General features: G+C 43.8%; 3 protein-coding genes, 2 pseudogenes and 1 gene segment (V, D, J or C); 2 read left to right on the top strand and 4 right to left on the bottom strand.

Annotated features, from left to right (window-relative positions):
• Positions 1-13,362: 13,362 nt before the first annotated feature.
• On the bottom strand, positions 13,363-14,336 carry LOC120853408 (annotated as a pseudogene).
• A 40,261-nt stretch (positions 14,337-54,597) lies between these two features.
• LOC120853736 (olfactory receptor 6J1) lies at positions 54,598-55,579 on the top strand. Its single transcript, XM_040227653.1, is given in 5 exon segments — positions 54,598-54,832; positions 54,835-54,992; positions 54,994-55,156; positions 55,159-55,323; positions 55,326-55,579. Coding segments are annotated over 5 exon segments (975 nt in total).
• A 4,278-nt stretch (positions 55,580-59,857) lies between these two features.
• On the bottom strand, positions 59,858-60,694 carry LOC120853735 (annotated as a pseudogene).
• An 8,222-nt stretch (positions 60,695-68,916) lies between these two features.
• Positions 68,917-81,143, bottom strand: ABHD4 (abhydrolase domain containing 4, N-acyl phospholipase B). Of its 2 annotated transcripts, none has more exons than XM_040227192.1 (7): positions 81,015-81,143; positions 77,552-77,640; positions 75,809-76,181; positions 75,507-75,661; positions 73,838-73,949; positions 71,113-71,299; positions 68,917-70,313 (listed from the first exon to the last, which is right to left on the bottom strand). In XM_040227192.1, the coding sequence occupies exons 1-7, from the start codon at positions 81,074-81,076 to the stop codon at positions 70,224-70,226; spliced, it is 1,068 nt and encodes a 355-aa protein (XP_040083126.1). In that variant the 5' UTR covers positions 81,077-81,143; the 3' UTR covers positions 68,917-70,223. The 2 variants fall into 2 exon arrangements, with proteins under 2 accessions (XP_040083126.1, XP_040083127.1); XM_040227193.1 differs by having other exon boundaries at positions 69,360-70,313; positions 80,902-81,046.
• Positions 81,144-96,346: 15,203 nt separating this feature from the next.
• DAD1 (defender against cell death 1) lies at positions 96,347-118,745 on the top strand. The gene is made up of 3 exons (XM_040227195.1): positions 96,347-96,697; positions 108,531-108,705; positions 118,502-118,745. The coding sequence occupies exons 1-2, from the start codon at positions 96,487-96,489 to the stop codon at positions 108,659-108,661; spliced, it is 342 nt and encodes a 113-aa protein (XP_040083129.1). The 5' UTR covers positions 96,347-96,486; the 3' UTR covers positions 108,662-108,705; positions 118,502-118,745.
• Positions 118,746-130,500: 11,755 nt separating this feature from the next.
• LOC120853384 overlaps positions 130,501-144,179 on the bottom strand; it is a 26,176-nt gene continuing 12,497 nt past the window's right edge. The window contains 4 exon segments of the C gene segment in view: positions 130,501-131,065; positions 131,710-131,817; positions 133,234-133,278; positions 135,281-135,550. Coding sequence covers positions 131,711-131,817; positions 133,234-133,278; positions 135,281-135,550 — 422 coding nt within the window.

Raw genomic sequence — 144,179 nt, 5'->3', positions numbered from 1 at the left:
TTTTTGTATGATCTTACATGTGTTGGCAATTTGGTCTCTGGTTCTCCTGCCTTTTCTAAATCCAGCTTGTACATCTGGAAGTTCTTGGTTCACGTAGTGTTGAAGCCTAGATTGTAGGATTTGTGCATTACCTTGCTAGCATATGAAATGAGTCTAGTATGCCGTTGTTTGAACATTCTTTGACATTGCACTTCTTTGGGATTGGATTAGATGTCTAAAATTCTTTAACATCAAAGGTTTGAATTTCTTTAAAATAAAACTTATTTTATTTAAAAATAAACTCATTTTAATTTGAGTTATCCTGACCATTAGTATAATCGGGAAGATCCCCTGGAGAAGGAAATGGCAACCCACTCCAGTCCTCTTGCCTAGAAAATTCCATGGACAGCAGAGCCTGGTGGGCTACAGTCCATAGGGTCTCAAAGAGTCAGACATGACTGAGCGACTTCACTTTTCCTTGGTGGTTCAATGGTAAAGCATCATCCTGGCAATGCAGAGACACGAGTTGGATCCCTGAGTTAGGAAGATCCCCTGGAGAAAGAAATGGCAACCTACTTCAGCTATTCTTGCCTGGGAAATCCCATGGACAAGAAGAGTTTGGCAGGCTCCATTCCATGGGGGTCACAAAGGGTTGGACACAAGTTACTGACTAAACAACGACCGTTAGTAAGTTGAACATCTTTTCACTTGTATATGGGCCCTTTGGGTTTACTCTTCTCTCAGGTGTCTATGTATATACTTATCTCATTTATCTCTTGGGTAGTTTGTCTTTGTTTATTATAGAAAATAATCTTTTATTTGTATTTTACATTCTTCCGTCTACCTCCTTCTTGAATGCCCATTTAAACCTGTTCATGTAATTATTTCTTCCTTGACCCTGGATAGAATTCAGGACAGTTATGCAAATTTTCTGGGCATACATATAATTTTAGAAGTCCTTCATTTACCATTTGTTCAAAGAATGGAATTATTAAATTATCTGAACCCATATAAATGTTAAATTTTGAACGTCACTTAAAGTGAAAATGTATTCCTTTCCTCACATAAGGCCTATTTCCAGCAGGAGAACTTCAGAGAGAAAGGGTGTGTGGTTTTGGCATCCTCTCTGTTGACTATGCGAGGAGACCTCCCCTTTATCTGTGTTTGCTAACTTTGTCCTCCACCAGGGATATGGGGTGGGATTGAGTTGGCTCTAGTGGATAGATATCCTAGAGGAAGGGGAAGGTGGTATGGACAAAGATGTTAGTGTGGTGGTAAGAAGTGGTAAATTTGATAACTATTTTGAATGTATAATCCATAGAATTTGCTAATGTATTGACTTTGGGAAATAAAAGAAAGAGAGTCAAAGGTAATATAGTTTTGCTTTTGATCTGAGCAATAAGTACTTTTATTATTGTGGTAAAATGCATAATAATATAAAATTTATCATTTTTTTAAAATTATTTTTTTATTGAAGGATAATTGCTTTATAGACTTTTGCTGTTTTCTGTCAAACCTCAACATGAATCAGCCATAGGTATACATATATTCAGTCCCTTTTGAAACTCCCTCCCATCTTCCTCCCCATCCCACCACTCTAAGTTGATACAGAGCCCCTGATTGAGTTTCCTGAGCCATACAGCAAATTCCCATTGGCTATCTATTTTACATATGGTAATGTAAATTTCCATGGTACTCTTTCCATACATCTCACCTTCTTCCCCCCTCACCCCATGTCCATAAGTCTATTCTCTATGTCTGTTTCTCCATTCAGTTCAGTTCAGTCGCTCAGTCATGTCCGACTCTTTGCAACCCCATGAACTGCAGGACGTCAGGCCTCCCTGTCCATCACCAACTCCCAGAGTCCACCCAAACCCATGTCCATTGAGTCAGTGATGCCATCCAAACATCTCATCCTCTGTCGTCCCCTTTTCCTCCTGCCCTCAATCATTCCTAGCATCAAGGTCTTTTCCAATGAGTCAACTCTTTGCATCAGGTGGCCAAAGTATTGGAGTTTCAGCTTTAGCATCAGTCTTTCCAATGAACACCCAGGACTGATCTCCTTTAGGATGGACTGTTTGGATCTCCTTGCAGTCCAAGGGACTCTCAAAAGTCTTCTCCAACACCACAGTTCAAAAACATCAGTTCTTCTGTGCTCAGCTTTCTTCACAGTCCAACTCTCACATCCATACATGACTGCTGGATAAACCATAACCTTGATTAGATGGACCTTTGTTGACAAAGTAATATCTCTGCTTTTTAATATGCTGTCTAGGTTGGTCATAACTTTCCTTCCAAGGAGAAAGTATCTTTTAATTTCATGGCTGCAATCACCATCTGCAGTAATTTTGGAGCCCAGGAAAATAAAGTCCGCCACTGTTTCCACTGTTTCCCCATCTATTTGCCATGAAGTGATGGGACCGAATGCCACGATCTTCATTTTATGAATGTTGAGCTTTAAGCCAACTTTTGCACTCTCCTCTTTCACTTTCATCGAGAGGCTCTTTAGTTTTTCTTCACTTTCTGCCATAAGGGTGGTGTCATCTGCTTATCTGAGGTTATTGATATTTCTCCTGGCAATCTTGATTTCAGCTTTTGCTTCCTCCAGTCCAGTGTTTCTCATGATGTACTCTGCATATAAGTTAGATAAGCAGGGTGACAATATACAGCCTTGACGTACTCCTTTTCCTATTTGGAACCAGTCTGTTGTTCCATGTCCACTTCTAACTGTTGCTTCCTGACCTGCATACAGGTTTCTTAAGAGGCAAGTCAGGTGGTCTGGTATTCTCTTGCTTTTTTGATGATCCAGTGGATGTTGGCAATTTGATCTCTGGTTCCTCTGCCTTTTCTAAAACCAGCTTGAACATCCGGAAGTTCACAGTTCACGTATTGCTGAAGCCTGGCTTGGAGAATTTTGAGCATTACCTTACTAGCATGTGAAATGAGTGCAGTTTTGTGGTAGTTTGAACATTCTTTGGCATTGCCTTTCTTTGGGATTGGAGTGAATCCCAATTTCTCCAAAATCCCAGTTTCTCCATTGTTTCCTTGTAAATAAATTCTTCAGTATCATGTTTTTGGATTCCATATATATGCGTTAGAATATGATATTTATCTTTCTCTTTCTGACTTCATTCTGTATAATAGGTTCTAGGTTCATTCACCTTATTAGAACTGACACAAATGAGTTCCTTTTTTATGGCTGAGTAATAAGGAAAGTTATGACCAACCTAGATAACATATTAAAAAGCAGAGACATTACTTTGCCAACAAAGGTCCATCTAGTCAAGGCTATGGTTTTTCCAGTAGTCATGTATGGATGTGAGGCTTGGACTGTGAAGAAAGCTGAGTGCCGCAGAATTGATGCTTTTGAACTGTGGTGTTGGAGAAGACTCTTGAGAGTCCCATGGACTGCAAGGAGATCCAAGCAGTCCATCCTAAAGGAGATCAGTCCTGGGTGTTCTTTGGAAGGAATGATGCTAAAGCTGAAACTCCAATACTTTGGCCACCTCATGCGAAATGTTGACTCATTGGAAAAGACTCTGATGCTGGGAGGGATTGGAGGCAGGAGGAGAAGGGGACGACAGAGGATGAGATGGCTGGATGGCATCACGGACTCGATGGACGTGAGTCTGAGTGAACTCCGGGAGTTGGTGATGGACAGGGAGGCCTGGCGTGCTGCAGTTCATGGGGTCGCAAAGAGCTGGACACGACTGAGCGACTAAACTGAACTGAATATTCCATTGTGTATATATACCCCATGGAGAAAGCAATGGCATCCCACTCCAGTACTCTTGCCTGGAAAATCCCATGGATGGAAAAGCCTGGTAGGCTACAGTCCATGGGGTCGCCAAGAGTCAGACATGACTGAGCAACTTCACTTTCACTTTTCACTTTCATGCATTGGAGAAGGAAATGACAACCCACTCCAGTGTTCTTGCCTGGAGAATCCCAGGGACGGGGGAGCCTGGTGGGCTGCCATCTATGGGGTTGCACAGAGTCGGACACGACTGAGGCGACTTAGCAGCAGCAGCATATATACCACAACTTTTTAATCTATTCATCTGTCGATGGACATCTAGATTGCTTCCATATTCTAGCTATTGTAAATAGGGGTACAATGAACAATGGGATACATGTGTCTCTTTCAATTTGGGTTTCCTCAGGGTAAATACCTAGGAGTGGGATTGCTGGGTCATATGGTGTTTTTTTTTTTTCGTAGTTTTTTCAGGAATCTCCATATCGTCTTCCATAGTGGCTGTATCAATTTACATTCCCACCAATAGTGCAAGAGCATTCCGTTTTCTCCGCACCCTCTCCAGCATTTATTATTTGCAGACTTTTTGATGATGGCTATTATGACCGGTGTGAAGTGATGTCTCATTGTAGTTTTGATTTACATTTCTCTAATAATGAGTGATGTTGAGCATCTTTTCATGTGTTTGTTAGCCATTTGTATGTCTTCTTTGGAGAAATGTCTGTTTAGGTGTTTTTCTCACTTTTGATTGGTTTATTTGTTTTTCTGGTACTGAGTTGTATGAGCTGCTTGTATATTTTGGAAATTAGTACTTTTCATTTGCTATTATTTTCTCGCATTTGGAGGGTTGTCTTTTCACCTTGCTTATAGTTTCCTTTGCTGTGTAAAAGCTTTTAGGTTTAATCAGGTCGCACTTGTTTACTTTTGTTTTTATTTCCATTACTCTAGGAGGTGGGTCATAGAGGATCTTGCTTTGATTTATGTCATTGTGTGTTCTGCCTATATTTTCCTCTAAGAGTTTCATAGTTTCTGGTCTTACATTTAGGTCTTCAATCCATGTGTATGGTGTTAGGAAGTGTTCTAATTTCATTCTTTTACATGTAGCTGTCCAGTTTTTCCAGCACCATTTATTGAAGAGGCTGTCTTTGCCCCATTGTATATTCTTGCCTCCTTTGTCAAAAATAAGGTACCCATAGGTGCATGGGTTTATTTCTGGGCTTTCTATCTTGTTCCATTGGTCTATATTTCTGTTTTTGTGCCAGTACCATACTATTTTGATGACTGTAGCTTTGTAGTATAATCTGAAGCCAAGAAGGTTGATTCCTCCAGCTCCACTCTTCTTTTTCAAGACTGCTTTGGCTATTGAGGGTCTTTTGTGTTTCCATATGAGTTGTGAAATTTTTTTGTTCTAGTTCTGTGAAAAATGCCATTGGTAATTTGATAGGGATCACATTGAATCTATAGATTGTATTTGGCAGTATAGTCATTTTCACAATATTGATTCTTCCTATCCAGCAACATGGAATATCTATCTGTTTATGTCATCTTTGATTTCTTTCATCAGTGTCTTATAATTTTCTGTGTACAGTTCCTTAGGTAAGTTTATTCCTAGATATTTAATTCTTTTTGTTGCAATGGTGAATGGGATTGATTCCTTAATTTCTCTTTCTGATTTTTCACTGTTAGTATATAGAAATGAAAGTGATTTCTGTGTATTAATTTTGTATCCTGCAACTTTGCTAAATTCACTGATTAGCTTTAGTAATTTTCTGATACTATCTTTAGAGTTTTCTATGTATAGTATCATGTCATCTGCAAACAGTGAGAGCTTTACTTCTTTTTTTCTTCTTTACTTCTGATCTGTATTCCTTTTATTTCTTTTCCTTCTCTGATTGCTGTACCTAGGACTTCAGGAACTATGTTGCATAATAGTGGCAAAATGGACACCCTTGTCTTGTTCCTGATCCTAGGGGGAATGCCTTTAGTTTTTCACCATTGAGAATGTTTGCTGTAGGCTTACATATCTGGCCTTTACTATGTTGAGGTAGGTTACTTCTTTGCCCATTTTTTGAAGAGTTTTAATCATAAATGGGTGCTGACTTTTGTCAAAAGCTTTTTCTGAATCTATTGAGGTTATCATATGGTTTTTATCTTTCAATTTTTTATACAATTTGTGTATCACATTGATTGATTTGCATATATTGAAGAATCCTTGCATCCCTGGAATAAACCCAACTTGATCATGGTGTATGAGCTTTTGGATGTGTTGTTGAATTCTGTTTGCTAAAATTTTGTTGAGGATTTTTGCATCTATGTTCATCAGTGCTATAGGCCTGTAGTTTTCTTTTTTTGTGTTGTCTTTGTCTCGTTTTGGTATCAGGGTGATGTGGCCTTGTAGAGTGAGTTTGGAAGTGTTCCTTCCTCTGCAATTTTTGGAAAGAGTTTTAGAAGGATAGTCATTAGCTCTTCTTTAAATGTTTGATAGAATTCTCTTGTGAAGCCATCTGGCCCTGGGCTTTTGTTTTTTGGGAGATTTTTGATCACAGCTCCCATCTCAGTGCTTGTAATTGGGTGATTCATAACTTCTATTTCTTCCTGGTTCGGTCTTGGAATATCGAACTTTCCTAAGAATCTGTCCATTTCTTCCAGGTTATCCATTTTCTTGCCATATGGTTGTTCATAATAGTCTCTTATAATCCTTTGTATTTCTTCATTGTCTGTTGTAACTTCTCCTTTTTCATTTCTAATTTTGTTGATTTGATCCTTTTCTCTTTTTTTCTTGATGAGTCTGGCTAGAGGTTTGTCAATTTTGTTTATTTTCTCAAAGAACCAGCTTTTAGTTTTATTAATCTTTACTATTGTTTCTTTTATTTTCTTTTTCATTTATTTCTGCTCAGATCTTTATGATTTCTTTCCTTCTACTAATTTTTTTTTGTTCTTCTTTTTCCAGTTGTTTTAGGTTTTAGGTGTAAAATGAGGTTGTCTATTTGATGTTTCTCTTGTTTCTTGAGGTAGGATTGTATTGCTATAAACTTCCCTCTTAGAACTGCTTTTGCTGAATCCCATAGGTTTTGAGTTGTCATGTTTTCATTATCATTTGTTTCTAGAAATCTTTTGATTTCCTTTTTGATTTCTTCAGTAACCTGTTGGTTATTTAGAAACATGTTGTTTAATCTCCATGTGTTTGTGTTTCTTACAGTTTTTTTCTTGTAATTGATATCTAGTCTCATAGCATTGTGGTCAGAGAAGATGCTTGATACGATTTCAATTTTCTTAAATTTACTGAGGTTTGATTTGTCCCCCAAGATATGGTCTATCCTGGAGAATGTTTCATGTGCATTTGAGAAGAAGGTGTATTCTTTTGCATTTGGGTGGAATGTCCTGAAGATATCAATGAAATCCGTCTTATCTAATGTATCATTTAAGACTTGTGTTGCCTTATTAATTTTCTGTTTTGATGATTTGTCCATTGGTATGAGTGGGGTATTAAAGTCTCCTACTATTATTGTGTTACTGTCAACTTCTCCTTTTATGTCTGTTAGTGTTGTCTTCTGTGTTGAGGTGCCCCTATGTTAGGTGCATAGATATTTACAATTGTTATGTCTTCCTCTTGGACTGGTCCCTTGATTGTTATGTAGTGTCCTTCATTGTCTCTTGTAATCTTCTTTATTTTAAGGTCTATTTTGTCTGATATGAGGATTGCTACTCCAGCTTTCTTTTGGTTCCCATTTGCATGGAATATATTTTTCCATCCTCTCACTTTCAGTCTATATGTGTCTTTAGGTCTGAAGTGGGTTTCTTATAGACAGCATATATATGGGTCTTGTTTTTGTATCCATTCAGTCACTCTGTGTCTTTTGGTTGGGGCATTTAATCCATTTACATTTAAAGTAATTATTGATATACATGTTCCTATTTCCATTTTCTTAATTGTTTGGGGTTGATTTTGTAGATCTTTTTCTTCTTTTGTATTCCTTGACTATATAAGTCCCTTTAACATTTGTTGTAAAGCTGGTTTGGCGGTACTGAATTCTCTGAACTTTTGCTTGTCTGAAAAGCTTTTTATTCCTCCATCAATTTTGAATGAGATCCTTGCTGGGTACAGTAATCTTGGTTGCAGATTTTCCCCTTTCAGTACTTTAAATATATCCTGCCATTCCCTTCTGCCCTGCAGAGTTTCTGCTGAAAGATCAGCTGTTAAACGTATGGGGTTTCCCTTGTATGTTACTTGTTGCTTTTCCCTTGCTGCTTTTAATATTCTTTCTTTGTGTTTAGTCTTTGTTAGTTTGATTAGTATGTGTCTTGGCATGTTTCTCCTTGGGTTTATCTTGTATGGGACTCTTTGTGCCTCTTGGACTTTATTGACTATTTCCTTTTCCATGTTGAGGAAATTTTCAACTATAATCTCTTCAAAAATTTTCTCATACCCTTTCTTTTTCTCTTCTTCTTCTGGGACTCCTATAATTCAAATATTGGTGCATCTGATATTGTCCAAGAGGTCTCTGAGATTGTCCTCAGTTCTTTTCATTCTTTTACTTTATTATGCGCTTCAGAAGTTATTTCCACCATTTTATCTTCCAGCTCACTGATTCATTCTTCTGCTTCAGATATTCTGCTATTGATTCCTTCTAGAGTATTTTTAATTTCAGTAATTGTGTTGTTTGTCTCTGTATGTTTATTCTTTAATTCTTCTAGGTTGTTGTTAATTGATTCTTGTGTTTTCTCCACTTTGTTTTCAAGATTTTTGATCATCTTTACCATTATTCTGAATTCTTTTTCAGGTTCAGTTCAGTTCAGCCACTCAGTCGTGTCTGACTCTTTGTGACCCCATGAACCACAGGACACCATGCCTCCCTGTCCATCACCAACTCCCAGAGTCCACCCAAACCCATGTCCATCGAGTTGGTGATGCCATCCAACCATCTCATCTTCTGTCGTCCCCTTCTCCTCCTGCCCTCAATCTTTCCGAGCATGAGGGTCTTTTCAAATGAGTCAGCTCTTCTCATCAAGTGGCCAAAGTATTGGAGTTTCAGCTTCAACATCAGTCCTTCCAATGAACACCCAGGACTGATCTCCTTTAGGATGGACTGTTTGGATCTCCTTGCAGTCCAAGGGACTCTCAAGAGTCTTCTCCAACACCACAGTTCAAAAGCATCATTCTTCTGCTCTCAGCTTTCTTTATAGTCCAACTCTCACATCCATACATGACTACTGGAAAAACCATGGCCTTGACTAGACGGACCTTTGTTGACAAAGTAATGTCTCTGCTTTTTAATATGCTGTCTAGGTTGGTCATAACTTTCCTTCCAAGGAGTAAGCATCTTTTAATTTCATGGCTGCAATCATCATCTGCAGTGATTTTGGAGCCCAGAAAAATAAAGTCAGCCACTGTTTCTACTGTTTCCCCATCTATTTGCCATGAAGTGATGGGACCGAATGCCATGATCTTCATTTTCTGAATGTTGAGCTTTAAGCCAACTTTTTCACTCTCCTCTTTAACTTTCATCAAGAGGCTGTCTAGTTCTTCTTCACTTTCTGCCATAAGGGTGGTGTCATCTGCATATCTGAGGTTATTGATATTTCTCCCAGCAATCTTGATTTCAGCTTGTGCTTCCTCCAGCCCAGCGTTTAGTTTGCCTATTTCCTCTTCATTTATTTGGACTTCTGTGTTTCTAATTTGTTTCTTGATTTGTGTAGTATTTCTCTACCTTTTCATTTTTTTTTTAAACTTATTGTGTTTGAGGTCTCCTTTTCCCAGGCTTCAAGGAAAGTTGAATTCTTTCCTTGAAGAAGGTTGAATTATTTCTTTCTTTTGGTTTCTGTCCTCCTAAGGTTTGTCCAGTGGTTTGTGTAAGCTTTGTATAGGGTGAGATTTGTGCTGAGTTTTTGTTTCTTTTTTTTTTTTTTTCCTCTGATGGGCAAGGCTGAGTGAGATGGTGATCGTGTTTGCTGATGATTGGGATTTTACTTTTGTTTTGTTTGTTGTTTAGATAAGGCATCCTGCACAGGGTGCTACTGGTGGTTGGGTGATGCCGGGTCTTGTATTCAAATGGTTACCTTTGTGTGAGTTCTCATTATTTGATACTCCCTAGGGTTAGTTCTCTGGGAGTGTAGGGTCTTGGAGTCAGTGCTCCCACTCCAAAGGCTTAGGGCTTGATCTTTGGCAGGAGCCCCCTCCCCAGGGACTGTAGGAGCCCACCCTGATGGTGACCAGGAGCCAAACCCTCATACCACCTGCTCACCTGTCTGCTCATGCGAAACTTGTTGACCATCCTGGGCCATCCCACTGTGCGTTTGCTCTTGCACGCCCAAAATTTATCATTTTAACCACTTTAAAGTATACTGTTTGTTGGCATCAAGTACATTCACATTGTTGTGAAATCATCACCATTATGTATCTCCAGAACTTTTTTCATCATCCCAAACTGAAATTCCATATCCATTAAATAGTGACTCTGTATTATTCCTACCCACACTTCCTGGTAACCACCATTCTATATTCTGTCTCTATGATTTGATCACGCTATAGTAAACTGTGGAAAATTCTGAAAGAGATGGGAATACCAGACCACCTGACCTGCCTCTTGAGAAATCTGTATGCACGTCAGGAAGCAACAGTTAGAACTGGACATGGAACAACAGACTGGTTCCAAATAGGAAAAGGAGTATGTCAAGGCTGTATATTGTTACCCTGCTTATTAAACTTATATGCAGAGTACATCATGAGAAACGCTGGACTGGAAGAAGCACAAGCTGGAATCAAGATTACCGGGAGAAATATCAATAACCTCAGATATGCAGATGACACCACCCTGATGGCAGAAAGTGAAAAAGAACTAAAGAGCCTCTTGATGAAAGTGAAAGAGGAGAGTGCAAAAGTTGACTTAAAGCTCAACATTCAGAAAACGAAGATCATGGCATCTGGTCCCATCACTTCATGGCAAATAGATGGGGAAACAGTGGAAACAGTGGCTGACTTTATTTTTCTGGGCTCCAAAATCACTGCAGATGGTGATTGCAGCCATGAAATTAAAAGCCACTTACTCCTTGGAAGGAAAGTTATGACCAACCTAGACAGCATATTAAAAAGCAGAGACATTACTTTGTCAACAAAGGTCCGTCTAGTCAAGGCCATGGTTTTTCCAGTAGTCATGTATGGATGTGAGAGTTGGACTATAAAGAAAGCTGAGAGCAGAAGAATGATGCTTTTGAACTGTGGTGTTGGAGAAGACTCTTGAGAGTCCCTTGGACTGCAAGGAGATCCAAACAGTCCATCCTAAAGGAGATCAGTCCTGAATATTCATTGGAAGGACTGATGTTGAAGCTGAAACTCCAGTACTTTGGCCACCTAATGTGAAGAGCTGACTCATTTGAAAAGACCCTCATGCTCGGAAAGATTGAGGTCAGGAGGAGAAGGGGATGACCGAGGATGAGATGGTTGGATGGCATCACTGACTCAATGGACATGGGTTTGGGTGGACTCTGGGAGTTGCTGACGGACAGGGAGGCCTGGCGTGCTGTGGTTCATGGGGTTGCAAAGAGTCGGACATGACTGAGTGACTGAACTGAAGTGATACCTCATATTAATGGAATTCTACTATATTTTTCCTTTATGTCTTGTTTATTTCACTTAGTATAATGTCTTCAAGTTTCCTTCATGTTGTAGAGTTTTATTTATCAGAGTTCCATTTCTTTTAAGGCTGAACAATATTCCATTGTATGTATATACCACATTTTGTTTATCCGCTCATTCAATCTGTGGACATTTGAGTTGTTTCTACCTTTTTGGCTATTGTGAGTAATGTTGCTATGAACATGGATATAAAAATATCTGTTCAGGCCCTTACTTTCAATTCTTTGGGGTTTATGTCTGGAAGTGAGATTGCTGGATGATATGATAAATCTATGTTTACTTTATTTAGGAACTGCCATATTGTTTTCCACAGTGGCTGCATCATTTTGCACTCTCATCAGCAATGCATGAGAGTTCTAATTTATCCACACTCTTGACAATATTTGGTATAATCTGTTCATAAAAATGTTTTAAATAATATTCATCTTAACGGATATAAAGTAATATTTCATTGTGATTTTAATTTGCATTTCTGTAGTGACTAGTGATGCCACACATCTTTTCATGTACTTTGTAGAAGGATTGTTTGTTTTTGTTGTTGAGAATATAGTTTTTTAATTTATAGTGGCTATATAACCCTTTTTTTGAAATCTTTCCATTGTAATTAGGCCAGTTAAGTTTTCTATTTCTTTTTAGATTTTTAAAAATTCTCTTTCTTTAGGGATTCATCCGTTTCCTCCTGGTTTTCCTATTTGTTGCTGAAGAGCTACCCATGGTATTTTCTTACATAGATCATTTTATACCCTAAATTATAGTTATGTATATCTTCCTTATTAGATTTCAAATTCTATTCAAAGGATAAGTTAAGTATTATCAATGAGATGTGCATTTCCCTGAATATAGTATTCATATAATAATTATTTCAGAATAAATTAACATGTGAATTCCATTATTTAATTAATATTTGATTATTTACCAATGACTTAATTTTCATTAAAATATTGAATGTTAGTAACAAGTTTCATAGGTTAAATGCTGTATTTAGCTTTGTATAAGATTAATATAACATTCAGAATATGAAATTTATAGCATTTCAAACAGAAAAGCTTTTGTTAGCAACTGGTGTGAAATTCAAAAGGAAGAGAGGAAAGGTAAGATGAGAGATAGATGAAAAAAAACTAACAGTGAGACTTATTAGGCTCCTGTCACTATTTAAGTTTCTTGCATAGAGTATCTTATTTGACTTTTATCATAATCCTTTGGAATGGCCATTGTCATCCCCATTTTACAGATGAGAAAACTGGGGCTCAAGGAAGTAACCAACCAGAAAGAGGAAGAGTCTTCGTAAATAGGAATGAAGAATTTCTATGAATTTTTCTACTAAACAAGGCATAAGTAGGTTATGTGCAAGATAATAAGCAGTTAGCCTTTTTTTTTTTTTTTTTGAATTTTTACTGATGTGTACCTGTGGCAAGAATATAAGTGTGAAATGAGAACAGTGCTAAATGAGGACTGGTCTCCTCTCCTCAAAGTTGTTAGATAAAGAGACACAAAGCAATAGGCCAGACATTACTTTCTGAGTATGGATATTACCTATGACTATAGATTGGTGTTAGAGGCTTATGGTGAATTACAGAGCTAGTGAGTGCATGTGTGCCTGCTAAGTTGCTTCAGTCATGTCCGACTCTTTGTGACCCTATGGATTGTAGCCTGCCAGACTCCTCTGTAATGGGATTCTCCAGGCAAGAATATAGGAGTGGGTTGCCGTGCCCTTCTCTAAAGAGCTAGTACCTGCTATCAGAGAGTTTATATTCTGCTGGGAAGCCAAGCAGACGTTGATGGAATGAAGAGAAATATTCAGATCTGATAATTACTAAAAATGCCTTGAGGGGCCACAGAGCTTATGAGTTGATGCTGAGTTGCACAGTGACTGGGACCCCAGAAACATGTCATCAAGCTTTTTCTGGGTGAGAACGCCTCCGTCTGTTGCAGAGGCCTGATGCTCCCTTAGCTTGACTGGGGATCTTATGTGCAGCCTGTTGGAGCCACAGGTTTATTAGAAGAGCTTGTTCACCTGCTCCCTAAACACCTGCTTCACCTGTTTGTTTCTCAGGGTGTAGATGAAGGGATTGAGCACCGGGGTCACCACGGTGTTGAGCAAGGCCACCACCTTGTTCCTATCCTCCCCCTGGCCGCCCTTGCCCGACCGGACATACATGAAGATGCAGCTGCCATAGAAGAGAGAGACAACAGTGATGTGGGAGGAACAGGTTGAGAAGGCCTTCTGCCTCTCCTTGGCTGCGGGGAGGCGCAGGATGGTGTGGAGGATGTGGCCATAGCAGGCGGCCGTCACGGACAGAGTGCCCAGGAGGCTGATGTTGGCCAGGATGAAACCCAGAAGCTCGATCAGACTTGTGTCTGCACATACGAGTTCCAGGAGTGGAAAGCTGTCACAGAAGAAGTGATCAATGATATTGGGACCACAGAATGGCTGCTGAATTGTGAGGAAAGTTGGAACGATGATGATGAAGAACCCTGTGACCAAGAAGAAAGAACTAGCTGGACACAGACCCTTTTGCTCATGATGGTGACATAACGCAAGGGGTTACATATGGCCACATACCTGTCAAAGGACATCACTGCCAGTAGGAAGAACTCTGTGGTGCCCAGGAAGAAATAGAGGAAACTTTGTAGGAAACAGCCTGCCAGGGAGATGGTCCTGTTTCCAGTCAGGATGTTGGTCAGCATCTTGGGGAAGATGACCGAGGTGAACCAGATCTCCAGGACAGCAAAGTTGCGGAGGAAGTAGTACATGGAGGTGTGGAGGCGCCTGTCCATGAGGGTGAGGACCACGATGAGGAGGTTCCCCAGTAGAGTGAGCAGGTAGGTCAGGAGGAGCCCCAGGAAGAGGAGCATCTGCAGCTCACAGGCATCTGAGAGCCCCAGCAGGATGAACTCGGCGACAGTGGTGTGGTTCCCCGTGGCTCCTCTGGCCTCTGCTGGGAATGACCAATCAGCGGTGTGCAGCATCAGGAGTCGTGATGTTCTGGGTCTGAGGACACTTGGAATTTATAGGAAAAAGTGCTGAATGTACTCATTAGAGTTGTAGGAGTCCTTTTTTTTTTTTTTTTTTTACAGAGCCTCTTTGAGGCTACTTGTCTCTTTTATTGCCCCTGGTGTTTCTACGTGGTAGAGTGGTGTTGCCAGGGATGCTAAGTAAACGTCCTAAACCAAAAGTTATTCTTGCTTGTTTTTGTTAACTGAAATTTTATTTCTGTTCCTCAACAATTCCTTTGCCTCTGACTTTCATTACCTTTCACTACCTTTCATTTTTATCTTTATTCTAATATTGGGTCTTCATTCATAAGTAGTGAAGTCGCTCAGTCGTGTCCGACTCTTTGCGACCCCGTGGACTGTAGCCCACCAGGCTCCTCCGTCCATGGGATTCTCCAGGCAAGAATACTGGAGTGGGTTGCCATTTCCTTCTCCAGGGGATCTTCCCAACCCAGGGATCGAACCCAGGTCTCCTGCATTGCAGGCAGATGCTTTAACCTCTGAGCCACCAGGGAAGCCCATCTTCATTCATAAGAAGTCCCTATTTGAGGCTGACAAATATTTGAGGCTGGAAAAACAGCAAAATGGCTAAGTTAAGCCATTTTACTTAACTTAGTCATTCACTATACATATCCATATTCTTGGGTAAACTGATTATTCATAGACACTCTATTGCTATTTCAGTATCACCTGAAAATGTGATGCCTTTCACTAGCTTTTGGATTAATAAAGAGAGAAGAGGAAATCTATGAGAGTAAAGCACAATGCTTACCAATCAAAAAGAGAATAATCCAAGTAATTTATGCACAAATAAAAATTTGTTAGTGGAAAAAAAATCTGTTAATGGGAATTTGGTATTTATCCTTATGTGGACGTTAGACGCTTTACCATCTGAGCCACCAGGAAAGTCCCTAATGTGGACATTGGATTTGTCCTAATGTGATAGATCCATAGTCTCCTGATTACATATTCCCATGGGCTCAAGATACAATAGACCCTTTGTTTTTTAAAAATTTTTAGCTGTTTTATATACATAGGTTTCAGCACATGGCATTTCAGCTTGGAATCATCAGCTTTTCAAATCCTATTTATCCTTTAAGTCTCTCCTTAATGAGTGCTATCATTTCCATAAAATCTTCTCTTTTGAATGCATGAGTCTCTGTATCCCCCATAATTTTATTATATATCACAACTTTTATTGTGTTTTATAATTTTTTTCATCTTTGTATTTTATATGGCCCTTAGAACAAGTTTCTTGAAACAATCAGCTTTAATAAGCATGTATTGAATGAGTGAACAACACCTCAAAAATCTGTGGGATGGATTTGATGGTTTTTGACACACAATAGACTGAGGATGTGTCACTTACGTGGTACTTCGTAAAAGACAGAAATCTTACTGTCATATATGCCAACTAGTCTGTCAAATTGGCCCATCTGAAGAGGGTTTGCTTTTCCTCATGAGAAGGTGGAGATGTCTCCCCACAAACATTCTCTAAGGAGTAACTCTCCATCTTTGAGATATTCTGGAGTTTGATCTAGTAAATAGAGATCTGTTTGGGTCTGCTAGAATGCTTCCAGCAGAAAACAAAACAAAAGCAAAACCCCAAACCTAAACAACAGCTCTTTTTAAAAGTCTGCCTCCCTACAAGTTTCCTTCCTTAAACATTATCAACTACTCCCTTAATTATCAGACAGAACTGTAGCAACAATTATTTTTCAGTCACTGGAGAATAAGATTGGGACCGTTTAGGTACCTGGGATGAAGGAAATGCTAGGGGATATTAGTAGAGAGGATAAAATGGTAAACTGTATAAACTTTACCTTTATTATGATTTTGCCTTCTCTTCAGCACAGGCTACACTAGTCAAAGTTATTCCAAAACTACTATTGTATCTAACATTTGCTTACAGGGATTAAAGAGCACAAAATAGTTGATCAGCCTCAGAGAATATAACTAAGGGCTCTTCACAAGGGGTTATTTCTAGGCTCAATATAATTTAGCTTCTCAGCAATTTGAGAAAGAGCTCTTTGTGGCCCAATCATGTGGTTCACAGGTGAGTCCAGGTAGTTGAGAAACTTACCCAACTCATTTTAGAAGAGAAGCAGGATCCAATATGAGTATGATATCCAGAAACATCATCAGGAGCTAATAGAATGAGTATCATTTAGGCAAAGTCCTGATGGAACATATTGGGAAAGAAATGGGAACAGAAGCTAAGATGAAGAAGAATTGGCTGGGGGTGGAAGGAGAAAGCTCTGGGCTCATACTGAATCATGAAGTTAGCACAGATAAATCATGAAAAGACACTGTGATTAGCCCAAGGATGTCTCACAGACAGGGTGGCTAATAAACTTTATTTTTTCCCTACTTCAAATGGGAGGTCAACAGCTGGGTGAGACAGTCTTCCAGATACAAAGGGAACGGGTCCACTTCATGAGTGCGGGTATTTCTCCCTTTATCCTTCAGACTTGGTGAGTGAACTGGGAGACTTGCCTGGCACCCTGAGAGCCTGGCATGACTGCACTATTCACCCAGACTATTCATTGTTTTAAGGGTCAGTTATGCAGTACCCAGTAGGAAAGTCTTTATGGATGCCCTGGAGGTTTGTCCTGCCTCTCGATAGTTCTAGTACTTAGAAGGAGAGTGAGATCCTCTCCTTCTAAGGAAAATCATTCAGAGTTTCAGGCAGACCTGATGCTCTCCAGAGCTTTGGGTTTTTCAAGGGGACAGCTACACAGAGCACAAGGCAGGACAGACAAATTTCCTCAATGTGAGTAACTGAACGGTTCTGCCTGGATAAACATTGGCTTGCCTAGCACTGACCTGGGTGGTGGGACTGAAGCTACAGATGAGACCCAGTGTGTGTGTGCTCAGCGTGCTCGAATATAGAAGATAAATGCCAAGAAAAGCAGGGTTTGGGGAAGTCACTGCTGTTCTGCCATCTGTGCAAGGCCGAAGTGGAGATTACCCTCTGGTCCAGGGTTAGGTTTCTAGCTGCCCTCTGAAAAGTGAAAGTGTTAGTTGCTCAGTTGTGTCCAACTCTTTGGGACCCCATGGACTATAGCCCACCAGGCTCTTCTGTCCATGGAATTCTCCTGGCAAGAATACTGGAGTGGGTTGCCATTTCCTTCTTCAGCAGATCTTCCTGACCCAGGGATTGAACCCAGGTCTCCTGCATTGTGGAGAAGGCAATGGCAACCCACTCCAGTACTCTTGTCTGGGAAATCCCATGGACGGAGGAGCCTGGCAGGCTACAGTCCATGGGGTTGTAAAGAGTCAGACATGACTGATATGACTTAGCAGCAGCAGCAGCAGCTCCTGCATTGCAGGCAGATTCTTTGCTGTCTGAGCCACCAGGCAGCCCTCTAGGGAGGTTCCAATCATGCTATCTAAAATACACTACTCACAGGATTTCAGAAGATAACCTGGTTCACATGAGTATGTCTTGAGCTTGCAGTATTGTCTATGTGCACTAAATGCAGATCTTATACCGTTGGTTTGAGACCCCTATCTCTCATGAATTTGATGGCATCCTTTAAGAACAACAATTCTTTTCCAAAGTATCCTGAATGGTCATTTGGCTTTTCCTGGGTGGGAGAATGATTTCCTTAACTTTGTCATCATTCAATTCACAGGATCTGATGAGGCCAGAATGTCTTGAAAATTTCCAAGTTCAGCAAGCTCATCCTGGGAAAAGCCTGGGAAGCATTCAGTTACCATTTAGTGGAATCTTCCTTCATTCTCCTTTTGGACTAATTCGGGGTGATTTTGACTGATAAAGACTTCTATTACATTCTCTACGTTGGGCCAGTCTCTGTGAGATATTTCTCCTGTGGACAATGGGGCTCTATAAGACAGTGAATGAGCTACTTCTGGAATAAACACATCTCCTTCTGGAAATGACATAAGGGTTGGAAGATTTGGATGGCAGCTTTGTTTTCTTCAGGGATCTACTCTTATCCTAAGATTTATGGTCCCTGGGTTCCCTGGAGAATTAGTATAATGAGCCTCACTCAGCTTCTGCCCAACTCTCTTGCCTGTTCCTTATTACAACCTTTCAAATAAAAGTTTCAGCTGTTTGTTCAAGTCAAGAATAATAGCTACTTTTAAAGTAATACATCTAATTATTCTTCTGAAATTGAGGCTCATGTCTAACATTAGATAGTCCTATTATTACAGGGATGTAAGGAGCCATCACAAGCGATGTAGAACCTTGAGATTTCCTTGGTGGTCCAGTGGCTAAGACTCTGTGTGTCCAACGCAGGGTTTGATCCCTGGCTGAGGAACGAGAATCCCACATGCCACAACTAAGATTCCATGCAGCTGAATAAGGAAATAAAAATATTAAATATTTTTTTAAAAAGCTAAAGTGAGGGTATAGAGGGCCCAACCTGTTGATGGAAATTTTGGCAAAGTCATGTTGTAGAAAAGCATTTGGGATGAGAGATATAGTTCTGGCCATATTTAGAAAATACAATCTGCCATATGAGGGTAATATTATTTCCTATTTCATGAGGCTCTGTGAGTATCAAATGAGAAATGTTCTTAGTATAGGACTTAATCAGCAGTTAAGTACTGATTTAATTGCTTACATTAAGTGCTTAAATATTGATTAAGCACTTAACACTTAAGTAGTTAATCCATACTTAACGTAGTTCCTGGTGCATTGGAAAGGCTCAGCAAGTGTAACCATAATTATTACTTGAACCTTGCCCTTTGGACGGTTTTTGATTTTCTGAATTCTGGTTCTCAGAGAAATCTGATTAAGAGTAGACAATGTGCAAAAAAAAAAAATTACAAGTGAAATTGAGTAAAAGTGTATTGTGGTTACCTTTTAAATGTCTTCTTGTCACTTTAAAAATTCTGAAGTTGGGAATTTCCTGGTGGTTCAATAGTTAGGACTCTGTCCTTCCAATGCAAGGGGCATGGGTTCAACCCCTGGTGGAGGAATTAGGATCCCACACACTGGAAGGCCAAAAAAGAAAAAAAGAAAAATTCTGAAATACAGGGTAGCCTGATGTGGAACTAAGATGTTCCAGGGGAAAATGCTTTGTGACCCACTTACTTTGTGACCCTCTTACTTGCTTTGAAGTGGTGAAAATGCTTTGGATCCAAACTTGCACTAGAACATTAGCACCTATTGCTTTTGGCTTTGTTTTCTCAGTGTTAAATCTGTTGCAATGAAATCAGTATAAACTTCCTTATCAAGGCTTGCAGAACTGTTTTTTATGACTGGAAAAGTCATAGATTTTCAGGCTTTTGAAATTTAGCAGCAGTAACTTTGGCTTCCCAAAGCGTTTTGAGGTGAACATGGAGACAAGCTCAGCTTGTGCTTTGTTGTCAATTGTGATAACTTAAATTCCCCTCTCCTTGGCTCTGAAATTGATGTCATAGCTGCACTAGGAGCCAGGCAAATGATCTTCTTTTTATCTGTTTTTAGCTATGAAAATTTGTTCTTTTTATCACTGTGAACAAAGAAGGACATCTTTGTACCTCAGCACTTTGATTTGAAGGTGATGTCAAACAGATTTTGATGCAAATGAAATATTCAGTTGTGCCAAGAATTACAAATAGATTCTTGTGACCTTGTTTCAGTTCAGAAAAATGTGGAATGAATTAGGGAAAAATATATTAAAATAACATTATTGGTTTCCTTTTGCTACAATATAGTTTATGTTCCTCCTAGGAAATTTTAGAAAAGCCAAGCAAAGAGAGAAAAATAAAAATCGACCTGCATTCTTATCACCTGGATAAAATAATTATTCACATTTTAGAATAAGCATTTTTGAATACATACATTTATATACACCACAGATTTTTAAAAAAATTGATCACGACGCACACGTTATTTAGCATTTGGATTTGTTTAAATAAAAAAACTTGATAGAGGGACTTCCCTAGGAGTCCAGTGGCTAAGACTCTGTGCTTGCAATGCAGGAGGGCAGGGTTCGATCCCCAGTTAGGAAACTAGGTTCCACATGCTCCAACTAAGAGTTTGCATGTTGCAACTGAAAAAAGAGTTTGAATGCTGCAACTAAAACAAACAAAAACAAAACAAATAATAGAGTGTGGAGGTCTTTCCATGTCAGTAAATACATAAAATCAATTTAAATGATTTTAATCAGTTTCCTATTTGTCTCTCTGCATTTAGATTGTTTCCCATTCCCACAATTATAGAGTGTGTACTTGTACAGATATTTAAAATTCTGTTTAAAAAATTATAGAGGTAGTACACATTTAAAAATTCAAATATTATAGAGAATTATAAAATGAAAGGTTAAAAAGTCTTCTTTCCTCTTCCTCTACTTCAATTAAAAACAAGCATCTGATAATTCTTTCTGACTGGGATTGCTCACATGATTATTATTTTAGCTTTAATTAATGCCTTTGGTTAATTATATCTTTAATTAATATTTCTGTCTTTAGTAATATCTCTGTCTTTTTCCTTGGTTCATCATCTTTTAACAGTCGGGAAGATCCTCTGGAGAAGGAAATGGCAACCCACTCCAGTATTCTTGCCTGGAAAATCCCTACCAGGCTCCTCAGTCCATGGGGTCGCAAAGAGTCGTACATGACTGAGTGACTTCACTTTCTTTTCACCTCCTGTCTTTTTCCTTGGTTCATCATCTTTTAACAGTGTCCTGGGCTATATTCTCAAAGATGAGGAATTTATCACTGCTGAGGTACCTCCCACTTCCGTAACCCCTCCAACTCCAGAATGCAGTAGTTACTTTTTTATGTAGTTAACAATATACAGTATAATTGTGTCTCTATTCTTATTGTTAACTTTAGTGTTCCTAGAAATTCTGTAATCAAAGATTAATAAATTGATTATCCTTCCATCTCTCTTTTCTAATATTTTTAGCTATATTGCAATTTTATATTGACAAGATTTATAACATTCCTGTTCTGTTCTATAACTCCAATTAAATCTTCATATCTCATCTCTAGGTTAATTTTAGAAATGGAAAATCAATAAGAAAAATATTTTTCATGTGATTAGATAAATGCCATTATAAGAATTTGATTCAACCCAAAGAAAGAAATGTGATTCATGTCATTAAAACTTCGTTGCTTGAAGGAAAATCCTTCAAATATTAAAGTCTAATCAAGGATGGGTCCAAGTTTTGTAGGTCTTGAATCTTATACAACTGGGGAGCTGTATTTCAAGAGAAGAAATACAAAATTACAAATACTTGCAGTTAAGGGCTATGCCTTGGCCTTGGAATGGTCTTTAGTGAGTGAGAAACCCTGAAGCTTATTATTACTAGTTTCCTAGAAAACCTGTCTCTAGGTCTAGCAGATTCTTTTCAACTTCTTTTCAGAATCACTTCTCATAAGTCACATTCAGCTGCTGCCATATATCTAGTGTCTATCCTGTGTGTCCCCTTTCTTGGCTCCCTTTTCATTTTCCTAGAATCTTTCTTGGAGAAGGCAATGGCACCCCACTCCAGTACTTTTGCCTGGAAAATCCCATGGACAGAGGAGCCTGGTAGGCTGCAGTCCATGGGGTCGCCAAGAGTCGGACACGACTGAGCGACTTCACTTTCACTTTTCACTTTCATGCATTGGAGAAGGAAATGGCAACCCACTCCAGTGTTCTTGCCTGGAGAATCCCAGGGAGGGGGGAGCCTGGTGGGCTGTGTCTATGGGGTCACACAGAGTCGGACACGACTGAAGCGACTTAGCAGCAACTTAGCAACAGCAGAGTCTTTCTCTAGCATTTTATTTCACAAAAACCCCATGGTACACTATATTCTGAGTGCTTGTATGTTGCATATGCAATTATTTTGCCCAAAGTTGTTTGATTTTGGGGGCTTGATTTGGGTTGATTGTTTAGAAATTTAAGTTCAAATTTGTTTTCCAAACTTGGAAGATAAATGAGAAACTAACAGAAATGATTATTACCTTTGGGGACAGATGAGTGGAGAATGGAGCAAATAGGGATGAGAGTGAGACTCTAAATGTTTTTTAATATAGTTTCATTGTTTTACCAAGTAAAAATATTATTTGAGTAATATAAACATTCCAACCTTTCCCTATCCTCGAAAGTTTGAGCTATTATCCAATTTCTTTGAGCATTAAGTGTTGATGAGAAGTTTGGTGCCATTCTCTTTTTCTGAAATTTGTTTATTTATTTATTTAGGCCACTTTGAGCAGCATACAGGATCTTAGTTCCTGGCCCAGGGATTGAACTCATGTTCTGTGCAATATAAGTGGGGGGTCTTAACCACTGAACTGCCAAGGAAGTCCTTGGTGCCATCCTTATCCTCATTTCTTCTGGTAACCTATTTTCTCACTGCCTCTCTCAGAATATTCAGGATTTTCTCTACTCTTGGAGTTCTGAAATTTTACTAGATTGAGCCTAGGAGTGGGTCTTTTAAAAATTAATTTTATTTGCCTCTACATAGATCATTTAAAAATAAAGACTTCATGAAGTTTGGGGAGATTCTCTTCTGCTATTTCTTAGATTATTTCTTTTCTGCCATCGTCTCTGTTTGAAACTTCTTAGGTCTTTGACTTTTGGATCCATCTTCCACGTGTTTTTTTTTTTTTTCTTCTTTTTGAATTATTTACCTTCTATTTTCCACTATAGGACATTAAATTTAAATATGATTTCTTATTATCTTATTTTCATTTTATTATTCTCACAGTTCAGTGTAATTTTTTGACATTTGCATTTTTAATGTTCCAAAACATTTTTCCCCCTCTGATTGCTCCTTTTTCCTTACAGACTATATGCTTTAATGAGAGTCATACCTACTCAATCATTTTGAGTACTTCATGAATTTGGGGGAGATGCTCTTCTGCATGGCTTGTGGGATCTTATTTACCCAACCTGGGACTGAACCTGGGTCTTCAGCACTGAGCATGCAGAGCCCTAACCACTGGACTTCCCAAAAAATTGCATAAATTAAATAAAACTTTTAGTTTCCTAATCACCTCAGGTTTCTCTGATGTTTGTTGCCCTTTTGTTCATCTTTGTGCCTCTTTCTTCTTCATGCTATTGATTTTTATTCAAATACTTGGTGGTACTTGATAATCCAATTATATTTATGAACAAACGCGGTTAAGTAAGCGTAGCTGGTGTGGGTTTTTCTCCTGAAAGGAGTAGGTCACTTGAATGAGAAAGCCAACTGTTGGCTCTGTGTAAGCTGGCTAGGTTTGTCAAGAGGTAGACTTCTCTCTAGGGTGGGAAGGTATAAACTAAGCAGACCAGTGGCAGCCAGGTGGGGCTTCCCAGGTGGCAGAGTGGTAAACAATCCACCTACCAGTGCTGGAGATACAGGAGACCTGGGTTCAATCCCCGGGTCAGGAAGATCCCTTGGAGGAGGAAATCGCAGCCCATTCCAGTATTCTTGCCTGGGAAATCCCATGAATAGAGGAGCTGGTGGGCTACAGTTCTTGGGGGTACAAAATGACTAAGCATGCATGCACACATGTGGTTGCCTGAGTAGTCCAATTACATTTTGAAGACTGGAAAGGTAATTAAAGATTCAATAATAAAAAGGGGCAGAACCAGATAGATTCACAGCTCTATTTTGTCTAACATTTCAAGACAAGATAATCTCAATGTTATTTAAACTATTTAAGGTCATAGAAAAAGATGGAAATCTCTATGATTCCTTCTGAGAAGCTAACATAACTTTAACCTAAAACTTATAAATTAGGGAAAGGAATATAGAAGAGCTTGCTTTTGAATATAAGAAGAAAATCTCTAAATTAAATACTAGTAAGTAAAATCTGGTATTTATCAAAAGGATAATAAATAATGTCTAGAAAAGTTTATTTTAGAAATACAAGAAATTCAATATCAGAAAATCTAGCAACATAAGCTAGAACAATAAAAAATTAAATAAAAATGATATGATCATATCAATAGATGCTGAAAACTTCTGATAAAATTTAGCAGCATTCTTAATTTAAAAACTCTATAAAAATAGGAACAAAAGCAGATTTTTAAAATATAGCAAAAACCAATTACCAAACATGCCAGTAGAGCTAATTGAAATATGATTTCAATTAAAATTAGGAACCAGATAAGAATGCTTGCTACTGACATTATTATTTCTAGCAAATACAGTCACACAAAATGAAATAGCTGGTCAAGACATTGGAAAAGAAGAGATAAACATAAGCTGGTGATATGACTGCATTAAAACCCCAGAGATTTAGTACTATATCACTGTAGTTAATAAAGAATAAGCCAATAGGAAAAATAATGTATTCATAGCAAGAACTATAACAATAAAAACTATAAAATACTTGTTTTAAACAAGAAAAGGAACATCTTTATGAAGAAAATTATTTTATACAAAACCTTAACAAATGGAAAGACATACCATGCTCTTGGGAAGCCTTGATATTAAAAAAGTTGATTCTTTCAAAAGTAAACCCAGAGAATTTCCTGGTGGTCCAGTGGCTAAGACTCTGAACTCTCAGTGCAGGGGCCTGGGTTTGATTCCTGGTCAGGGAGCTGGATCCCACCATGCCTCAACTAAAGATTCCACATGCTACAACTAAGGCCCAGTACAGACAAATAAATTTTTTTTTTAAAGTTAGTCCAATGTCATTTTAATTGGAATACTAACTTGGGACTTTCCTGGTAGTGCAGTGGATAGGAATCTGCCTGCCAATGCAGGGGACGTGGGTTTGATCCCTGGTTTGGAAAGATTGCACATGAGTCAGAGCAACTAAGCCCATGCACCGTAACTCCTGAAGCCTGTGAGCTCTAGAGCTCTTGACTGAGCCTGAGTGCTGCAACCACTGAGCCTGAGCTCTAGAGCCCGTGAACTGAAACCACTGAGCTCCTGTGTCACAGCTACCAATGCCTGTGTGCCTAGAGCCTGTGCTCTGCAACAAGAGAAGCCATCACAATGAGAAGCCCAAGCACCGGAACAAAACAAAGAGTAACTCCTGCTCACTGCAACAAGAGAAAGCCCTCACAAAGCAGTGAACACCCAGTGCAGCAGAAAATAAATAAATAAAAGAATACTAACCTGTGTGTATGTGTGTGTATATGAATAAAACAAACAATGTTTAACTAAAAGAATAAGTGCCTTACAATAGGGAAGAAATTTTTTGTGTGAGGAAATGTTAAAAACTAGCAATGATCTGCTTGCCTTATTACGTATCAGAATGGACTTCAAAGCTCCATAGCAAATCAGCATGACAGAGACGTAGAGTAGGAGTAGATTGGTGGAAATTGAATGAAATATCCAAATTAGATTCCATTGTGTGTGAGAACTTAAGATACATGAAAAGTGGACTTCCCCGGTGGTAGAGTGGATAAGAATCCACGCGCCGGTGCAGGGGACAGGGGTTCAATCCCTGGTCCTGGAAGATTCCACATGCCTCAGGGCAACTAAGCCTGTGCACCACAACTACTGGCCTGTGTGCCACAACCACCGAAGCCTGTGAGCTCTAGGGCTCTTGAGCCGCAACTACTGAGCCCAGGTGCTGTAGCTACTGCAGCCTGTACACCTGGAGCCTGTGGTCCACAGTAAGAGAAGCCACTGCAGTGAGAAGCCCGTGCACTGCAAGGAGTAGCCCCCGCTCACCACAACTAGAGAAAGCCTGTGCATAGCAGTGAAGACCCAGTGCAGCCAAAAAAAAAGGGTAAAACCACTAAAAATATATATGAAAAGTATTGCAATCAAATCAAATGGGAAAATGAGACTTTTATTATTTATTTATTTCTACTGTGGGAAGATTGTATTAGTAGTTACTGTGTTGAGTGCTGTGGATGACTGGGATATGGTAGAAACATGGGATTTTTGAATTACAGTTTTCCACATCAAACCACCAAAAGTTGCAAGTAATACATGAGTTTAGTAAAGTTTCATGATACAAAAGCAATAAACAAAAATCAGCTGAGTTTCTGTATACTAATAAAGTAGTATCATAAAAATTAAGAAAACAACACATTTACAATTGCATTATAAAGAACAAAATACCTAGGTATGAATTTAACCAATGATGTGAAAGACCTGCACAATGAAAACTGTAAGACACTTCAATAAAGAAACTGAAGAAGAAACAAACAGAAAGATATCCTGAGAACTTCCCTGGTGGTCCAGAGGCTAAGCTTCCCTGCTCCCCATGCAGGGGGGCCTAGGGTCAACCTCTGGTCAGGGAACTAGATCCCACATGCTGCAACTGAAAAAAATATACCATGTATTGCAATACCCAGAGCAGCCAAGTAAATAAATATGTAAATAAATATTAAAAAGAAAAATATTCTATAATCAGGCATTGGAAGAGTATTGTTAAGATGTTCCTCCAGTTAAAGCACCTTACACATCCGATTCAATCTCTAACACAATTAAAATGGCATTTTTCACATTTTTCACAAAACAGAACTAACAATTCTGTCATGTGTGAGGAACCAAAGAGGACCCCCAAAAGGCAAAGTGATCTTACAAAAGGAGAGCACAGCTAGAATCAACTGGCTGACTTCAAACTAAACTATGAAACTACAGGAATCAAAAAAGTATGGATTTGGCACAAAAACAGGCACACACAATAAAGCAATATGGTACACAGATGGCTATTCATGTGGAGGATATAAGCTTCTTTTTTTGTATACAAGGACATTGTGGCTCTAGAAAGACAATTTCCTCTGTCTTGGTTGTTTTGTTTTTAATTGAGACTTGTGGAATTGAGGCACAATTTTATTTTCTTTTAGCTTTTCATTTTGACATAACTTTTGATTTGCAGTTGTGAGGAATTCCCGTATGTCCTTCACCCAGATTCCCTATATGTTAACAATGTACCACATTTACTTTATCTTTTTCTCTCTTGATATATTTCTCTTAGCATAAGTTTAGTAATAACTTCTTAATAGTTATACTACTGGTATTATATATTAATATATGATACTAATAGTATATATTGGAGAAGGAAATGGCAACCTACTCCAGTACTCTTGCCTGGAAAATCCCATGGATAGAGGAGCCTGGTAGGCTACAGTCCATGGGGTTGCAAAGAGTCGGATCTAATATAACATAGTAAGCTTAGTATATTAGATAGCCTCTCATATTTTCTGTCCATATTTCTCTGACCATCTTGATAAATTTTATAACGTAACCTAACATTCTTTGCAACTTGCTGATGTTCCCCTAAAACTTCTAAAATCTAGATCCTCATTCTCCCTTTTCTTCTCTCTTACGATTTACTTGACTGAACTGGTCATTTGTCCTATAGCACGGCCACAGCCTCTGCTTACTGTTTGCATGCTTGTGGTGCTGTGCAACCCATTCCTCTGCCCCTCTGTGCTCCCTGAAGCCTGGTTTATTCAGTGTAGAAGCTTGATCACATTCAGGTTTGATTATCTTGGCAAGACTATTTCATATGGTTGGATTCTAATTCTTTCATACTTTCTTTACTTAGTAGCTGGAATACTTCTACAAGGAGATTATTATCAACTATTTCATCATCCTGTCTAGATTGTTACTTTTGCAGAAAGGAGTCAGTGAATTCTGCTACCAGCCTTAGTAATTAAGTCGTTTGGGCTTGTTATAAGTTATGAAGAACTGCATCTGAATATCAAGCAGGAGTTCATTGGGACGTCAGATTTACTGGAAGTGATTCACAAATATCATTATTAGGCTATTATTATCTCCTTCACTTAGCTGTGCCTCACGACTTCTGTTTAACTAAACCCTGTTCATGATTTTTGATAAACTTTAAGGTATTCATTTAAAATGAATAATGAAATAATGTAATAGTGAATCACATTTACTTATTTACTTTTATATTGAAGAGCAGGAAAGCAACAGAGAAATTTGTCACTTTTGTTTGAGAACACAGTTAAATTTATTCTTATCTGACTCTTTCCCCATGGTTGACTAACCAGCTGTGTTTAATTTTGAAAGCTTATAAAATTGAGTTTCTTATCAGCACAAAACAAGGCATTTTATAATACAGCATCTGAAGTTAAAAGTCTTTTAGGTCCAAGGAGATTATTTTTAGTTTTTCATTAGAGCTGACTTTCTATAGTTGAAAACTACATTGCCAAGACCAGAATAACTAGTATTCTGGATGGAATCTAGATTTTGTACATGCAGAAAATACAACTGGAGCTCTGTTATGTGGGGTAGAGTGGCAGGGCATGAGATAATGGGGTTCCCAGCAGATGGTGTCATTTTTCCTGATCCAGCAACTTCCTGCAGCAGAATTGCAGTGTACCCCCATCACAGCACAGGGGTTCCCAGGTGGCGCTAGTGGTAAAGAATCCACCGGCCAATACAGAATATATGAGACATGAGACATGGGTTTGATTCCTGGGTGGGGAAGATCCCCTGGAGGAGGAAATGGCAACCCATTCCAGTGTTCTTGCCTGGAGAATCCCGTGAACAGAGGAGCCTGGTGGGCTACAGTTCAAGGGGTTGCAAAGGGCTGGACACGACTAAAGTGACTTAGCACACACACAATCACAGCAGAGGTAGTCTGACTAAGGGCTCCTCGGAATTCTGCTTAGGTCCTGTTCCTCCAGCCCTTCCAGTGACTTTGTGAACCACACACACAAAATCACCTTCTACTTATATCTATTTGAATGATTTCCGTTATCTGTAACCTATTTCTCACTAATAATAAAGGTATTGATTTTTGTGTATTGTTTTTGTATTGAGCCATCTTACTCTATTGGCAGTAAGTTTTTCAGGTAATTCTCTGGAAGTTCGTAGTTAAAAATCATTCAGTTTTCAACTTCTCTTTGCTAATTCCTTCTTCATTTCTCTTGAATATTTGCACCTTATATTGGTAGGCAATAATGAACATTTTGTTGTTTTTCTAACTTTAGAGGGAAAGTTTTTTATCTTTCCCAACTGAAAATAATTCTGACTTTGGAGATTACAGATATATAACATTATGAAGATATTCATCTTTTCTCATTTTATTAAGAACTTCTAACCTAAAAAAATTAATGTAAATTGATTTTTAGAAAAAATTTTTTCCAACATCTATGGAAGTGATTATGTTTCTCTTTTTCCTATTCATATGGTGAATTATATTAATAGATTTCCTAATATTGAATCATCCTGCATTCCTTGAAAAATTACACTTGTTATGGTATCTTATTTTTTTTACTGCTTCACTGGATTCTTACTGCAAATATTTTGTGATTTTTGCATTGATATTCATAAGTGGGTAGTTTTCCTTTTCTGTATTAATTTTTTTCTGTTTTCCTACTGATGCAATGCTTGCTTTATGAAAATAGCTAGAAAGATTTCCTTATTTTCTGTGCTTAGTTGTGAAATGGAGCAGGACCATATGGTCCTTGCCTCTCTACCGTGTCCTCTGCCTGCCTTTTGCTTGTGGAAAACTTTAATCAAAGAATAAGTTTAATCAGAGAAGTGAGAAATGTGGAAACAAAGGTAAGCAGTCTGAGACCAAACAATAATAATGTAGTCATCAAGCATAATCAAGCACCTTTAGTTCTTGCTCAAGGGCTGTAGATAAATATTCTGAGCCATATCCTGGGAGCTGTCTTATAGATACTAAAATACCAGGTGGAAAAGTTAACTATATGATGATTGGACTGTAGCCAGGACTCCAGCTGCCACAATTCCGAGAATTGATCACAAAGAAAGGGGAACAAATGGACCCCGGAACTGAAGACTAATTGTATCTAAAGCAACCCAGATGTTGCTAGTCAGACCAATGATGACCAATTTGAAGATGACTGTCAGAGATGACTGTGCTGTTTCTGCGTGTTGCCCACCCCTCATCCCACATCGAATACCCTTACCCCCTGCTTGGGGGGGCGGGACGGGGGCGGGGGTGAGTCGACCTCTGGACAAGTGTCTGCCACCCTCTCCCACCAGTTGCTGACATCTGAAATAAAGCAAACTTTCCTTTCCAACAACCTGGCTTGCTTATTTGCTTTTGAGCAGCGGATTACCCATGCATACCTTTAATGGTTCTGCTGAATTATGTGCTGGTGATTTTGGGGTGGGGACAGAGTGTGTAGAGGGTAAATGACAGCTTTCTTTATTCTGGTGTATTTAGATTTTCCACCTTTTCTAGGGTCAGTTTTGATCCATTTCATACAAGTTTTCAAATATATTTGGATATATGTGAGCAAAACCAAATATATGTATATATCTTTATATACACACACACACATATATATTTCTGCTATGTCTGGTTATTCCTTTCCTATTTGGTGTGTTTGTGCTTTCTCCTTTTATAAAAAGTTAGGCTCACTAACAGTTAATCTATTAGTTGATTTTCAAAAATCAGTTCTTGTATTTGCTGTTTCTAGTTTAAAAATTCACTATTTTGTGCTTTTCTCTATATTAACTTCTCCCTTCTAACATTTCTTCCTAATGTATTCTTTTGCATTCTCAATTCAGTAATTTTTGTTCTTTCTTGTTCATTAATATAAACATTTTAGACTATGACATTTCTCTTGGTGTTTATTTAACTATATAATTTAATATGTGAGGTAATAACAGTAACAGTGGCGAATAAATTAGCCTCTCATGAAAACAGTTTACAACTATGTATGAACACACAGTCTTCTGAAAATGAACATTTTACACACATATGGTTTCCTATAACAAATATTTTTAATTTCAGTGTTATAAGACAATGATCCATGGAAGTATTTAAAAAAAAGTCTTTCAGTAGAGACTTCCCTGGAGGTCCAGTGATTAAGACCCTGAGCTTCCACTTCAGGGATCAAGAATTCAATCCCTGGTCAGGAAACTAGGATCCTGCATGTCATGTGGTGTGGCTAAAAAATAATTAAAAGAAGGAAAAAAATCTTTCAGTACTGTGGGAATGCTCCTTGGTCTTTTTAGTTGACTGATTCAGACAAACGGTCAATTCTGTAAGCACAAGATCCAGAAAAAAAGTAAATTTCACTAAATTTTTGAGTAACTTATATGTAAATATTTTTGCTGTTTTCTATCTATAAGATTCAATGGTTGGTTTATGACCCTGCTTTCTTAAAGCCTCTGTGTCAGTGGTCTCTCTTTCTTTCAAGGCAGTTTGTTACATTGTTAACTAAGGGTTATAACTTTTGTCTTCAGTCATCATTTCTAACCAAGATCAAGTTAGTGCATATGGAGCTTATATTTTTCTGATTTCAGTGTTAGAATTATGTTAATATTTCATCGAGTATAGTCATTAATTAGGTTTCTTTTTAATATTTGAAACTTTTTCCAACCCTTAGGAATTTCACATATCCATTGAAGCATAGATGCTCACTGAGAGTTAAAAAATTGCATCAGGTGGTGGGTTTGGGGTGTTCATTGTGCTATTTTTTTTTTAATGCTTTCCTGTGTATTTAAACATTTTCATAGTAAAAAGCTGGAAAAAACTAGATCTGTTTATATAATTATGAGACATAATGATATCATTCAGAAATGATAAAAGAAGAAAGTCAGTCAGTCATGGGAAAGGACACAGTAGCTATTTGAATTAAAAGCAGACAGTTGTTACCCTGTGTTTTTCCTCATGGACAGCGGAAATTACTCGTGTGTGACAGGAAGTATTGAGGTCGGAGAGTACAGGAGGGTATGACTTTTTGTAGGAGACGATACAGCTACTTCCCCTTGCTTGTCTTTAAGAGCTATGGATGTAGCATGGTGCAAGCGAGATGGCTATCCCTTTGGCTGGAGGGAGGAGACAGTGAATGGTTTCTCAAACAGATCCAGGAGCAGCTGCAACCCACAGAACTATACAGGGTTAGTAGGATGGTGCCCAGTAGGCTTCCCAGATGGCGCTAGTGGTAAAGAACTCAACTGCCAATGCAGGAGATGTAAGAGATGTGGGTTCGAAGCCCTGGGTCAGGAAGATCCCCTGGAGGAGAGCATGGCACCCCACTCCAGTATTTTTGCCTGGAAAATACCATGGACAGAGGAGCCTGGCGGGCAACAGTCCATAAGGTTACAAAGAGTCAGACACGACCAAAGTGACTTAGCGAACATGTCCAGGTATAAATTAGGTTCTGCCTATACAGTGGACCTGGTGAGCTCCATAGGTTCCCTCTGTGGTAACATCTTGCCCAGAGCAATTCCATTAGAACTTTGCGCACAGGCAGGGAGGGGCCCTGGAGTTCATGGAGCCCAGGTTACTACTCTTCTGGGAACAGTCAGTTCATACCAACCTAGCACTTAACAAAAGTAGGGGATTTTCTATCAGAGAAACAGACTTTAAGACATTGGTCAGGCAAATTTCCCTGACAGTAAAAAGTCATGCACACAAAAAAGAGTTGGTGCCCACTATATCCAGAGCCATACTGAGACTATTCAGACTTTAGGGTCGTTTCCAGAGGGCCACGCGTGATAACATCTAGGGGAGTGGGTTCTGGATTCTGACCTGAATTTAAATCCTGACTCTTCCATCAATATGTGCCATAAATATACATTGGAAGGAAGTGCCTTATTAGTCTCTGTGTCTGCATCTTCTTGGTGGATTGGGTATCATAATAACAACACCTAACTCATAGGATCTGCTTGGAGGAGTCAAGGAAATGTGTAAAGCGCTTGGAACAGCACATAGTAAATGTTCTGTTAATGTTCACTTTTATTATTTAGCTTAGTTGTGTTGCATCCTCTTTGACAAGCCACATGCTCTTCATTTTGTGGTCACTTGGCTACCATAAACAGAACAAGTTCTCAGGGCTGAGAAACAGCTACTCTTGGATCTTCCTGATCACCCAGCTGCAGAGGGTTTCCAGACTCTCAGGAGCTTCTTGCCTTTTTAGATTCATCAAAACCATTGCATTCTCCAGACAGAAAAGGAGAAATATCGTATGACCTCCCTTATGGGCTTTCCTGGTGGCTCAGATGGTAAAGAATCTGCCTGCAATGTGGGAGACTTGGGTTCGATCCCTTCGTTGGGAAGATCCCGTGGAGGAGGGCATGGCAACACACTCCAGTATTCAGGCCCGGAAAATCCCCATGGACAGAGGAACCTGGAGGGGCCCATGGGGTTGCAGAGTCAGACATGAGAGACTAAGCACAGCATAGCACATAGGTGGACTCTAAAAAGAAATGATGCAAATGAACTTACTTACAAAACAGAGACTCCCAGACTTAAAAAATGAAGTTCCCGTTGCTGGGGAAAAGGACTAGTTGGGGACTGGGAAGGTCTTGTACACGCAATATGTTTACAATGGATAACCAACAAGGAGTTACTGTATAGCACATGGAACTCTGCTCAGTGTTATGTGCCAGCCTGAATGGGAGGGAGTTTGGGGGAGAATGGATAAATGTATATTTATGGCTGAATCCCTTGACTGTTTACCTGAAACTGCCACAGCATTGGCTATGCTGCTGCTGCTAAGTCGCTTCAGTCGTGCCCGACTCTTAGCGACCCCATGGACTGTAGCCCACCAGGCTCCTCCATCCATGGGATTTTCCAGGCAAGAGTACTGGAGTGGGGTGCCATTGCCTTCTCCGAACATTGGCTATACCTCAATACAAAAGAAAAAATTGAAAGCTTGGAAAAACAAACCAAAACATTACATTCTTAGCTGAGAGGTCTCTGACCCTTGCTCTTGGGTTCTGTGGGTGAGGGAGCAGGTGCACCATCCCATGGCAATGGCCTTGGAGTCTGTCCTCCTGCCTTTTCCTTCTGAGCTATAGGTGTAACTGTGGGTCATGAGACTCAGCGCAACCACAGACGGCCCCAGGGATCCTGCTAGATTATCCTTCATCTACATTCAGGAATAATATCCCTAAAAAGGCCTTGCTATAAGCCATTTTGGGGGAGACTTTGTGACTCCACGTGTCTGTGGTACATAGATGTGTTTGGATGGTTTCCCAACTTCTATGGAATTTTGAAACTTGGCACCCTAAGTGCTGATTCATTAAGGGAAACTTTTCCCTCTCTGGAGCAATGGTGTGAGGTTTCTCTGGAGACTCATTACAGCACTGTGATAACAAGGCCCCAGCTACCTCAAATCCCTTAGCTGTTGATTGCTCTAACTTTCGAGCTGGAACTTTGCCCTTTCATCCCCCTGTTGCAGAGCACAGTAACTTTGGAAAAGTTGAATGCGTCTGGTTGAGAGAGTGAGGGAAAAATGCTAGGCAAGGCCCTTCCAAGGGCTGGAGCAGTGGGATTATGAGCATGGGCATTGTGTGCCTGTGATGGGCAGGAGTGGACCACACTTGAAGAGCTGCAGGATAATTCCCCTCTGTCCCTTTCCTAGAAATCTCTGCCTGTCCCTGTTCCTGTTCAGTGAGCTTGCCCCACCCCGAGTGGGCTTCTCAAAACCTGGGCCCAATTCTAGGTGTGGGCCCCCATACCTATGGCCTTTCTCTGTTCAATGTCACCTTTTTAGATGGGCTTTTCCTGCTCATCTTATTTAAGATAGACCCTCTTCCCTTTTCTGTCCTCTTACTCTGCTTATTTTTTTTCTTTAAATTTTTTATTGCAAGGTATTGGCTTTACAACATTGTGCTGGTTTCTGCCATACATAAACATGAATCAGCCACAGCTGTACATACGTCTCCCTCCTCTTGAATCCCCTCCTATCTCCCACTACTTATTTAGTTTTATTCATAACCCTACCTGATATTTTATTTATGTATTTATATTTGTCTGCCTTCCCTCAGTTTGGTTCAGTTCAGTTCAGTTGCTCAATCGTGTCTGACTCTTTGCAACCCCATGGACTGCAGTACGCCAGGCTTCACTGTTCATCACCAACTCCTGGAGCTTGCTCAAACTCACTTCCATTGAATCGGTGATGCCATCCAACCATCTCATCCTCTGTTGTCCCCTTCTCCTCCTGCATCAATCTTCAATCTTTCCCAGCATCACAGTCTTTTCCAATGAGTCAGTTCTTCAAATCAGGTGGCCAAAGTATTGGAGTTTCAGCTTCAGCATCAGTCCGTCCAATGAGTATTCAGGACTGATTTCCTTTAGGATGGACTGGTTGGATCTCCTTGCAGTCCAAGGGACTCTCAAGAGTCTTCTCTAACACCACAGTTCAAAAGCATCAGTTCTTTGGCACTCAGCTTTCTTTATAGTCCAACTCTCACATCCATACATGACCACTGGAAAAACCATAGCTTTGACCAGACAGACCTTTGTTGGCAATGTAATATCTCTTCTTTTCCCTACTAGAAGAAAAACTCTGTGGGGGCACAGATGGGTGTGTTCATCGTCTTGTACTTTGAACAGGCTTGGCATTGAGGAGGTACTAAGTAGGCATTTTTAAATGAAAATAAGAAAGCAAAACACCTCTTTCCCAGAGGAGCTGTTGCATGGAGGAGAGTAGCTGTTGGGTAGGGGTGGAAGGGGAGATGTACATTTCTTGCAGCATTTTGCAGGAGGTTTGGGTATGGGATTCACAAGTGCCTTTTGAGAAAGGGATATGAGTCATGAGAAAACTAAGGGTGAGTCATTTAAACCAATTCCCATCCTCTTGGGATGATGGACCTCTCTTTGAGAATGATACCAGTTAACTTGAGTTGTCTTCAGCACCTTTGGTTGTTCCAATGAGATGAGCTTAATATGTGCTCATCTTTGGGCCTCAGAAATGGGACCTAAAGTGATCTGAAGTATGGAGGATGAATACTCAAGAATATAGGCTTGCTTCTAGCCAGACAGGACCACTTCTTGTTTAAAGCCCAATTGTGGGCTTCCCTGGAGGCTCAGTGGTAAAGAATCTGCCTACCAATGTCAGAAACATGAGTTCAATCCCTGATCTGGAAAGATCCCACATGCCACAGGGCAACTAAGCCTGTGTGCCACAACTACAGAGCCTGTGCTCTAGAGTCTGGGAGCTGCAACTACTGAGCCATATGCCCTACAAATACTGAAGCCGCCATGCCCTAGAGGCCGTGCTCTGCAACAAGAGAAGACACTGCAATGGGAAGCCCTTGCAAGTAATTAGAGAGACGTGCCCACTCTCCACAACTAGAGAAAGCCCATATGCAACCATGAAGACCCAGTGCAACCGTAAATAAATAAAATTATTTACAGCACAATTGCCTTTGGTCTTCCTGCTTTTGCTTCTGCCATTTCTCCCAACAAGAGTGCTCTTCCCGTTCCTCCCCCTTTCCAACTGCTACCCTCTCTTCTAGACTAAGTTCAGATTCTTTTGTGAAGCTTTCCCAGCCATCATGGGGAAGAGCCAACTTTCCTTCCTCTAAACTCCTTTAAGTTTTACTATTCATGCATTCATGACATTTCAGTTCAGTTGCTCAGTCGTGTCTGACTCTGCAGCACCATGGACTGCAGCACGCCAGGCCTCCCTGTCCATCACCAACACCCAGAACCTACTCAAACTCATGTCCCTCGCATCAGTGATGCCATCCAACCATCTCATCCTCTGTCAGCCCCTTCTCCTCCCACCTTCAATCTTTCCCAACTTCAGGGTCTTTTCCAATGAGTCAGTTCTTCACATCAGGTGGCCAAAGTATTGGAGTTTCAGCTTCAGCATCAATCCTTCCGATGAATATTTAGGATTGATTTCCGTTAGGATGGACTGGTTGGATCTCCTTGCATCCAAGGGACTCTCAAGAGTCTTCTCCAACACCACAGTTCAAAAGCATCAATTTCTCGGCACTCAGCTTTCTTTATTGTCCAACTCCCACACCCATACATAACTACTGGAAAAACCATAGCTTTGACTAGATGGACCTTTGTTGGCAAAGTAATGTCTCTGCTTTTTAATATGCTGTCTAGGTTGGTCATAACTTTCCTTCCAAGGAGTAAGCATCTTTTCATTTCATGGCTGCAATCACCTATGGCTGCAGTGATTTTGGAGCCCCCCAAAATAAAGTCTGACACTGTTGACACTGTTTCCACTGTTTCCCCATCTATTTGCCATGAAGTGATGGGACCAGATGCCATGATCTTCGTTTTCTGAATGTTGAGCTTTAAGCCAACTTTTTCGCTCTCCTCTTTCACTTTCATCAAGAGGCTTTTTAGCTCTTCTCTACTTCCTGCCATAAGGGTGGTGTCATCTGCATATCTGAGGTTACTGATATTTCTCCTGACAATCTTGATTCCATCTTGTGCTTCATCCAGCCCAGCATTTCACATGTTGTACTCAGCATATAAGTTAAATAAGCAGGGTGACAATATACAGCCTTGACATACTTCTTTCCCGATTTAGAACCAATCTGTTGTTCCATGTCCAATTCTAACTTTTGCTTCTTGACCTGCATACAGATTTCTCAGGAAGCAGGTCAGGTATTCCCATCTCTCAGAATTTTCCACTGTTTGTAGTGATCCACACAGTCAAAGGCTTTGGCATTGTCAATAAAGCAGAAGTAGATCTTTTTCTGGAACTCTCTTGCTTTTTCAATGATCCAGCAGATGTTGGGAATTTGATCTCTGGTTCCTCTGCCTTTTCTAAATCCAGCTTGGACATCTGGAAGTTCATGGTTCAAGTACTGTTGAAGCCTGGCTTGGAGAATTTTGAGCATTACTTTGCTAGCATGTGAGATGAGTGCCATTGTGTGGTAGTTTGAGCATTCTTTGGCATTGCCTTTCTTAGGGATTGGAATGAAAACTGACCTTTTCCAGTCCTGTGGCCACTGCTGAGTTTTCCAAATGTGCTGGCATATTGAGTGCAGCACTTTCACAGCATCATCTTTCAGGATTTGAAATAGCTCAACTTGAATTCCATCACCTCCACTAACTTTGTTCATAGTGATGCTTCCTAAGGCTCACTTGACTTTGCATTCCAGGATGTCTGGCTCTAGGTGAGTGATTACACCATCATGGTTATCTGGGTCATGAAGATCTTTTTTGTATAAAGAATACACAGACGAACTATACAAAAAAGATCTTCATGACCCAGATAACCATGATGGTATGATCTTCTGTGTATTCTTGGGCTTTCCTGATAGTTCACTTGGTAAAGAATCTGCCTGCAATGTGGGAGACCTTGGTTCAATTCCTGGGTTGGGAAGATCCCCTGGAGAATGGATAGGCTACCCACTCCAGTGTTCTTGGGCTTCCCTTGTGGCTCAGATGGTAAAGAATCCGCCTGCAGTGCTGGAGACCTCGGTTTGATCCCTGGGTTGGGAGATCCCCTGGAGAAGGGAAAGGCTAACCACTCCATTATTCTGCCCTGGAGAATTCCATGGACAATCCATGGGGTCGCAAAGAGTCGGACACAATCGAGCGACTTTCACTTTCACTCTGTGTATTCTTGCCTCTCTTAATATCTTCTGCTTCTGTTAGGTCCATACCATTACTGTCCTTTATTGTGCTCATCTTTGCATGAAATGTTCCCTTGGTATCTCTAATTTTCTTGAAGAGATCTCTAGTCTTTCCCATTATGTTGTTTTCTTCTATTTCTTTGCATTGATCACTGAGGAAGGCTTTCTTATCTCTCCTTGCTATTCTTTGGAACTCTGCATTCAAATGGGTGTATCTTTCCTTTTTTCCTTTGCCTTTAGCTTCTCTTCTTTTTTCAGCTATTTGTAGGGCCTCCTCAGACAACCATTTTGTCTTTTTGCATTTCTTTTTCTTGGGGATGTTCTTGATCACTGCCTCCTTTACAATTTCATGAACTTCTGTCCATAGTTCTTCAGGCACTCTATCAGATCTAATCCCTTGAATCTGTCACTTCCCATGTATAATTGTAAGGAATTTGATTTAGGTCATACCTGAATGTTCTAGTGGTTTTCCCTACTTTCTTCAATTTAGATCTGATTTGGCAATAAGAAGTTCATGATCTGAGCCACAGTCATCTCCTGGTCTTGTTTTTGCTGACAGTATAGAGCTTCTCTTCTCTTTGGCTGCAAAGAATACAATCAATCCGATTTTGGCATTGACCATCTGGTGATGTCCATGTGTAGAGTCTTCTCTTGTGTTGTTGGAAGAGGGTGTTTGCTATGACTGGTGAGTTCTCTTGGCAAAACTCTGTTAGCCTTTGACATGCTTCATTTTGTACTCCAAAGCCAAATTTGCCTGTTACTCCAGGTATCTCTTGACTTCCTACTTTTGCATTCCAGTGCCTTATAATGAAGAGGACATCTTTTTTGGGTGTTAGTTCTAGAAGATCTTGGAGGTCTTCATAGAACTGTTCAGCTTCTTCAGCGTTACTGGTTGGGGCATAGACTTGGATTACCATGATGGATACCGTGAATGGTTTGCCTTGGAAATGAAGAGAGATCATTTTGTCATTTTTGAGACTGCATCCAAGTACTGCACTTTGGACTCTTTTGTTGACCATGATGGCTATTCCATTTCTTCAAAGGGATTCTTGCCCACAGTAGTAGGTATAATGGTCATCTGAGTTAAATTACTTCATGGGAAATAGATGGGGAAACAGTAGAAACAGTGTCAGACTTTATTTTTTTGGGCTCCAAGATCACTGCAGATGGTGACTGCAGCCATGAAATTAAAAGACGCTTACTTCTTGGAAGAGAAGTTATGACCAACCTAGATAGTATATTCAAAAGCAGAGACATTACTTTGCCGACTAAGGTCCATCTAGTCAAGGCTATGGTTTTTCCTGTGGTCATGTATGGATGTGAGAGTTGGACTGTGAAGAAGGCTGAGCGCCGAAGAATTGATGCTTTGAACTGTGATGTTGAAGACTCTTGAGGGTCCCTTGGACTGCAAGGAGATCCAACCAGTCCATTCTGAAGGAGATCAGCCCTGGGATTTCTTTGGAAGGAATGATGCTAAAGCTGAAGCTCCAGTACTTTGGCCACCTCATGAGAAGAGTTGACTCATTGGAAAAGACTCTGATGCTGGGAGGGATTGGGAGCAGGAGGAGAAGGGGACGACCGAGGATGAGATGGCTGGATGGCATCACGGACTCGATGGTTGTGAGTCTGAGTGAACTCCAGGAGATGGTGATGGACAGGGAGGCCTGGCGTGCTGCGATTCATGGGGTCACAAAGAGTCGGACATGACTGAGCGACTGAACTGAACTGAACTGAGTTAAATTCACCCATTCCAGTCCATTTTAGTTCACTGATTCCTAAAATGTCGATGTTCATTCTTGCCATCTCCTGTTTGACCACTTGCAATTTGCCTTGATTCATGGACCTAACATTCCAGGTTTCTATGCAGTATTGCTCTTTACAGCATTGGACTTTGCTTCCATCACCAGTCACATCCACAGCTGGGTGTTGTATTTGCTTTGGCTCGGTCTCTTCATTCTTTCTGGAGTTATTTCGCCACTGATCTCCAGTAGCATATTGGGCACCTACTGACCTGGGGAGTTCCTCTTTCATTGTCCTATCTTTTTGCCTTTTCATGCTGTTCATGGGGTTCTCAAGGCAAGAATACTGAAGTGGTTTGCTATTCCCTTCTCCAGTGGACCATGTTTTGTCAGAACTCTCCGCCTTGACCCGTCTGTCTTGGGTGGCCCTACACGACAGGGCTCATACTTTCAGTGAGCTAGACAAGGCTGTGGTCCACGTGATCAGTTTGGTTAGTTTTCTGTGACCGTGATTCTGCCTGCCCTCTGATGGATAAGGATAAGAGGCTTATGGAAGCTTCCTGATGGGAAAGACTGACTGAGGGGGAAACTGGGTCTTGTTCTGATGGGTGGGGCCATGTTCAATAAATCTTTAATCCAGTTTTCTGTTGATGGGCGGGGCTGTGTTCCCTCCCTGTTGCTTGACCTGAGAGCAAACAATGGTGGAGGTAATGAAGATGATGGCGACCTCCTTCAAAAGGTCCAGTGCACGCCCTGCTCCACACAGCGCCCCCGACCCTGCAGCCAGCCACTGCCGATCCATGCCTCAGCTGGAGCCTCCTGGACACTCATGGGCACGTCTGGGTCAGTTTTTTATGGGGTCACTGCTTCTTTCTCCTGGGTCCTGGTGGGCACAAGGTTTTGTTTGTGCCCTCCTAGAGTCTGTTTCCTCAGTTCAGTTCAGTTCAGTCGCTCAGTCATGTCTAACTCTTTGTGACCAGGCCTCCCTGTCCATCACCATCTCCCGGAGATCACTCAGACTCACGTCCATCGAGTCCATGATGCCATCCAGCCATCTCATCCTTGGTCGTCCCCTTCTCCTGCCCCCAATCCCTCCCAGCATCAGAGTCTTTTCCAATGAGTCAACTTTTCGCATGAGGTGGCCAAAGTACTGGAGCTTCAGCTTTAGCATCATTCCTTCCAAAGAAATCTCAGGGCTGATCTCCTTCCGAATGGACTGGTTGGATCTCCTTGCAGTCCAAGGGACCCTCAAGAGTCTTCTCCACCACCACAGTTCAAAAGCATCAATTCTTCGGCGCTCAGCCTTCTTCACAGTCCAGCTCTCACATCCATACATGACCACAGGAAAAACCATAGCCTTGACTAGATGGACCTTATCGGCAAAGTAATGTCTCTGCTTTTGAATATACTATCTAGGTTGGTCATAACTTTTCTTCCAAGGAGTAAGCGTCTTTTACTTTCATGGCTGCAGTCCTGTTTCCCCAGTCCTGTGTAAGTTCTGGCAGCTCTGTGGTGGGTTAATGGCGACCTCCTCCAAGGGGGTTTATGCCATACCCAAGTCTGCTGCACCCAGAGCCCCTGTGGCAGGCCACTGCTGACCTGGACCTCCACAGGAGACAGAACAGTTCTGGCTCAGTTTCTGTGAGTTGGGCTTGCATTTCATGCCCTTCCCAGGTCTGAGCATCTCAGGCGACCAGGTGCTTTGTGACCACACTGTCCCAGGAGGGCTGTATGTCTTAATCACCTCCCCAGTCCTGGCCGCTCGGTTTCCCTGGTGCGCTGCAAGAGTGCTGTCTCAGGTGTGCTGTATGTCTCCTTTGAAGAGCTGATCTCAGGCTGCTACCCTCCTGGCAGATGTCAACCATCCAGGATGTTAGGAAGATGTAGTTAGCAGCTGGGAGCCTGCTCACAGTTTGGTGGAAGATGCCATCTCTGGAGCTGAGATGTAGTAGCCCCTTGCCTTCTGGCTCTGGCTGTCACAAGCCTGCCTCTCTGCCTTTGGGTGGGAAGCGGCTGGTACTAAGCTCCTCCTTTGGTATTTGCTCAATCCTTTGTTCTGTGAGCAGGCCAGGCTGTGTTAGGTTGTTAGAGTAGAGCCTTTTGCGGCAAGTTCTCTTTTCCAAACTTGCAGTTAGGCGTGTATTCTATAGGGTTTCTTTCCTCTCCCAATTATGTGATGTTGCCTTCTGAGATTCCAAAACTCCCCGCAGACCCACCTGTGAGAGGGTTTCCTGTTGTGTGGAAACTTCTCCTTCAGGACTTCCTCCCCAGGTCTCCGTCCCTAACTCTTTTGTCTCTCTTTTTGTCTTTTCTATTTTCCAAATAGGAAAAGGAGTGCGTCAAGGCTGTATATTGTCACCCTGCTTATTTAACTTATATGCAGAGTACATCATGAGAAACGCTGGACTGGAAGAAGCACAACTGGAATCAAGATTACCAGGAGAAATATCAATAACCTCAGATATGCAGATGACATCACCCTTATGGCAGAAAGTGAAGAGGAACTAAAAAGCCTCTTGATGAAAGTGAAAGAGGAAAGCAAAAAAGTTGGCTTAAAGCTCAACATTCAGAAAACGAAGATCATGGCATCCAGTCCCATCACTTCATGGCAAATAGATGGGGAAACAGTGGAAACAGTGTCAGACTTTATTTTTTTGGGCTCCAAAATCACTGCAGATGGTGACTGCAGCCATGAAATTAAAAGACGCTTACTCCTTGGAAGAAAAGTTATGACCAACCTAGATAGTATATTCAAAAGCAGAGACATTACTTTGCCGATAAGGTCCTTCTAGTCAAGGCTATGGTTTTTCCTGTGGTCATGTATGGACTGTGAAGAAGGCTGAGCACCGAAGAATTGATGCTTTGAACTGTGGTGTTGGAGAAGACTCTTGAGGGTCCCTTGGACTGCAAGGAGATCCAACCAGTCCATTCTAAAGGAGATCAGCCCTGGGATTTCTTTGGAAGGAATGATGCTAAAGCTGAAGCTCCAGTACTTTGGCCACCTCATGAGAAGAATTGACTCATTGGAAAAGACTCTGATGCTGGGAGGGACTGGGGACAGGAGGAGAAGGGGACGACCGAGGATGAGATGGCTGGATGGCATCACGGACTCGATGGACATGAGTCTGAGTGATCTCCGGGAGATGGTGATGGACAGGGAGGCCTGGCATGCTGCGATTCATGGAGTCACAAAGAGTCGGACACGACTGAGCGACTGAACTGAACTGATTTTGTCCTACCTCCTTGTGAAGAGAATGGGCTGCCTTTCTGGGTGCCTGGTGTCCTCCGCCAGCGTTCAGAAGTTGTTTTGTGGCAGTTACTCAGCATTCAGATGATCTTTTGATGAATTTGTGGGGGAGAAAGTGGTCTCCCCATCCTATTCCTCCACCATCTTGACTCAGCAGTGACATTTGGCCAGGAACAATTTGGGGGCAACTCAAGTACTAACTAGCTAACTAACTAACTGAAGTCTTTGGCTTCTCACGTGTTCGAAAGTCATCCTTCCCTTCGGTGCTTAAGATCACAAGTGCGCAAGCTCGGATCCTGCTACGCATCTGAAAGTTCAGCTGTGGACTGGTTCCCCGCCCATGTCATTCCCAGAGCAACGCTTACACTTTCCTGCTGGTTCTGGAGTTCTGCTAGGCCATCTTGTGACCAGCTTCTTCAGCTGCTCCCACTTTCCCCATACCTCCTCACCCCAAGTGCAGATTAAAGCCCCTCTATTATCTGACCAAGCATATCAGAGACCACCTATAGCACCTATCAAAACTTTGGGAAATGAAGGAATTCTAGTATAGGAAAGAGGGAGGAAAATCCCATAGAACAAGATACAGGAAGTTATTAGAGTCCACCAGCCACCTACCTACACAGGCTATTTTTTTCTTCTGTACTTTCCTCATCTCATTCTGCTCCCACCTGGCCATAAACCTATCTTTTGCCATGTAGTACCCTTACCTAGATCTCTCTCTGTTTCTTTCATCTCTGGGTACAGGATTCTGATCTTTGAGACCCAGGAAGAAGGTAAAACTCCATTTTAGCCCCATATTCACTTCCCAGGACACATCTTATTCTGCAGAGACAGATCTCATTCCATAATGCAAGCTGTTTCTATGTTATGAAGGAAAGCGGTGTAGCTCTGTGTGTCTTAAGTCATTGTTTTGGCTTTGCTGCCATAAAGCCATTGAAATGTTTTCCCAAACAAACATACTCTCTTCCCAAAATTGCTGAATCTGAAAATTGCTGATAATTTTTAAATACATTGTTCTGGCTTTTAGACATTACATTTTCAAAACTCTGCGGATTCGATCTCAATAGAACCCTCCAGTACACTTCTGTTTCTTTAACTGTGTTTGTACCTTACAGAAATTGGCAGAGTAGTAAAGCATGTAGGAGGAGATTAATGGTGTCATCTGATGAAGGCCAGGGGAATCTGTCCCTCCCTTCTGAAGGCTCCAAAAGTGTCTGGGGCTGGGTGTGTCATGTTTTAAGAGTCACATCAAAAAATGTACCTAGGAGTGATGAGCATTTCAGAATGACACTTTGTTAATTGGCATAAGAAATAGGACTGCTAGACCTATTTCTTGAAAATTCTAGAGAATTCTCTGCTCAGTGCATTCTCTCCCTTTGCTCCCTTCCTCCTAGTCAGTACCATTCCCTGAGATCTCTTTGACCCTTTGTAGAAGAAAAGTGTGTTCTTCCCTCTTAGACAGTGGATGTCTAGTCTGAAGAAATCTTGGGAAGCGAGCAATACTTCAGAAAGACATAAAAATTCCTCCCTGGTCATTCTGCCTGTCAGGCTGCTCACTCGATGAGCCCAGAGTCATCCAAAAGAGCAAGGGTAGTAGCCACTCTCTGGATAAGATAATCCTTCCTGGGACAGAGCCCCTGGGAACTATGAGACAATGGCCGTCTTGAGGTGTGCTCCCCTCCTCTACCGCTAGAGGTCTGCCGTGAGCTAGTGAGGAAGGCAAGTCATGGACAGAGTAAAAGGTGAGAGGTGGGGGGTGAAGGGGGTGAGGAGGTGCTATTGCTTGATTACTTACCAAGAACTTAGAAATAAGGGAAATGGATGGTCTTGATCAGTGGTTCTTAACGTTTTACGAGTCACAAACCCATTTGAGAGTTTGACTCTTCCCACCCCTACAGCCATTGAAATTAAAAGATGGTTTCTCCTTGGAAGAAAAGCTATGACAATCTAGACAGTGTATTAAAAAGCAGAGACATTATTTTGCTGACAAAGGTCTGTATAGTCAAAGCTATGGTTTTTCCAGTAGTCATGTATGGATGTGAGAGTTGCACCATAAAGAAGGCTGAGCACCGAAGAATTGATGCTTTTGAATTGTGGTGGTGGAGAAGACTCTTGAGAGTCCCTTGGACTGCAAGAAGATCCAACCAGTCAATCCTAAAGGAAATCAACACTGTATATTCACTGGAAGGACTGAAGCTGAAGCTCTAATATTTTGGCCAGATGCAAAGAGCCGACTCATTAGAAAAGACCCTGATGCTGGGAAAGATTGAAGGCAGGAGGAGAAGGGGACAACAGAGGACATGATGATTGGATGGCATTATCGACTCAATGGACATGAGTTTGAGCAAACTCCAAGAGATGGTGAAGGACAGGGAAGCCTGGTGTGCTGCAGTTCATGGGGCTGCAAAGAGTCGGACACGACTGAGTGGTTGAACACCCCCCACCCTAATCTACATAAGCACACTATTTTGCATACAATATAAGGGTTTTCCCAGAATACCCTGAAGTTCATCTGTGGACCTTTCTCTCTAGACTATGAACTCCTGGAGGGCAAGGACTGGGCTTCTGTGCTGAGGTGTGTCCTGTGCCTACCCAAAGTGCCTGAGATAAAGGAAGTGCTGATAAATATTTGTTGAGAGCTAAAAGGCAGAAGCAAACCTGTATTTGCTTGACAGAAGCCAGGCCAGGGTGTGCAAATGCCAGTGGCATCAGTGCCATGAGGGGCTTTGATAGCGACAGCCCTGTCACTGTTCTGGACCTGACGGTGTGTGAGCTCTTCACCCTTCCGACCCTCTGGTCCTGACCTAGTGTGCAGGCCTGAGACATGTAGGTCAGTGGTGGTCTGAGGAAGAGATGAGAAGTGACATTTTGAGGATTCTCACACTGCTACCTGGTTTTTGCAATGGCATGATATCAGCTTATTCTAAATGCTTCACTAAAGTCACCATTCAGCTGCATTTACTGAGCTTGATAAATGCTGAGGACTGAAAAGACCATAACAGCTGGTCTGGGTCACTTAAAAGTCCTCTGCCACTGCTAGAGAGGCAACAAGAGGGACCATTATTATCATTGCCATTTTAAGAAACTCCTATATCACTGACACCCTGTGAGCCATGCTGAACACAGTCACGCGCTCGTAATTGGCTCAGGGGTAAGTTCTATAAGTTCAGGAAGGGATGGGACTCCATAGTAAAGAGCACTGAGTCCCAAATATCAGAAGCTTAATTGAAAAGGGTCTATCAATTTGGAAGTCCACAAATTCAGATTCTCCCGAAGTCCTGCCAGAATGACAGATTCACAGTGAACTGAAGGTTTGGTGCTGAGCACAGCCCACCATTCACACACTGTCTCCCCTGGTGGTGAGCTCCCTGTGAGGGAGTCCAGAGTCGTTTCCTGAGAGTTAGCCTCAGTCTGGGGCCACCTGTGTTTATCAGATCTATTTTTATGTCCTTGAATAAAAAATGAATCCCTTTGAACCCCTGGGAAAGCCCTTATTTTATATGCAACTTTGCATATGCAAAGAGTACGAGGGGGCACTTCTTACCTCTATTTGCTACAGAATTCAAGGCACTAATTAACATAATGGATGCTCTGGGGTTTGAGCTCAGGAAGTGTGCCGGTAGGTAGATAGATGTTATTTGCTTTTCCCAGATGCACTGAAACCCCAACTCTAGCCCAGCTGAAATATGCTGCTGGTCTAGCTTAATAATAGACAGTTGCCATATTTTATTTTTCAAATAATTTTTATTTGGGCCATTTAAGAAGTATTTAACTTGTTACAGTATTGTTTTTGTTTTACTTAATTTATTTTCTTGGCCATGAGCTATGTGGGATCTTAGCTCCTCAACCAGGGTTCAAACCTGAACCCCCTAAATTGGAAGGCAAAGTCTTAACCCCTGGACCACCAGGGAAGTCCCATGCCTTATTGGTAAAAATTACCTAATGGCTTTTTCTTCATTCTTGTTCTTCGTTACCTTTCCATATATTTGGCACTGTTGATGCTCCTGTCATCTTGAATTTCTCCTCCTCTGCTTGCTAAACCTGCACGATTCTGCTTCTGTTGGTTTGCTTTTTATTCTCCAGGGGCTTTCACTGAGCCCCATTCTGTTTTTCCTTCTCTACACAAACTTCTCCACAGTGGACCATTTTGTATCTACCTGTTGCTCACTCACTCACTCACTTACTCCTGTTCACTCATTACTCAGCCTCTCTCATGTCCCTTATGTGGTACTCGGCTTAGAGAACACCAAGATGAATAAAATCCAGTTTCTGCTTTCAGGGAGGCATATAACCAATAAGTGGTAGCCTGACTCAGTGTCTGGCTCTTGCACACATTCCAGTGCTCTTTGCCCTCTGTGTAAAGACTCTAAGGTACACATGCACACTCAATTTTAATCTCACGTCTTCCATGACTCCTTTGCCTACACCTACACATCTATCCTTCACTGATTTTCTTCTCTGTCAAACTGTTCTAGTCAGGAGAACTGGGTTTTATACCTTCCTCAATTTAGTTAGGTTGAGGGACTCATCTGATTTATATTAGACTTAGTATATTTATCTGTGGGATAAGAAGGTCGTAGCACCTGGATTCTTCCATCTCCAAAGTGTCATGATTGTTTATGATTGGAGGAAGGTGGTGGCTAATACAAAATAGCAATTGTATAGTGAAGCTAATGCATTTTGGGGAAAAATTTAGCATCCTCATGGGGGTTGCTAGCACATCATAAAATTGTTTGCTGGTCTGGAAAATATTTATCTTTATCACTTATTATAATTAGCCATGATTTTGAATTATAATTCAAAAGCAGAGACATTACTTTGCCGACTAAGGTCCGTCTAGTCAAGGCTATGGTTTTTCCTGTGGTCATGTATGGATGTGAGGGTTGGACTGTGAAGAAGGCTGAGTGCCGAAGAATTGATGCTTTTGAACTGTGGTGTTGGAGAAGACTCTTGAGAGCCCCTTGGACTGCAAGGAGATCCAATCAGTCCATTCTGAAGGAGATCAACCCTGGGATTTCTTTGGAAGGAATGATGCTAAAGCTGAAGCTCCAGTACTTTGGCCACCTTATGCGAAGAGTTGACTCATTGGAAAAGACTCTGATGCTGGGAGGGATTGGGGGCAGGAGGAGAAGGGGCCGACAGAGGATGAGATGGCTGGATGGCATCACTGACTTGATGGATGTGAGTCTGAGTGAACTCCGGGAGACAGTTATGGACAGGGAGGCCTGGCGTGCTGTGATTCATGGGGTCGCAAAGAGTTGGACATGACTGAGCGACTGAAATGAACTGAACTGAACTGATAATTAGCCAGTTGCCAGAGCTAGTAACATGTTCAGATAAAGGGAAGGCAGGCATGGGAAGAGTTGACATTAAAGCACGATAAGATGGTAGCCTTGAACTTTCTGGAAGGCTATGTAGGGACTGTCTTCATATAGGGACTGTTCTGACATCATTGGCTTTTATAGTAAGTTTGTGCCTTAATCCATAAATTTCTGTGTTATTCATGTTAAGTAAATTTCTGTAGAGTACCAGTTCTGCTTAGGATCTTGAAAAATAACTTCTTGATTAGAAAAATGATATTGTTTTCTTAGTCACTGATATTTTGAATTTAAAAAACAGGTCCATTCAAGCTAGTTGACTAAAGGGTCATGTGTACATATATGAAAGGATGAAATATTATATGGCAATGAAAAGAAGTCACATGCAGCACTCTTGAACCTTACAAATATAAGGTTAAGCAGGAGATGCCAGACATAGAGCAATACCTACTACATGGATCCATTTATATGAATTTAAAAAACAGGCAAAACTAACCCATGATGTTAGGAACCAGGATAAAGGTTACCTTTAGAATGTAGGGAAGGAGCTAGAGAGGGTCTTCTGGGATGTTAGTATTCTATCTCTTGACCTAGGTGGTGGTTACAGGCATGTGTTCAGTTTATAACAATTCATGGAGCTTATGATTTGTGTGCTTGTCTGTGTCTGTGTTATATTTAAGTTTTAAATGTTAAAAACGCTTGAGCTCTACACTGTAGATTCCTGATTCCAAGTGCAAGAAAAGTATGTTTAGGTAGGGAGAACCCAGCGTAGGTGAGAGCAGCGGGGCGCAAGAGCTGAGCTCTGGAAATTAGGTGTGTGGAGAAGACATTCCAGTTGGGCTAGCAGCAGGCAGAGTGAAGAAAGTGGTTAGATTGAAGTAAAAGATATGCACCAAAATGTGTAAGGTGGGAGCTGAGGCTGCGAGGTAATTCTGAGAAAGACCACAGGGAGGGCTTTGAGTACCTAGCTGAGCAGCTTGGTTTCTTCTTTTGGATCGTGGAAGATCATGGATGATTTGGCCTATTGATAGCAGAACTTTAGGATGTTGGAAAGAAGGGGAGTTCAGAGCACAGAGTGGTAGGGGTGGACAGTTGTCACGATGGGACTGGAGAGTGGTAGATGAGGACTCTGAACTCTGAGACTGTCTGAGATGTGTCTGGTGGTGTTGACCTTGGCTAGTGTTCCAACTCCAGTTCTTGCTAGTGTAGACATGTTTGGGTTTGCATCCTTTCCTAAGTGCGCTTCAGGGGCATCAGGCTCAGGCTTGGTGTTCAGGGACAGCTCAGTAAATTGCGCCCCTGACTCCGCCATGATTGTATCCTTCTCGGAAAGTGTGTGCTCTTACCTGAGTCAAGCGTGCTCACACCACTCCAGTGAGAGCAACCGTGGGACCCATATGTGAGACCCCTCCATTGTATTGCGCCTCTCAGCCTTGATCGTGCAAGTCTATTTGCAGCAATAGAAGCCTCCACGTGACGGTGCCCAAGCCTGGGGCTTCCCTGTGGGCAGGACATGCTGGAAACTGGCCAGCGTGCCTCATTTGGGCTAATGTGAGTATTGCTGAGCCCCCTCTGTAGAATGCAGACAGGAACCCCAGGCAAGAAGGGTTCAGCAAAATTCCCATGTAGAGAACCATCTTCCATTGTCTTCAGTCTGGTTGTTTGTAGACAACCAGATATGCTGTCCAAGGAGAACACAATAGATTAAGGCAGAACTGTGATCTGATGAGATGTATTCCAGGGCCAGAAGTGACAGTGTTTCAAGGTGGAATGGTTAATATCTCATAAAAATGCTTGCTCCTTGGAAGAAAAGCTATGACAAACCTAGACAGCAAACTAAAAACCAGAAACATTACTTTGCCAGCAAAAGTCTATATAGTCAAAGCTATGGTTTTTCCAGTAGTCATGTATGGATGTGAGAGTTGGACCATAAAGAAGGTTGAGCGCTGAAGAATTGATACTTTTGAACTCTGGTGTTGGAGAAGACTCTTGAGAATCCCTTGGACTGCAAGGAGATCAAACCAGTCAATCCTAAAGGAAATCAACCCTCAATATTCATTGGAAGGACTGATGCTGAAGCTCCAATACTTTGGCCACCTGATGTGAAGAGCCGACTCACTGGAAAAGACCCTGATGCTGGGAAAGATTGAGGACAAGAGAACAAGGGGGAGACAGAGGATGAGATGGTTAGATAGCATCACTGACTCAGTGGAGATGAGGGACAGGGAAGCCTGGCATGCTGCAGTTCATGGAGTTGCCAAGAGTTGGACATGACTTAGCAACTGAAACAACATTAGCAAAAAAGACAAGGAAAACATGAATTGTTCTTTGTCAATATTACAGGGTAGTAGAGCTTCTTGAAAGAACAGCAACATTTGATTATGGTATGTTTATGATTTCCTAAGGTACTTCATGGGAATTATCTTTTTTTCCGTTTTGGGCTTCTCAACCAGGCTGTGAAAAAGATAGGGAAAAGAGCCCTGCTTATCATGTGAGGATTTATGTGCAGATGTCTGGAAAGGTGAGATGATTTGTCCAGTCTCAAAGGTGGTAAGAAGTAGAATTTGAAACCAGGTCTTTCGGCTCCAGGTCCAGGTTTTTCTGAGTACATTAGCTATATTTCCCACAACAGGATTCAGCTGTCCTGCAGTAATCCTAGGAGACATTTAGCCCTAGGGACACTTGGCCTAGCAGTCTCCGAAAACAACTGATGGGAAGATGGTCCGTGTTGGGTTGAGGGGACAGAGGAGAAGAAAATGAGAGAAGCAGAATAATAATTGCTGCCCATCAGGTGAGTGCAGTGTTCCTTTTCTTAAAAAGCAACTACGACTGAGCTATAGGCACTGAGAGGACTGGAGAGGGAGCAAGGAAGATGGCAGCATCAGAGGGGGCAAACCACCATCCAGCAGCTTGCTGGTGAGGCTACCCCCTGACTCCTTAGCCGGGTCAAATGTATAGACAGCATGGGAGGCGCCAGTTGGTCAATGGATGGCCCAGCTGGACTGATGGCTACTTACTGGAATGGATGGGCCCAGTACCGGAATGGATGGGCCCAGTACTGGAATGGATCCCTGTAACTTCATAAAGAATATAAAAATCCAACATACTAAACCTTCCAGCTGTCTACACCATGTGCTTGCTCATTAGAGACAACTTTATAGCCAGGACAGAAGTCCAGATGAGTGGGAAATCAAAGTATTAGTCGCTCAGTCATTTCAAACTCTTTGCAACCCCATGGACTGTAGCCCACCAGGCTCCTCTGTCCATGGGATTTCCCAGGCAGGAATACTGGAGTGGGTTGCCATTTCCTTCTCCAGGGGATCTTCCCAACCCAAGGATGGAAACTGGCTCTCCTGCATTGCAGGCAGATTCTTTACCACTTAAGTCACCAGGGAGGGGTTCATTTCACCTGTTAGGAGCTACTGGTCTGATGTGGAGCGCACTGTGGCTTTTGATCAAGGTAGTTACTACAGAAGGTTCTAGGTGGCTGCAAAACCTGGATGAGCAGATCTGAGCTTAGAGGTAGCATGATTAGCTGAATGCAGAGCAACCATCTGGATTTCTGGGTTGCCTAAAGCACAGAAGATCCTATTACAATCTGATCCATGTATCTTTGCCTTCATTAAACTTTTTCTTTTTTCTAATTTGGCCATGCCCATGTGGCACATGGGCCCTGAGCTCCCTGAACAGGGTTCCAGGACTAGAGATGGAACCCAGGTCCCCTGCATTGCAAGGTGGATTCCTAACCACCAGACCACTTCCCTTCCTACTGAAGGGGAGTCCCCTTCAATAACATTTTTTAAAAATTAAAAAAAGAATTTATATGGATTCACCATCTGTTCAACATTTGTTTTTTTTAATCATATTTCTATTTTTTTCAATATGTATGTGTGTTAGTCACTCAGTTGTGTCCAACTGTTTGTGACCCCATGGACTATATATAGCCCACCAGGCTTCTCTGTCCATGGGATTCTCCAGGCAAGGATACTGGAGTGGGTTGCCATTTCCTTTTCCAGGGGATCTTCCTGACCCAGGGATTGAACCTGGGTCTCCTGAATTGCAGGCAGACTCTTTACCAATATAGGGGGTATAAGAATAGAGATACCAAGGAAACTTTTCATGCAAAGATGGGCTCGAAAAAGGACAGAAATGGTATGGACCTAACAGAAGCAGAAGATATTAAGAAGAGGTGGCAAGAACACACAAAAGAACTCAAAAAAGAGCTTCATGACCAAGATAATCAAGATGGTATGATCACTCACCTAGAGCCAGACATCCTGGAATGTGAAGTCAAGTGGGCCTTAGAAAGCATCACTACGAACAAAGCTAGTGGAGGTGATGGAATTCCAGTAGAGCTATTTCAAATCCTGAAAAATGATGCTGTGAAAGTGCTGCACTCAATATGCCAGCAAACTTGGAAAACTCAGCAGTGGCCACAGGACTGGAAAAAGTCAGTTTTCATTCCAATCCCTAAGAAAGGCAATGCCAAAGAATGCTCAAACTACCACACAATTGTACTCATCTCACACGCTAGCAAAGTAATGCTCAAAATTCTCCAAGCCAGGCTTCAGCAGTACATGAACCGTGAACTTCCAGATGTTCAAGCTGGTTTTAGAAAAGGCAGAGGAACCAGAGATCAAATTGCCAACATCCGCTGGATCATGGAAAAAGCAAGAGAGTTCCAGAAAAACATCTATTTCTTCTTTATTGACTATGCCAAAGCCGTTGACTGTGTGGATCACAATAAACTGTGGAAAATTCTGAAAGAGATGGGAATACCAGACCACCTGACCTGCCTCTTGAGAAATCTGAATGCAGGTCAGGAAGCAACAGTTAGAACTGGACGTGGAACAACAGACTGGTTCCAAATAGGAAAAGGAGTACATCAAAGATGTATATTGTCACCCTGCTTATTTAACTTCTATGCAGAGTACATCACGAGAAACGCTGGACTGGAAGAAGCACAAGCTGGAATCAAGACTGCCGGAAGAAATATTAATAACCTCAGTTATGCAGATGACACCACCCTTATGGCAGAAAGTGAAGAGGAACTAAAAAGCCTCTTGATGAAAGTGCAAGAGGAGAGTGAAAAAGTTGGCTTAAAGCTCCACATTCAGAAAACGAAGATCATGGCATCCGGTCCCATCACTTCATGGGAAATAGATGGGCAAACAGTGGAAACAGTGTCAGACTTTATCTTTTTGGGCTCCAAAATCAGTGCAGATGGTGACTGCAGCCATGAAATTAAAAGACGCTTTCTCCTTGGAAGGAAAGTTATGATCAACCTAGATAGCATATTGAAAAGCAGAGACATTACTTTGCCAACAAAGGTCCGTCTAATCAAGGCTTTGGTTTTTCCAGTGGTCATGTATGGATGTGAGAGTTGGACTGTGAAGAAGGCTGAGTGCCGAGGAATTGATGCTTTTGAACTGTGGTGTTGGAGAAGGCTCTTGAGAGTCCGTTGGACTGCAAGGAGATCCAACCAGTCCATCCTAAAGGAGATCAGCCCTGGGTGTTCTTTGGAAGAAATGATGCTAAAGCTGAAACTCCAGTACTTTGGCCACCTCATGCAAAGAGTTGACTCATTGGAAAAGACTCTGATGCTGGGAGGGATTAGGGGCAGGAGGAGAAGGGGAAGACAGAGGATGGTAAATTTGTAATACAAATCTAATCTGGATTAGCACATCCTGTCTATTTTTCTAGTGAACAGCCCTGGGATTTCGTACCGTGAACACGCACCTAAATATCATCTCCCTTTGTCCCATTAGAGGTACTGAGCTGGGCGGATGGCCCATGGAGAATCAGAGTGCCCTGCTGATGGAGTTTATCTTGCTGGGATCTCCTCTCAGCAGGCAGGTGGAGCTGCAGTTCCTGGCGCTCCTGCTGCCCGCGTTCCTGATGACGCTCCTGGGAGACCTGCTCCTCATCTCCGTGGTGCAGTCCTAGGCCCGCCTCCACACCTCCATGTACTTCTTCCTGTGCAGCCTCTCCATCCTGGACGTCCTCTTCACCTCTGTCATTTCCCCAAAGCACTGGCCAACTTAGTATCTGGTGATAAAACCATCTCCCTTGCTGGCTGTATCACCCAGTGCTATTTCTACTTCTTCCTGGGCACGGTAGAGTTTCTCCTGCTGACAGTCATGTCCTATAACTGCTACGCCACCATCTGCCCCACCCCCGCCGCCGCCCCCCCCGCCGTGGTACAGCACCATCATGAGGCCCCCTGTCTGCATCAGGACAGTTGTGTTCTCTTGGGTGGGAGGCTTCGTATCTGTGCTATTTCCAAGCATCCTCATCTCCCAGCTGCCCTTCTGTGACTCCGGCGTCATTAACCACTTCTTCTGTGACAGTGGACTTTGCTGGCCCCCACCTGTGTGGACGCCACTGCCATCGAGCTGATGGATTTTATGCTTTCATCCATGGTCTTCCTCTGCGGCATAGTCCTCCTGGCCTTTTTCTACTCGTACATCATCCTGGCGATAGGAAGCATTCCTTCTGCAAGTGGAAGAAACAAGGCCTTCAAACCTGTGCTTCCCACTTGACCATAGTTGTGATTTCCAGCAGTATCATGGTGTTTATCTATGTGACTCCCTCCCAGAAAGAGGCCAACAAGGTTCCTTCAGTCCTGAGCAGTGTCGTGACTCCATTCCTCAACCCCTTCATGTATACTCTGAGGAATGATACAGTGTTGAGGGTCCTCAGGGGTGCGTCACTGGGTTCGAGCGGGTTTGGAAAAGAGGATGAGGACAACGCTGAGGAGAGGAGTGGGATATAGTTCCTCTTCCTCTTCATTACCAGGTACCCACTGTGAAAACTCCCAGTATGAGAAGAGAGGAATTTTTTAGGAAAGAAAAAGAGAGGGGCATCCCAGGTGATCCAGGGGTTAAGACTCTGTGCTTCCACTGCACGGGGAGTGGGTATGATCTCTGGTCGGGGAACTAACATCCCATATTCCATGCGGCATGGCCAAAAAGCAAAGATTAGAGAAAGAAAGAAAAATGAAAGAGAGGACTTGCCTTAGCAAAAGAGTGAGCTAGCTGAGGGATCCTGAGTGGTCTATAGCAGAAAGAAGCTGAGCTTGGAGACAGGGACTTGGACTCTGGCCTTGGTTCTAACTCTAACTCTGTGACCACAGTGGTGTCACCGTGCCACCTTCCACTCTGGCCCTCAGTGCTGTCTTCTGACGTGCATCAGGGCTTGACTTGATGATCTCCAAGTTCTGTCCACACTGAATATTGAAGAATTGCAGAGGGTCTACAGCCTGTGTGTGTCCTGTTTGAAGTCCCAACATATTTGACCCCCTTTCTGCATGGATCCTGAATACAACTCTTCTATCAACTTGACACAAAGTCTTTCCTAGTTTTCTCACCATGGACGCCCTTTCCTTCTGTTTTCTCTAGGAATCTTTCTAGGAATAATCTTCATTATTCTCCAGGCCACTGTCATATCCTGTGACCCACTGTCTTCCCTCAGTGGACATTTGTAATGACTGTGGTGGATATATGTAGTCCATGTTATTTAATAACACTGCTTTCTGTGCTAGAACACATTCATAACACCCAACACTCTTGCATTCTCATGTAAGACATACCCTGTTCCCTCAGCTTCCAAGGACTGACCCATGGATAGATAATTTGACTGAAGGCACAATCCATTGCCTGGCCAGTGATCTATAACCTGTGTGGCTTGGCTGGGACAGATAAATTGTACAAACAAATGTCTCTTTTTTGAGAGTTTGAAAACTAAGAGATGTAGTGATTCTACCAGACAATGGTGATGTTCCCTCGGGAAGCTCAAGGAGACTTGGTGCCTGGAGTGGCCATTTGGGGCAGGTACAAGCTGATGAGTAATTACTTTGGTGGGGGCAGGGGTCCCTCCATCTCTCTCTTTTTTTTTTCTTTTTTTTGTGATTGAAGTGTAGTTGATTTACAATTTGTGTTAGTTTCAGGTGTACACCAAAGTGATTCAGTTATACATATTCAGTTATGTATATTCACATATGTGTATATATGAATATATATTCTTTTTCAGACACTTACCATTATAAGTTATTGCAACAAGCTGATGAGTAATGAGGAGCCCCGTCTGCCCATCATATAGAGTAATAGAGAAAACAGAAAATAGAGAAGAGATGGGTGAGAGTCAACTCAGTTGCAGAGACGTAAGAGTGAAGGACCCTCCTCTCTAATGATTTCTCAGGTCAAGACGCTGACAGTTTTATTCCCTGTTCCTGGATTTGATGAGGTTGTCCGTACCTATATATCAAACCCCTCTTTATTGAGCACTTTTGAGAAGGTCATTATTTCTCACGACTCAAAAATAGTTTGACTAAAGCTCTCTCTCTGCACCATGTGTAGCCCTTCCCCCTTACTGAGGAATTAGAAAGATGCCTATTTCTAACTAAACTTTTTGAATTCTTGGTGCCCAAACACTGCCTGAGATATTTGACTGGCACCATGTAGGTCTATGGCTCAGGTTAGTTCAAGCCAGATTTTTTCCAATGTCACCAGAAACACTAGGGTTTACAGTCCTGTCCTCCTTGACCTCTAGCACTGCAGTATCCACCTTGCCTGAATTAACACCTGTGCTTTTCCTGGAACACACACCTAAGGCAACTCTGTGGAGTGCTGTGGAAACAAAGGCCACTCAGATAAGAATAGGGGCTATGGACTTCCCTGTGGTCCAGTGGCTAAGACTCTGTGCTTCTGAGGCAGGGGGCCCAGATTCAATCACTGGTCAGGGAACTGGAATGCAGATGGTGACAAATGGTGGGGTCAAGACCTCTTACATTTGTCACAGGTAATATCCTAATTTCATCTGGTAATTGCATAGCCATCTGTTAGCTAATTAGCCCTATCCAGAGGAAAAATAAACCTCTCATATCTTTATGACAGAAGGTAGTTTGAGAGTGAGGCGTCCTCCAAGCTAGGTTCCTATTTTCCCATGGAGACTGGGAAGAAGGGTGCCATCTTTCTTGATTCTACTTCAAAGAGATGGTTCCAAGGTCCTGAAGAAAGACTTGCTGGGTCACAAAGCTGGCCAGAGGCTGATTTAAAATTTGAAACTAAAGATTTATGTACATTTAAGATTTATATACATAAACATACTTTAATATTTATGTACATTTCAAAGAACAGACAGAACTCACAAGTTTTCTAAAGTATATGTCTCAGAAAAGGGAAAGAGACAGCCCTTCTCTTATTTTCAACAGGGAGAATTTAGCCTTGTAGGTGAAAAATTAATCTAATAAACAAATGGAAACTTTTATTTGAGCTGACTTGGAGGATTATAACTCAAGAAGAGCATCTTAGAAAGCTCTGAGAACTGTTGAACCAGTAAAAAGTCAAGACACAGTTATATGAGTTTCTTGACATATGACAGAGGGTTGTATATCAAATGACATATTATTGACAGTTTATGTAATCCAGATCTAAACTTCATTATGGGCTTCCCTGGTGGCTCAGATGACAAAGAATCTGCCTGCAATGTGGGAGACCCGGGTTCAATCCCTGGGTTGGGAAGATCCCCTGGAGAAAGGAATGGCTACCCACTCCAGTATTCTTGCCTGGGAAATCCCATGGACAGAGGAGTCTGGCATGCTGCAGTTCACAGGGTTGCAGAGAATCTGACACGACTGAGCGACTGACACACACACACACACACACACACACACACACACACACACTTCATCATGGTAGATCAAGTTACACCTTATAAGATAAAAAAGAAATGTTATTTTTTGGGGGTGTGCCCTCCCTATGTGGCAAGTGGGATCTTCCCTGATCAGGGGATAGAACCCATGTCCCCTGCATTGGGAACCCAGAGTCTTAACCACTGGACAATCAGGGAAGTCCAGAAATGCTATCTTTAAGGAGTTCTCCTGTTGATTCTAAGAGAATGTTGCTTTTTATGTTTGAGCAGGTATTCCTGAAAACTGGGGAGGTTTGGTTGATGCATAATTCAGATATACAATGCTCAATGGGGAAGAGAGGAGGCTAAAGGGCAGAGAAGAAATTTTTCTGTTTAAATTTTTCTTGTCTTGCTATAAAATATGAATTTTACCTCACAGCCTCTCACTTTACTTCTGTTTGACCTTACCCAGCCCTCTGGGAGTCCATTCCTGCAATGCTTTTTGCTTTCTCCAAGCTTTGTCAACTATCAGGTAAATGCCTGTGCTGGGCTAGGTGGGAATCAACGTGAGCACGCCTGATTCCCATGGCTCAGACGGTAAAGCATCTGTCTACAATGTGGGAGACCTGGGTTCAATCCCTGGGTTGGGAAGATCCCCTGGAGAAGGAAATGGCTACCTAGTTCAGTATTCTTGCCTGGGAAATCCCATGGACAGAGGAGCCTGGTAGGCTACAGTCCATGGGGTCGCAAAGAGTTGGACACGACTGAGTGACTTCACTTGCACTAGTGACAGATGAATATGAATCAAAATGAGGATCACTTTTGACCGGAGAGCTTTTTTGTTTCTGATCTTTAATTTTTAACTATAAAAATACACATTCATTGTAAAATTTCAGCCAGTACTGAAAATAAACCATGAGAATGTTATCAGCCAATTCTACTCTCCAGCAGCAAACATTATTAATTAAGCAATTTATGCTTTTGAGACCACACACCTCAGATGGGTCTTGAACCCACATCTTTTAACTGAGATCATACACTTGGTCTTAGGACTTAATAAAGCTTAGGTTCTTGATGTATTGTCACAGAAAGAATTCAGTTAGAGACAGTAATAGGTGAGAAGTGGACTTAGGAGAAGCACATTCCACAGACAGAGTGTGGACTGTCAGAAGGTGAGAGGCCCTAAAATATGGGGTGGTTAGTTTTTATGGGTTGAGTAATTTCATAGGCTAATAAGTGGGAGATTTCCAGGAATTAGGCCACTGCCCACTTTTTGGCCTGTCATGATTGGCCTCAGAACTGTCATGACGCTGGTGGGTGTGTCATTTAGCATGCTAATGAATTATAATGAATGTATAATGAGTCTCAAGGTCCACTGGAAGTCGAATCTTCTGCCATCTTGAGCTGCGTTGGTTCTAACCAGTTTTTTTTTTTTTTTGTCTTTCAAACTTTTATTTAAAGGAACTGATCCACGATGGAATTTAGATCTTGTTGAACACAGCCACATCCACAGACTGTACCTACTCGTCGAAAGCAGTGATCTGCTCCTCCAGCATATCTGTTCCAACTTTGTCGTCTTCAACTACACATTGTATTTGAAGTTTTCTAATGCCATACCCAACCAGAACTAGTTTAGAAGAGCCCCAGACCAAGCCGTCTGCTTGAATGCTTCTGACACATTCCTCTAGTTTTGCCATATCGGTCTCATCATCCCAAGGTTTCACATCTAGTAAGATGGAAGACTTGGAGACGAGTGCTGGTTTTTTGGCTTTCTTTGACTCATACTGGGCAAGGCGTTCTTCTCTTAGCCTCTTGGCTTCTTCCCTTTCCTCCTCCCCCTCAGATCCAAAGACAGTGTCATCATCATCTTCACTACCTGTAGCCCCTCTTTCTGTGGCGTCTTCCACATTAGCAGGACCATACTTGCCCAAAGCTTTCCTCACTCCTGGCAGGCTGGACTTTTCCTTCTCATGAGACTTACTGTGATTACACCAATGCGGGGCATGACACAAGTCGGCAGGTGGTGGGCCGGAGATGGCTTCAAACACCGCCACGTCTGCTTGTGATGGCACGCACCCCTCGACGTAGCCCTTGTCCGCCCAGGAGTCACTGAGCGCCGGAGGCCAGCAGGGCTTTTCAAGTCTCCAAAACCCGTGGCGACGGCTAATCTAGAACGGGGAGGCAGTGGAGGAAAAGAGGCGAGCAACTCGTCAGCGCCCAGCGCTGAGGAAAAAAGGCGGTTCCAACCAGTTTTTGTCATACCCTACTGCTGTGTCTTTCTTTTAAAGGTCGTTCCCTGCCCCCTTCCCTCCTGTTTCACTTGTAGAACATGCACATATTTATTTATACAAACTTTTATTTTACAAAAATGGGATGGCATTATATGAATTATCTGCAAATTGATATTTTAAAATATCATTCCATGTCAATACCAACAAAACTACATAATTTACTTTTAGATGTCACATTTGTAAACAGTGGACACTGAGATTTCTAGTATATTGTTAATGGTGCTAAAATTTATTAGCATAAATTCCTACTCTTAGTTCTTGTTGTTTAGTCACCAAGTTGTGTCCAACTCCTTTGCGACCCCATGGACTGTAGCCTGTCAGGCTTCTCTGTGGGATTTCCCCGGCGAGAACCCTGCAGTGGGTTGCCGTTTCTTCTCCAGGGGGTCTTCCTAACCCAGCGATTGAACCTGCATCTCTTGCATTGCAGGCAGGATTTTTTTTACTGCTGAGCCACTAGGGAAGCCCTGATTATCTTGTAATAGAATATAAGTTTCTTCTTCCCTATTGCAGGGTGACTGCATTTTTATATTCTATATTTATTGATATAGAAAGAATACATGTATACATACATACGTGTTTAAAAATATTTGATGTGGTTATTTCTAGATAGTGTAATTATGAATGATTTAAAAAATATTTTAATTAATTAATATATTTATTTATTTTTGGCTGCACTGGGTCTTTGCAGCTGCTCTTGAGCTTTCTCTAGTTGTGGCGAGTGGGGGCTACTCTCTAGTTGCGGTTCGTGAGCTTCTCATTGTGGTAGCTTCTCTTGTTGAGATACTCGGCCTTTATGTGCATGGGCTTCAGTACAGTAGTTGCCGCTCACAGGCTTAGTTGCTCCAAGGCATGTGGAATCTTCCTGGACCACGGATCTAACCGATGTCCCCTGTATTGGCAGGCAGAATCCTATCCACTGGACCACCAGGAAAGTCCTGAATGATTTTTTAAAAGTCCCACTTCTCCTTATTTCTTTAAAATGAAAATGTTTTGTTCACACAAAAAAGGAAAAATTTCCCAGAACTGAACTTCTGCTCAGGTCAGAGTCCAGTGGAACCATCGCATCGACCTAGGAATCCAAGGAATGAGCCCTAACATTGCATTAGTTTTTTTGGCAGCCTTATCCTTTACCACTTCAAACTGACCTTTCAGTCCACTAAAACCTTCATATTGGTTTAACATTTTCACATGAGCTGTGTCCTTGCTTTACTTGCTTGGTTCATTTTTTAGTGTAAGAGACTTGTCATTTGTCCCTGCTCATAGTTTGATCACATCAGAAAACAACCAGTGCAGTTTTCTAATTGGTGAAGGCTCTTTTTTTCCTCAGCAGGATCCTTTGGGGAAAACAAAATACTGGAGCTTCATACAGGAGAACTAGCTGTCCCCTTTGAGCCGCTCAGGTAATTTTTCTTGGAACATTTTGAAATCTGACTTGAAATCTATAAAAGTTATGTCTGACCATCTTTCTTCGACATTGCAGGAAGTGACAAAATCAAAATAGAAACAGACTCATAGACACAGAGGACAAAGGAGTGGTAGCCAAGGGGACAGGGGTGAGGGAGCAGGTGAAATGGGTGAACTGGATTAAGAGGTACAGACTCGAAGTTATAAAATAAACAAGTCATGGGATGTAATGTACAGCACACGGACTAATGTCAATAATATTGTAAAAACTGTGTTGGTGACAGATGGTTACTAGGCTTATCATGGTGATCATTAAATAATGATAAAAGTATTAATCACTATGTTGTATACCTGAAACTAGTATAATATATCAATTATAATTCACTGTAAAAAAAATCCTAGTAAGTGAAATTGTCAGTAGGGCAAGAATATACTAGGTGCTCTGCTTCCAGCAGAGGGAGACTTGGAGTTGATGCCCTGATTCTGGGACCTCTGGCACCTTAGCATCTTGCCTTGGAGCAGTTTTGCAACCTGAATTTAAAAAGCATCATCCCTCCATGTCTTCCTTTCATCTTAACATCTATTCTGTAACTCCTGCCAGGTGTTATTTTCCTGTCATCCAAATGCTTTCACTTACATTTTTGTGATTTCCTTTTGGACTTATACACTAACGGTTGAATCTTTAATTAGATCTGCTTCCTCTGAACACTGTTATCTTTCCATGGTCATCCTCCAGTCATGAGTTCTACATCAACTATTTGCCTTCTTGTGAAAAGATTCAGTTCCTTTCCCATCCTGGTCTTCTCTGATGCAGCACTTCCAGGCATTAGGATTTTATTAAAGTTAACTAATTAGAGGGGAAAATCTCAAGAAATGATATTCCCTCTTATCCCAAACAATCTTAGAATGTCACCATTTTTTCATAAAAGAACATAGCTTAATCTTTGTAGGGTTAGAAAGGCTATAATTTCAGAATTAAAAAGTATTGAAAAAATATTATTTCATTTTAGACCAGAAATCCTTTGTCACGGTCCAGCTCCAGTCTGCAGACTCATGCAGGAAACCACTACTGTAATACCTGTTTGTTTGCTTGCTTTTAATTAATTTATTTTTTAATTAAGGATAATTGCTTTACAGAATTTTGTTTTCTATCAAACGTCAACATGAATCAGCCATAGGTATACATAAGTCCCCTCCTTCTTGAACTTTCCTCCCATCTTCCTCCCCGTCCCACTCCTCTAGGTTGATGTAGAGCCCCTCTTTGAGTTCCCTGAGACATACAGCAAATTCCCATTGGTTATCTATTTTACATATGGTAATATAAGCTTCCATGTTACTCTTTCCATACATCTCACCCTCTCCTCCCCTCTCCCTGTGTCCATAATTCTGTTCTCTGTCTGTTTCTCCATTTTAATATTGATTTATTTGGTTTTCCCGGGTCTTAATTTGGCTTCCTAGGTGGTCCAGCGAAGGCAATGGCACCCCACTCCAGTACTCTTGCCTGGAAAATCCAATGGATGGAGAAGCCTGGTGGGCTGTAGTCCATGGTGTCGCTAAGAGTCGGACACGACTGAGCGACTTCACTTTCATTTTTCACTTTCATGCATTGGAGAAGGAAATGGCAACCCACTCCAGTATTCTTGCCTGGAGAATCCCAGGGATGGGGGAGCCCGGTGGGCTGCCGTCTCTGGGGTCGCACAGAGTTGGACACGACTGAAGCGACTTAGTAGCAGCAGCAGCAGGTGGTCCAGTGGTAAAGAATTTGCCTGCCAATGCAGGAGACATAAGAGACTCAGGTTTGATCCTTGGGTTGGGAAGATCTCCTGGAGAAGGAAAGGGCAACCCACTCCAGAATTCTTGCCTGGAAAACTCGATGGGCAGAGGAGCCTGGTGGGCTACAGTCTATGGGTCACAAAGAGTCGGACACGACTGAGTGAACACACACACACACACACACACACACACACACGGGTCTTAGTTGTGGTGCACAGGCTGGGATTTTTAGTTGAATCATGTGAACTCTTAGTTGTGGTAGGTAGGATCTAGTTCCTTGACAGGGATTGAACCCTGGCCCCCTGCTTTGGGAGCCCAGAGTCCTAGCCACTGGACCACCAAGGAAGTCCCTGTAATAGATATTTAGGCAGCTTTATTTGGACACTTTTCTCTTTCCTTGAAAATTATGGGAAGTACATGATGCCTATTTTTTTTAGTTACTGTATAATTTACCAGAGGTCCATAAATCTTTTGTTATGTCACAAACCCTCCCCCAAATCCTGTTCTCTGACCCCATGTCAATTATCAGGTGTCAGCCTTGTGCTCTTTCTTTTCCAAAGTCAGACTCTTCAGTTCAGTTCAGTTCAGTCTCTCAGTTGGGTCTGACTCTTTGCGACCCCATGAATCGCAGCACGCCAGGCCTCCTTGCCCATCACCAACTCCCAGAGTTCACTCAGACTCACGTCCATCGAGTCCGTGATGCCATCCAGCCATCTCATCCTGTCATCCCCTTCTCCTCCTGCCCCCAATCCCTCCCAGCATCAGAGTCTTTGCCAATGAGTCAACTCTTCACATGAGGTGGCCAAAGTACTGGAGCTTCAGCTTTAGCATCATTCCTTCCAAAGAAATCCCAGGGCTGATCTCCTTCAAAATGGACTGGTTGGATCTCCTTGCAGTCCAAGGGACTCTCAAGAGTCTTCTCCAACACCACAGTTCAAAAGCATCAATTCTTCGGTGCCAGCTTTCTTCACAGTCCAACGCTCACATCCATACATGACTACTGGAAAAACCATAGCTTGACTAGACGCTTCACACAGATGAAAATACCATCCCCAACCCAACATCCTTCAGAGTGATCTTTGTCCCAGGCTTCTTAAGGTTGTATAACTTGTTTTCACATGTATCACCTCAAATATGAGATTGCCTAATTATAACAGACTCCACATCAGGCCTCAGAACACACTGGAGGAAGGAGTATCATTAGCAAGGTCAGGTCTGCAGAGGGTTCCTCCTACCCCTTTACAGAATCACCAACCAACAGACTGGGGTCTTGTCTTCCTGGGTTGGAGGAGGGCTCTGTGCATCTATCTATTGGCATCAACGGATCCTCCTTAATCTAGGAATTCATTATACTCACAAGTGTCAAGCTAGGATTGTCTTTCCTCCTCAACCCTAGTGAAGAGTGGTATTTAGTAGGATAAAGGTAAAGACTTCTCTGGTATAATAATGGTGCTATGGAAAACAGTGAACATGAGCAAATGAAGAAATGGTTTGTCTTGAGCTATTCCCCCTGGATGGTGTTGGGACTGACCCTCAAAATCTCAGGTGCCTCACTTGCTTCTTTCTGCTAGACTAGGACCCTGGGGACATCCCCAGTGGTCCAGTGGTTGAGAGTCTACCTTGCAATGCAGGGGATGTGGGTCTGATCCTTGGTCAGGGAACTAGGTTCCCACATGCTGTGGGGCAACTAAGCCCATGCACTGCCATGACTGAAGAGAAGCCCAGGTACTGAAACTAAGACCTGACACAGCAAATAAATATTAAAAAAAAAAGAGAGAGTTATAGATAGACCAGGACCCTGGTAAAGAGGGTGGAGCTCAGAGAGAAAGGACCCTCTAGATCCCATCTCAGGAGGATTCAGTGTGAACTGATAGGTTACATGATGAGAAAAGCGATGTCTTGCACCAATTATTGCACACTATCATCAGTCAGTAGGATTATTTTCTATCTGGTTACAAACTGTACCTGCAGCTGTGGGCTTTCGGTATGACATGCCAGAGTGAAGAGAGGTATTCATCAAGATTTCACCACCCCTTTGGCAATGAAATCAGACTGCATTTTTAGCACACGTATTTTGGTGTCTATCCTTGAGGAGGAAGTTATATTTAGCACATTTCCTGCTAGCCACCGAACAGTGCAAGACCTTCTGAGTCTGGAGTTAGTCACAGCCCTTTATGTCTGTCTGTGGAAGGTCTCCTTGTAAACTGCTAAGCCTGTGAGGGGCCTGAGTTTATAGCATGAACTGTAACCATAAATCCTTAGAACCCACCAGGAAAAGTCCTGATTGGGTGGTATGTTCATAGTGATTTCTTAGTCCCTGCCCTGGGAAGGTTAGGAAGGCCCCCGTCAGATAGTGTGTGTGTGTACACGCTGGCGTGCATTCATGTGCTGGGTGTGGTAGTATAAACAGGGCACTCTGACTGACCTTCCCCAGACTTAAAAAAAAATTTTTTTTAAACTGGAGTATCATTGATTTACAATGTTTTAGTTTCTGTTGTACAGCAAAGTGAATCAGTTATACATATACAGGTATCCATTTTTTTAAGATTCTTTTCCCATACAGGTTATTACAGAGTATTGAGGAGTTTGCTGTATAACTAGTGTATAACTATACATTAGTCAATCTATTTTATATATCAATTACAATTTCCCAATTTATCCCCTCCCTCTTTTTTCCCCTGGTAGCCATAAGTTTGTTTTCTACCTCTGTGACTCTATTTCTGTTTTGTAAATAGGTTTATTTGTACCCTTAGATCTTTCTTGTACCTGCTTCTGAGCAATGTGTTTGCACTCTGTTGGAAAATCAGGTCAGTATGTTATGCAGCCTCCCAAAGAGAAGTGGTTCTGGAGGAAACAGGGGATGGACTTTCAGGGCCATAGGCCGTGCTTCTCCACATGGATCTTCTGTGTCAAGGGTCAGAGACACAGAGTCGCTTAGATCAGTGCCTGCAGACAAGGGGCATCAGAATCTCCCAGGGCATGTGTTTAAATGCAGATGTCACGGTCTAACTCCACACAGGTAGACTGAATCAAACTCTGGGGTATACAGTCTGGGAACCTATATTTTAAAAACTATCCCAAGTTGTTTTGTGATGTGAGCAGGTTTGCTGACCACTGTCTCACCTGGCCTTTTCTCCAAGGGGATGGTAGCAGCACTCAGTGCACTCAGTGTTGACATCAAGTCCTTTTGGCTTTACCTCCTAAACATTTCTTGCATCTGCTATGTGTCCACTAGTCCCTGGCCAAGTCCTGGCTGCCAGCATCTCTGGCCTGGACCACTGCAGTGGCCTCCAAGCTTCCCTCGTCCCTCACCAGTCAGTACTCCACATAGCAGCAGCGAGAGTGGTCATTTTCAGTCTCAGATTCTGTCACACTACCCCAGATTCTGACCTTCACTCCGGTTATTTCTTCTCATTGCTTTTAGATGAACACGACATTCTTCTCACAGCTAGAGGCCCGGGTCCCCACCCACCTTCCCAGCCTCATCTCCCAGCCATTGTCCCGGCTAATCCACAGGCCCGCCCCACCCCCTTCACTGCCCTTCCTTCAGGCTTGGCTCAGAGGTCATCACCTCTCCAGATATGCCTTCCCAACCTCTCAGAGGCCACACTTTTCAGTTGCAGTTTTACACTGATTGATGTAATAATCTGATTAAACACAAGTTTCCATGTAGAATGTAATTTCCCATGAAGGCAGGGACCATGTTTCTTCATTATCAGAGCCCTAGTGCTTGGCACACAGTAAGCTCTAAATACCTGCCTTGGGAATTCTTTGGCAGTCCAGTGGTTAGGACTCGGCACTCCCACTGCCAGGGCCCCAGGTTCGATCCTTGGTCGGGGCATTAAGATCTCACAAGGAGTGTGATGTGGCCAAAAAAAAAAAAAAGCAACCCCCCTGTCCTGGCCTCCGTATGGCAGGTGTTGGCAATCAAGCAATCTTCAGTCACAGAGAAGATGCAGGTCCTGGGATGGACCTGAGCTTTGTAATTATACCCAAATTACATTATGTAATTGAATCACATACAGATTACTAACTTGTCCATTCATTCATTCATAATGGCAAATGCAGTATTAAGTGCCATTCGGAGCTGCTGAATTCTGTGCCTAGCTGGAGTCAGCCAGCAAAGCAGGCACTGCTGGTAATGATTTGAACACATTTGGACACTTGGCATACCTCACTTCTCTTGGCTCAATCAAAATAAACATTTACTGAACAAGAACTAGGTGCCAGACATGCCCTTTATTGCTTAAGCAGCTTGTGGTCTGGGGAGGAAAGGCAGACATGAAACCAGTGACTACAAGTGTAAGTTTTACAAAGGGGCATTTGAGTAAGCCACGGAGACACAGAAGAAGGGATGCAGGTCTCATCTGGGGAGCGGGTCAGTGGAAAGCTTCCCTGCATAATGCATAAGGAATATTTGAACTGAGATTGAGGATGAGTGGTTTCCCTGGTGGCTCAGATGGTAAAGAATCTGTCTGTAATGTAGGAGACCTGGGTTCTATCCCTGGGCCAGGAAGATCCCCTGGAGAAGGGCATGGCAACCCACTCCAGTATTCTTGCCTGGAGAATCCCATGGATAGAGGAGCCTGGCAGGCTGCAGTCTATGAGGTCACAATGAGCTGGACACCACTGAGTGGCTAACACTAAGGGCAAGCAGAATAGGGCATAGGAAGCTGTCCAGGTAGAGGCCAAGGTGAACTTCAGATGACAGGGCTATTTAATGGACAGTAGGGAGCACTCAGTTCAGCCTAATTCTCTTGTGAACTGGGGCTTGGCCCACCCAACCCTCATCTATCCTCTCAAGTGGTTGGCTGAGATGACCTGTGCTGACCTGGAGACTGGGCGGGGTCCAGAGGGCAGACGATGCACTAAATGGGAGAGGAGTGGGGGGGAGGCTTGTGCATGGGTACCTCTCAGGGCCCCTCCTCTAACTCAGACATCATAAGAGAGGTTGTGAATTCAGCACCACCCCCAGCACTCTTGTCAGAGCAATACTAAACATCATCACCATGAGTGATTTTGATTCATTTATTTATTAATATAGAAAAGGAGCCCAAGGCAGCTGGACCAGTAGTACAAAGCACCAGGAGTTAATACTATTCTGGTGAAAGGGTTGGCTTTACAAAAGTGAAGAAGTAGGTGGGAGCTACCCTAGTTCTGCGGCTAGGCCCCGCCTACTGCCCAGAACCAGTCCCCGGGAGAGAGTGACAGGTAGGTCAGGGACAGATGAGCTGGAGACCAGAAGGACAGGCAACAGGGATGGAGGGCCAGGCAGTGAGAACCATCCTGTGGCTGATGAGGACAGGGAACTGCTGGCTGGAGGCTCCCCACTGGAACCTGGGCAGAGGTTCACGTGAACAGGCAAAAAAACCCTGCAGATACTAGAGAGGATGGGATCCAGACACGGCTTGGGGTCGAAGGGCCTTCCCTTCTCTCCATCAGGGGTCACTGTTCTCAGTTCTATGGGTGGGGCTTCAGGGCCCAAGGCACAGAGGGAGGCCCAGAGGCCTCCCAGTGGGAAAAAGAAGGGGCAGGGAAGGAAGCACTTGAGTGTTCCCGGCTTAGGCAGCCAGGGCTGAGACACAGAGAAGGAAACCAGAATCCCTGTACAGAGGCTGGAATGTGTGGCCAGGTGGGCTTATCCTCGGCCAGGACCAGCCCCGTAGCCTCCATGCCTGCCTCAAACCTTAGCAATCAGAGTCTGCCAGGAGCCCTGAGCTGTGTCTCCATGGACCAGCCATGCCTTGTCCTGCCCTTTGCCTCCTCTGCTAATGAGAGCTTTGGATATGACCTCTTAGGTCGCGGGAGCTCCAGAACCTGCTCTTGGCAGTTCCCCAACCAGCCCCTGAACAGAACTGGCATGGGCTGGGGGGCCAGGGGTGATGGAGGAGGAAGATGTCCTGCATGGAACCTCCCCCCACCCCCCGCAGACACACTCCAGACCTGGGCAGGCTGTTAAGAGCCTCTCCTTTGTCCGGGAGGAGCACGTGCTCTCCCTTGGCACAGGGGGGCGTGGCTTGGTGCAGTCCCTTCACAACCACCGCCCAGTGACGCCGGCATGGAGAGAATGGGGTGGCACTCCACAACCCTTTATGCTCTTCCCTGGGGTGGGAGCTCAAGGCCTCTTGTGGCTTTTGTCTCCAGCCTTCAGTGTGGGGTCATAGCGCTCTTTGTTCTTCTGTGGCCCTGCCCTGGGGACAGCCCGAGACTCCGCCTGGCTGGCACATGTTAGTTGGTGAGGAAAGGACAGAGGGGTAAGTAAGGAGACAGGAAGGTGAGAGCAACTCTCTGGCTTTCTCCTCATCCTCCAGGAAGAGCAGCTCAATCGACTGAGTCGCAGATCTCCTCCACCACTGCGTTGAAGATGTGCGGCTGGTCTGCGTACACGTGATGCGAGGCACCCTCGATCTCCTATGGAGGGAGGACCCCGCCAGGGGCAGGATGGCCCTTTATTCTAGGCACTGGAAAGCTGCCACAGCATTTCTTTTTCTTGTAAACCTGCTTGCCTGCTGCCTGTAAGCACTTATTTTATCTAAGAAAACTGTCCACCTTTCTCCCCATATCTTGGCACTTCCCAGTGGCAACCAGTGAATCCCAATGTCTCATCCTTACTTCTCCTAGGTCCCTGATTGTATCTTTCCTTCCACACTAGTTCCACCATGCTCATGTCATCCACAGGTTCGATACCCAGGACCCATGAGGCACCAGTCTAAGTAACCATGAAGTGAAAAGTCTTCAGTCGTGTCTGTTTGTGATTCCATGGACTATGGCCTGCCAGGCCCCTCTGTCCATGGACTTCTCCAGGCACGAATACTGGAGTGGGTAGCCATAAGTAAGCACACTCCTTAGCAAATGAAGGTGGAGGCAGGAGAATGGTGGGAAGGCTTCTTGGCAGCCTCTATGGTACCCAGCTCTGATTTGGAGTGAGAATTACAGGGGAAGAGGGGCAGCATACTCCCTATGCCTGACTACTGGACAAGAACCTGCCTTTTAGCTTGACTGGCTACACAGAAGCGAGGAACCTTGAATTATGATATTACAGAGAGCCAACCCTTTCAAATGCATGACCCTATCTCAACCTTTCTACCCTTTCTCCCTGACTCACCCATCACCCTTCGCTACCTGGTCTCTTAGCTACACTGAGTCAAGCAACATGTGCTGCATGGGGCAAGATTTCCACCTCAGTCTGTCTCCTCTGGTGGCAACGTACCAAGTCTCGGACGTAGGAATCCGGCCGCTGCAGCTTCACCTTTTTGCCCGTGCTGGTGTCTATCCAGGTGTTGGCCCCATAGATCATGGTGATGGGCACATCTTTTCGAATCAAGTGAATTCGCTCTAACATGGGGCGCCGGGCCCAGCCGAAGGACTCCATCATGGCTTTGAATGCCGTCTCCCCACTGGAAAAGCAAAACAGGGCGAGGCGATGAGTAAATGCCACAGCATAGAATGTCAATTTGTGGGTCTCTCGGAGGCTGGGGCAGTATCTTTGGCCTCTTTTTGTTTACCTCCAAGCCCAGCACTAGGCTCATTAAATATTAGGAAGATTACGAGACAGGACTGAATCTCCACAGGGTCTGCACACAGATGAGGTAGGAGGGACACACCTGTGAAAACCCCATGGCACTGAGGAGTGCCATATCAACCTGTATTAAATACAAGTTAATATGTATTTAGCAGCTACTGATGTGGCAGCCTGGGCGGAGGGTGGGCACATATGAACAAGACACGTGCAGTGCCTGCCCTCCTGGAGTTCCCATTTTCCTCATCCTTCAGGCGTTACATAATGAATTACAGGATTGACTTAACTCCCGATTTCCCAAGAATTATGAAAGGGTAGTGGAGTTCTAGGAGAACACAGACTAGGGAGTTGACTGGCTGGGGCTGGAGGAGAGGGTTGAAGGGCTCCTTGAGGTGGGCTCTGACGGGCAAGAACTACAGAAGCACAGAGGGTTAACTGAGGAGGCTGCAGAATGAGATGTCAGGCTTGCGAGGACCCAGGGGGAGTAGCAGTTTGTGCTACCTGAGAAGCAATGACGGCCAATCTAATCTACATTGCTCCCTGGTCATTTCCCGAGGGAGAGCTTTCAGAGGCTGTGTCGGGAAGGGTCTGCAAGGCTGGAGGGGAAGCCAGCTGTCTGGACAGCTCTGTCACTTCTGTGGGAAGCAGGAAAGGCTGGGGAGACTGGCACTCAGCAGGCTCGGTCTGTTCAGGGGTTATGTCCCCAGTCTCCTTAGCATCCCTGAGATGAAGGGGAGCCTGAGTTCTGCACAGGTCAAAAGGAACAGAGCCCTTTCCTAAGACACTGCAGCACAGTGGAACAGTCATGGACTCTGGAGTCAGAGAGACATACCTACAAATCCTGGTTCTACTTTCTTAGCAAGTTTTGGAACCAGAATACACCTTAGTTCTCTCATCTACAAACTGGAGAGAAATTATACCCACTTTTTGAGGTCATTATGGGGAAAATGAAAATATGTACAAAGCCCCTAAGTTTAGTGAAGTGAAGTAGGTATCTCACCCCCAAAATATTATTCTTTCACTAAATTATGTTTTCCAAGGGAATGGTAACAGTTACCATGAACTCAAGATTACAACTCAAAAAGACTCAGGGGCTTATAAAATTGAGTGATGGTGTTTGGGGGAAGCGGCTGGTCATCACCAATATCATCTCTGCTTCTTCCAGGACCTGAGTGAGTTGTGTGACTACATATTCTGTGGCTTAGATGGGAGGCCATTCATTATACTGAAGTGGGACTGAGACTGGGGAACACTCTGGGGAAAGGACTAGGGGTGGGCCTGCAAGGCCTCTGAGGGTATGAGACTGGCACTGAGCCCAGTTGAGAGGGGTCACGAGCAGAAAGCTGATTCGACTGCTGAACTGAGTTTCTAGACTGCTGTTTAAGCAGGGCCCTTCCATCAGTTGAGCTTCTGAGGAATGCTGGATGGGCAGTTCCCACGCTGCCTGAAAGCAGTCTGAATTTGAGGTTAATGCTCAGACAGTGCTATTGGAATGCAAAGTCCCAGCTGCTTCACAGCTTCGGGCTGAACAGGCCTGAAATGAGGCAGAGCGATGCGGCTGCTCCCAGTGATCCTGGCCCGCCTGCACTGCCTCCCAGCAGCTTGGGGGGAAGTCCCCACAGAGGTGGTGCCTCCTGGTATCAGCAGCTTGCATGGCACTGCCCAAGGGAAGATTAGCTCCCTGACTCCGCCCTGGCTGGGCTGCCAAGACGGCAGGTCACAGGGTGCGGGCCAGGGGCCCACTGCCTGACTTGTCATAAACATAAGCTTGTTGAGGTTCTGGGGACATCTTCAATTCTCCAAAAGACAGAAAAGGCATTCCTATCCCAACAGTAAATACTTCAAGGTGCACAAACATTACGTTTTAAAATGTATCATCTTTCCATCAGCAATTCATTTGTAGGAATGTAGCCACACGTGTGGCAAGGAAGATATACAAGGAGGTTCTCTGAAGCAATATCACATGATATCTCAGACAGAAAATAACAAGAAAATGAAGGAATTACAGGTCTGGGACAGGAGAGGACTTGCTTCCTTTCTTTTCTTTTACAACAATACTATGTTCATAATACTTCTTCAGTTGAAAAAAAAAAAAGATCTTTGCAAATGTTTTCCAGACTCTTTGCCTGTCAGGCTAACTGCTTACCTCCAGGAAAGAGTAAGGGTCTTCCTCTATAGAGACAGGTGGTATGTTTAATTAATCTATTATCTTCTCCATCCCTTTTTGCCTATCCCTGGGGAAGTCTCTGGAAATAAGCAAGCCTGCTAATGCCTACATTTCCCTAACTGGATGAGAGCTCTGTGGAAGAAAAAAATACAGCATAGACTGATCCTGGGATAGTTCTGGAGTTTCCAGCAGCTGGAGTTTTAGCTCCAAACCCATCGATGTTGAGCTGACTCCCAGAGCTGCCCTCACCTGGGATTCTGTGCATTGCAGTGGTAGATATACTCTGATATAGTATCATCATCGAAGAAGTCTGCAAACTTGCGCTTGAAGTCCGGTCGGAATCGCTGTACCAGGCCGGGCCCTAGGAGAGAACAGAACGTGGAGGAGCCAGTTTGAGTGGGGAGGAGAGACCCCTGTCATTGTATGTTTTAACAACTTTAACCAAACATTATTTCTCTTAACGGTTTGTTTGCTTTGTACACTTAAAGTTATAGTGATAGAGCATGTTAAGTCTTTTGGGAAACTCCAGGTAACTACAAACGAGAGTCAGTTAGTTGCCAAAGAATCTGGACAGTCTAAGGTCACTGAGTAACCGGATTATTTGCAGCTCAACGAAATCCCAAGATCCTTTCCTCCAAGGACCACAAACCCCACAAGAGTCCATGGTTGAGATGCTTTGCTTTTATGGTCTGAGCTATGTTCTTTTTCTCCCTGAGACTGTCTATGGCCTTTTAATCTTCTGAAGGTAGTGGATGAAACCAAGAGCCCTCTCAGTTCAGGCCTGTAACAGAATGCAAGTGATGAGGCGAACCTAACACTGGCATCTCAGACTCGGGGCACCGTTTTCGAGAAATCTGTTCCTTTCACGTTTCTTTCAACAGTCCATACACAAGCAGTAGGGCACTGGAAACACACTGTAAAAACTGGGCCTAGTCTTCCGGCCTCTCTCTCACTTCTGGTCTGCTCTCTCTGTGTGCGGAGGGGTGAGAGGCAGGCGTGGCGGGATCCCCTGGGCACTCGCCCTCCTCCATGGCTGCCAGCCATCTGCCCCTACCATACTAGCTCTGATGTCTATGTGTGGCCCTGGCCAGAGGCAACTCCAGAAATGGGGACAGTGATTAGAACAGGGCTCCTGCCTGGAGCACTAGGGAAGGTCTGCTGGAGTGCACAGTGCTGGGTGCCCTAAGAAGACCAGTCCTCTGCCCATTTGGCACCTGTGTCTCTTGTTTTCCTTCCTTTCTCCCCAGATGCCTACCTTCTGCTCAAACGCTCATTTTTCTCTTTTACCACATAGCCATTCTGTTTCTCTTGAAGGGCCTAGAGAGACAACTCTTATTCATCCACTCGCAATTAACCCCTAAAAATTGGCTGCTGAACATTACTGTGTATATATAAGCCATCAGTGCAAGATAGACTGTCCCCCACCTTTACCATAAAGGAAAGCTGCTTTTACTTCATTAAAAGGTTCCTCTCCAGACAGGAAGGTGCTGGCAGTGTGAGGTCAGAAGGCTGGGGCCTACTAAATTTATGCACTCTGGCTGCCCCACCACTTTCCTCCCTTCACTCACAGGATTTGCCAACAGCTGCTACAAACCCACACGTGTAGCATAAAAACTCAGTAGAGGAAGAGTCATCTCGAAACCCCTTTCTCTCTTTCTGGGGGCACAGAATAGAAGTTCTGCTCCATCTGTCTCTTGAATAGAAAAACTTTTTCCATGCAGATGAAGGGGGGGAAAAAACCTTCTGAAACTGTCCACCAAGACATTTGGTCCAGATTAACAGCTTTAAATAATAATGCTAGGCTTATTCGCACTTTTCATGAACAAAAGGGGATGGTGAGCGTCCAGACGCAGGGGGGCTTCTAGAATGGGACAGCTGTGGTTGGAGGAAATAGTTTCTCTATCTGCAGGCTACTCACCCCAGGGCCCAGCGACTCGAAGAACAGCCAGTGGATTGGAACGCCCTAGGACAGAGGCCACAGCCTTGACCCAGGTCGGGGGTGCACGGACCTGACTGGGGTCAGCTGGTCGGAGGGGAAAGCCCCACGGGTCTACCAGGATGAGGTGTTTAACTCTAAAGGAGGAAAAAGGAGAAGACAAGTTTTCTTTGCTTGAAGGTACCATAGCCCTTAAGTTGCCCAGGAAGAGAACAACTGGAAACGAGTAATGGAAGATTCCCAGCAAGGCACTGTTGTGATGGAGACAGGTGGCTCCTCCTTACCTGTCAGGGTACTTGATCGAGTAGGAAGTGGCCAGGAATCCTCCCAGACTGTGCCCCAGGAGGATCATACTGGGTATTCCCATGCTCTCCCGCCACGTCTCTATTGAGGTCACAAACTCGTCCTCGGCCCCCTCTGGATCCCTTGGGAACGTCGGCCTCGAGCTTCGCCCGAAGCCTAGCAGATCGAAGGTGTGCAACGTGCGGCGGGTGCTCAGTGAATCCATGTTGAGGATCCAGAGGCCCACGCCGCCCCCGAAGCCGTGCACCATCACCAGGGGCGTGCGGTCCCTGAGCTCAGGGCTCACTGTCACTGTCCAGATCTTGTTCTGGTTTGGGAGGGACACATATCGAGCCAGGAACTTGTTCTGGAGGCCTGGGGAGAGGGGGTCCAGGGCAGAGGGATAAGACTATGTGCTGACTGTGTCATCTTTTTGCTTGGACTGCCACTTTTCAGCTCTCTCTCATCCCCAAACCCTTCCTGGCCTCTCTCACCTTTCCTTTTACAACTCTCTGATCATACAGCCTAAGAGTTCAACTCCAGGTACAATTTGTAGATGTCTAGTGTTAGTAGTCTTAATTGCTCAGTCGTGTCTGACTCTTTGCCACCTCACGAACTGTAGCCTGCCAGGCTCGTCTGTCATTGGATTCTCCAGGCAAAAGTACTGGAGTGGATTGCCATACCCTTCTCCAGAGGATCCTCCAGATGCGGGGATCGAACCCGGGTCTCCTGCGTTGCAAGCAGATTCTCTACCATTTGAGCTACAGGGAAGATCCTTGTAGATATCTGTAGGCATTAAGAGGGGCCATTGTATTCCTTGGGCTCCCTTTGGGTCCACTGTAGAAGTGACCCCACAGAGCTCTAGCATTCATCACTCTTGTACCTATATATGCCTGGGGCTTGACCGAGGGAGAGTGGGTCCTCACTGAGGGTATCTGGGAGGGTCAAGCCAGGTCCTTCTTAGGGAAAGATGAGGTGGGCAGTGTTTGCTCTGCTGGCGTGAAGGCAGTCACACAACAGAGCTACCTGAGGTAAGTCACGTGGATTTCAGACAAAGGCTTGAAAACTGACTGTTCTGTGGCTGTACTTACTCAGGCCCTTAAGAGAGAGGGTAGCCATGGCTAGGGCAATAGGTGCAGGGCAGGAGAGGTCATATGAGAAATATGGGAAGATGGGCCCAAGGGTCTTGTTTGAACTGGTGGCTACTGGTGCTCCTACGGGGTGCCCTGACCCCACAGAACATTGCCCAGGAGAGCTGGCCAGTGGGAATACCCAACTACTCTGCTAACTGGATGAAGGGGAGGGGTGGCTTATTGGGTAGAATACAAGGAACAGTATTATTAGAGAATATAGGATTGCTGGTCCTTGGCTAGGAAGGGGGTAAGTGTTTGTCTGATGAGAAAGGGAGAGATGGAAAAAGAATAAGAGAAGGAAGAAGTGAATGTGTATTTGTACACATTGTGTGTTAATAGCTGGTACAGGGTTTGAGGTGAAGTTGTGGGATGTGGCAGAATGGTTTCTGCTGGATGGTTTCTGTTCTGATGGACAGGGCGGGAGATGTTAAGGAACCGCTATCATAGAATGTGCATCCTCTGCCCAAATTGCTTCCCTCCAATCATGGACATCCCTTCCTTCCACATCGAGCATTGTCAATCAAGAATCAGTGGGCTCAGTGGGCGAGGCTCTGGCAAGACCCTGTATCCTGGGGCTCCCGAGGGAGGTGGCACAAGCCACCTTCTACTCACACTGGAGGATCCTGGCTTCTACATTCTTCAGTTGAGACATGGAAGTGGGGCGCCAAGTAGGCAGCCAGCTGCTCAGCCAGCCTTGAGGCCTGGGACAGGAACACACAGAAACATTCACTAGCAATATTGCAAACATTGATACCCCCAGTCTTGCTGGCAGTTACAAAAGAGTTATCAGGGTGCAGGGTGTTTCCCAGGCTCAGGAAACCTGCCCCTGTGGCAGTCAGCAATTCCATGGCAGCCTGATAAACTGTTACTCTTCTCTGGTAAATGGTTATTAGCAACAACATACCCTTTGTTTCAACAGATACTCAGAATACTATGTGTACAGCACTTTACAGTTTATAAAGCCCTTTCACATTTTTTATCTCATTTGAGCTTTACAACTCCCCTTTGTTATTGGTTATTATAATGTTCAAGGAGGCTACAAGGGGGGGAAAAAGCCAACTTTTAACTAATGTTTCAGTTCTCCTTTGCCATCCCTAGGACTGTATGTTCCTTTAGAGTAGGACAAATTCCCATGCCACCTGCCCTCCTGGCAGAGTACCAGGGTTGGTGTATGCCTGCTTCCCAGCCCCTGGGAGTCCAGAGCACTGTGTCAGTGGCCAGCGGGGCTCTCAGGCAATCAGTCCAGCCTTGAATGATGTATTGGGATAGGCAGGGAGTAAGAGGAGGGAGACCTGGGTTCAAGCCCAGTTTTGATTCCCTGATAGGACACATGTTGCCTCTGGCCTTGTTTCCAGATTATATATGAGTAGAAAGTTCACCACCAATGGCTTGCAGTAAAACAGGTAAGATAACCTATCTTGTTTTCTCCTTTACACCCAGGGGACTTTAAGTCATTGCAGGGTACAGGTTGAAAGTACCAGTGTTAGAGTAATTTTTAAAAAACCCTAGATTTACATCATAGTAATGTCATTTATCAGCAGAGTGGTGTTGGCCTGATAAATAATCTGTCTTTGAGCATCCAGATATGAAAGGAATCTCATAAGGTGCCTGGGATAAAACAGATGCTCAATGAATCAGTTTTGTTATTCCTCTTCCATCCCATATTTTTCTTTTCTTAAACTCTGCCTGGATGAAGTGGATTTCAGGATGGACATTACCAGCTATGGGGCCTGTAAACATCAGAATAGTCAAGCAGGGCATTCTGTGAAGGAATGAGGGCAACTACTACGAATCCCCTCTCGCTACACACCGGGTACCATGCTGCATCATTTGAAGTGCAGAATTTTAGATTAGGCTAGTTCCTTAAAAATCTAGTCCAGTCTCTTAATATAACAGATGAGCAAAGTGATGCCCAAAGAGGCCATACATGTAGTTAGAAAAAGAAGCAGAACCAGGACCTGGATCTCAATTCCAGGTTTCAGGTATTCCTGGTGGTCCAGTGGTTGGGACTTTGTGCTCTCACGGCTGAGAAACAAGGCCAAAAAAAAAAAAAAAAAAAAAGTCAAATCCAGGTTTCTCCTTGTGTTTCCTCTGGACATTCCAGCCTCAGCTTTTTAAGGCCACACATGGATTATCAATATACAACCAGTTTTACACTTGCCTGCTTTCTGAAAGAACATGTGACCTAAAGCCAGAGGTCAGAGTTCTAATCCTGGCATCACTATTCATCAGTAATGTGCCCTTAGCACATTATTTAGCCTTTCTCTGCCAGAGTTTTCTCATCTTTAAAAGGGAGGTAATAATAGTATCTACTTCATAGGGTTGTCATAAAGATCAAATACATTAAAGCACAGAATAATGCCTAGCACAATACACACTCTCAGTAAATGTTCTTTCCCCTGGCCAAATCATAAACTATCCATATTCTGTGCTTTCCAAGTAGCAAATCTCGGTTACTCAGATCTTAAGAGGTTTGAATTACTGAGGCTGCAGCTGAAACTCGTCCATCCATGGCTTTAGCCAGATGAGAGCTGTTGGTCTCAATCCTACGAAGACTTAGAACCCTTCAAATGATCCACTGGAATTCCTTACAGGCTTGAAGTGCGGGCACCAAGACCACAGAATGTTGCTGGTCTTAGGAGACAAACATTCTCTCCATCCTACAGAGACTGTGACAAGTCAGAGCATGTCATCTGGACCCCACATGGCCTCGCATCTGCCCAAAGCAGCATTCAGGAGAGATGCTGTCCCAAGGAACAACAGCATCATGGGCTGCTCTGCAGAGATCCTCAGATATCCCACCTCTCTTCTTCACTGAAAATCCCACCAGTAAAGTGCTGGAAATAGCACCTGGCACACTATCTGCTCAGTACCCCTGGGGAGATGCGGAGGCCTGGGGTGGGGAACTGGGACAAGAAGCAAAGTGGCCCCTTAGCCGCGAGCTTAGCCTGACTGGGATGGTCTCATCCCTCTAGGGTCAAGGGATCTTTACCCTGATGGTGGGTGAGCCTCAAGAGGTTCTGTGCTCTAAGAAGCCTGTTCTAGACCTCTGTGATACTGGGGTCTAACTTCTTTGGACACTGGATTCTTCATTTGTAAAAAGAAACTGCACTGACTGAATATCAATTCTAATATTCTGTGTTTCCCTAAGTCATTGTAGGTATTGTAAATTTCCTCTTGAAAGCATCATTTTGGAAAGTACCACTCTCCTTGGCAATTCCTTCAAGCCTGGGAAGCTATTACTGTCATAACGTTATTAGTTTTGCAAGCAGCTCCAAAATGGGGGGAACACGGGATTCAGGAAAGGCCCAGTTCTGGTATAAGCCCGGCTTGGGTGGAAGCTGAGTCATTCTCCAAGCAACTTTTCCTTGTTCCTATCAGACGGTGAAGTGGTTGCCACACCACCTACAGGTGGCATCCCAAACTTGATGTCATTGAGATCGCAGTAACAAAATCCAAAAGCTCTAATTCTGAAACCGTAGCATTAAGGAGATTGTTAATGATGATTACAAACTATCAACTAGGATTGCTGGCGACTAAGCGTCTCGCCGGGCGAAAGCTAAAGGAACTTGCAAGCCTATTAAGCCAGACCAATCCCAGCCCAGGGGAGCCCTCTCTCCGCTTTCCAAGCCTTAGCGTCGCGGGGCTAAGCGATGCTCTTCCTACACCTCCGACTCGCGTCCGGGAGCAAACACAGACTAGCAGCAAACCTGGCTGCTACCCCCGCACCCGCGTCCACACACGCTTGCTTTGAGGGATCTGAGGCATCACCACTAAATCTAATCCCAGGGCGCAGGCACTAGAAGGGAGCGAGGAAAGATCGCCGAGACTAAAGTGGAAAGTAAGAATCGCTGGGCTGCAGGCAAGCGTTATCTTCCATCGCTCCCTCGGCTCCGCGGCCGCAACTCCTGGGCAAAAGCAAAGCAAGCAAACGCAACCCCCAGACCTCCCCGGAAGCCGACCTGAAAAGGAAAGGCGGGAAGATGTCTAAAACTGTTCTTCAGCCACAGACAGTCCCAGGTTCACGGCCCCGAGAGAGAGAGGGAGAGAGAGAAAAGAGACAAGGTTAACTCACTGCTGCTCCAGATCATCGGCCATAGTAAACAAGCCCTGCCGGGTCGAGCTGAGCCAGCCCATCCCTCCACCTGACGCCAGCACCAGCTGACCCAGAAAAGCGTCGGCTAACAAAGTGGGGCGTGGCCAGCGCCGCGGCCGGGGAGGCTGGGTCGCAGGACTCCAGCTGGGCCAGCCGGGACACGTAAGCTGTCTCTGAGCCCCTCCTAAGCTAGGACCGCAGTCCGGCCACACATTTGGGGACAGTGAGGGAGGTAAGTAGTACTGAAATTACGAGTTCCTCCGTCAAACCTCCGTTCTCTGATAATTAAAAGGTAACAGAATTACCCCTGCACGCTCCCACACACTCTTCCCTATTACAGACCCCAGTCCTCCCAGGTCCTCTCCTTAGCGTTCCTTCTAACCAGATGTTTAAGATGTTAGTGGATACAGTACCAACGGTGGAACGCTCCTACGAAGGGCTTGGGAGCTGTGGCCCAAGTAGACTGCTTGCTGCTACTGCTGCTAAGTCGCTTCAGTCGTGTCCGACTCTGTGCGACCCGATAGACGGCAGCCCACCAGGCTCCCCCGTCCCTGGGATTCTCCAGACAACAACACTGGAGTGGGTTGCCATTTCCTTCTCCAATGCATGAAAGTGAAAAGTGAAAGTGAAGTCGCTCAGTTGTGCCCGACTCAGCGACCCCTTGGACTGCAGCCTACCGGGCTCCTCCGTCGGTGGGATTTTCCAGGCAAGAGTACTGGAATGAGTAGACTGCTAGATTTTGTAAATAAAACCAGGACGCCTAGTTAAGGTTGAATTTCAGATAAACACCAACTACTTTTTTAGAGTAAGTCTGTCCTGTGCAATATTTGGGACATAACTGAGCATCCTGTACTTTATCTGGCCACCCCAAACTTAAGCCACGCCTGCCAAGATGAACGTTCCTCAGCCCCTGGGACGTCTTTGGCCCCAGCCTGGTTCTCAGGAACAAGGTGGCTCAACCCCAGGTCTCCATCAGTTTGGACGATCCTTGCCTCCCCTCCCCCCAGGAGGGAAGCTGAAGGACTAACCTGTAAACCTGGGTCGGTTTTAAGTAGCTGGAATGGGGGTGGAGGGAGGTAGTGAGGGGGAGAGAGGTCCTGATTGGTTTGCTCAGCAGGTTAGCCAAATCTTAAGGCTGGCTGGCTCCAGAATTTACCTGAACTGGATAACAAGGCCTGATGTCCCTGGAGCGGGCATCCTCTTGATAAGGTTAAAACCAGACTAGAAGTAGGGGAGGATGGGAGAATACTGATAGTAGGGTTTGTCAAGGTGGGTTTTTTTGGTTTGTTTTTTAGGCTTTCTGCTGGACTCAGGAGAGTCAGATTTCTTCTTTCATGTAACAGTGTTAAATTGATCTGATTATCATTCTAAGGGCAGGAAGTTCAAGAGAATGGGTATGCAATACACTATTGATACTATGTATGAAATAGGTTAACTAATGAGAACCTACTGTATAGCTCAAGGAACTCAGTGCTCTGTGGTGACCTAAGTGAGAAGGAAATCCAAAAAAGAGGGTATATATGTATACGTATAGCTGGTTCTCTTTGCTGTCCAATAGAAACTAACACAACATTGTAAAGCAGGAGGGAAAGGCTCCCCACTCCAGTATTCTGGCCTGGAGAATTCCATGTACTGTATAGTCCATGGGATCAAGCAAAGAGTAGAACAGGACTGAGTGACTTTCACTTTCACACTCCAATAAAAATTAATTAAAAAAAGAGAGAGAATGGGCATTTTTAGAGCTTAGGGGTCTGGGAATTTGCAAGGTGTGGGGCAAAGTAGTACTAACAAAAGAGGACCTGTCTTGTCACTCATTTTACCACAGAGTGGTCCTAAACCTCAGGGTGCATGACCACCATCTGGAGGGCTTGTTTAAAAATTAAGGTTTCCAGGACTTCCCTGGCAGTCCAGTGGTTAAGTCCATGCTTCCAATGCAGGGTTTGAACCCTGGTTGGGAAACTAAGATCCCACATGCCTGTGAGGTGCAGCCAAGAAAAAAAAAAGTTTCTAAAACCCTACCGTCTGAGATTCTAATTCATTAAGTTTGGTTTGATGCTAATAGCTGCATTTTTAGGAAGCACTTCAAATGCTAAAGTTCAGTAGAACTCATTGGAAATTAGAAGATAGTTTCTAGGGTCAGAATTCTGGGTGCAATTTTGGCTTTGCAGCTTATCTGCTACATGATTGTGAGTAAATTATATAGCATCTCTAAATTTTCTCCCTCTGTCTCCTATCTTGTTGTAAGAATTAACCAAGATAATTCAAACATTTAGTACATTTGTTTATGCTAAAAGTTACTATTATTATTAACATACCTATTCAAAGCCCAGCATTATGTTAAGCACTAAGAACACCATTATCAAAAGTAAAGAAACAGGGACTTTCCTGGTAGTCCAGTGGCTAAGACTCTTTTTGTTGCAACAAAGATCCTGCATGATGCAACTGGAACCTGATGCAGCCAAATTAATTAATTATAAAACACACACACACACAAAAAAACCAAGGTGCTAAGTGTTATGAAAAAGGAATGTTGCATATAATTCCAATAAACAAAGATTGTTTCCTGCAGTTCCAGTAAACAATGAATGTTGCCTGCCATCAGGCCATAAGCCAGAGCAACTGCTGGCCGCCCACTCAGCCCACCCCGCCATGGTGTGCCCTGAAGGGAATTCAGGATGGAGATAAATAGGAAACTGTCTGTCCTAGATAGTTAAGATGCATATCTAAGGACTAATTCTTATAGGTAGTCAAGGACTAAAATCACTAACTTGAGATGTCTGGTTTTTGTGATTTTCATGTTCTACTATATGTCTCCACCCCCTGACACCCCCACCCCCATTCCCCATCCCCAGCAAAAACTGAAATATATCCTGGCTCCTCCCTTACCTTTTGGGAGCAGTTCCTCAAAGCAGTCTGAGAGGCTGTCTTCTGGGTTATAGTCCTCAGTAAGGTCCCCAAATAAAACTTAACTCTCAACTTTTAGTTTGTGCAATTTTTCTCTGATTGACAGTGTCAAGGGCTTTTGGAAGCTGTACCATACAGGATATTCCAGGCTACATCACTGTTAGACAGGTTAACAGAATCTCCCACTTTTCAGAAAACCTGTAAGATGTAGAACTTTTCAGGGTAAGCAGACTTGGCTGAGCGCCGAAGAATTGATGCTTTTGAACTGTGGTGTTGGAGAAGACTCTTGAGAGTCCCTTGGACTGCAAGGAGATCCAACCAGTCCATTCTAAAGGAGATCAGTCCTGGGTGTTCACTGGACAGACTGATGCTGAAGCTGAAATGCCACCTGATGTGAAGAACTGATTCATTTGAAAAGACCCTGATGCTAGGAAAGATTGAAGGTGGGAGGAGAAGATGACAGAGGATGAGATGGTTGGATGGCATCACTGACTCAATAGACATGAGTTTGAGTAAGCTCTGGGAGTTGGTGATGGACAGGGAGGTCTGGCGTGCTGTAGTCCATGGGGTCTCAAAGAGTCAGACACAACTGAGCGACTGAACTGAATTCAACTGATGACCTGGCTGGAACTGATATTAGATCTCTCTAGACCTCATCTTTTGAGGGAGTGCAGAGGTGTTTGTATTTTGTCTTTGTGTGCCAAATCAGCTCTACTGTAGAGGTTGGTCATGAGTAGGAAACGTGAACATATGGAAAATGCCTTTTATAAAGAGATCTCTTAAGATGTCCCTATTTCTGAACTCATGTCCACTCGCTGAGCAGCAAAGCTAATTTGTTGACACTGGGTTGTAGTGAAGGAAAGTATAGTGGTTACTGTAGGCCCCCAGCCAGAAGTACAAGTGACTTCTGCTCAGAAGACCTGAACTCCCTGAAGGCTTTCAGGAAAGGGTTATTATTTTTTCTTCTAAAAAAAACTTATTAAAATTTTAAAAAATCAATATATTTTAATAGATATTGTGACTTCCCTGGTGGCTCAGACAGTAAAGCATCTGCCTACCATGCGGGAGACCCTAGTTTGATCCCTGGGTTGGGAAGATCCTCTGGAGAAGGAGATGGCAACCCGCTCCAGTACTCTTGCCTGGAAAATCCCAGGGATGGAGGAGTGTGGTGGGCTACAGTCCATGGGGTCGCAAGGGGTCAGACACGACTGAGCAACTTCACTTTTTTTTTTTTAAATAGAAGTATAATTCATTTGATTTACAATGTTGCATTGATTTCTTCTGTACAGTAAAGTGATTCAGTTATACACATACATACATTCTTAAAGGCAACATTTGAGGTGAGGGTTACAAGGTGCATGACTTTCTTCTGATTGGTTGGTGGTGAGCTAACAGGGTGAGGTTTCAGGAATTTTAATCATCAGCCTTCTCGTTCCAACCAGTCTGGGGTCTATGAGCTTGTGTTCAGCATGTAGTCACCATCCTCCCCCTGGATTGGGGGCATTAGTTCCTGCAGAACACCTCAAACACAAATGTCAGATTGTTATGTATATTCTTTGGGGAGGAACCAGGGCTGCTTTAAATTGTTTCTTGACTGCCTATCCTTCGTTTCTGTGTTCCCTCATCTCCCTAATTAGTAACCGCTTGGGTCTGCTCTTTGGCACTCAGGGAAGGCCTAGGAGACCAAAGACTTTTTCTTAAAAATAATGTTATTTATTTATGTGTTTTTGGCTGTGCTGGGTCTTCCTTGCTGCTTGGGCTTTTCTCTAGTTGGGGCTACCCTTCGTTGCAGTGAACGGACTTCTCATTGCTATGGCTTCTCTTGTTGTGGAGCATAAGCTCTGGGCTTGCGGGCTTCAGTAGCTGTGGCTCATGGGCTCAACAGTTGCAGTTCCAGGGCCCCAGAGCACAGCCTAAAGAGCTGTGGTTCAAGAGCATGTGGGCTCTTCCCAGATCAGGGATCAAACCCACGTCTCCTGCCTTGGCAGGCGGATTCTTTACCACTGAGCCCCCAGGGAAGCCACAAAGCCTTCTACAAACAAGAAACAGGGGGACACAGAGGAGCTTTTGTACCAGGGAGGGTACTACAGGGCTCTGCTTGGTTTCATCCCCAGAGCTGAGATATCTCAGGGTTAGGCTGGATCTGTTAGAATTATAGAGTGGAGAAGACTCTCAGGGCCTGCTCTAGGCAGGCCTCTGGGGAGAAACACAAGGTACTTGTTTCTCCCTGAAAGTGAAAGTGAAGTCTCTCAGTCGTGTCTGACTCTTTGCGACCCCGTGGACTGTAGCCCACCAGGCTCCTCCATCCATGGGATTCTCCAGGCAAGAATACTGGAGTGGGTTGCCATTTCCTTCTCCAGGGGAATCTTCCTGACCCAAGGATCGAACTCAGGTCTGCCACATTGCAGGCAGACGCTTTAACCTCTGAGCCACCAGGGAAGCCCCAAAATACACTGTGTACAAGTGTATCTTTTACCTCTAACATATGTGATATAATGTATGATTTTATGTATGATTAAAGTATGAATATGATCTTTATGAATGGAAACTAATTTTTAACAAACCCTCTTTCCTGTGCCTGTAAATCATATTAAATTTTCCAGAAATAGGTGGAACTGATGACCTGATAGCTTATGCCTGCCACGGATAGATTGTTCTTTGGTTTCAAATGGGTGTCATTGCCTTTTGAATGAACTATGAATAAGGTCTGACCCTCAGATTAAACAAAGAAAGTGAGTAAAATACCTCTAAAGTTGCTCTCTCCAATATGATAGCAATTAGCCACATGTGGCTACTTGCTGCTGCTGCTGCTAAGTCACGTCAGTCATGTCCGACTCTGTGTGACCCCAGAGACGGCAGCCCACCAGGCTCCGCCGTCCCTGGGATTTTCCAGGCAAGATACTGGAGTGGGTTGCCATTGCCTTCTCCGCATGTGCTTACTTAGATTTGAATTAATAAAAAATTCAAAGTTCCTTAGTCACATTAGCTACATTTCAAGCTCCCAACAGCCACCCCCATGTGTCTTCAGTTCAGTTCAGTTCAGTCACTCAGTCGTGTCTGACTCTTTGCGACCCCATGAATTGCAGCCAGGCCTCCCTGTCCATCACCAACTCCCGGAGTTCACTCAGACTCACGTCCATCAAGTCCGTGATGCCATCCAGCCATCTCATCCTCTGTCGTCCCCTTCTCCTCCTGCCCCCAATCCCTCCCAGCATCAGAGTCTTCTCCAATGAATCAACTCTTCGTATGAGGTGGCCAAAGTACTGGAGTTTCAGCTTTAGCATCATTCCTTCCAAAGAAATCCCAGGACTGATCTCCTTCAGAATGGACTGGTTGGATCTCCTTGCAGTCCAAGGGACTCTCAAGAGTCTTCTCCAACACCACAGTTCAAAAGCATCAATTCTTCAGCGCTCAGCTTTCTTCACAGTCCAACTCTCACATCCATACACGACTACTGGAAAAACCATAGCCTTGACTAGACGGACCTTTGTTGGCAAAGTAATGTCTCTGCTTTTCAATATGCTATCTAGGTTGGTCATAGCTTTTCTTCCAAGGAGTAAGCATCTTTTAATTTCATGGCTGCAGTCACCATCTGCAGTGATTTTGGAGCCCCCAAAAATAAAGTCTGATAACTGTTTACACTGTTTCCCCATCTATTTCCCATGAAGTGATGGGACCGGATGCCATTATCTTCATTTTCTGAATGTTGAGCTTTAAGCCAACTTTTTCACTCTCTACTTTCACTTTCATCAAGAGGCTTTTTAGTTCCTCTTCCCTTTCTGCCATAAGGGTAGTGTCATCTGCATATCTGAGGTTATTGATATTTCTTCCAGCAATCTTGATTCCAGCTTGTGCTTCTTCCAGCCCAGCGTTTCTCATGATGTACTCTACATATAAGTTAAATAAGTAGGGTGACAATATACAGCCTTGACGTACTCCTTTTCCTATTTGGAACCAGTCTGTTGTTCCATGACCAGTTCTAACTGTTGCTTCCTGACCTGCATATAGGTTTCTCAAGAGGCAGGTCAGGTGGTCTGGTATTCCCATCTCTTTCAGAATTTTCCACAGTTTCTGGTGATCCACACAGTCAAAGGCTTTGGCATAGTCAATAAAGAAGAAATAGATGTTTTTCTGGAACTCTCTTGCTTTTTCAATGATCCAGCAGATGTTGGCAATTGGATCTCCATGTGTCTAGTAGCTACCATATATTGTATGGCACAGAGGCTTTTTTATCATCACAGAAAATTCTATTGGACAGTGTTGCTCAAGCAGTGGTGATTTTAGTCCCATGTTATGGAGAGTGGCCCTTGGAAAGGACAGTATGGTAACTCTCTTATGGGTGTCAGGGAGGAAGCAAGACTGAGGAGTTTTCTTTATGGGATTTCCTAAGACTAGAAGGGAAGAAAATGAAAGGAGATTGTAAAGTTATTCTGTTCCATCAGGGACTATAAGGACAGTTATGTTAGGATGAAGTGATATGGGCTTACTGAAGCTATTTGCTGCTGTACTAGGGCTTAGATCAGAAACTTGATACTTGAGAAATTTGACTTTGTGCTATTTGTAATTAGATTCCTCAACATTTTTTAAAGAAAATAATAACCTACTTATTATATTAGAAAACAAAGTAAAAGAAAAGAAGATTCCTTTTTCTGTACTCAACAACACTTCTGACACCAAATGTGTGGATATTCCAGTACGAGGCATTTTCCCAGTTCTTGGTCGACACCAGCTCGGTGTTCCTAATATTACTCAGTTCTGGTACTGACGGCCCTGACTTAGTGCAGATGCCACAGGTTAAGGACTCAGTCCCACAAGACTCTCCCCTCCTTCTACTTTAGATGCCAATCTCAAGTTCAGGTTTTACCTGTGCCTCTGATTACCAGCTATAACTTGGAGGTTCCCAAGAACCCCTCCTAAGGTTTGATAACTTACTGCAATGGTTCACAGACCCCAGGAAAACAATTTACTTACTAATGTTAAGAAACAAGAGGGAATTCCCTGGTAGTCCAGTGGTTAGGACTTCGTGCTTTCACTGCCAAGGATGTGGGTTCAGTCCTTGGTTACGAAACTAAAAAACAAAAAGAAAACAAACAAAAACCAACCAAGCAAAAAAACACAACAGGTCCAAGATGGAGTCACTTGTGCTAAAACCAATTTCTAATTAGTGCAGAATTTTCTGGTCAGGACCAATGAGATGCTTTCCATCCTCCAAAGAAAGGTTAGGTGATTTGTCACAAAGACGAATTCTGTCTCCCATAGGTAGGTTATCTAAACCTGAAATAATCTTTTTATCATTTATTGCTTTTTTGACTGTGCTGAAAGGCAAGCAGGATCTTAGTTCCCTGACCAGGGATCAAACCTCTGCCCCCTGCTGCAGAGGAAGCATGGAGACTTAAGCACTGGACTACCAGGGAAGTCCTGAAATAATCTTTTTTGTTTATGATTTTCTTGTCTTGCTTCTAAAAACCTCTCCTTTTCTGTAACTCTTTGGAGCTCTTTTCTACTAGTAAGTTGGGATGCTGCCTGATTCATGAGTTGTTCAGTAAAGCCAGTTAGATCTTTAAAATTTGCTTTGTTGAATTCTTGCTAACACTAGATTATTGGTTTATTATAAAAAGATACAATTTAGAAACAGCCATAAGCAAGAGATACACAAGGGTGAGATACAGGGGAAAAGGCACATAACTTCCTTTATCTTTTAGGTTGTGTCACCCTCCCAGCATCTAAATGTGATCAGCAACTCATAAGTTCTCAGAACCCCTTTGGTTAGAGTTTTTATGGAGGCTTCATTATATAGGCATGAGTGATTATATAAGTGTCTACTGGTGATTGAATTCAATCTCCAGTGCTTCATCCCTCAATGGACCTTGAGAAGGAAATGAAAGTTCCAACCTTGGAATCACGTGGTTGGCTCCCCTGGCATCCAGCCTCCATCCTTAGGGGCTTTCCGAAAGTCACTTCATTAATATAAACTCCAGTGTGGTGAAAGGGGCTTGTTATGAAAAACAAAAGACATTCCTTCCACCTTTATTGCTCTGGAGGTATTTCAGAAACAGGACAAAACCAAATATAACAAAAGATGCTCCTATTGCTTTTACCACTTAGGAAATAATGAGGGTTGAAAGCTCTGTGCCAGACCTGGAGATGAAGAACAAATATGTATTTCTTATTGTATCACACTGTCATACAAAGAAAGGGGGTTTTGGCCACACTAGGCCAAAGTTTAAAGAGTGGAGCTGTTACATGCAATAGCAGAGAGAAGAAAAAAAAGGGACTTGAAGAAGAAAGTGAAAATAAAAGGGAAAAGAACTGGAAAACAGACTTTCACACAAAGATTATCTTTAGAAGAGTCCTCTTTTTAGGAAGATATGTGTTTCTTTTGATAAAGAATGTCATTTCTTATCATAGTGAGATGCACTGTACACTCATGACTTTTGTTTGTCAGGGGACCTTCTTGACCTTCCACTTTCCCATTGTTTTATAATGTTGAGTGTTTTTAAGGGTAGCAGAATATGCCACCTCAAACTGTGCCACTTTAGTATAGCATTATTTTGAGCTGAAGGCAACTGAGAAGACGCAGATACAAGAAAAGTTCTGGACTTCCCTGGTGGTCCAGTGTTAAGAATTGCCTGCCAATGCAGGGGACACGGGTTCGATCCCTGATCCAGGAAGATTCTGCAGGCTGCTGGGCAACTAAGCCCGTGCTCCACAGCTACTGAGCCCACATGCCGTAACCACTGAAGTCTGAATGCCTAAAGCCTCTGCTCCACAACAAGAGAAGCCACCTTAATAAGAAGTTCATGCACCACAACTAGAGAGGAGCCCCGGTTCACAACTAGAGAAAGCCCGCGAGCAGCAAAGAAGACCTAGCACAGCCAAAACCAAAAATAAATAATTAAAAATAAAGGATCTCTGCCTGTCTCTTATTTGCCTAAAAGCAGGACATAAAGGTGTTCCTGCTCCTCTCTCTACTAGGAAGGACAGAAAACTCTTGACCTTATGAGCCCAGAGAGGGCACCAGAGGAATCTACACAACAAACTTTACTAACTAGCCCTTATTTTTCATTAATGCTTCATATGTTTACTTGCTCAACTTCATATATTTACTCACAACTTGCTTTGAATATCTAAACTCAATGTCGTTTTCCTCTGTCTTGTTACTTCTCTAAAAGTTTATTGCTTTCTTGGGTTAAGATACTACTGTTAAAAACAAGACAAGAATACTGGAGTAGCTTGTTGTACTATTAGGTAATCTGCCTGATAGATCCCTGCCATCCCCTAAAAGGATTTCCCTCGTGGTTCAGACAGTAAAGCGTCTGCCTACAATGCGGGAGACCTGGGTTTGATCCCTGGGTCAGGAAGATCCTCTGGAGAAGGAAATGGCACCCCACTCCAGTACTCTTGCCTGGAAAATCCCATGGATGGAGGAGCCTGGTGGGCTGCAGTCCATGGGGTCGCAAAGAGCTGGACACGACTGAGCAACTTCACTTCACTTTACTTCATCCCCCAAAGGAAATGACTTTGCTGTAACTAATCTGATTTTTGTCTAGTATAATTAACTGTTCTGTCTCCTTTCTGCCTATAAAAGTCTCTTATTTTAGATAACTCCTCAGAGCACCTTTATATCTGTTGGTTGGATGCTGCCTGACTCATAAATTATTGAATAAAGCCAATAAAATCTTTACATTTGCTGAGCTGAATTTTGCTTTTTAACATTATATAAGCCCAAGTTCTGACCACCCTTTTGAGTCACTACTGACTGACTGTTCCCTGTGCATGTGCAATGCATATGTTAAGAAACATGTTGGTTTTCCTCTTGTTAATCTGTCTTTCATCAGTCTAATTATAGGCCCAATGAACCTGAGTAGAGGGAAATAGTTTTTCTTCTCTAACGGTGTTTTAGTAACAAAAGGTCTAAGTTCTACACTGATTTCAGCTTCACCTTAAAAATTTGACTTGTCCTCTGAAAGCCATAAGAGTTGCAGTCCCTCCAGTACCCATTATTTTGCATGCCCAAATATTGGGGCTCTGTGCTTTGCCCAACTTGTAATTATTCAGAGAAATAACAAAGCAGACATAGTTAATTACCTGGGTTAACCACAGTTAATAAGAACAAACATTTCCTTAATATTTACTTTGTGTCAAGTGCTGTGTTGGTTACTGTTAACATTATGTCATTTAATCCCCACAACCTTTGAACTAAAGAATGTCACGCTTGTCATGTATCTCTAAAAGGATTGAGTCATTAGTCACTGTGGTGGCTGACCTTCAACACACTCTGAAAGGAGTTGAGGGCAGAGATCAGGACTGAGGCACTCTGTGCTTTGGGAAAACTGGCAGAATAGGCCTTCAGATGGATATTTTCAGGAGAAAATTTGAATCCAGTTGAGACAGGAGGGAAGGAGGCAGGGCACAACCATTAAAATAATGATACACAGGGGAATTTCCTGGTGGTCCATTGGTTAGAACTTGGTGCTTTCACTGCAGGCGCCCAGGTTCAACCCCTGATGGAGGAACTAAGATTCCACAAGCCGTGTGGCCTGCCCTCCGCCTCCCTCCCCCTGCCAAAAAAAAAAACAGAGGATAGGACAAATACCATTTAGAACCAAGTAGGCCCAAGATGGTGGGAGATTCAAATTCCAACAGACCTTGAGCCTCATTATAAGCTCACTGTAATACATGTGCATGCTCAATGACATACATGCAGGCACCATGACAGTTCTGAGATTCGCCATAAAAGCCCCAAAAGTGAGTGGTAACCCAATTTCTAGAAACCCCCACTCCTTTCCCCAAATAGGTGGAATAACCTTCTCACTTGTTAGCCTATGAAATTACCCAACCTATAAAAACTAACAACCATGGGGCTTCTCTCCTGAGATGGCCCACACTCTATGGAGGATGTAACTCCCTCAGTAAACCTGCTTTCACTCTCCTTCATCTAGTTCTTGAATTATTTCCTGTAGGAAGCCAAGGACCCTCACTTTGTGGCTTATCCCGGGGTCTTGCCCAAGACTTGGGAAGTGACCATCCTCTCATGCCCCATTTTCCCGCAACACAACTTTTTGCATTTTCCCATACTTAGAAAAGCACTAAAATCATTAACTAACATATCTGTGCCTTGTGACTAGCAGTAGCCCTCTACCAAGATGTGCTTGACGGCACTTACCCACTCCCTTCTCCACAATCAAAGACATGATCACCTCTCCCCTACCTCTTCAGAGCAGTTCCTTAGAGCTACCTGAGACAGTCTCTTGGGCTATAGTCCTCAGTAAATCCCCAAATAAAACTGAAACTCACAGCTCTCACATTGTGCATTTTTACTTCAGTCAACAATCCAGGTATTGTTCTTTCCATCTTGAACAAGAGGAAAATGAGGCTGTCAGACTAACTTGTTCTGGATTAGAGAACCAATCAACAGCAGGGCTTCCCTGGCGGCTCAATGGTAAAGAATCTGCCTGCCAATGCAGGACACATGGGTTTGATCTCTGGGTCTGGAAGATTTTCTGGAGAAAGAAATGGCAACCCACTCCAGTATTCCTGTCTGGGAAATCCCAAGGACAGAGGAGCCTGGCAGGCTATAGTCCATGGAGTCACAAAGAGTCTGACATGACTTAGTGACTAAACAACAAAACAGCAGAATCAAGGCTCAAATCCAGGATTGTCTGACTCTTATGTCCACTACTCAGGATGTGACTTTTTACATAGAGATTCTGATTTAAAATATGGAAACTAACACTAGTATTAACAATTTCCTATTGAGAGATCAGTCCAAAAAAATGTTTCAATGATTATAGAACTGTTGCAGGAAGGGGGACCCCTTCCAGGGCCCGAAACTGGGCTCTTGTCTAACACTCGGAAATGAATTGTCTGAGGAGACACATGTGCTGACAAAGCAAGAGATTTTATTGGGAAAGGGCACCCAGGTGGAGAGCAGTAGGGTAAGGGAACCCAGGAGAACTGCTCTGTTTCGTGGCTCGCAGTCTTGGGTTTTATGGTGATGGGATTAGTTTCCCGGTGGTCTTCGGCCAATCATTCTAATTCAGAGTCTTTCCTGGTGGCGCACGCATCACTCACCCAAGATGGATGCTAGCGAGAGGGATTCTGGGAAGTGGACGGATACGCGGTGTCTCCTTTCGACCTACGCGGTGTCTCCTTTTGACCTTTCCCGAACTCTTTCGGTTGGTGGTGGCTTATTAGTTATCAGGATCTCCTGTCATAAAACAACTCATGCAAATGGTTACTATGGTCGTGACTGGCCAGGGTGGGCGGTTTCAATCAGTGTGCTTCCCCTAACAGAATCATTAACCGAACACAGAAGACTACTTGCTGTTTTAAGTAGTCCAGAAAGCTTTAGCTCATTTTATCAGTGTTTGACTTTGCAGATCTTAGAAAAGGATGTATTCAGTGAGTGAATTTGATGTTTTTCACCTCTTCTGCTTTTCCCCTTTGGGAGTTCCTGTGGCGATGCTAATGATGATAGTAGACAAGGATCAAAGGTAGACAAAACATAAGGGAGAGACTACCAGAAGGAGCCCGGATGATTCCCCTCAGGAACCCACTCCTAAATGATTAAACAGCATCCACCTAGTCTTTTAAAGTTTGAAGTTGAATACTGGTGAGGAAGCTACTGTCCTATTTACTGATGAGGCAGGGAGAAAGTTTCAACTTGTCTGAGAAACTGAGGCTTCTTGCCTTATTATATTGAAATTCAGAATTGGCATGGTTATGCACTTTTTTCTCAGCAATATATGAGATTTAGATTGAAGTTCTGATAACAGTGTAAATCTCCACGAGTGTGAATATGAATATAGGGCTTCAAATAGATTGTAAAGTTTTTTGAGGACATGGATTACATCTCTTCTTTCTAGAACTAAGCAAGGTTTTGCTCACGACTGTTAATCAGTACATTTGTGATGCTCATTTGGTTCCAGTTTAAACACAGATAAAAAGTGAAAATGAATGAAGGAAACTTGCTGTTTTAGGAATTTTGCTTGAATGCCTAAGATAGTTCAAAGTTAAATGTAAGCTGTAAAAATACCTGGTTCATGTACTATTTGTAGCTCAGGGAGAAAGACTAGGTCTGGAAGATCAGATTCATATGAAATTAAAACGCAGAAAATGCCAGAAATTAAGGTATATCTTATTTTTCAAAAAAAGTTAAAATGCTAGATATGAATAGTTAATCTCATTTGTTAAAATATAAACCCTCAAACTTTTATAGTTTCCTCTGCAAAATAAGTTGCAGCGAGTAGGGTTTGAACCAGGCACCAGGCAATGCTCTTACAGGCCTTTCAGAGCTGTCATTCTGGGATAGTACGACAGGTTCAAGATGATAGCTTGGGAATAGAAGGCTGCTAAACTTGATCATCGGAGAAGGCAACGGCACCCCACTCCAGTACTCCTGCCTGGAAAATCCATGGACCGAGGAGCCTGGTAGGCTGACAGTCCATGGGGTCGCTAAGTGTCGGACATGACTGAGCAACTTCACTTTCAGTTTTCACTTTCACGCATTGGAGAAGGAAACGGCAACCCACTCCAGTGTTCTTGCCTGGAGAATCCCAGGGACGGGGAAGCCTGTTGGGCTGCCGTCTATGGGGTCGCATAGAGTCGGACACGACTGAAGCGACTTAGCAGTAGCAGCAGCAAACTTGATCATATACCTTTATGCAATTTAATGGACTTTCTCCCCACCTCTGCCCATCACCAGCTCTTTTAAGACTATATTATATTTCCCTGAGGATACCTACAATCTAGCATAACGACCTACAATTTAGCAAAATGGGGGCTGGAGGAGGCGTCCAATAAATGTCTGCTGATTGAATGAACACCTGCGGGCCTAGGTTTTACCGCGCTTATTTCTAAGCATACTCAGCTCCCAAATGGAGTTCAGGGCCGGGCGGAGGTCGAGCTCCCGCACCTTCGCTCCGCACTTGCCTTCTCCAATAACCAAGTCTAAACTGATGCCTACGCAGTGACTGGCTCCGGTGGTTTTCACTGCGGGACAACTTGACTTCCTCTAATGATCTGGGACAGGCATATGCAGTTAGTGCCCTTAACAGTTTTAGGGCCGAGCGGGTACCGAAACTCAGGAAGCGCCAGACATTAACTTAAAGCAGATCCAATTAGGACGCCCAAGAACCAAAGAAAGCCGGAACCCTCGGGTAGCCACGCTGTCCGCTGAAAATCCTATCCTCCCCTTCCTCCCACGCTACCCTGTTGCTAGAGCAACTGTGAGGCGTCACTAACCTGACTGCGGAAACAGGACAAAAAGAGGACACGTCTCCAACTCTGGGACAGATCCGTTGCGCAGGCGCACTAGCTTTCTCTGGCTGTAGTTCTCATGCAGCAGAAGTATTCTGCGTCTGCGCATTACTTGTTTCGCTCCTTGGCCGGCCTATACGCCTGCGCAAAGTGGCAACTCGAGGAGGGCGGAGCTTGGATATTAGCTGTGCGCATGCGCCAACTCTATATCCGGTGTGGTGGTCTGTTCAGTTAGGAGTTTGAGGGTAGGCCGGCGGGAATATTCAGCTTGTAGCTGACTGTAGCCATGTCGGCGTCTGTGTTGTCGGTCATCTCGCGGTTTTTAGAAGAGTACTTGAGCGCCACTCCTCAGCGTTTGAAGTTGTTGGACGCGTACCTCCTGTATATACTGCTGACCGGAGCGCTGCAATTCGGTTATTGTCTCCTCGTGGGGACCTTCCCCTTCAACTCCTTCCTCTCGGGCTTCATCTCTTGTGTGGGGAGCTTCATCCTAGCGGGTAATGATTCTATAAGTGATCTCAATAACAATGTGTTGCTTTGGTGTGTGCTTCTATTTCCACACAGTTCCCTGGTGGCTCAGACGGTAAAGCGTCTGCCCACAATATGGGAGACCCGGGTTCGATCCCTGGGTTGGGAAAATCTCCTGGAGAAGGAAATGGCAACCCACTCCAGTACTGGAAAATCCAGTGCCTGGAAAATCCTATGGACGGAGGAGCTTGTTGGGCTACCGTCCGCAGGGTCGCAAAGAGTGGGACACGACGGAGCGACTTCACTTCTGTTTCCACAGTACTCGGTTCTGTATCAGACCACCGCCTTCTGAAGTTGTGAGGGGGATCCGCATTGCTGTGTCTTTGTGAGTGGGGAAATTGAGGCTCATTCAGGTTGTCGTACCTAACACCAAAAAGCCGCCGAAGAACTGGACTTAGATCTAGAAACAACCTTCATTCTGCTCCTCAACCTGGTGATCCACTTCACTTCATATTGGTCCAGGGAAAACTGCGTTTCATCTATAACTTAAGTTTAACACACCTTTGAAGTTGGTAAACTTTTAAAATGGAAAACCCAACTCTGAAGTTGTTATTTTACTATCTTGAACTCAGCTTTCATTCTCATAATTCTATTATTGGTGTGATACAATCAGAAGAATTTTATTTTTCCTTATGCTAAGTCTTTGGGTTTGAGGCTGCTGTGGCTAAAATTGAATTGGTAGATCCCCCCAACTTCCTCCCCAATGACAAGTTGATGGCTTGTCATTGAAGAAAATGCCTAGTGAGAGGGAGTAGTGGAGTTCTTGTGGGGGGTTGTGATTTCATAGCTGTTGGATAATAGGTATTTGGGTCTAAGAAATGAAAATTGCTGCAGCAAACATCAGCCCAACAAATGAAAATCCTTTCAAAAAAAAAGAAAATTGCTTTAGGAAAAAGGATTCAGGACAACTCATAGTTGCTGTGCAAGGGTATTGGTTGCATTTCTTTTTATTTTTAAAAATTTGTTCTTTTAAAACTTATTTTTAACTGGAGGAGAACTGCTTTACAATGTTATGTTGGTTTCTGCCATACAACAGAGTGAATGAACCATAAGGATACGTGTATCCCCTCCCTCTTGAAACTCCCTCGCACTTCCACAACCCCATCCCCCATCTCTAGGTTGTCATAAAGCACTGGGTTGAGCTCACTGAGTTACACAGCAGCCTCCCACTAGCTATCTGTTTCACACATGGTAATGTATATGTTTCAGTGCTACTCTCTAAATTCATCCCACCCTTTTCTGCTGTGTCCACAAGTCTGTTCTGTCTGCCTCTCTGTTCCTGCCCTGCATATAGGTTCATGAGTACCATTTCTCTGGATTCCACATATATGTGGCAATATACAATATTTGTTTTTTTGTTTCTGACTTCACTCTGTGTAACAAGCTCTAGGTACATCCACCTCAGTTCAGCACCCTCAAATCTGTTCCTTTTTATGTCTGAGTAATATTCCATTGTATGTATGTACAGCTGCTTTATCCATTTATCTGTTGATGGACATTTTGGTTGCGTCTATGTCCTGACCATTGTAAATAGTGCTGCAGTGAGCTCTGGAGTACATGTGTCTTTTTGAATTATGGCTTTCTCAGGGTGTATGCCCAGTAGTGGGATTCCTGGGTTATACAGTAGTTTTATTCCTAGTTTTTAAAGTAACCTCCATACTGTTTGCCATAGTGGCTGCCTCAGTTTACATTCCCACCAACAGTGGAAGAGGGTTCTCTCTTCTCTATATCCTCTCCAGCATTTATTGTTTGTATAATACATTTTTTGATGGTGGCCATTCTGACCAGTGTGAGGTGGTGATACCTCGTTGTTTTGGTTTGTTTAGATCATTTCTCTAATAATGAGCCATGTTGAGCATCTTTTCATGTGTTTATTGGCTGGATTTAGAAAAGGCAGAGGAACCAGAGATCAAATTGCCAACATCCAGTGGATCATCAAAAAAGCAAGAGAGTTCCAGAAGACCATCTACTTCTACTTTATTGACTATGCCAAAGGCTTTGACTGTGTGGATCACAATATACTGTGGAAAATTCTTCAAGAGATGGGAATACCAGAGCACCTGACCTGCCTCTTGAGAAACCTGTATGCAGGTCAGGAAGCAACAGTTAGAACTGGACATCGAACATGAGACTGGTTCCAAATTGGGAAAGGAGTACGTCAAGGCTGTATATTGTCACCCTGCTTATTTAACTTCTATGCAGAGTACATCATGAGAAATGCTGGGCTGAATGAAGCACAAGCTGGAATCAAGATTGCCAGGAGAAATATCAGTAACCTCAGATATGCAGATGACACCACCCTTATGGCACAAAGTGAAGAGGAACTAAAAAGCCTCTTGATGAAAGTGAAAAAGGAGAGTGAAAAAGTTGGCTTAAAGCTTAGTATTCAGAAAACTAAGATCATGCATCTGGTCCCATTGCTTCATGGCAAATAGATGGGAAAACAGTGTAAACAGTGTCAGACTTTATTTTTCTGGGTTCCAAAATCACTGCATATGATGATTGCAGCCATGAAATTAAAAGGCGCTTGCTCCTTGGAAGAAAAGTTATGACCAACCTAGATAGCATATTAAAAAGCAGAGACATTACTTTACCAACAAAGGTCCATTTAGTCAAAGCTGTGGTTTTTCCAGTAGTCATGTATGGATGTGAGAGTTGGACTATAAAGAAAGCTTAGTGCTGAAGAATTGATGCTTTTGGAGAAGACTCTTGAGAGTCCCTTGAACTGCAAGGAGATCCAGCCAGTCCATCCTAAAGGAAGTCAGTCCTGGGTGTTCATTGGAAGGACTGATGCTGAAGCTGAAACTCCAGTACTTTGGCCACCTGCTTTGAAGAACTGACTCACTGGAAAAGACCCTCATGCTGTGAAAGATTGAAGGTGGGAGGAGAAGGGGATGACAGGGTGAGATGGTTGGATGGCAACACCGACTCAATGGACATGAGTTTGAGTAAACTCTGGGAGTTGGTGATGGACAGGGAGGCCTGATGTGCTGCAGTCCGTGGGGTCCCAAAGACTTGGATATGACTGAGCAACTGAACTGAACTGAACTGATGCATCTTTGGAGAAATATCTGTTTAGGTCTTCTGCCCATGTTTTGATTGGCTTGTTTGTCTTTCTTATATTGAGCTGCATGAGCTGCTTGTATATTTTGGAGGTTAATCCTTTGTCAGTTGCTTTCTCCCATTCTGAGGGTTTTCTTTTTCTTTTTGTTTATAGTTTCCTTTTCTGTGCAAGTGTTTTTAAGTTTAATTCGGTCCCATTTGTCTATTTTTGTTTGCATTTCTTTTGACACTTTTGACCTTACTAAATCCACCACTGCCTTCTGTCTGTTTATTGTGCTGGGGTTTCTAACTTCCCGAAGTTGTTCTACGTATTGGAAGAGAAGGGAGGAGGTCAGTTTGGCTGAGAAAGGGAATTGTAGGTGATTATGTGGAAGGATTAGGTAGTTCTGGGTGCTAGAACTTTGAGGGCCAGGCTAAGGAATTTTATCCTGTAAGTAATAGGAATGCATCTAAGCATTTAAAACATTTACAAATCTTTTTAGATTAGAGTGGAAAGACTTAAAATTGGTGTTAATGTGTAGGATAAATTGGAGGGGAAAGTTCTCTAACCTGGTTCCCTTAATTTCTTTTTGGTAGTCTGTTCTCTTCTATCCCTTCTGCATGTGTTATGTAGCATATGCTCTTTGGAAATTGACTAGTACATTATAAATCAGTACAAGATCCTGTCACTTTTTTTTTTCCCCCCAAAGCCTGATATTATTTGGGCCCAATGAAAATGATCTGTTTTCTTCTATTCCCTCACGACTGGGGAGACTTACCCATGGTTTCAAGAAGGAGCCAGAGGTAGAAAATTGCCATTGAGAAATCTTTGTTGTTTTTTTTGGATCAGCAGTTTACAGTGTAGAAAACTTCAATGATAGAATATTTTTCTCCTTCCAGACATCCTCAGCAGCTGACTGTTTATCTTGTGGTTAGATATCTCTAGAAGAGGATACCTGTCCCCTTTTCAGAATAGCATCCCAGTTTGGCAGCCCTTCTAGTTTTTTTTCCTTTTTCACTTGATTGAAATCCCTCTTTTTGCTCCTTTAAAGTGCTATTTAGGAGGGATGTGTGGAAAACATTAAGACTATCCTTAAAATAAGTCTTTGATCTTGAAATCAGTTTTTAAGTAGTTTCACAGCTTTTGTCTATTCTATTTTCTAATCTTTATGAAATAGTTTTGGAATTAACAAAGTTTTGTTTCCCCTAGTTTATAGATCCACAACGGTTTGAATTTGAAAGACAAGGAGACCTAATTCAGAGTGTTTTCTTTCTCATGGCAGCTCTTTGGCTGTGAGGACTGGAATCCAGTGTTTCTTTGGGAATTATCTATTAGAGTCCTAGGCCCATAGCTGTTATCAAAGAGATGGGGAGTTTGGCAGCATTATGCCTGACTGGCCTGTTTCTAAATCTCATATCCATTGCTAGCTATTGTCTTCTGTTACTCAGGTTCTCAATATCTGCTATCTGGACTACTGTAATATTCCTTATTGATCTCCCAGCCTCTTGTCTCGCCCTCCAGTCCCTCTTACGCTATGTTTGCAGGCTTGATTTGACTTGCAGATTTAACTGTTCTGCTCCCCACAGAAAATTTGTCTGTATCCAAAGAGAAATTTAAAATATTTTTTAATGGTGTAGAGGCTCTTTGATGATCTGGCTCTGGCCACATTGCTAGCTTCATCTCTTGTCTCCCCCTTCTCTGTACTTTATATTCCAGTATTGTGTTACTTATTATTCCCTGAACATGCCAAGGTGTATTAAGCTATTTTACCTTTGTTTGATTGCCCAGAAAATTCCTTCACTTCTTAGACAGCTCAAGTGCTGCTTCCCTTTGAGCCCTTGCCTGGCTCTTGAGATTTAGGTTTTCCTCCCATGTTCTGTAGGTGTGTAATGCTCTGTTCATCAATCAGTGCTTAATACTGGATGTTCAGTTATGAGCATGCCTCTGATAAGTTAAGGAATGTTGAACATTTATGTGTCAGGTTTCCTGGCAGGGAACTAGAATTTAACTATGGAACATGCAGATGTGGTCTCTACTCCCACAGGGTTTATAATCTGGTGGGAGATGCAGGCAAGTACATGGATATGCTGCTGTGATGGAGAAGTATTGGTGAGAGTAGAATGGGAAAGACTAGAGATCTCTTCAAGAAAATTAGAGCTACCAAGGGCACAGTTCATGCAAAGATGGGCTTGATAAAGGACAGAAATGGTCTGGACCTAACAGAAGCGGAAGATATTAAGAAGAGGTGGCAAGAAAACACAGAAGAACTGTACAAAAAAGAGCTTCACGACCAAGATAATCACGATGGTGTGATCACTCACCTAGAGCCAGACATCCTGGAATGTGAAGTCAAGTGGGCCTTAGAAAGCATCACTACGAACAAAGCTAGTGGAGGTGATGGAATTCCAGTAGAGCTATTTCAAATCCTGAAAGATGATGCTGTGAAAGTGCTGCACTCAATATGCCAGCAAATTTGGAAAACTCAGCAGTGGCCACAGGACTGGAAAAGGTCAGTTTTCATTCCAATCCCAAAGAAAGGCAATGCCAAAGAATGCTCAAACTACCACACAATTGCACTCATCTCACACGCTAGCAAAGTAATGCTCAAAATTCTCCAAGCCAGGCTTCAGCAGTACGTGAACCGTGAACTTCCAGATGTAAGATGTTTTTAGAAAAGGCAGAGGAACCAGAGATCAAATTGCCAACATCTGCTGGATCATCAAAATAGCAAGAGAATTCCAGAAAAACATCTATATCTGCTTTACTAACTATGCCAAAGCCTTTGACTGTGTGGACCGCAATAAACTGTGGGAAATTCTTCAAGAGATGGGAATACCAGAGCACCTGACCTGCCTCTTGAGAAACCTATATGCAGGTCAGGAAGCAACAGTTAGAACTGGACATGGAACAACAGACTGGTTCCAAATAGGAAAAGGAGTACATCAAGGCTGTATATTGTCACCCTGCTTATTTAACTTATACGTAGAGTACATCATGAGAAACGCTGGGCTGGAAGAAGCACAAGCTGGAATCAAGATTGCTGGGAGAAATATCAATAACCTCAGATATGCAGATGACACCACCCTTATGGCAGAAAGTGAAGAGGAGCTAAAAAGCCTCTTGATGAAAGTACAAGAGGAGAGTGAAAAAGTTGGCTTAAAGCTCAACATTCAGAAAACTAAGATCATGCATCTGATCCCATCACTTCATGGGAAATAGATGGGAAAACAGTGTAAACAATGTCAGACTTTATTTTTGGGGGCTCCAAAATCACTGCAGATGGTTACTGCAGCCATGAAATTAAAAGATGCTTACTCCTTGGAAGAAGAGTTATGAGGGATGCTAGATAGCATATTGAAAAGCAGAGACATTATTTTGCCAACAAAGGTCCATCTAGTCAAGGCTATGGTTTTTCCAGTAGTCATGTATGGATGTGAGAGTTGGACTGTGAAGAAAGCTGAACGCTGAAGAACTGATGCTTTTGAACTGTGGTGTTGGAGAAGACTCTTGAGAGTCCCTTGGACTGCAAGGAGATCCAGCCAGTCCATTCTGAAGGAGATCAGTCCTGGGATTTCTTTGGAAGGAATGATGCTAAAGCTGAAACTCCAGTACTTTGGTCACCTTATGTGAAGAGTTGACTCATTGGAAAAGACTCTGATGTTGGGAGGGATTGGGAGCAGGAGGAGAAGGGGACGACAGAGGATGAGATGGCTGGATGGCATCTCTGACTCGATGGATGTGAGTCTGAGTGAACTCCGGGAGTTGGTGATGGACAGGGAGGCCTGGCGTGCTGCGATTCATGGGGTCGTAAAGAGTCGGACACGACTGAGTGACTGAAATGAACTGAACAGTTCCCTGATATATTTGCTTTTCCAAGACATGCTTCGTAATTTCTTTCTGCACTCTCACCTGTCTTTTCTCTTTTCCTTTATTCTCAGTTGATCTTACTTTGTTTTTTGCTTTCCCTTTGCCAGCAAGGAATCATAGCAGCTCACCTCCACTTTACCCCTGCTCTCTGACTTACTTCCTGTGATGGTGGATGAATGATATATCCCTTTCCTATCAGAGGCCACCTCCTCCACTTGTGAAGAGCATCTTGATGTCTCTTACTCACTCAAGGACTCACCTTCTGTAATCATCCCTCCATTCTGTACCATTAATTTCCCTCCACTGGATCATTCCCATCATACACATATGCTCTAATTAATCATCTAATTAAAAAATTAATTTGACTCCAGATACCCCTGTAGCTACTGTTCCATTTCTTTTCCATCATCACGGAATTCCTTGAAAAAATAGTCTAGTCTAGTTGTTGTTTCTGCTCTCTCATTTTCCATTTTCTCTTAACCCATTCTTGGTGGTGGTCTTTCCCCATCACTGCAGTGAAACCACTCTTTCCATCTTGCCAGATCTAACGGCACACACCTCACCTTGCCCGAATGCTCAGCAACATTTAGCAGTTAACATGGTTGGCTGCTTCCTTCTGAGTGAATGAAGTACTTTCTTCTCAAAACTTTTACAACACTACACTCTCCTGATTGTTCTTTCTTACCTCATTGGTTTTTCTTTCCTACTGTTTGTGCTAGGTGTTTCTCGGTCTGAGGGTGTGGTTCCAGACCCATTTTCTGTTTCTTTCCTTTAGGTGAATTTAAATAATATCTATGTAACTGCAACTGCCACATTAATATTTTCAGTTTTAACCTGTTCCCTGAATTCCAAATTAGTAAGTCCAGTTGTCCACTTGACATCTTCACTTGATGTCTAACACACAACTCCAAATTGAACCTTCTGGCCCAACCATCTTTCTCTTCACCAGTCAGAACAGTGTCAATGTTGGTTAAATTGTTGAAGCTAAAAATTTAGGAGGTTTTCTTGATGCCTTGATTTCTCTTATCTCCCACATCCATTACATCAGCAAGCCCTTTCCCAAAACATAGCCTGTATCTCTCCACGTCTGTCCATTTTACTACCATTGCCCAAGCTCTTTGGCTCCTACATGACTCTTTTGTTTCTTTAACTCTGCAAACCATTCTCTATATTGCAGTTCTACCATCTTTAAAAAATTAAATCAGATTATTTTACTCTTCGGCTCAAAACTTAGAAATATTACTCCATTGGTCTTAGAACTACATCCAGACTCTTTACTGAAGCTTACAAAGCCCCACTGGATTTGGCCCTTGTCCACCTCTTGCCCTTAATCACTAGTCTAGTCAGTCTGCCATGTTGTACCTAGAGCATGTCAACATTGTTCTTGCTGCCTGGAATGCTCTGCCCTTAGATCTTTCCATAGTTGGCTCCTATCAAATTTTGGTCTTAAAATAGCACCTTGTTAGAGAGATCTTCTGTTACCACCAAATAAGACATAGCTTCCTAGTCACTCTTCTATTACCTTGTTTTCTTTATAGCACATATCTCTACCTCATATTTCCTTATTTATTTGTTTTCTCGTTTATTATGTTTCTCTTCATTGAAGTGTAAGTTCTTTGGGAGCCAGATTCTTGTCTTATTCTGTGCCAAAATCCTAGCACACTGCATGGCACATAGTAGATGCTCAGTAAATATTTTGCTGAATAAATGAACATTTAAGGAGATAAATTAGAACCACTAAAATGGAGCAAGCTGCCTCAGGAGGTAGTACGTTTCCATTTTTGGAAGTGCTCAGGGAGAGACTATTTGTGTGTGGGGGGGCTGTTTCTTGAACAGAGGGCTTCCATGATGACTCAGACAGTAAAGAATCTACCTGCAGTGCAAGAGATGCTGCTTGGATCCCTGGGTTGGAAAGATCCCTTGGAGAAGGGAATGGCAACCCACTCTAGTATTCTTTTTGCCTGGAGAATTCTATGGACTACAGTCTATGGGGTCACAAAGTGTTGGACATGACTGAGAGACTAATATGTTTTGAACAGGCGTTCTTTGCCTTTTTTTTTTCACCCCTGCATGTGGGAGATATGTTGCCTCTGTGGTAATGGAGGCTCTGGATGGTTTGTAATTCTCTACCTGTGCATGACTTATCAGATTCCAGAAATGGTAAGTATATTTTGAAACGATTCCCAGCTGATTCATGCAGCCCTCTTGGCATGCCCATCCCCACCACCTCTTGGGCATTTTGTGCATCATAAGGGATATTGGTCTCTATGACATTCAGGGTCCTTTGGATCTCTGCAAGATTCTGACTCTTAGGTTGTTATTGAAGTAACTTCAGTTGCTGTGATTGTGAAAATGGTAACATCAGTTCATTTCCTTATCCACCTTCATGTGGAGTTTTTCTTTCCTTTTGTCCCCCATTCTCAAGCACTACTCTACTCCCACCTTCCACCCCAATAGCCACTGTTAATTGTGTTTGATATTTCTTTCTCCAGATTTTTTCCTACATTCCAAGGAAAATGAGAAAATATATTTACTTTAAGAGAAACATGGAATAGAATAGTAGAATATTTTTGGCTTTTTTTCAATTAATATATTTTAGATATCTTTACTGTCAACCTATTGAGAATTCACCTCATTCTTTTGAATAATTGCATGGGGTTTTATGGGCTGCTGTCTATGGTGTCGTACAGAGTCGGACACGACTGAAGCGAATTAGCAGCAGCAGCAGCAGTGTGATTTAATTAAATAATCCCTTGATGTCATTTGGACTGTTTTCACTGTTTTTTTCAGCTTTAGGTATGTGCTGTTAGAATGTTCTTGTTCTGTAAGATAATTTCTTTAGTTAAAAGGTGGCAACATTTTAAACATTAATAGATGTTGCTAGTTGCTCTGGCAAATGGATGAACCAAGCTGTACTTGCCCCAGCAGATTTTAATTGGCCCCCCTTGTTTCAGTCAGTGTCCTAAATGTTTTGAAGAGTCCAGGTTCCTGAAAACATCAGGGGTGTTTCCATGTTTAAGCATAAGGACAACTCTGTTGCCATAGTGATGGACTCTTGAAAACTAGTCTAGTAGTTTTCTGACCTTTGGGTTAGATCTCAGTTCATTGCCTTCTCTTGGTTAGTGGTAAAACGGATGCTTAGTTCAGTTAAGTCACTCAGTTGTGTCCGACTCTTTGTGACTCCATGGACTGCAGCATGCCAGGCTTCCCTGTCCATCACCAACTCCTGGAGTTTACTCAGACTCCTGTTCATTGAATTGGTGTTGCCATCCAACCATCTGATCCTCTGTCGTCCCCTTCTCCTCCTGTCTTCAATCTTTCCCAGCATGAGGGTCTTTTCCAGTGAGTCAGTTCTTTCAATCAGGTGGCCAAAGTATTGGAGTTTCAGCTTCAGCATCAGTCCTTCCAGTGAACACCCAGGACTGATTTCCTTTAGGATGGACTGGTTGGATCTCCTTGCAGTCCAAGGGACTCTCAAGAGTCTTCTCCAACACCACAGTTTAAAAGCATCAATTCTTCGGCGCTGAGCTTTCTTTATAGTCCAGCTCTCATATCCATACATGACCACTGGAAAAACCATAGCCTTGACTAGATGTACCTTTGTTGACAAAGTAATGTCTCTGCTTTTCAATATGCTTTCTAGGTTGGTCATAGCTTTTCTTCCAAGGAGCAAGTGCCTTTTAATTTCATGGCTGCAATCACCATCTGCAGTGATTTTGGAGCCCAGAAAAGTAAAGTCTGTCACTGTTTCCGCATCTATTTGCCATGAAGTGATGGGAGCAGATGCTAATCTGAAGTAAACTTAAGCTCTGTAGTCATTTGTCACAGGTATAAAGATACTTTGGAAAAGTGTATCCTAGAACTTTCTTTTCATGTCGAATGGTCACTATGGCTACAGTATCAGGTTGGACTCTTCAAGGGTACAGAAGGTGGCGATGGAGAGAACTGTGAGGTCCTCGTGGATACACATCTCTGCTGTCCAGTATACATGTTCTGTTGGAAGTAATTCACAATTTTATAACTTGGTCTCAGCCTGCCTCCTTTGTTACTACCTCAACTACATCTCAGTCTTAAAAAGTTTATAAACTTAAGTCAGGAGATAAGAGAGTTCTCAAGATTTTCTGGTTGTATATATGTTTTTTCTAAGTAAGCCTTTGATTTTTAGTTTAACTCTGAGAAGTCATATTGTTCCCTTTAACAAATAACAGCAGAAAATTTAAGTGTACAACTTGATGAACTTTAAAAAATTTACCCTTTTAACCACTACCACATCAAAATATAGAACACTACCAGCACCCTAAAGGTCTCTCCGCATGCTTTCCAAGTCATCTCTCCTGTGAAAGATTAAAAACCACTATCCTGACTTGTATTACTGACTTGTATCCTGACTTGTATTACTGTAGATTGTTTTTGGCTGGTTTAAAGCTTTGTAGAGGCTTTGTAGAAGAATGTACTTTTTGGCGTCTGGATTGTATTGCTCATCAGGATATTTGTGGAATCCATGTTGTGAAGTTCTTTCGTTGCTTTATGGTATCTGTTGTATGCATATGCCATAATTTCCCCATTTTACTGTTTTGTTTGTGGATTTTTTTTTGTTCGGTTGCTCAACTTGTGCGATCTTAGTTCTCTAACCGGGGATGGAATCTGGGTCCCTGTCAGTGCAAGTGCTGAGTCCTAACCACTGGACTGCTGGAGAATACCCCCTATTTTACCATTGATATTAGATTGCATCCATTTGGGGGCCACCATTGGTATCATTCCTGTACATGTCTTTTGATGGACTTAATGACTTCTGTTGGAATAGAATTATTGGGTCAGAGGGTCTGAGTATGTGCATTAGTCATACATGTTACATACTTGATAATCATTTTTGTGTTTTTGTTCTTGTACAGTTTGTCTGAGAATACAGATCAACCCACAAAACAAGGCGGATTTCCAAGGCATCTCCCCAGAGCGAGCCTTTGCTGATTTTCTCTTTGCCAGCACCATCCTTCACCTTGTTGTCATGAACTTCGTTGGCTGAATCATTCCTGTTTACTTAACTGAGGAGGAGGAGACTAGAAGAATGTAAGTGATGATCTTAGCGCTTATCACATGATGTTGATTTTAGGAATAGAGATTGGAGGGGGCTGGTTTTGATCATGGTTGGCAGAGTTCCCATAGTGCTGATGAGAGCTTTGCAGAATTTTCCATATCGGTCTGCAAAGTTTGCGTTAATATCATGATTCATCAGTGCTGCTGATCTTGGTCATTGCCTTCTCTTCTCACTGTTCTGGAAATCATTAAGATAGCAGAAAATGGGAGTTTGCTTGTAGCTAATACATTAATTTCTGCACCAATAATCCCATGAAAATAACTCTGAGATCTTGGAAGAGACATAAATTGTAGATTTTGGTTTTAGTTTTGCTCTATAATTTTTTTTCTGATATTGATCCCAGATGACTTCAGATGCTGAGCCATTGTTCCCATAGTACCTAGTATAGTGCTTACACCTGATACACGTATAGTATATGCTGAATGAATGATAGCTTCATGATGACAGCTTCTTGCTAATATATGTGCTAAATTAAAAATTAATGGGAAAATTGGATTAGCTTGGGAGAACACCGTAAAATAATGAGATGCTATTTGGTTCACTTTGTCAGTTTTTCTTTTTTTTTTTTTAGCAGTAGAGCTCTTTTATTTCCTAAGTATCTCATCAGTTCAGTTGCTCAGTCGTGTCCGACTCTTTGCCGACCCCATGAACCGCAGCACACCAGGCCTCCCTGTCCATCACCGACTCCCAGAGTCCACCCAAACCCATGTCCATTGAGTCGGTGATGCCATCCAACCTCCTCATCCTCTGTCATCCCCTTTTCCTCCTGTCCTCAAATCTTTCCCAGCATCAGGGTCTTTTCAAATGAGTCAGCTCTTCACATCAGGTGGCCAAAGTATTGGAGTTTCAGCTACAGCATCAGTCCTTCCAATGAGCACCCAGGACTGATCTCCTTTAGGATGGACTGGTTGGATCTCCTTGCAGTCCAAGGGACTCTCAAGAGTCTTCTCTAACACCATAGTTCAAAAGCATCAATTCTTTTGCTCTCAGCTTTCTTTATAGTCCAACTCTCATATCCATACATGACCACTGGAAAAACCATAGCCTTGACTAGACGTACCTTTGTTGACAAAGTAATGTCTCTGCTTTTTAATATGCTGTCTAGGTTCGTCATAACTTTTCTTCCAAGGAACAAGCACCTTTTAATTTCATGGCTGCAATCACCATCTGCAGTGATTTTGGAGCCCCCAAAATAGAATCTCAATATATAAAATGGCAGAGGAGCCAGGGTTGTTTTCATTGACAGAGTTGAAAAGCCTTCTTTGCTTGGGCTCCCCTCGTGTGTAGTATGCTCTCCCCTCCATCCTTCCCTCCTAAGCAGAATCCTAAAGCTCTGAGAAGCACTTGACTCTGTATTAAGACTTATTTTATATATGAGGAAAGGGAGTTCCCGAACAGTCTACTGGGTTTCCTTGGCCATGCAGCTCAGTGGTAGCAGAGCAGTGTCCTAGCCCAGTGGTGCTCTTCCAATATCCTACGTTGCCTACTGATGAGTAAATGCACTCTATTCTCTGCCTTTCCCCAACAGAATTAAATGTTGCTATTACTGGGGTAGAGAAAAGAGAACCTTAGGAAATGTTACCCCTTCTGGGGGAAGAGGCCCAACCTCTTTCTGTTGTGCTTGGAAAGCTGTCATTTTTGTATTAATCAGAAATCTAACACATGAGTTACAACAGCCATGGGCAAGGTAAATGTAATAATGTGACTGACTGTACTTCAATTTCTGTCGTAAGTCAATCAGTTACTTAGTATATTACATAAAGCCTTTCCATTTTTTATACTGTCTCAAAAACAGTTCTGTTAGTTCAGGTGAAGTTTCACTTTTGGCAATAGTTAAGTTGACAGAGATGGTTTATATCAGTGACAGAGGTTGAGAACCACTTCTTTCTACTATCCTAATACAGTTGAATTTTTTGGAGACCTGATCAGGACTTGAATTGTTCTCTCATATGCCAGTCAATGCCTTGATACTGGGAATACAAAGAAAAGGAAAATATAGCTCCTGCCTTCAGGAAATGAACAGTCTAATGGAGAAGCCACGTACCTACAGCAGTTAGAGCCATGCTAAAGACTTGACCAAAGTGCTGTGGGGGCTGAGAGAGGGTGGCTGCCATGCTACTTTGGAGCAGAGGCCACAGGCGAGGTGTCTGACCAATGACAGCTTCTTCAGTGCAGGTGGAAAGCTTAGCCAGCAACACTGACCTTCATTGGCCTGTGAACATCCTGAGCAACCCCGGGCTCCGATAGCAAACTTGCTGGAAAGGTCATAAGTCTTCTGATGGCCTTACTCTAAAAGCAATGCCTTATTACTTTAGAGCAATGCCTTAGCCTAAAAAGGAAATGCCTTATTCCTTTCTAGATGAGTCATGGTGGTGTATGCTTTAACAAGGGGACAGAGCATACAGTCCAAGGATGTTCTCTAGGATCAGGGAGATACCAAATCATGAAAAATTATCTCTTAGGGCTGTCATGATTGGAAGAGGACTCTGCTGCAGAGAGCTTAGTATTTCAAAATTATGACAGAAACAGACAAAAAAGCAGGCTCAGCAGAAACTGCATACTGCAGACCATATTAACGACCTAGGGCCACCTGTTCAGCTTGGAATTATGGGTCCAGGGTACAGCATAATCTTCCAATCCCAGATTACAGTGTTAAATCATTCTATAGAGGGTATATTCATAGAGAATTCTTCTTTGGGGGACTTATCAGGGTTTTTTTTCCCAGAGATCTTTCATTTGACATACAGTATACTGTCCTGCTCTCAATCTTCAAATAGACATTTTTCTGCTCTTTTTCTATGTTTCTAATTCAGTTCTATGTGCGGTATCCTAAAACATTTTAAAAAATGGTTTTTAAGTGAGTTTTCAATATTTATATCAGAGGGTACAATAAAAATTTAATACTTTCCATATTTGCCAAGTATGTTGGGAGTTGGGTGTAAAAAGAATAAACATCCATAAGCATAGTGTACTGCTCTTTGTGAATTTCGGGGTAGCATTTAAAACCAGCAGCAACTCTGAAAAAGGCAGATCAGAAGAAAATGGTACTGAGTTAAAGAAATGTTTTCAAGGAGAAGTAAGGAAGTTAGCAGACAGTGAATGCTCACATGGATCAGGTTTTAAATGCTTCTTATTCTGTCTTATTTTATTTTCAGAACAACCTCTTGAGGATAAACTTGCTAATTCCATTTATGAATGGGAAACAGATTCAAAGAGCCTTACTGGAAATCTTTTAAGTCTGATACTCCAGTCTGATGTCAAAAAATGTTTTTAATCTCTATTTTCACTTGCTCAATCTTGTCCAACTCTTTGCAACCCCACGGACTGTAGCCCACCAGGCTCCTCTGTCCATAGGGATTCTTCAGGCAAGGATACTGTAGTGGGTTGCCATTTTCTTCTCCAGGGAATCTTCCCGACACAGGGAAACCTGGGTCTCCCGCACTGCAGACAGATTCTTTACCATCTGAGCCACCAGGGAAGCCCTAATTTTTGCTTAAAATTGCTTGTTGTGGGAACTTCCCTGGTGGTCCAGTGGCTAAGATTCCATGCTCCCAATGAAGGGGGTTGGGTTTGACCTCTGTCAGAGAATTAGATCCTACATGCTGCAACTAAGAGGTCCTTCACCACAAGTGAGGTTCCTGTACCGCAACTAAAGATCCCGCATGCTGCAGTGAAGATTGAAGATCCTGTGTGCTGCAACCAAGACCCGGGGCAGTCAATAAATATATATTAAAAAAAAAACAACACAGACACCCTTCTTAAAAAAAATTGCTTGTTATAAAGTATTTGACAATTGCACAGTCAGAGAAATGTGTTTAAAATGTGTCCACAGTTATTTTACCACCATCTTTTCCTTTATTACTTACTTTCTTTGCTTGTATGACAATGTTAAAAATATAGAAAAGTACAGAGAATAATATAACACCCCCATATTCATTACTTGCAATGAACAGATTTTGAACAGAAACTAAGCTAAAGTTCCTTTGAATCCCTCCAGTCCCCATTGTTTCTCTCTGCTGTAAGACTTTAGTCTTCTTGAAATTTATAAATATATAAAAACTACTGTTAACACAACCTTATCCAAACTTCAGACTTTGTGGCCCCCTGAAAACATGTCCAGAGATGGCAGAGTGAGAAACCTGTGGTAGAAGTTAGCTGTTCAGTTGGCAACACTGGTATAGGTGGCTATTTCTGGGGTCAAGAATAGACTTCATAATATTTAAAAAATTATTATAAAAAGGAAAAATGCTCCTAGTGAGCTTCTGAGTTGGGAGAATCCTTGCACCACTAAAGTGATGGTATTTGGCACTTAGGTGGCAGTAAGTCTGTTTTGAATGCATCATATTCAGTAGATTTGAATAAAGATTTACATAACTACAGGTGAATATTTCCTGTTTTGTTTTTCCGTGTCTCCTAGTGAAATTCTTTTCAGAAAATGTCAGCCTACCTCAAGTGTTCGGAAGGGAAGAGAGACTCAGCTACATTGGATCACAGCTTGGGAAGGGGAGTTTAGAGGGAAGAGCGAGCAGGGCTTTGACAAAGAGACAGACCTGAGCTTGGCAGTGTGCTTAGCCTGGGGGAGATAGTTTGCCACCAGCTTGTGCTGAAACCTTGTTAGTGTTACTTTGTTTTTATGGTGGAGGCGGTTCTACAGGTCTTTAAAAATTCATAGTGTTTAATCCTGGCTGAAGCGAGGGTGCTGCAAGGCTGGGCAGAACATAACTCTGACTAACGGAATTATATTCCAACAAGCAATTGCTGATCAGTAAATATCAGTACTATAGTAATCTAGAAAACGACCTCTAAAGGGAATCTTAATGTTATTTTTTAGGCTCTACTGCCACCTAGTGGCTTGTACATTTCATTGCTGAGAGAATATACTACAAGCTCAAAAGAGAAACTGAGTTTAGGGGAAGAGACCACAAATACCTTTGTGATAAAACCTAGTTTCTTTGCAGTCACAGGAGGGCAGCAGAGGTCCAGGTGGGCCTAGATGTTAGGTGGGGGTTGCTTTACATTCTGACCAGAAGTCGGCAATGTCGAGTGAGGCACAAAAGGGCATGCAACCTTACAGTGACCCTAGGATTTTGTTACATGTGAAGACCAAGTGTACAGTGGCCCACAGATGTACTTGTTATTTCGTTTTTTTATCTTGTCAGTTCGGGAGCTCCCATTTTGGCTTATTTTAGACCTGTTTCTGACTTGATGGATAGGAGTTGGTGATGGACAGGGAATCCTGGCGTGTTGCAGTCCATGGGGTTGCAGAGTCGAACACAACTGAGTGACTGAACTGAACTGAACTGAGGCCTGGTTTTCCTCTTCTCCTGGCAGCCAGCTTTAAGTTTGTGTGTGTGTGAGGGGTTAGTATCTATTTCATTTTCTCTGTGACATTTCACCTTATATTGAATTAGCCATCAGATAAGTTCTGAAAAAGGGGAATACTCTAAATTTGTAGAAAACATTTTGAGTTAGCATAGTCTTTTTTTCAACCCCCCTTTTTTTCCTTGGTTGGAGAATGAGCTTAGTTTTTTACCTATTCTTAAAACCTTGAATCTGCTTATTTTTTTACAAAAAACCCCTGATAACTGATGACTTTTAATTGGTGATTTTGCTCTATTTTTTATTTGGTTCATTGAAAACCAGCAAAAAAAAAAAAAAAAAGAGGGACTATCAGGTAGATTTGTGTGTGTGTGTGTGTTTTTTAATTTTGTTCTGTTTTTTAAATTTGGCTGAGCTTTGTGTCTTATGGAGTCCTAGTTCCTGACTAGGGATGGAACCTGGGCCCCAGTAGTGAAAGTTGAAAGTGCTGAGTCCTAACCACTGGACTGCCAGGGGACTGCTACAGATTTGTGTTTATGAAGTCCCTGCCTTATTTTCTCTACCCTTGCAGCTCAGATGGTTCCTGCTGCAAGTCATTCTGCCCCCAGGTTGCATAGGAGCCTCTTGGGACTGTCACGGTCCCCTGTGCTTACCCCTAATGCTGCACTTACCATACACTTATGAAACCATTCATTTTCCTGTCTCTCCCACTGGACTCTTAAATGCCCAGGGAATAGGGACCGTAGAGCTTAGCACAGAGCTAACAGTCATAGTGCATGTTTGTTGTGTAAATCAGTTTCAACAGCAAGAAATGCTGTATAAAATAGCTGTATCCTTAGTTATGTGGATGCTCAGACATGAGGAATGTGCTGTAGGAGAACGGAGCCAGGGAAACAGTCCGCATGAAGGGTGGCAGAGTGGGGCACGAGCAGGAGAGTAGAAGTCAGAAGACCTGTGCTGTAGACTTTGCTGTGCTGTTAACTAGTTGGATGGAGAAATAAGCTTGTCGCTGAGCCCTCATCTCCCCTGTCTTTACAGGGAGGGAATTGGCCTGGGTGGTCATCAGAGTCTCTTGCAGTTGTTGAAGCCTCTGATTAATAGTATTCATGATAGTCCCATTGTGTTTGAGGAGGATCACACTGTGTGGATCCTCAGCTGAGCTTTGCTTTTTTCCCCCTTGCTTTTTTCCTTTAGTTTTTGCTTTTTATACATTACCAGGTTTTCATCATCTATCAGGGTGGTGAAAAGTTAAAAATGCACAATGTTTGTATAAAGCCTTTTACAAAATTAGACAACATTTGTTGAATGTTTTACCGTTACCACATTACCAGGTTTGCAGGACTCACACACATTCCACGTGCACTTTCATACACATCAACCTGTGTCATCCCCCAGCTCATGCTGGGGTCAGTTCAGTGCAGTCGCTCAGTTGTGTCTGACTCTTTGCGACCCCGTGGACTGTAGCACGCCAGGCCTCCCTGTCCATCACCAACTCCTGGAGCTTATTCAAACTCATATCCATTGAGTCAGTGATCCATCCAACCATCTCATCCTCTGTCATCCCCTTCTCCTCCCACCTTCAATCTTTCCCAGCATCAGGGTCTTTTCCAGTGAGTCAGTTCTTCACATCAGGTGGCCAAAGTATTGGAGTTTCAGCTTCAGCATCAGTCCTTCCAATGAATATTCAGGACTGATTTCCTTTAGGATAGACAGGCTGGATCTCCGTGCAGTCCAAGGGACTCTCAAGAGTCTTCTCCAACACCACAGTTCAAAGGCATCAATTCTTTGGCACTCAGCATGGCACTCAGCACGCTGGGATGGAGGTAGACAAATAGTAGTAATCCCTTTCTATACATGAGGTAAGAAAACCTTGATGAAATTTAAATTGATTTGTCCAGGGCCTGGAACTAGTAAGTGACTGAGTAGGAACTTGTTAATTGTCATTTTTACTCCAAACTTTTATATGCCTTCCTCTCTGTAGTGTTCAAAGACTTTTGCATGTCTTGTTAGAAGGTTTCCTTTAACAGTATCAAAGTTGCTTCTCTTTTTCAAATGGGAAAAACTTAGAGGTAAATGTTTCTGTACAATATGATCTGGAAGAAATGGAGGAGAATGCACATCAGGAAACCTGACTTTATCTCAAGAGGGTGACCCTGGGCCAGCGCTGTCCAACAGAACTTTGCTTTGGGCAAACTTGAGTCTGCAGCTGCCCAGTATGGTAGCTACTGGTCACATGTAGTTAGTTATTAAACATTAGAGATGTGGCTATGTGACTGAGGCACTATTTTTTTCTTTTTTGGCCACACCCCGCGGCATGTGGAATCTTAGTGCCCTGACCAGGGATTGAACCCACACCCCTTGCACTGGAAGTACAGAGTCTTAACCACTGGGCCGCCAGGAACGTCTAAGACTCTGAATTTTTAATTTTATTTAATGTTAACTCAGTTTGAATAGTCACGTGTGGCCAGTGGCTGTGATGTTGGACAGCACAGCTCTGGACAGATCTGTCAAACTCTCAGGTGGCAGTTGCCTCATCTATAAGACGAGAAGACTAGATGCGCTTTGATTCCTGTTTTCTCCAATTTTAGTTTTAATTGGTGAGTAGAAACTAGGATGAGATGGATTTGAAGGAAAATCGGCATTTGAGCAGATCTGCTCAGTGCTGGTGTCGGAATAGAGATGGTGCTGAGGAAGCAGACATTCCGGTGGAAGTGCCTCTATCTGGCATCATCGTGTGTGACTTTACAGAGAGCGATTATTTTGAATAGGTCTTTGTGTTGTGCCTTGCTTTCTCTTGAGATGACGCGAACAGGTTGATGGAATGGTGCTATCTTTCCTGCTTGGGTGGATAGACGGAAGAAGCCATGCTCACTCTCCTCAGCAGGTGGCTTCCACTTTACATATCTTGTTATCAAGGGAGGAAACTTTATTAGTCAGTTTCCTGAAACCTTTATCCCCTAGTTAACAGTTGAAATCATTCTTCTGACCTGGTGAATAGTTGAGTTTTGTTGAGCTAATAATTCAAAGACTCCTAGAAGCTCTGCTTTTAGAATACTGTCTGGTAAATATACTTTTGCCTTAAAAGAAAGGAACAGATCTATGTAAATAGGAATTTTCTGAAAACGATTTTCACAGAAATTTACTCTCGTGAATCATTTTCTTGCCTTTTAGATGGACCAGTCCCAATGTCTTAGATTTAAATGTTTTAATATCATAAGATCTCAAAACTTGACTTTCCTAGTAAATGAGGATTTCTTTTAGCATTCTCAGTGGGTCAAGGCTCTTCCCTGAAGTGGCCTGTGCTCTAGTCCTCTCTCACCTTGGCTGTTAGCACTGATGTGATCGTCTGTTGTCAGTAAGAAATTTGATGGAGTGAATGGTGAGTTTCAGAAGATCTGTTTGTCCTTTGTTTGGCACTGTGATCACTTTTGCTCCCCAATTTTTGCTCTTTGTTTTACATATTTCTTGTAATTCCACTGATGTAGGAATATTCTGCAATTATGTAGCATTTCTGTAAGTGCCATTGTTAGTGAAATAACAATCTGGTGAGGAGTCTAAGATCTTTTTTTTAAGCTCTGATGCTAGAGTCTCCAGATCGCCTGAACTAATACAGAGTAAGGTGGTGCCCTTTCTCGTAGCGGGTAGCCCCCCTCTTCTGAAAGGTGGTATTTCCCAACATTCCTCCAGTCATGACACACATGGAAGATGGCACGTGGAGGATGGCGCACTGCAGGAAAGTGGGCTGCTTGCGGCTGGGGATGCTGGGGCGCCGAGAGCCAAGGGCTCACCCCTGGCCACACTGGAGTTGGAGCACACTATGTGGGTAGCCCTCCCAGAGGGTTGGGAAAGAAGGACACTTCTCTTGGGGTTATTCTCCAACTCATTCTTGCCAAAAATAGTCTTCCCTTTAAATGAAAACTATTCCTTCTTGTTTGGTCCTTTGTTAGACCTGAGGTTGGGGATCTTTTTCTAGGTTTTTCGAATTCCTCTTTCTTCCACTCCCACCACTCCCACCCCAACGATAAGTTAGTGCTTTATAAGCTTTCTAAATCCAGAAAAGTTCTTCAGGTTAAGTTGCAGCCCTCTCACCACAAAGAGGGTTTGTGGATCAGGGAGGTCAGAGTGACTTACATGAAGTCACACAGCTTATTAGTTGTAGAGCCAGCGTTAGAACTGCGTCTACAGTTCCAAGTCAGTTATGTCTTGGAATTGAGATTTGAGCATTAGTTTTTATGGATACGTCTGTAAAATGTTCATTGGAAAATATTTGCTTTATTTTGTTTGTTCTAGCCTGGTTTAAATACTTTCCAGAATTGGGGAACCCTGTAACTGCCTTTGTCTATACGGGTTTAGAACTTAGGTTAAAGGATTTGAGGCCCTTCTAAAATATCACAAGAGATTTTAGAAACCATGAATATCTCTTCTTACCTCTCTGCTTCTTTCTTTCAGGTTCACTTTTTAATTTCCCCTGGATAAGAGCTCTTTGAGATGGCAGTTTGCTGGACACATGGATTTTCTTCAGATTTATGCTTACTACCAGCTCCTTGGGGTGCAGGTGGAGAGCCTGGCGAAGTTCCCTGGGTTCCTTCCGAACCAGAACAACTTTGTAATAAGCATTTGTTAGCACAGCCTCTGCCTTCCATGAAGTGTAACCTCTTTGCCTTCCAAATTAAAAAGTTCCATGCCACTCCTTCTTCTGCCTCTGGCTGTGTTTTTTGTATTAAAATCCTTTTCCTTCAGTCCCCTGCAAATTTCTTTGGAGTTGATAACTTGCAACTGTAAATCTACCTCCATGTTTTCATTAAGTGTATTTGAAGTTAATGACAAAAGGCAGCTCTGACAACCCTGGGAAAGGAGAGCCCTTTGTCTTTTCCCTGGAGCTGGTAATCCCTTACTAATCCTTCAATTGTTGCAGGTGGTTCTGCTCTTATGACACAATGCATTCCTGGAACTGCATCATTAAGCACTTTGTGAGAAATTGAACTACATGTGTGCTTCCCCATTTATGTCTGTTTCACTGTGATTTAGTGGTGAAAAGTGATATACAGATCTCTTAGTGTAAGAAGAGTACAAAAAGTGTGGGAGTTGTGTATATGCTTATTTATGAGACACTGCTCTCCAGTACTCTCACTTTGTTCTTACTATTGTCTCAGGGGTTCCAGTTATCATTAGGTAGATGAAATTGAAGCTCCGATTTGTAACTTACTTTAGATCAGAGTTCATGACACGCTTGGGTGGAACAATAGGTCTGCTGGCTGAAGTCTAGGCATATTTATATGTATTGTGGTGGCAGCCTTATTTCCATCTTGGGGGCTGTATATAGGAAATAAGCTATGTTGAGGATTCCACTATTTAAATTAACCTGACTGCTGCCTTGGTAGGTTGGGCTCTAGAGGTTCCCTAGCTTGGCTGCACATTAGAATTGCTTAGGGAATTTACAATCTCAATGCCCAGGGCACAGCCCAGACCAATTAAATAAAAATCTTTGGGGTGGCATCTTTACTTTGTATAGCTACTCAGGAGATTTTAACATGCAGCCAGATTGGAGAAGTACTACTGGATTCTTGTTCCTCAAAATGTAGCCCACTGACCAGCAGTCTTGACATGACCTAGGAGTCTTTGAAAACGAGATTCTCCAGCCCCACTTCACTCCCTCCTGAAGCAAAAGCTGTTTTAACATGGTCTACATGTGAATCAAGTGCATATTAAAATTTTGAGAAGCACCCATCCAGACCAGTGGTTCTCAAATCTTGGTTTATTTCACAATTCTCTGGGAACTTAGTAATGAGCTTGGGCCTCTGTGTTTTTTAGCTCTCCATGGAACTCTGATATACACAGGTTCGAGAAAAACTCTGGATCAGGAGTCATCATCACTGAATGATCTGGCAGTGTTTCACTAAAACTATCACAAAGGCAGGCAGCTGGTCCTTGGGGCATGGTTTACCATTCTGAGGGATATTAGTTCACTCATAACTAATAATGTTTTCAAACTTGTGTGCAGGTATGTACCTTTAACAGGAGGCTTCTGAACAATTTTTAGTGTAGATTGATAGACCAGTATTTTGAATAAGAAAAGCAGTATAAATGGGCTTAAAAACTGGGAATAATAGTACTAATTTTATCAAGGAAGACGTTACAACTTTCAGAGCCTCTAATACATTTTAATGTCTATCCATGCTCTTGAGATACATGGGGCAGATAGCAAGCACCCACTTAACCGGGTCAGCTGTTATCTCGGAGGTGATTTACCCAAGCCAGTGACTGTCAGTGGGAAACATTCATCTCATGTTGTCTTCTCACTGTTTGCAGCAGGGCAAAAGCCTACAGACAGCTTTTAGAATCTTGAGTTTAAATTCAGTTTAATAAAACTTCATTTTTGGGCTTTGTTCAGTGGTTCTCAACTCTATTTAAAAAAAATATTTATTTTAGTTGGAGGCTAATTACAATATTGTGTTTTTGCCATACATTGACATGAATCAGCCATGGGCATACATGTGTTCCCCATCTTGAACCCCCCTCCCACCTCCCTTCCCATACCATCCCTCAGGGTCATTCCAGGGCACCATCCCTGAGCACCCTGCCTCATGCATCGAACCTGGACTGGCGATCTGTTTCATATATGATAATATACATGTTTCAATGCTATTCTCCCAAATCATCCCACCCTCTCCCTCTCCCACAGAGTCCAAAAGACTGTTCTTTGCATCTGTGTCTCTTTCGCTGACTTGCATATAGGGTCATCGTTACCATCTTTCTAAACTCCATATATATGCATTAATAGACTGTATTGGTGTTTTTCTTTCTGACTTACTTTGCTCTGTATAATAGGCCCCAGTTCCATCCACCTCATTAGAACTGATTCAAGTGCATTCTTTTTAATAGCTGAGTGGTTCTCAACTCAAGATGCAGAAAATTTACCTGTGAAACTATTTAAAAGTTTTAAAAAGTACATTCCCTCTCTCCCCAATGGAATTTCTGATTCTTAGGTGTTTTGTTTTTTAGATGAGAGGCACTGAACCGGCACGGGTAATCTTTTTCATCCAGTGGGTCTTCCAACATGGGTCTTTCTTGATACCCATCAGCTCTGTTGTGATGGTGCCCCTCTATGGGTCTCACACATGGGTGCCCAGAGGAGCATGCTGCAACAGTGGATTTTGAGTACTATGCCACAGAGTGAGCTATAGTTTAGCATTTTCTGCTGTCTCCAACTCAACACCTTTACGAAGTGGGTTTATTTTTATTTTCTATGCTTTTCTGTGGGGCCGGAAACCATTTGCCACAAGCACTGTACATGGTCTGTTGCCTGCCATTCTTTGCAGTGGCGGGAAGCCCGGCCCTGAGCACCTCCTGCCCACACACTTCCTGCCCCCTATCACATGGAAACCATCATTTGTGTTTTCTTCTCTTAGCAGCCAATACCTTTGGCCTCTTTGATCACATCCTTTCATCTTAGTCTTCAAAACACTTTTGTTATGATGGTTGAAAATACTTGGGGGGTGGGGTCAGAGAGGCCTGCTCTCTGGTTTTGGCTCAGCAAACTTGCCCTGGTGGTTACCAGGGGCTGGGGTGCTTGTGTACAGACTCAGTGTGATGGTGTCCTCTCCCATCTTGGCTTGTGGCTCAGGTCTTCTACAGTCCGAGTGCTGTATGACTTCCTGCCTTTAACTTTTAAAAACTTAACGAATATAAAAAATAGATTTTTCCTTTTGGTAGAAACCAACACAATACTGTAAAGCAATTATCCTTCAATTAAAAATAAATAAATGGATTTTTCCTGCACAAGGAAACAATACTTAACAGAACAAGGATCTTAGATAAGGAAATGAGGGGGAAAAAGGACTTCTGAGGAATTAAAAAAAAAATACTTGCTTAGATTGAATTAATAGGCAGATTCAAGCTTATGCAGACCTGTCCATGGGATGAAAAGGAGAGGCATTTTCAAGACCCTAGTTGGGCAGCCGGCTGCTGCCAGAAGTACCTCGCTTGCCCTGAAGGTGTTGATTCAAGGACACATTCTGCCACTTCCTGTCTGTTGACCTGAAGACCTTTTGTTTTGTCTCTCAAATTTAGCCAGTAATTAGGCACCCAGGCATGGTGCTGCATAGCACGTGGGATCACCAGAGACAAGATAACAGCCTTGGTGTCCAGGAGTGGCTACCACTGAGCACCCTCCATATGTCTGGCATGGTATTAAGGGTCCTGTTACTTACATTTCCCTGCGAGATGGTTGGATGGCATAATCGACTCCATGAACATGAGTTTGAGCAAACTCTAGGAGATAGGGAAGGACAGGGAAACCTGGCATGCTGCAGTCCAAGGTGTTGGAAAGAGTTGGACACGACTTAGTGACTGAACAACAACAATAATCCCATGAAGAGGAAGGTAGTGTTCTCTTTCAGATGAGGAAATGGAAACTCAGACGACAGCGTGAAGGTTTGAATCTTATTTCTGTCTGATTTCAAAGCACTTGGGTTAGACTTTATGAGAAAATGATAGAATAGCATGGGGCTAATAGGACTTCTCACTGTTGTCCCAACAAAATATAAGTGAAAGTACCTTGTTAATAGGACTGCTGTACAAATGTATTGGTACCCTGAGGGCAGTCGTCAGAAATGTGGGAAACTGTCCACACATACTGCTCTTCACCCTCAGCTGCACATCCAGTTTTACTGGCTTTCAGCTAAAGGACTGTGGTGGCCAAGGTCAGGTCTTCATCTTTTTCTGGAGAAAGGCATCCTGAGGGAGTCCCTAGATGTCCCTAGAGACACCACTGGGGTCTGCTATTTGAAACTGCTCTGCCTTTTTAAATCCCAGGGATGAACAGCTTTGTTTCTTAACTTTTTATTACTGAAAATGTCACAGACACTCAATGCACACGCATGCATGCATGTCAAGAGATAAACTTACAGATACCCAACATTTGGCTTCAAAAAATTAGCAATGTTTTTTTTTTTACCCCATCTGGACTTCCCTTGTGGCTCAGCTGGTAAAGAATCCGCCTGCAATGTGAGAGACCTGGGTTTGATTTCTGGGTTGGGAAGATCCCTGGAGAAGGGAAAAGCTAGCCACTCCAGTATTCTGGCCTGGAGAATTCCATGGACTGTATAGTCCATGGGGTTGCGAAGAGTTGGCACAACTGAGTGACTTTCACTACCCTGTCTAGTTTCAAGATACTATAAGAGATGTCTGATGGGGAAGCTCTTTCTGTGACTCCATCATTGAGTTAAAAAATATTTGCGTGCCTACTCTCCAGAACATGCAGAGGTGATCAGAACAGACACGGCAACTCCCTTTTTGAGCCTTACATTCTAGTCAGGAAGAGGGCCAGATTAGCACATGAATATAACTGCTGTAAGTGGAGTGAAGGACACAAAAGGTATGAAGTGATTACGAATGGGGATGAAGTGGGGGCTACCTAGACACAGTGGTCAGGAAAGTCATGGCACCGGCAGCTGGAGTGTGTCTAGGTATTACTTTACTAACTCTCGTTGCCTTGTGATTGAGTCCTGGAGTTTGCTTTTGCACAAAGCATTGCCTTAGGAGATGACTAATCAACATTTACCAAAGGAGTGTCTCCTAAGCAAACTGTTTTGCAGCTCTACTTTAATCCTAGAGGAAGATCAAGAGTCCTGAAGAGGGAAGGGAAATCCAGACAGAAGATACCAGTCTTGGGGCGAGGGTGGGAGTGGGTGATCGGTTGGTCCTGAGACCCCCATCTTTTCCTGATCCTTCCTCTGTGATGGCTGTATCTGGAACCACCTGCGATTTGGGCGTCCACTAGCGCTGATGTGGGCCTCATTCACTGTGATGGCAAGTGAGCCACTTCACCTTTCTCCATTTGTGAAAGGGAGGGACCATACCCTGCCTACTGCTTGGCTTTCCTGTGAAGGTCAAAGCCAGATCATGTTTGCTTTGGTGTTGCACAGACACGCTATTCTTCATAAAGATTCCAGATAAGGATGTTGCCTCACCCACGTCCCCCGGTAAATCTCTGGAATAACTTGGGTCAGCAAGGAGAAGCAAGGCCTCCCTAGAGTTTGCTAAAAATAGTGTCTCACCGTCTCCACTGGAAAAAACTCCTGTTTCATGTTAGCCCAGTTTCCTCCCATCAAGGCTAGAAGCATGAAATGGAGACCAGTTGCTGACCACTCTCTGAACCACAGTCCTTCATCTACTCAAACTCTCTGAAGTTCTGCCAACCATGTCTCACATTTATATGCTCTTTCCCTAATCGTTCCTTTTTTCCTCCTTGGCTGAATTCTGTGTGGGTGGTTCAGGAAAAGGGTAGACAAGCACGCTTTCTGCTTCTCGGGGGGATTTTTTAAGAATCTGACAATAGGAGGACTCTCTCCCTTGGATCCTATTGCCTCTGGAATGGGAGTGTGCCCACATTTCCAAAACAAACAGTGAGAACAGGCTGCCCTTTTCCCAAAGGTAGTGAGACCCCTCTGGGATGATGTGTGGTGTTCTGGCTTGGGATGAGGGCTGCCCAGAGAAATGACCCATTGGGGGTGGTCTACTTTCATCAGACTTTGCATCTAGCCAGGGCTCCAGGGGGCCCCTTTTTAGGGAGAGGCTTGTGCCATACGGCGTGTGGATCCTTAGCTCCCTGACCAGGAACTGAACCCATGCCACCTGCAGTGGAAGGCAGAGTCCTAACTGGGGACTGCCAGGGAATCCCCAAGGGGGCCGTTTTGAAAGCAGAGAGGCCCCCAGAGGGTGAGAGGGGAGATAAAAAGCAAGAGTGTTCAGGGATGTTGCAAAGAGCAGAGTGGGCAGCCTGGAGTGCCTTGGGGCCCGGAGGGCTGGCTTTGTTCTGAAAATCGGCCGCAGCCTTGCCAGGGCCTCCCAGTGCTGTAATTTCTCCTCCCTCAAGCTCTCCTGGAAGCCGTGGAGGGGGAAAGAAAATGAATACGATGGTGAAACCAGAAGCTCCTGGGGCCATAATGAGGGGAGAAATGCCTGTCTACTGTGGGCAACAGAGACACACTGGTGGGCTGAGAACTCTAGGCTCACTTGGGCGCTGGCCTAGTGAAGCAGCAGCCCCACTTTTATCTCAGTGTGGTGGTCCAGCCTGACCCAGCTCTACCGACCCCCGGGCAGGGTCTCTGTTCAATTTTCTAGGCATTCCCTTAAAATTTGTATTCAGTTTACTATGCTGAAACTGTGCATGTGTTAATAGAAACAGTACTTTATTGTATAATTTACCTGTGCTAAAATGCACAAATCTTATGTGTACAGTTGGGCTTAGTCTGACATGTCTATACACCTGTGTAAATCACCTAAATCAAGATGCAGAATATTTCCACCACCTGGAAGCTTCCCTGGGGCCCCTTTCCAGCCAGTCCTTGTACCCCAGAGGCATCCACTGTTCCCATTTCTGTCGCTGGTGATTAGTTTTGCTTGTTCTTGAGCTTCATCTGTGTGGAGTCCTATAGTTTGTACAGAGCCTGAATCCCTGGGGCCTGGCCTGTGTCTGCACTTGGAAGGTATGTACTGTGAGAGGAGCCTTGGTTCTTAAACTACCCTGTGGGAGAGCACTGATCCCATTGGGAAACTGAAGCTGTGGGTGGTTAGTGAGATGCCCACAGCGCAGGAGGTAGTGGTGGATCCTGGTGGCCAGCCCAGGCTCCCTGATTCTGAATCCAAAGCTCTCTCCAGGCTCCCGCCATCCCCTCCCTGGGGGCTCCTGTCTAGTGCTCTGGATGCAGGAGCCTGGTGATCCTGGGCAGGTAGCGCCCCCTGCTGTCTACGGGGCCAGACCCTACACCCTCTCTCCTCCAAGGGATGTGACGGGATCACTCGGGCAGGAGCCCCGGGCAGTGATGGACGAAGGGCAGGGGCTCGGCTCCTGGAAGGAAGTCTCCAGTCCTTTTATTTTCCTCTGAAAAGACGTTTTCTTAAGCGTTTGGGGGTTTTCCTTCCTCAAAAGAAGCGGATTAAGGGAGAAGAGGCATCTTTGGTGGAGCTCTGCTGCCCCCAGGTGGGTGGCTGGGACAGTACCAGAGCCGGACGTCCAAACCCCGCGATCTTCAGGCCTCAGGTCCTTCTGTGGCTCTCCATCTCCCGGCCTCCTGAATCCTGGTCTCCTTGGCTTCTGAGAGCCAGATGTCCCTCTAGACCATCATCTTGCACTTCAACCCTGACCTGGAGCGGTTCCTTGGAGAACCAGCTCCAGCTGTGCGTAGGAGGGGGGGAGATGTGCCCCACACCTCCCTGGGAGGGCGGGCTGGACAGAAGCCTAGAGGGCCTGTCCTGCATAAAGAAATGGTGTGATCGAGTGAGATGAAGGTTTGATCTTAGGACTTGGCTGGGGGGGAGGGGGTGATAGGCGGGGCGGGGGGTACTTCTCGCCGTGGGGTGCGCAGCCCGCCTGCCTGCCGTGGGCGTGGGTGCCGCCGCCAGGGCCCCGCCGGCCCTTCCCAGCTCGCCGCCTTCCTGTCGCACCTGCGGTCGTGGTGGTGTAACGGCCCGGCCCTCCCGGCCCCGGCACGTGGCCTGGGGTGATGCTATCTCTAACTCGGTATTTTTAACTCGTTTTTCCAGAGGATGTGGCTTCTGTGGGAGAGCTTCAAAGGGTGCCCCACTTGCCTCTCGCGGCAGCCATGACGTCATGGAAATGGGAGGGGCCGCCCCCCCAAACACCTGCACGGAAGTGGGAGACTTTTTCCGCTTCCTGTCCTACATCTGGCTACTGACTCAATGTCTGACCTGCTTATTAATTTCAAAATATAGCTCTCAGTGTGATACTCAGAGGAAACCTTACTCATGTGTGTGTCTGGGTGAAACTAGGCCTGAATCCCAGGTGGCAGGGCACTGGCCTGCCAGCCTCCTGGCTTCCCAGCGTACTCATTAACAGAGTGACAGTGACCTGGGCTTGCAGACCTCCCCAGACCCACCCAACAGTCAGAAGCTCTTCTTCCCACAGGTTGCTCCCAGAGGTAGATGGAGAGAGAGTTTTAAGACAGGACTTGTGGAGAAAGTGAGGTGAATGGTAAGGCGACCTGCAGCCCTGGACCTGAGTGTGGCCCTTCAGTAACAGGAGGGCTGATTCCTAGAAGCCCTGTGTGCTTTCCCATCCCCCAGGCTCTGGATGAGTGCTCACCCGAGGCTGCTCTGGCCAAGGGACCATCACTCAAGTTCTGCTTTTCCTGATAGTTCCCAACAGGTTACTCTTAGCTCTCGGCTAAATTATGAAATGCCTTCTCAGGAGGCTCAACGGTAAAGAATCTGCCTGCCAATGCGGGAGACACAGGAGACTCGGGTTCAGTCTCTGGGTCGGGAAAATCCCCTGGAGTAGGAAATGGCAACCACTCCCGTATTCTTGCTTGAACATTCCATGGACAGCGTGGCAGGCTATGGTCCATGAGGTTGCAAAGAGTCAGACAAGACTGAGCGACAGCACATACACAAATTGTGAAAATGTGGCTCACTGGGCCACCTCGTCTATTAATCCCTGTTTTCCTTTCTCTTATGCTCCCTCACCCCCCCATACACATATACGTCCTCGCTCCTTCCCCAGTGCCTGATGAGCCCCCTGCCTCATTTGTTTGTTCACTTGCTGCTTAAGTGTATATTAAGCATCAGTTGTTGCCAGGCATTGTGCTGGGTGTTACAGACACACGGATGAACACCATATACCTCCCATCCCAAGGAGCTCATAATTGAATGGATTTTCTTGCTGAGATAGTACCTGATAACTAAAGTGATATCTGTTAAAGGCTTTACATGTGACCCCATGGGAGTTAGATTTTATGGGCAAACCAAGAAGAAAACAGTTCTTCAAGACTCAGATGGCTGCCCCTCCAATGGGGGGTCATGATGAGTGGTGCTCTGTTGGGGCTGAGACCCCACCCAAGTGTTCCTGAAGCACATACTGGCTTAGCCTGCCCTTTTCTTGACCAGATCATGATTCCAGTTGGACTCAGAGGGCAGATTTCTGGGTGAAGGGACAGAGAATTCTCTAGAATCTTAGGCTTGGGGTCTAGAGAAGTCATTTGGTCCCTTTTTCTGCCTCCAGGATTGGCCTGAGCTTAAGTCTTTTGGGGGCAGTAGGATGTCTGTCCAGAGAATTCTGTTCTGCAACTGGCCTTGGGGGCACATTCCACCTTGGGATGGCATGGCTGTCCCTCCCTGAGGCTGGCCCCTGCTGCTGAGGACTGGGGCTCTTTAGGGCTAGGCCTTCTCAGGGACTTGGTGACCATGTCTCCAGGTTTCCTCAGCAGCCTCTTCCCTCCACGCTGAACACTATCTGGTCGCTTACTGCATGGAGGGGTCTGCTGAAGTGGCCCTAGGCCCACTGCTGCCTTCCTAGTGGGCACAGACACCCTTTCCTAGGCCTCCTCACAAGGCCACTTCAGTCCCCTCTGACACCCCGGTGGGGCCTGGGCCAGACGTGAGAACAGAGTGGGCACAGCCGCCGAGGACTCCGCACCACCTCTTCAGCACTCTTGCTTAGTTGACTGTCGGCTTAACAACCTCAGACCTGAGAGAAGGTTCTTGGTGGGATAGAGGAATCCGGATTTGAGATGGAAAACTTCCCCGAGCTGATGATGACCCTGTTTTCCAGATGGCCTCTTACCTACCTGAGGCCTTGTCACTCTCAGCTTGGGCTGGGCCTGGAAGGAGTGGGCCTTCCTCCCTCCATGGGTCTGGGAGGATCCCTGGGCACTGCGGCCGCATCCCGTCCTAGTTCCTCAGGTGGCCTCAGGGGTCCGGTGACTGCAGGGCCCTACCATCTGAGGACCCTGAGCTGGCCTGACTGCACAGGCTCCCTTGGTCTCCTTCCACCTGGGCCTCCTCTGCAGTTCTTGGAGGGGGTCTGTCTTTGGCCCCTTTACTGCCTTCCAGGGTCCCTGCCCCCTGTCCCCTGCCAAAAGCCCCATTTCCCCTTCATCCTCAATCTCTTCACAGCCAAGTCTCAGGAGCAGACCTGCCTCGCCAGCCACCCACACAGTCTTTTGCCTGGATCTTATGTATACAGACCAAAGCGGATTACTATTTTAGAAGAAAAAAAAAAAAGACTAATTTGCGTAAAGTTTTTAACAGTTGATAAAGGCTTGCTCTGTTAACCTTCCCAGGGGCATTTTCATTTAATATGGGGAAGATAATGCTTTAATTAAAAGAAATTCCCAGTGGTGGAGTCTCCGGCATTGGGTTAGACTGATGAGGAGGCAGTTTTGAGTTCCCTGCAGGTGGTAGCTCTTCTTCTGGGTGTGAGAGTGACCTGCTATGATGGGATTTCCTCTGAGATCTTTCTCTTTAGTGATCTTTAAAGGCACTTGTATTTAGGCCGCACGTGAGGCTGCTCAGAGACCACTGGGGTTTCTGTGACTATCCTTGGTAGGGCTGCCAGTATTGAACATGGTTCTTAACCTCTACAGAAGCCACAGAATCAGAGATGCGGGGAGCTGGAGGCAGCCTCCAGTCCTAAGTGGCATAGGTTTTATAGGTGGTGACCTGGAACTCACGGACGGGAGGGACATGCTGATGTTACCTGTTGAGCTGGTGGCTCCATCCTCGTAAAAAGCCGCAGACCTGAATTGTAGCCGGAAGGATTTGCTTGTTTCTGGCTGTGTGGTCAGAGACACCAAGGTGAACTGTAGATGTAAATTCGGGGCTAGAACCCCCTCCCACTCCTACACCAGGAATCGGTAAGCGCTGGGCTCCAGTCTTGAAAGTGGTAATTGTGAGGTGGATGGCTGAGTGGTGTCTGAGGGGTGCCCCCTTTCCTAAGCACCCCAGGAAAGGTGCTAAGGCAGCAGGAGGCTCAGGAGAATCCCAGGGGACCCCGTCTCCTGTCTTCTAGGTGAGGGCTTGAGACTCCTACTCTCCTTGGCCAAGTCCCTGGGCTTGAGAGGAGAGAGCTCATCTCTGCTTTCCTTGTTCTCACATCCAGGGTGGTGGGAGCAGAAAGTCTGGCTAGGGTCACCCTCTTCTCCCCACTTCCCCCACTCCTAGACTGACACTCCAAGGGGCTGAGCCTCTAGTGGGCATCCGGGCAGTGGAGTGGTAGGTAGTCCCCAGCCATGAACTTGTAGAGCAATGCACACTTTCAGTGGGAATCCAGTCTGAAAGGAAAGGCAAAGGAAATGTTTCTTCAGGGCAAGAGACAGTGGGTGGCCTTTTGGGGACACTTGCTGTGTGGTCCCTGTCTGCCAGATTTCAGCTACAGGTCATTACCACCCATGTACATGGGCCTACTGCTATGGGCTGCCCAGTGGAAGAGCAGGGACCCATGCTTTTAAGTGGGTTTGCCTGGCCCCCAGCACAGCCTTCTCAGTGGAATTTTTTAGAGGTTTTTCCAGGAAGAGGTGGACTTAAGCAGCTTGTTGAGTTAGGCCCGCCGAAAGTCCTCATTGGTGGATGGCTTGGTTTCTTTCTGCCCAGCTAGTGATCCACAGCAAGCTGAAAACGACCCGGACCAAATCAGTCAAACAGGAGCACAGTCTCTTCCAAATTGCTTTTATTGAAGCCGTGGCAGCAGAATATACAATGTGGCTCAGATACACAGCAGAGCAGGGCCTAGATCATGAAAAGGTAATTTTTCCCTACATCTTGGGAAAAAGGGTGATATATATATTTTTATGAACACTATGTAAAAAATATAAACAACACATAACATTCTCCAGGAGCTAGAGCCCAAGAGAACCCACTGGGGGTCCACCATCCAGTGGGACATCAGAGGCAGTCTCTGGGGTGTGGGGGTGGGGAGGGAGTGTCCCCACAGCCAGGAGAGGCTGCAGCAGCCCCCTGACTTTGCCAAGAATGCCAGGCAGTGACAAGCAGCAGTGAGGAACAGAGTGGGTGGCAGCCATGCTGGGCAGCTTGTCAGCATCTTGATCACCAGTATCTGGAGGATCCAGTTGGTGGTATGGCCAGCCAGGCCAGAGAGGAGGAGGGAGCCTTCTCATCCATGGGGGCAGAGAGTGTGCCTCTCTGCTTGAAGAGGGAGAGGAAGGGCGACGAGGAGCAAGGGGCGAGGGAGCATGGAGCTCTCAGGTTGTTGGTGACCTGGGGTGAGGAAGAACAGGGTCAGGCTGCATAGTGATGAGATTCAGAACAGTTAGGGATGTGATGAGGATGCTTCTGTTTGTAGAGTTCTAGGGGCAGATGGACCCAGAGTTCTTTTTGATGAGATGCTCTTGTCAGTGGGATGACCTGGGACACTGGGGAAAAGGGTCTGGAGATTCTAGTCAGAATTAGGGTGGATAACAAATACAATACTGCCTCACCACATTGGGGTCAGAGGATCTGAGGAAAGGAATGGGGGGCCCCATAAAATTTGCAACGAATGGGGTACAATAGAAGGCGTAGGTATGAATGAGTCTGGGTCCTAAGTGTCTCCTAAGTTCCACTCATTAGCTGTGTGGCCTTGATGTTCCTCGGCCTCAGCTTCTTTATTCCCAAAATGAGGATACTAACAACAGTTCTTCATACTTTGTAAGTGAGACGTGACCATTGTCATCTGAGGAGTGTATTGTGTTTCTTAAGTGTTTTGGGCCATTGCTATTAACAAGAGGAACCACTAACAGAAAATGAAGAGTCTGGTGGGTCCAGACTTAGGCCCTAAAAGCAAGAGCCTGGGGGAAGTTCCTTTTCAGAGCTTGGGGGACCCGCCCCCAGGGCCCCGTTGCCTGGCTGAGATGTCAGCTCACCTCAACTGGACCAGAGCCGCAGCGTCATGAGCAGGTTAAACCCGACCACCTTCAGGAGGAGGATGCGGAACACGATCACTGACAGGTTTTGGGAGTTTAGGTTCACATCTGCAAAGACAAGGAGCCACGGCAGTCACGGCACAGGTCTGCACAGCCCCCGTGACACGAAAGCAGGGTGGGGAGTCTGTGGGCTCCAGGGCCTGGATCTGCCTCTCCCTTTGAGCTTTGGTGAGCATCCCCTCATAAACATATCTGTGCATCCCTCTAGGGTCGACAGGGGCTTCCCAGGTGGCACAGCGGTAAAGACTCTGTCTGCCCATGCAGGAGATGCAAGAGAGGCGGGTTTGATCCCTGGGTTGGGAAGATCTCCTGGAGTAAGAAATGGCAACCCATTCCAGAATTCTTGCCTGGAAAATTCCATGGACAGAAAAGCCTGGTGGTCTACAGTCCATGGGGTCGCAAAGAGTCGGACACCACTTGGTGACTGAGCACGCACATTTCATTTCCAAAGAGAAACACTAACAGCGCTTACTCTCTGTTTTAGGGCTGAGCCTCTCAGTGGATGGGGATAGTGAATGCTCAGAACTTGGCACATGCAACACCCTGGGTCGGTGCCCCTTAGTGAGAATCTAGTGGTGGAACCACAGGAGGAATGAAAGTGAAAGTGAAAGTTGATCAGTCGTGTCTGACTCTTTGCGACCCCATGGACTATGCAGTCCATGGAATTTTCCAGGCCAGAATGCTGGAGTGGGTTGCCTTTCCCTTCTCCAGGGGATCTTCTCAACCCAAGGATCGAACTCAAGTCTCCCACATCACAGGTGGATTCTTGACCGGCTGAGACACAAGGGAAGCCCAAGAATACTGGAGGGGTAGCCTATTCCTTCTTCAGTGGATCTTCCTGACCCAGGGATCGAAGCCAGGTCTCCCGCATTGCAGGTGGATTCTTTACCAACTGAGCCACAAGGGAAGCCCAAGAGAGATGACTCAGTACAAATGACTCAAATGGAAATGAATGTGGGCCCAGAGTGGGTGGTGAGGAATGGTGGGGATCTTTGAGAGCCAAGGTCACCGCCCACGTGAGTTTTGCTGCTCTTCTTGAAAGAAGGCAAAACCCCCCGGCTATGGAGGGAGAACATCCTTGGGAAGACCTGGTTAGTCTAGGGCTTTATGTGAGCTGGTCTGAGATTTCCCAGCTGGGCCACCCAGAAGCTCTCTTGATCTCTGTGGACAGTGGAGCCACTGAAAGGAATACAGAGGCCTGGGAGTGAGTCATTGGTCTAGCAAAACTAGACTTATCCTCGAAGTTCTTAGAGTGGAAAAGAAAATTAGAGATGGTGAGTGGAATCTAGGGATTCAAGAATGTCCCCAGGCAGCTTTGAACGGGGCTTGAACTGCTGTTCCTGGTCCTTAGAACTTCATTCCTAGATCCCCATGTTCCTTCACACTGCCTCTATCCCATCTGGGTGATTGTGGGTTCATCGTCTCCCCAGACCTGTGTGAAGCCAGGAGGGATCCCTCCCTTACCTGTTTCAAAGCTTTTCTCTACCAGCGTGGCATCACAGAGGATTCCTAAAAGGAGAAATAAAGACATTTTTCTTAGAGTCCTGAGCATTCTGACTTCCCACCCCAGAAGCCTTTCCCATGCCTCCTCGTGGAGAGATCTGGAAGGAACTTGTCCCATATGGGACCATCTGTTGAGGCCACCACTGACTCTAGAAAGACCAGCACCCTGGCTTCTAGGCATTTCATTTACTTAATACTGGTTGTGCTAAGTGCATATTACATGACACAAGGAGCCATCAGACCCCACCCTTGGGTGAGTTCCAGTCTGGAGTCTCATAGAGGAAGTAAGACAGACACAGTGAGAATTGTCATAAGGGGTGTGGATGCTTTCATCTATCTCACAAGGTTTTGACCCCTGCACCCCAAATCTGTTTGCTTGTTTTTTCTAACTCAGTAAATGCCATTATCATTGACCTAGCTGCTCAGAAAGAAAATCCAGCCACCTTCCTCAATTCCCTCTTTTCCTTTTCAGTCCTGCATGGTTCTAGCTTTGAATCCCAAATAGTGTTGAGCTTTTAACTCCCCTGCCGCAGGGACTTCCCTGATGGTCCAGTGACCAAGACTCTGTGCTCTCAATGCAGGGGGCCTGGTTGGGGAACTAGATCCCACAAGCTCCAACTAAGAGTTCGAATGTCCTAACTAAGGCCCAGTGCCTTAGTTTAAAAAAAAAAAAAAATCAAATAAATAACTCCCCTGCCACAATCCCATCCTGGCCTCCATCATCTCTCTGCTGCATGAGCTTCTTTTCTGTTTGCACTCTCAGCTCCTACAATCCATTTTCCACTCTAGTCAGAGTGATTAAAAAAAAATTATTTATTTTGGCTGTGCCAGGCGTTCCTTGCTGCTCAGTCTTTCTCTAGTTGCAGCGAGCGGGAGCTGCTCTCTAGTTTTGGTGCCAAGGCTTCTCACTGTGGTGGCTTCTTGTTGTGGAGCACGGGCTCTAGGGTGCACAGGCTTTAATACTTGCAACACATGGGCTCAGTAGTTTTGGCTTCTGGGCTCTAGAGCACAGGCTCAGTATTTGTGGCACACGGGGCTTAGTTGCTCCGTGGCATGTGGGACTTCCTGAACAGGGATCAAACCTGTGTCGCCTGCACTGACAGGCAGATTCTTTACCACTGAGCCACCGGGGAAGCCCTCAGAATGATTTTTTTTTTTTTTAAAGTAAATTGGGTATCATTCGCCTGCTTATAGGCAACAAATAGCTCCTCACTGTACCAAACAGTGTCTCCTGCTCATGACGGGCAAGGCTCTGTGATCTGGCTCCGGCCTATCTCTTCCATCTAATCTCCTCCTGCCCTTTGCCTTTCTCACTGTGCTCCTGACTCTGTAAGGTCCTTTCTCTTCTTATGGCTGGTACCTCCTTAGCCTTGAAATCTCAGCTCAGATAGCATTTCCCCAGAGGGCACTTCTCTGACTTTTGTCCGTAGGGTGGCTATTTCCCCAACTCCAAGTTAAAGCAAGTATAATAATCTGGAGTTCTTTAAATTTCTGCTTGTTGATGGTTGGTCTCCCCCAACTGGAATGGGGCTTGCTCAGAGCAGACCCCTTATCGGATGCATTTCTTTCTCCATGGCAGCACCGGGCATGTTGTACAGGCACAATCAGCAGTTGCTGAGTGAATGAATGAATGAGGTTAGGAGCTGGGAAAGTCCTTTGGCCGAGATGGAGGAGTAAAAGAAGGGATCTGGGAGAAGCACACCGGAGCCTGGAGGAGCAGTGAGGGGCTGAGCAGAGGCAGGGGGTGGGGACTCAGCGAGGGTGAGCTTCAGGGCCCTGGTGCTCTCAGGCCTCTTCCCTCTCTGCTATTTGTCTAGGACGTTCTGTGACCTGCCTGGATGGGGCTCACTGAGGCTCAGGAATGAGAAGGGAGGGGTCTTCGCTGACAATTGATGAGGTTGAGACCACCAATCAGAGCAGCTTTTAGGTGTCACAGACCTGAGCCCTGGGCACAAATGGGCCTCTTGATGGAGGAGACTCCTTAGAGCAGAACCCAGGCTGCACTCACCGGAGTTGTTGGGGAAGGAAATGCTCTCGTTGAAGGTGTTTGCGCACCCAGAATCGCTGGTGTTTCCCCAGGTCACTATCCCGTTGCTCTTGGACCCCAGGATCTCCATGTTGAGCACGGTGCTGTCTTTTTTGTGCATCATGTTCCACTTGTACCCCTCCATTTGTGTCAGGTTGATTTTTGAGTCAAAATCGGTGAATAGGCAGACAATAGTGTTGCTGGATTCGGGGCTTCTCAGCTGGTACACAGTGGCGTTGGGTTCCTTGATTTCTGTGGACCAAAAGGACCTGGGTTAGGAGATGGTTGTTTTTCTCCTTGCTCCATCCAAGGCCTGAGTCCAGATGCCAGTGATGGGCAAGAATAGGGCTCTATGGGGCTGGCAAGTCACATTCTCAGGTTTGAGGTGGGAAAGAACATTCTAGAAACCATCTGCTCACAATGGACAGGACTCAGGGACAGGCACAAACTACGGATCCTGGCCAAGAGGCCAGGCTCTCAATGAACACACTCTGCCAGGCCCTGCCTACCGTTCAAGGAAACTAGCAATGCAGGGCCACTTAAGGATGCTGCCCATTTTTCTACTTAATAGGAACTTCTTCAAAAGCTCAGAAGGCCTAGGAAGCAACAACATCGTTCTGGCAGGACAAAGCAAGCAGAGAAAAGAGACCCAGCAAAGCAAGCCACATGTCTTAGAGTCTAGGGTGGTCTCCCCGTCTTGGGCTGGTGTTGACAGGAGTGTGATGTTTGTAATAGGCAGGCATGAACTTGGAAGATGGACCACATCACCAGGAGATTTCTCTCACTGATAACAGCTTTAGGCTCGAAATCAGAACCCTTGTGTCTAAGCCCCGGCTCTCCCATTTACTAGCTACAAGGCTTTGAGCAATTCACACCAGCTCCTTGAGTCTCAGGAATTTCATCTGTCAAGTGGGGATATTGCCTCATCTTTTTTCCTGACCAGGCTCTTCTGAGAAGCCATGAGAGTTTCTCCATATAAAGTTATATTTAATAAACGGAAATAATGTTAGTAATTGCAGCTCTTGATACTACCAGGAGATTGCTATGATAACTGCACTACCCAGTAATACGCAGTTTCTGCTCTTCCGCCCCAGGAAAGCAGGAGCTGCCGGAGGCTTTTCTTTAGTGCTGAGAATGACTCCTCAGTATTTTCATGGGATTCTGTGTTTTTAAAGCAACCCTTAGTGTTTATTCTTTCCGACCTCCTGCGTTTGGAGGAGGAAGCAGAGGTTTACTAGGAGGATTAACATGTTGGGGCCACCCAGCAAGTTTACAACAGGGCTGGGATGGCAGCTTCGGGGCCCGTGGGTCTCTGCTCCTCTAGCTTTCTCACCACACAGGCAAAGTCTTGCAGACCAGTGATGTGTGACGCACCCCGTGTGCTGAGCCAGTCAGGGTGGCCTTGGCAATGCAGATATCCAGCTGGATGAAAACCAGGGGAATCAGCCCTTGGCATGGCCTTGGGATGCTGAATCAAGACGGAGCTGCCTATGGGTAGGGCTGTCCACAGTCACATGTGAGCGACACCCAAAGCTCTGGCTTCAAAGGATTCTGCCTGCTCCACTCCAATCTCCATGTGCCTGAGAGGATGACAGCACTGTGGGTTAAGGATTTACAGCAGAAATCTTTTACTGGGAGGGGAGAGACGGGAAGCCATTAGCTAATACCACACCCCAGTGGATGTGTCAGTCGTTAGTGGGAGCCATGGGTGGGACCAGAGAGGGTGATGTGGAAGGGTGTGGAAGTGCTGAGAGAATGTGGCCTCAAGAAAGCTAAGGTTAAAGTGCTATCAGACACAGGTTGACCTCAGAGGGAGAAAGGGGTTGTTATGGGGGCCAGATACTTGACTCTGAGTCCTGGTTAAACTCTTGCTTAGATCCCAGAGCCAGTGGCTGTCAGTCTGGAGAGGGTCTAGACCATGCTGTCCAGTGTGATAGTCTTTAGCTACACTAACCAACACCAAGCAAACTCCAGGAGATTGAGAAGGACAGGGAAGCCTGGTGCGCTGCAGCCCATGGGGTCACAAAGAGTCGGATACGGCCAAGCGACTGAACAACAAACATCAAGTAAAATTAAAAATCCAATTAGCAATTAAACCTTCATGTTGAGACCCCAGTAGCCACATGTGGCTGATGCCTACAGTGTAGGACAGTGCAGGTTGACAGAATATTTCCACTGTCACAGAAAGATCTATCGGACGGCATTGGTCTGGAGGGTGCGATGCCACGGACCACAAGGAAAGGCTGAGGGGGCTGAGAATGAGACTTAAAGCCAACTGAGATCCTTGAAGGGTGATACCAGGGCAGGCTTATTGTTGCTCAACTTTGCTAGTGACAGATCAAAATGAAAGAGCAGTTAGTGCGGTCAGAGAATTGGGGTGATTTTTAGCCTCTCTCAATTCTTGTTTTTACCAGCTGATACCCTTGGGCTTTCCCCATTGCATTTTTGCTCTTGTTTCTCCTGCCCAGCTTCCTTGCCCCTGGTTTCCTTCTTACTCACCCTCTCCTGCTCTCCCCACTGCAGTCTTTTCTTTGAGCTCATCGTCCAGATGAGCTGTTTAAAACGTGGAGCTGATCGAGTCACTTTCTGTTCAAAATACTCCAGAGACTCCTATCGCCTATAGGATAATGCCCATACTTCGTGGCACAGCATCGGGTGGTTGCCACTATTTGGAGCGCTTGAATTTCCTCTCTCAAGTCCTTTATATGCCCTGTATGAGTACAGCTGGACAAAACTCTTCACCCTGGCTCCCTGGAATATAAGCTCTGTGACAACTAGGATCTGTCCCTAGATGTGTCCCTAGTCTTGGCCATATACTAGGTGCTTAAGAAATAATTGTGGGATAAATAAGTGGCCTAGTGACCATCAGATTTGGAAAATTGCTACTAATCAGACTTTTTGGTAAAAAAAAAAAAACCTGGCTATTGATCCCTAAACTTGGCTTTTTAAAGCCCTCTTTTAGGGACTTACATGGTGGTCCAGTGGCTAAGAATGGGCTCCCAGTGCTGGGAGTCCAGGTTCGATCCCTGATCAGGGAGCTAGATCCCACATGGCACAACTAAGAGTTCTCATGGTACAGCTAAAGATATTGTGTGTCACAGCCAAGACTTGGCGCAGTCAAGTAAATAAATAAAAATAAATACTAAAGAAGAAGTCCTTAAAAAATAAAGCCCCTTTTTCTTTTATCCCCAGGTACCTCAATGCAACATTTTTGTCTGAAAACAAAGAATGAGTCATTATTAATTTGGAGATCTTTAGGGGTCCATCTGCCAGAGCCCTGGGAGAAAAACATCCTGTTCCACTTTAATAAGATAAACACCTCCTACCACTGATGACATCTCAGAAGGTAGGCTTAGCAAGACTGGATCAGCTTTTCAGTGTGGAAGCCCAGCTACTTCTAGATCCTCACCATTCATTTTAATTCAGAATTAGCCACAGAAGCACATATTCCAAGGCTCTAGTGCCTAAGATCCCCAGGGTACAGCAATGATGGAAAGCTCCCTTACCACCAAATCTGTGTTTGGAAGTTGGGCACCAGGAACTCTAAATGTGAGTGAGCAGTACTGACTTTGAGTTTGAGTCCTACTGAGGCCCTCGTGAGCGTCAGGAAGCAGTGAACCTTCACAGACATACCTGGAGTGATGGAGACTTTGGTTCCCTTGCCAAACTGCATCTGGGAGGCAACACCTCCATCTCACTCTCACTGTCTTCATTACAGAAAGACTTAGGTTTCCTCTCCTCTGACGGATGGGCTCTTACAGCCCACTGAGCAACAAAGGAGGGCGGTCCAGGCCATGAGCTGTCCATCGGAAGAGCTGGCCTCTCTCACCTTCACCTCTGGTCTGCATTTCTAAATTGTTTCCTTGTTTCCCAGTGGCTGGCCTTGGGCCTAATGGTCTATATTATCCTGAAGGCTCTAGCATTCCTTTTCTCCATTGTCTCTGAAGACATCTTTGGCTTTCTTTCTATCTAACTTCATTATCAGAGTGTTTACTTGGCCAAAATGCACATGCCTTGTTCATTCCAGAGATCAAGACCTCTTTCTTGGTGTTTCTGATGCCTGGAAGTCCCCTCATTTCCTTGCTTTGCCCAAATAGATCTTAATTTATCCTTTAGCCTCAACAAATTCTTTCTACTTCATAAAACCTTTTCCATGTAGCCCAGCTTTTCAGCCAGAACCCCATTTCTCTGAATCTCTACCGTGCCTGTTAACATCATCAGCTGGTTGATACAAAAATGGTTTTCAGTTTGCAAAATTTATAATATCTTGGTCTCTTTGACTAGTTTTTATACTGTTTGGAGACAGTTTAGGCATCTCTCTTAGATATTCACACTCAGTCTCACGTTTTATAGAATGATGGCCACAGAGAAGGCATTTAAAGTTATCTATTGAATGATTAAAGTCAAATTTTAATGTGTTTGACCTAGAGAAACACAGATTTTCAAGATCAATAGTGTTGCTTTTTCCATTCACAGAGGCCTCTGTAAGACAGTTATAACACTTACAGTTAGCCTTGCCATGGTAATACCAAGATCCCCAGGGAAAAGGTTAGCAACACTGGTCCATGGGGCTGCAAATGGTGCCACCTGGAATGACTCACCAGATATTATGGATACTTGGGTTCCTTTCCCAAACGTGAGTTTACTGATCGCTCCTCCTGTATTCACACTGCTGGGGATACCATTATAGAAACTCACTGGCCCTGCCTCCTACTTCAGTGAGAAACACTGGTCTCTCAGAGGGGACAGAGGATCACACTCTTTAGAGTTAGACCTTCTGCTGTTCAGTGTTGAGTCTTTGTCTCTTAATCCTTTTCTTCCTGCCCCATCCTGCTATAGTGCCCTGGATTGGAGGTTCTGATTTCCATAAACACAGAATTTAGTAGACAACCTCCTCTGCTCAGGACAACAGTGTCTTGGATCCTCTCATGAAAAGGTCCAGGACTCCTTGCCCATCATCTGACTCATGATTTTTCAGGTTCTGGCCCAAGGGTATTTCCTGAGCATTGAGTGCAGGATGAGAGGATGTTCTGGGATGGGTAGAAAGAACCTTTTGGGATTCAACAGAAGAAAGCACCTGGGCTCAACTGGGCATCTCAGACAAAGAAGAATTAGCTGTCAGTGGCCACCTTTGCCCTGCATTACTTACTTGGTTGGACACTCAGTCTGGTCCCTGCTCCAAAGTTTAACTTATCAGTGCTGAATCTCCACCGAGGGTAAGGTCTTTGCAATAACCGTCCTGACATTAACCTGCTGAAACCTACCAGGCTCTGAGGGCACCATCTGAGAAGGGTCCCTGGCTTTTGTTTCTTAGGTTTCCTATTTCCCATAGAAATTGTTCCCCTTTCCCTTTACAATAATGAAGCTTTAGAATAACAAAGTCTTCATGATGAAGATGATAATTAATATTATTTAGAAAAGCTGCCTTTTATTGATTACTTGCTATATGCCGAGCATTATCTCATATTATGATGTGGTGATTTTTATTTTTCTGTTGAGAAAGTGAAGACTTAATTAGCTGGAGAGGACAAATCCAGACTCCCCCCAAGGGCTGCTAGCCTTCTAAGCTATGCTGTAAACCCCACACCATCCTGCCTCCATACCTTGTCGTATTTGCCATTCACATAGGGGTCTGGGTCATTTTTACCCGGGGAGCAGTTCAAAATTCTACTCAATCTCAGAGAGGAAGATTCTGCGAGCAGCTATCCCCACACTATGGTCGTTGGTCCATCCAGGGAATTTAGCTACCTGCTGCAATAAAAGAGAATTTGTGTTTGCCATTAACTCATCTCTTTCCCCCAAGAGCATTTAGCTAATTTCCTGAATGCTCAGATTATCTGGTGCTGATATGATCCGTTTCGCTTGAAAGCACCAAGTATCTGCAACTCTTTTTATGTTTCCGTAAATTGTTCTGCTCAGATTTTCATTTACCCAGCTGGCTCTTGGCACTTCTATCTTTAACATGAGAAATGGGAACATTTCAAGTTCCCAGAGAGTTTGTAGAAATGGAAATGAGTGCTTCACATATCCTCAAGTTTGCCATAAATCAGTGCTGGTTTTCTCACAGACAAAAGGTCAGTCACTCTGCCTCGGTCACTCACACCGTCATACTCACGTGAGTGTACAGTAAGCCTGGTCCCGGTTCCAAAGGTCGGCTTATTGTAGCCACCAGACGACACCCACTAGGAGGATGCTTTACAAGAACTCTAGCACCTGGCAGGGTTAGCAATGACTCCTGTGTCTGTTTTACAGGCTCCTTCAAAATCCCTCTTTCTCTAGCACAAGAGAAAAGTCCGGCTCACCGAGTCCTAATTCCTGAGCTTTCTGTATAACAACCTCATACACCTTTCTCTCCGAGCCAGCCTTCAGCAGGTCAGGCTCTTTCTGGAGGGTGGATGCCCATTCTAGATTCCACAGTGAAAGTGAGGAAAGAAAACTGAAAGAGTCTGGAGAAAAACCAGAGATTAATTGGGAAATGAATCTTGAGCGAACATTCACAGCACTGGGAATAGATGGAAAACCTTGAGTACAACTTAATCATGGAAGGGAGGCCTATGAGAGTGCTTGTATTAGAAAGTGGTGCTGTTACTCCTTGAGGGAAGACACAGACTAATATTTCCATAGGAATAGTCCCATAAAGTGCACAAGGAGGACTGCTTAATTGTGAAGGTTGTGAGAATCAGGAGTGAGTTGCAGATGGGGCTCAAGAATCTAGTTCTCTGGAAAGTTCTAAGGTTAGGATTAACGTTCATATGGGGACAAAAAAAAGTCTCCAGTTTGAGAGTGGTTTAGACAAGTCCTTTTCAGTGAGAATTTCACAGAACTCTAGTCCTAAATTTTTCTGCAAAAAAGATTCTAAGCTCAAAGAAGTGTGGAAAATGCTGTATACTCTATTTTTAGTCCTGAAGCCTGACAACACATATTAGCAGTTTAAAGGCTCTGAGAGGTCTTACAATAAAGAAATTTAGAGCTTCTTAAACTTATTTGATCCGAGAATATTTTGTTTCTTAAAACATCGATTAACCTCTGTGGAACATGTACAGGTTTAGATATTCATTCCCTGGAAGTCCCTTTTCTAGTTCAAAGAATTTAAAATTCATCCTAAATTTCAGCCTAATTTTATCCTTAAGCTTTCGTGTTCTTAGTCTGTTTGTTCTCCTACCAACTCCTACGGACACAATTAGGGGTCTCATTGATGCTGATTATTTCTTTCTAATCATTATGAAACAGCTTCATTCTATTCAGGCAATTGCTGAACAGTAGTCAGCTATGTAGCAAATTTTCTTGCCACTGTCAGGAATGGCTCGAGGGCAGATATGAATGCAGTCATCATGCAAGACCACATCAACCCAATACTTTGCAGGGCTTACCTACTGGGAACAACGGCAACTTGAAAGCTTTGCCCAAATGTGAATTTGCTGGTTTTCTTTCCACACACCTTCCTACAGACCTTCGAGCTATCTGCTTCAAAGGAGATTCTGGCCCTAATGGAGAAAAATTTCCGTCCTGGATGGTGTCTCAAGTAGAGACATATATTTCATGTATTTATCATTAGACCACTTTCCTTTTTTGCTACCATGGGATTTTCCACTTGTGCTACTTCCCTGGCAGGATGGTGCAATTCTTATACCTCTGAACTCTGGTTCTTCAGAAATATGATGGGGTTTCAGGCTTTCTAAAGGAAACCTGAACTGACCCAGGGCAGGGAAGAGGCTTCGGTGAGTGCACAAATGAGTGGACAAGTATGGAGGAAGTTTTCCCTCGAGAAATGGGCTCTCACCCACCCATGAGCGTTCAGATGGGTTCTGTAATCTCTTGGTTTTGTAATTTAGCAACTCTGCTGGAGAATACTTGCTGCTGTCTAAACCACTAGGTTCTAAGCAGTTACTGCCTCTGCCCTGAAGTCCTCCCCAACCCTCTAGCTAAAGGCATTTGTCAACAATCATTTGTTTGGTGCTGCCTATGTGTCAGGCATGGTGCTGGGGTGTGGTGGTGTAAGGATGAAGGAGAGCGGGTCTTACCCTCACAGAGCTTATGGTGCAGTGCAGGCTGGATGAAAGTACCAAGCAGCCAGGATAGGAGGTCAGGATGCCTTCCTTTCTGCGATTCCACCGCAACTTGTGTGCACTTCCACTGCAGTATAGTGACACTGTCTTTAACTGTCTGTTTGTCTGGATGTCTATCCATGGAGAGATACTGGATGACAGAGACTCTGCCTTTTCCTTTCTTCCTTCTCTCCCTTCTATCCTTCCCTTCCTCCCTCCTTTCTTCTATATAGCGCTTAGAAAGTTTTGGGTTGGCCAAAAAATTTGTTCAGGTTTTTCTGTGAGATCTTTATGGAAAAACCCGACTGGGCCTTTTGTGTGTGCTCAGTTGCTCAGTTGTGTCTAACCCTTTTTTGACCCCATGGACTGTAGCCCACCAGGCTCCTCTGTCCATGGGATTTTCCAGGCAAGAATACTGGAGCAGGTTGCCATTTTCTACTCCAGGGGATCTTCCTAACCCAGGATAGAACCCACGTCTCTTATGTCTCCTGCATTGAATGAGCCGTTTGGTCAACCCAATAATAGGTATTTGCTAAATATTTGTTGAATGAAAGCCCTCTCAATATTTTAATTCATTTTAAATGCAATCCTGCTATCTTCTTTTATTAAGACTGTTTCATTTATCTTTTAAGTTCTGTATGGGTCCATTTTCTAAACTCAATATTTTTATTGCATTATTTAGGCCTTAAGTCCTTCCTTCCCATGTCTCTTGATTAGACATGGAGCTTTGTAAGAGTGTATCCCTTGCCCATGATCTTTGGGAAATTTAACTTATCACCTTTCATGAAGATTAAATGGTAACAAAAACAATTTTTTTGGCATAACCAGTCATGATT

This window comes from Oryx dammah, unplaced genomic scaffold (genome assembly GCF_014754425.2).
Source record: "Oryx dammah isolate SB20612 unplaced genomic scaffold, SCBI_Odam_1.1 HiC_scaffold_26, whole genome shotgun sequence".
Taxonomy (NCBI): Eukaryota; Metazoa; Chordata; class Mammalia; order Artiodactyla; family Bovidae; genus Oryx; species Oryx dammah.
The sequence above is the reverse complement of the archived record's forward strand: the minus strand, read 5'-3'. Positions and strand labels throughout refer to the sequence as shown.

Excerpts from the sequence above, each read along its gene's own strand:
- ABHD4 (XM_040227192.1), bottom strand. The coding sequence starts at position 81,076 with ATGGGCTGGCTCAGCTCGACCCGGCAGGGCTTGTTTACTATGGCCGAT. Across the intron at positions 77,641-81,014 it reads GCCGATGATCTGGAGCAGCA|GCCTCAAGGCTGGCTGAGCA; the intron begins GTGAGTTAACCT and ends TTCCTGTCCCAG. Across the intron at positions 76,182-77,551 it reads AGAAGCCAGGATCCTCCAGT|GCCTCCAGAACAAGTTCCTG; the intron begins GTGAGTAGAAGG and ends CCCTCTCCCCAG.
- DAD1 (XM_040227195.1), top strand. The coding sequence starts at position 96,487 with ATGTCGGCGTCTGTGTTGTCGGTCATCTCGCGGTTTTTAGAAGAGTAC. Across the intron at positions 96,698-108,530 it reads GGGGAGCTTCATCCTAGCGG|TTTGTCTGAGAATACAGATC; the intron begins GTAATGATTCTA and ends GTTCTTGTACAG.